At 36.4% G+C, this 144179-nt stretch overlaps 1 protein-coding gene across 1 annotated transcript; it reads right to left on the bottom strand.

Moving 5' to 3' along the window:
- Positions 1-39064: 39064 nt before the first annotated feature.
- On the bottom strand, positions 39065-107398 carry CLVS2 (clavesin 2). The gene is made up of 6 exons (XM_010375405.1): positions 106599-107398; positions 105167-106124; positions 91735-91909; positions 54879-54989; positions 47750-47970; positions 39065-39470 (listed from the first exon to the last, which is right to left on the bottom strand). Exons 2-6 carry the CDS (start codon positions 105553-105555, stop codon positions 39383-39385), a joined length of 984 nt encoding a protein of 327 aa, XP_010373707.1. The 5' UTR covers positions 105556-106124; positions 106599-107398; the 3' UTR covers positions 39065-39382.
- Between the last annotated feature and the right edge of the window lie 36781 nt (positions 107399-144179).

Below are 144179 nucleotides of genomic sequence, written 5' to 3'. Positions count from 1 at the left end.
TCTAAAAAAAAAAGTTGAAATTATTTTAAAAAAAGATTTATTAGATATTTATCAGCTTGTTAGTCATAGGTTACTAAATTGGAAAATAGGTCAATATAAATTATTCAAATTGAAGCACGAATAGAAAACAACAAAAATTCATTTAAAAGAGCCTAAGTCATTTACCAGATTTCATGAAAATGTCTAAGATACATGTCAAAAATTTCAGAAAGAGAAAGGATAGGACAGATAAATAACTTAAAGTGATAATGACATAACACTTTCCAAAACTGGCAGTATTTTTTAAAAGAACCTGTATTCGAGAGCATTAGGGTAAAATTGTTTAAAAGCAAAGACAAAAAAAAAAAAAAAAAAAGAGCTTCAATGTAGCCTGAGAATTATTGAATTATTTTCTAGAGAAACAGCAAGAATGGCAGATGACCTATCAATGAACAATAGAATCCAGAAAACAGTGAAATACCATTAGACTGTGGGAAAAAAATAACTACAAATCTAAAACTCTTCTAATACACACAAACACAAACACATAAATAAAAGTGAATGAAGTTGATATTTGTTTGGAGGTGGAAACTGATGAAAAGTTGTGAAGACCTAACATGTTTTCCACTTCAATTTTGGAGTGGATGGTGAGAACAGTTCTAGAATTCAGAAGGATAGGAAGAGGAAAAAACTGAAAAGCAAATTACTTGACTCCAGTGTATATAAATATGCTTGTGGAAAGAAAACTAAGACGGATGTTGGAACTATCCATATGCATTTGGCAATGGAATCCATAAGATTTAATGAAAAACAGATAAATAAAAAGAATCCAATACTAGAAATATTTAAAGAGTAAGAGAAGTTTAAAATTGACTGAAAAGAGTGGGTAGAGAGGAAGTCACTGGTGGTTTTATATATATGACATATGTATGAGAGAGAGAGAGAGAGAGAGAGAGAGAGAGAGAGAGAGAGAGAGAGATTTGTTTTATGGAATTGGCTTATACAATTGTGAAGGATGGCAAGTCCACAATCTGTATGGTCAGCCAACAGACTGGAAATCTAGGGAAGAGCCAACATTGCGGTTTGAGTCCAAAGGCAGTCTGCTGGCAGAAATCCCTTTCTTCCTTGAGAGATCAGTCTTGTTTTTATTATAGCCTTCACCTGATTGGATTAGGTATGCTCATATTATGGAGGATAATCTGCTTTACTTAGTCTACTGATTTAATGTTTATCTCATCTAAAAACCATACCTTCACAGAAACATCTATGATGATATTTGACCAAATACCTGGGTGTACATGGCCTAGATAAGTTGACACATAGAGGGGGGCAAGCAGGAACTAGGGGATTCTGAGGAAATTGTGTATACGGGTGGTGTGTTGTTTAGAATAGGAAAGACTTGGCATATTTATATTCTGGGGGGAATATTTAGTAAAGAGAAAAATGGATGATGCAGAAGGATATGTATATCTAGACCAGATCTCTTAGGCAGGAGAGAGACCCTAGCCTAATGGGAGAATTTGCCCAGAAAGTCAGCACAATTCTTCATAGCCAAGATATATAGTTTCAATGTTTTAACACAAAGACAATATATTTCATCAGTGGTGTGCTAATTTTTCCATATGTTAACTTTGTTAGCTATATAAGACATTCAATTATGTTTGGATATAGAGAAAAATAATAAAACAGCATTTTATTCACATTTTAAAGCAGCTAGATAGAGTCTTCTATCAGAATTATATTGAGAAGTTCAGGTAAGGCTTCTTGATAAAAACATTTTAAGCTATTCTTAGAAATTCATAGAAGTTATCCCAGAAGGGAAAAGAGAATGAACGATATGGGAAAGATTCAATACGTCTAGTTCATAGGATAATGATAAGTTTTGAGTCCAAAAAAGAGTTTTGTTTAGCTGTGTTAAAAGGAAAGCTAATACCATCAAAATATTAATGTAAATTAAAATGTTCATAAATAAAAACAGCAAGGTCTTGCATTTTGTATGTCTTTCTTCACAAATAAAATTTAGAATTCAGTTTATCGTAGATATAGAAGCATATATTTCTAACACACTTATTTTCATTACAAATGTTAAAAGTTTTCAGGCATTTTGTTTGATTATTCCTTTTTAAGCTTTTAATATGGATCTAGGAATTATGGTATTCAAAAGATAGTGTATACAATACAAAAAGATCTGGCGCAATTGTAGACCTTAAGGAACTTACAATACTATTGAAAATGTGAAGCTCACACACATTATATGCTATTATATTAAATCCAAATATATTTTGGTAAGTTTTAAGAAAGTTATAAAAATTAAAAAAAGGAAAAAAACTTTCCTTAAGAATGTGCCATCTAAGAGAAAAGACAAATATGTATGTTTCAATGCCTGGTTGAAGGAAGACTAGAACATAAAGAAACTACTAATTGAGCTCTGTGGCATTTAAGGGAAGGAAAGTCACTTCTCAGGGAATATAGGGGAGGTCTTATAAGGAAAAATGTCATTTTAAGTGAACCTCAAGAATTCTGTAGAAGATCAAAGGGTGGGGTGTTGCAGTTAGTAATAAGAGAATTCCATCATTTTATCTAGAGAGACCAGGTTAAGTAAAGACATGAAGTTCAAAAAACATGACTTAAAAGGTAACCTAGAATTGCTCAGTGGCAAATCTATCTGAAGGAATAGTGAAAACTAAAACTGGAAATTTATTTGGACTTGTATCATCAAGAACATCAATGTCAAAAAGAGACTCTTTATCTTAATTTGACAAACAATGGGTTAGTTTTCAGATGCTTTTTAATGCAGAAATTGGTGAATTAAAGTTAGTTAATGACTTGTCAGGAGGATATTGTAGTAGCTTATACAGGGAAGAATTTGGTCCTAATTTAGAGTTGTGGAAAGAGAAAGGGGGATGGAAAGACTTTATAAAAATCTATGCCAGGATTCCCAGAATTTTGTAAGACACGAATACTTTTCTTTAAATGGGGGGCTACCATAGGGCTACCAACATTCTATTTTACTAAGAAGGGATATTTTTAAAGCACATTCTAACTTCATGGCTTTTTCTGCAGTTAGTATTGTCCACTCCAGAGTGTCTGGAAGACCCTTACTAACTGGGTCATCAAGCAAGACTCAATGATAGGGTTTGGTTCCGTGTCCCCACCTAAATCTCATCTGAAATTGTAATATCCACATGTTAGGGAGGGAGTTGATGGGAGGTCATTGGATCATGGGGGCAGTTTCCCCAGCTGTTCTTGTGATAGTGAGTGAGTCTCATGAGATCCAATGGATTTATAAGCACCTGGCATTTCCCTGCTTGTACTCACTCCGTCCTGCTGCCCTGTGAAGAAGGTGCTTGCTTCTCCTTTGCTTTCCACCATGATTGTAAGTTTTCTGAGGCCTCCCCAGCAATGTGGAACTGTGAGTCAATTAAACCTATTTTCTTTATAAATTACCCAGTCTCAGGCAGTTCTTTATACCAGTGTGAAAACAGACTAAAACACTTGCCTTGTGGATATTTATTCAATCCATAAATATGTATTATGTACCTACTATGTATACTATATTCTTTTAGGCTCTGGAATACTGCAATAAACAAAACAGAGTCACTGTTTTTTTAAGTTTATACTGTTGGTAGGATGAGACAAATAATTTTTAAAAATATAAATAGGCTATGAAGTAAAGTAAAAGCTCTGAATTTCATTCTGAGGTAGACAAGAAGCCTCTGGAGGTTCCTACGTGTTCTAAAAGCTCTGGCTAATGTGTAGAATTTTCATCTGCACTAGTAGAAAAAGGGAGACTAGTTGGGACAGGAGATGAATTAATGTAGGTGAGAGTTGATGGTGGCATAGAATGGAGAAGTAGCACTGGAACTGATGAGGAATTCCAGATATATTTTCAAAGTAGATTTGACAAGGTTTGCCAATGGGTTGAACATGAGGGTGAGAGGAAGAGGAGAATGAAGTTTTCCATTTTGGCTGGATATTGAATATAGATGTCAGTAGCATACACCCCTTGTGACACTTGGAAGTATCTTCAGACATTGCCAAATGTACTGTGGGAGACAAAATTATTCGCCAGAACCATTATTTTAGGCTAAAGAATGAAGGTATTTGAAAGACAATTGTCAAGAATTTATTTTAACTTAAGCTAATTTGGGATAATTATTGCATACCTTAAAGGAAACTCAAGTATAAATTTGGAGATAAAAATATATAGCTTAGGAGGCAAGTTAGGGTTGAAGAAATGAATGTGAGAGTCATCCATATATAAATGATATTAAAATCCTGAGAATGAAGGAGCGTAAATTCAGTTAGAGAACAGAAGATAGCTGAGAACTAAGCCTGGAGCATGACATGTTTAGTTGTGAAGAAGATGGATTCTATCCACGTAGAACAATTCAAAGTAAACAAGAATGCTCTTCCAGAAGGCAAGACAAGACAATGTTTAATACAAGAAGGAAAGGGTATTTCAAATGTTGCTGAAAAATCAAGAAAAATGAAGGCTAGAATTTGAATTTGTTGATCTATTATTATGGAGGTTATTGATGACCTTGACACTAGCAACTTTTATTGAGAGGTAGAGATAAAAATCTGAAACAAATTCACGAAACAACTGTGGCACAGAATTGGAGACTGCAAAAACCAAGAGCACTTTAAAAGAGATCTGCGCTAGAAGAGAGCAGGGAATTCAGGAATAGCTAGAAAAGAATGTGAGGTCAAAGGAGGTTTTCTGTTCTGTTTTGAAGGTGGGAGAAACAATAGTATATATTTTTGTTGAGGTGAATGATCCAATGAGAAGAAAAGAAGGTGATACAAGAAGAAGGGAAAACTGGAGTGAAGTCCTTGACTAAGGCAATACATGCCAAGATGAAAGCACACAAAGAAAGATGTTGAGAGCATGAATGGTCTGATCTGGGTACACAGGATTGAGGAGTGCCATATTTTCAAGCTCCTGGAGCAAAGCTGAGGGTCATATAGGCCATCCCGGCTTAACACCTGAGTTTCCTTCCAAAATTGTCAGCTCTTAGCTCAGAGCAGCAGCAGATATTTTCTACAATGCCCTGTGCATCAAACAGGCCACTGTGAGCATGCCTTCTTACACTGACTAAGGAATAAATGTGGGCATCTCAGTTGGCACCAGGATGGATACTAATATTCCCTGGGCAATATTATTTACTTAAATAAGTTCAGCTACCACTTACATGCATAAATAACTCCTTGTTTGCTTCACATTAATATATAATTTTGGAAATATGTTTACTATGCAAAACAAAGTACACATCTGTTAAACTCCCTATTTCTTAATCCCAAATCTGTCTTGTTTTATGTAGTCAAAAGTATTTTTCCTGGTTAGTTCCAGTGTAGTACCTGCAAAAGGTAAAAATTGAATTATTATGACCTTGAAAAAGATAAAAAGCAGAAATGTATTTGGGTCTATTTTGCAGCTAGATTATTTTTTGCTTGCTTCTACATTTAAAAATACAGCAAATAGCAGTGCAAAATTTTTAATGTTTATAAAAGATAATGTCTTAAAAAGTAAATAATAAAATAATTTCACAAGTTTGGTAATAACAAATTGAACAATTGTAGGAGTTATTTACTCTTGTAGGTTCTCACTGCTTCTGCAGATGGTAGGAGAGATTGTCTCTGATGATATTAATACATTTAGTAGGAAGGAGTTTACCAAGTTCATACTGTTAATTTTGTTACGTGGTTCAGCTTCATTTGATTGTATTTCTCCCCCAAGAATCGTTTGTAGAAATGATTCCCTACAGCTATGAACAATTCAGATTCTAAAATCTTGTAATGCATTTGCTTGTAATTACAAAGTTAAATTTTTGGTACTCTTGAAACTTTAGAATATTTGCTATGTGTAACCAACATATTTCAATGCTACTCTTGAATTCATTTGGTGTGTTCCTTACTAAAGGTCAGCAATGTAATACTAAGTGGATCAAATTCCCTTAAGCACATTCTCATCTTCTGATGTACAACAAAATAAAATAGCTACCACTGTAGACACAGTGGAAGCCTAAAAAATGAAATAAGGACAATATCACTGAATATTCCTAACATGAATGGACTGATCTTTCTACAGAAGTGCTTCCTGACTTTTTTTTGTCTTTGCTCATGTGGATTTATCTGATCATTTTAACTAAAGCATGCATTATTTTAAAAGAAGATTTTTTTTTCTTTTTTTGTTCCTTTATTTTATAACCATACAATAATAAATTATAAGCTGTCTATAATTGTCTGCTTATGAAAATGCTTGTAATTATACCTGGAAAAAGCACAGTACTAATGTCCATAATTTAATGCATCCACTAAATACAATAGGAATTTCCCTTCCTGATAGTGTTTGTGAAATAAAGCAGTTAGGAACAAATTGTGGTTTCATTTCCTTTGAAAATATTTCAAAGGAATATTGTTACTAGAGAGTAGCTCCTTTTTCATGCTTTCTGTGTGGGAGGCAGAGAAGAGGCTCTGCATACATCACACTGCCTCATTCACCTCAGCACCACCTCTTTCCCTGCTCCCTGCTCTCCTTGCCAAAGATCCAACTCTATGACCTTAACCAAAACTATCAGCCTTTGAGATATGTAAATTGCATATATACAAAGTAATTTTTATATATCTTCTATGTATAGAGAGTAACATACATACATAATTTTCCTATATAATACTTGAATTTGATAAGACCATCCACCACTGTAACTTTAAAACATAGAAATTGTACAAAAGTAGATGGTTGAAGTATTTAGTGCTAAAACATACTGTACACTCATTCACTCATATGTGTGAGCCATCTCTAAAAAAGAAAAATCATCCTACAATGAGAAACTGCTATCCTATGTCATTTATATTCATTATTTCAGTTAGTCCTCACAATAAAACTAGTAGTTATAGATAATCCATTTTGTACATAATGAAAGTAAGTTTCAGAATGTTAACAATTCATCAAAGACCCAACTGCCAAGTTGGTGAGTTAAAATTTTAACTCAGGTCTACCTTGCTGAGAATTCACAAGGTTTCCATTTATTAATCCATTCAACAAATATGTATTGATTATTCATTATGTGTCCTCAACGTGTTAAGTGCTGGAATATATAAATGAATAAGAGGAATATAATCCAGGTTCTCATGGAGTTATAGTCTACAAGGATAAAAATGTATTGAAAAAGATATGTATAACTTATAATCTTGATGGAATCACTTAAAATTTTCAAAGTAATAGCACAAGGAAAAGTCCTGACTGAAAATATATTTATTTATTCTGCATACTATTGGTCTGGGGAGAGTTTTTATTATTTGAATTAATTAGAACATTTGTAAATCAGAATATTTTATGCTCAGACACTGTGTCAGTCAGTTAGAACTACTAAAACAGAATATTTAAGCAACAGAAATTTATTTTTTGCAATCTGGAGGCTGGAAGATCCAAGATCAAGGTGCTGGCAGATATGGTATATAATAAGGGCATTCTTCCTGGTTTGCAAATGGTTGTTTTCTCCTTGTATCCTCATATAGCAGAAAGAGAGCAAGCTCTCTGAGATCCCTTTTATAAGGGCACAAATATTAATAAGGGCTGCACCCTCATTACCTAATTACCTCCCAAAGTCCACACCTTCAAATACTATCACATCAGGGAATCAGGCTTCAAGATATGAAGTTTTGGGAAACACATTCACTGCATAACAAACACACATACGCGCACATGCGCGCACACACACATTCACACACACAAACACACACACACGTCTGGATTCCTGGCTGATCTGAAAAAGTTAGATAAGGCTGCTGGGCCATAATTCTGCAAAGAAGTAATTGACTAGAGTTGAGGAGATTTGAGTTACTTTGATGACCAAAAGCCTTTGAAATCACCACATTTTCTACCACTCTTTACTGTCACTTTACTTGTTAACAAAACCTGCCAATCACTGTAGGCATCTCAGCTCATGATGCCTGATTTGATTACAGTTTTAGTAAGGGTTAGAATGAGGAAAGATGAACTCAAATGAAGTTACAGATCTGAGTGAGTTAAGCAAAATTCTAAGATCTCCTTCAAAGAGTTATACCCCTATAAGCCCCCTCTCTTGAGTTTGAGTAGGACCTGTGAATGTGATTGAATGTTATTTCCTTGATCAGGTTAGGTTACAAGGCAAAGGTAAAGGGATTTTGCAGATGTGATGAAAATCCTAATCAGTTGACTTTAAAGGACTCAAAAGGGAGTTTTTCCTGAGTGAGCCTGTACTAGTCAGGTCAGCATTTTCAAGCAGGATCTAGAATTCAGACCTGAAGATGCAGAAATAGTCTCCTGCTGGCCTTGAAGAAGCAAACTGCTATACTGTGGAGAGACCCATGTGGCAGGGAATGGTGGTGATTTCCAGGAGTTGAAGTTCTCAATCCTATGGTCACAAGGAACTGAATTATTCATACAACCATTGAGGTTGGAAGTACACCCAAAGCTTAGATGAGATCATATCCCAGACTTTTACCTTAATTACAACCTCACGAGCCCCTAAGCAGAACACTCAACTAAATTATGCGCAGACTCCTCCTGACTCTTGAAAACTATGGTTTTAAGCTGCTAAATTTGTGGTGATTTATTAGATGGCAATAGAAAACCCATAGATACTTTCTAAGCACACAGATGAAGAAAATGTTAAGAATGACAATTAGTTTGTGACAGTCACCATGGCAGAGATTGAGTGGGCAGCAGTAAAAGTGTTCAAGAAAGAGAGCACAGACAGGAGCTGCTGGGGCCCAGAATGGAGGATCTACACTCCACATTTTGTATCTAATCCCAAAACATCAGGAAGACTTCTTTGGAAGGGTTTTAATTTTAGGATTGGTACACTCAGTCTTGTACTTTAAAAGAATGTGTCAAATATGAAAAACCAAATAAAAGGTTATTGAGATAGTCCATAAAGCTAGGATTAAGAAAGAGGACATAGAAAAGTAAATGGATTTGAGAACTATTTAGCAGGCAGAATCAACATGACTTGGTAACTGGATACAGTGTAGATAGAGAGGTGTAAGAGCTAAAATCCAGGCACTGTGCTTCTATCTCTAACTTAAATCCAAGTCAATGAGTTTCTGTTTCTGGAAGAGTAACTATAATCTTTTTCTTCTTCCAATAGGTGTCACCTGAAAAGCCTGTTAAACATTATAATTTCACTATTTTCTGTATGGAGTAACTATTGCTTATTAAGGTTTTAGGGGACAAACGAGGATATAGAGATAATGATGTTTATCTTAGGTTCCCACAGGCGCCATTTACACCTAAACTTTAAAGATTTTTCGTCCTTGGAAATGAAAATGGGGCATCGAGAGGCTAATGACCTTCTCCCTAAAACTGACTTTGGTTTTCAAGCACATATACATTTTGTCACGTATTGCCAATTTATTGTCCTTTATTATATGCTGGTCACGCTCTTCAACTATTCAACTTTTCTGCCATATTGAAGAAAGAAAAGGCTTTCTTTATGATCTACCTATATTTACTTGCCAGGCCTTTGCTATAGAAGAGTCCCTTATCTGACTTTAAATAATTAAATTTATTTCTTTTTCTCATTCTGTTGCATTAGATTTAACAAACATTTGGAGGATCTTCTAAGTATAGGACATTAAGAATACTGTGGTAGGATAAAGTGCCTGCCTACCAAAAGCTTCCAATTTTATGTAGAAAAAGTTAAGCAACTTTAATACAATGGGAAAATTGGTATAATGAAAATATTTGTGAGATATCATTGAGACACATAAGGGAAGAACTAACCCAGGTTCAGAATGTTCAAGGAAGGCTTCCTAGAGCAGATTATATGTGAGCTGGAAGAATTAATAGGAATTATTCAGTATAAAAGCGTATTAAATGAAAGAATATTTTAAGTATGTATGAGAATATGAAAAAGCACAGAAAGACGAAATTATGGTGAGTTCAGTCTCCTGAAGTTCGTGCTGTAAAACGGAAGCTGAGGGTTCCCACATGGCAGTGCCGAAGAATGAGACTTGTCTGGTAAGCAGGACCCTTCTAATGAGTGCCATTGTGTGCTTTGAAAGCATCTTGATATTACAATCATTAAGGCCAAAAAGAGTACCAACTCTGACTCCTTGTGTCTAGATTTGCCAGCCTCAAGAGGCAAAGGACAGAACATTGACCTTTCAATGCTCATTTTCTTTCCTGGAGATAAAATTACTCTCCTGATTTTCCATTCTTCCATGTTCTGCCTTCTACTTTGATGGCGCTGCCTGATAAATGCACTTCTGATTAAAAGATAGCCTTATGAAAAGCAGGTTTTACATACAAGAAAAATGCAGAATAATTTAATAAAATATAAATAAATTGATAGAGGTGGTTTATCTATATCTGAACTCAGATCCTGTCAGATTCTTGTTTAAAGGCCTCTGCACTGGTATTCCACCTTCTACAGCAAAAAAGGCAACAATGTTACTCCCCACTTCCCCACTCCCACCCACAACCTGCCCCACTTACCCCACAACCTACTTGCAATGTGCCTTTCTAGTTTTGCCTCCACACTGTCCCCACAAAACCTCACTCTACAGCCATGCCTGATGTGTCACTATTCCTAAAATATACCACACACAGGCCCTCTGCTATGATTTTGCCCATATTCTTCCCCAGGCTTGGAATGCCTTTCTTCACTAGTCTACCTGAAAAATGATTTTCTTAGACTTTAAAATCTATCACAATATCATCTCTGTTTTAGTCCATTTTGTGTTGCTATAAAGGAATACCTGAGACTGGGTAATTTATAAAGAGGTTTATTCGGCTCAGAGTTCTGCAGGCTGCACAGGCTGTACACTCGCATCTGTTCAGTTTCTGGTGAAGCTTCAGGAAGGTTTTGGTCAAATCAGAAGGGAAGGAAAGAAGGTGTGTCAGATGATCAGAGAGGAAGCAAGAGCGAGTGGGGAGGTACTGGGTCTTTAAACAGCCAGGTTTCAAGTGAACTCATTGCCATGGGGAGGGGACCAAGACATTTAAGAGCCATCTGCCCCAGTGATCCAAATACCTCCCAGCAGGCCCCTCTGCCAACATTTAGGATCACCCAACAACTTGACATTTGGAGGGGACACATATTTACACCCTATCGAGCTCCTAACTCCAGCTTTCTGTAATTCGGTTTTCATTCCTAACTCTACTTTCAGTCAGGAAAAATTTGCTCCTTCATTATTCTTCTCATCATACTTTCTAATTCTTTTTTTTTTTTTATACTTTAAGTTCTAGGGTACATGTGCATAATGTGCAGGTTTGTTACATATGTATACTTTCTAATTCTACAATTTTTCATGCCACATTATACTGACTTGTGTCTTTGCTTCTGTCTCCCTTACTGGGTTGTAAGACCCTCAAAGTTAAAAGCTGCTTCTTATTCATATTCCTATCCCAGCAACCAGATTCCTATCCCACCAAATATTACGTGACCAATACATGTTTGTTCAGTGCTGGATTGACTTGAAATGAATCTTGTCACAAGGGAAGCAGTGAATTGGGTTCCCCATGCCCATTGGTTTTACTTATTTACATATCCTACAGAGCAATCAATCATCATTGATTTATAATTCTCCCCTGGGAATTATAAAGTGATTTTTGAAAGTCTGGAGTGGTGTGGGGTGATGAACTTGGGTTGTACTTGTAAACAAGAACCTGTAAAGTAAACTTGATGTCTTAATAACTGAGGTGTGGTATTTTTCCTTGCATCTATCTGGTGGCTACATGCCTAATTTCTTTCTAAGCATAGATCCTGAGTCTAACAGTGTCATCTATATTTCAAATCCTGAGGCTGTGGCCTTTTTTTCCCCCTCAGTTTTGGGTATACATTGGTGACTATGTCACTGAAGTCAGTGAGCACTGCTGATATTCTTAATGTGAGCCCTGAATATGACACTGGACCTGTGTCACTATGAGAAATAAAAGGAAAGTAAGACTAAAGACCCACTACAATAAAATGCCAGAATTTCCCCTTATCTGAATTTCACTGAAAGGAAAAATTGTGCCCCCAGCACAAATCTATTTCCAGCATGGCAAAGGCATAGGCTGAGCAGCTTCTCTCTATAATCCTTTAGTAATGAAGCCCTTCTAGCTGGGAATCACATCCTGTCTGTCTGACTTTCACTTAGGAAAACATGTTTATCAACTCAAAGATGAATCATTGCGGCATTTATGTGAAATGGACAAGCCAGGGCTACATAGTTATTTTCCACTGCTATGGCAGTCTTTCTCTTCTATTTACAGCTGAATCTCAGCCCACTCCTGCTGAATAGAAAGTCTGGGCTCCTTCCAGACCTCCCAAATCTGATTATGGAGTCCTCCAAGGATAGAACTGATTGGTATACACCACCTTGAGGGCCAACTCCAGCTCAGGGAGAGCCTTGCTTCTCTGGTCTAATTTGTGTGTCATGGAGATGTCAGCCACACTGAGTCGTCAGCAACATGAGTTGAAGTACAAGGTGTCCTGAAACTATGCAGGGCAAAGCAGAGGCAGTCTTCAGCTTTGCTGTCTTCTGACTGCTGATAATGTACAAGAGATTTTAGTTATACTGCTTCACGTTGACTTCTGTAATTTCTTAAAAGAAATATCTGTCTTTTGTGGAGCAGTATGTTGCAGTGGTTAAAGATGCTGCTGTGATCTGAATGCTTATGTGTCCTCAAAGTTTGTATGTTCAAATCCTCACCCTTAAGATGATAGTATTAGAAAATGGGGTCTTTGGGAGGTTATTAAGTCATATGGACAGAGACCTCATGAATGGGATTAGGGCCTTCGTGGAAGAGACCTTAGAGAGACTCCTCTATGGACTGCCGTGTAAAGTTACAGTGAGAAGAGTTGTCTATGAGAAAGTTTGCCATCATCAGTCACTGAATATGCTGGTGTCTTGATTTTGGAATTCTCAGCCTCCAGAACCCTGAGAAATAAATTGCTGTTGTTTATAGGGCACCCCATCTGTTGTATTTGGTTATGGCATTCCAAATGGACTAAGACAAAGTCCTAGGTTAATGAATCAGAAAGAATTGGATTCAGATCCTGACACTGTCCTTGAGCAGATTAATTGATGCCACTAAATGGCGGTTTTCTTATCTGAGAATTTTGGCTAATCTTAGTATCCACTCTATAGTTTTAAAGTGGTTTTAAAGTGGTTTAAATCTTTACAGCGGTTTTAAAGATTTAATTGAATAAAATATATAAAAGGCAGTGCATAGACCCAGGTGTTAAGACAAGGGCTCAAAAACTGGTAGATATCATTATAAGTGTTATATTAATTGTCTTATTTCCATAGTAATCCAATGTTCTTTTAGCTGAGACTACCATCATTCATTCTTCTTATTTAGTGCTTCCCTTGGCTTAACTCTCTTCAGCATGCCCCTTTATCGCAAATCTTCTCTTTCTGTTCAAAACAATCCATTTATCCAAAAGGAATAAAGACAAAATTTTCTCATGTCTGAGAAGAAGCAGTAACGGGTAACACTAACATTATTTTTTAAGCCCAAAGCCTAGGCCGGGAGCGGTGGCTCACGCCTGTAATCCCAGCACTTCGGGAGGCCGAGGCGGGCGGATCACGAAGTCAGCAGATCGAGACCATCCTGGCTAACACGGTGAAACCCCGTCTCTACTAAAAATACAACAAAAATAAGCCGGGCGTGGTGACGGGCGCCTGTAGTCCCAGCTACTCCGGAGGCTGAGGCAGGAGAACGGCGAGAACCCAGGAGGCGGAGCTTGCAGTGAGCAGTGAGCAGAGATCGCGCCACTGCACTCCAGCCTGGGAGAAAGGGTGAGAGTCTATCTCAGAGAAAAAAAAAAAGAAAAGAAAACACTCAAAGACTAACATATCATTAAAATCATGGAACCCGAAGCCCATTTAAGACCTGGTTGTGCTGTTTGTTTGTTTCTGTTGTTTGTTTGTTTTTTTTTGTTTTGTTTTGTTTTTTTCCTATAGTTTCTACCTTTTAACAACAGAAAATGGACTTAAATTAGGCACTTGTGCACTAAACCTTGGAGTAATTACTAATATGCCAGAGTTTATAGGGTATTGTGTGATAAATAATATAAACAAAGTATAAAACTCAAAACAAAGAAAGCTATTTGTAACAATAGCTAAAACAGAATCTATTTCTACTTGTAGACATGACTTATACTTGGGTGTTCAGCCATGCTGACGATCATCTGATGTTAGAATGAGGCCATGGCCCACCTGGTGCTGCTAGGAAATGTTTATATTAGGCAATCTGATACAGCCAGCAACTTTGCTGAAAAGGCCATTTGGCGTTCCTTTAATATCTTCAGTTTCATAGACTAATTAACTTGTCAGCTTCTGGTCCTTCATCTATTTCTAGGCTTTCAATCTCATATCTTTTCATGCTATAATAGCTGTATTTATTTGCTAGGGCTTCCAAATCACAAAATTTCATGCCAAAAAATTCCATCCCACAAAATACCACAACCTCATTGACTTAAACAACAAAAATGCAGTTTTTCACAGCTCTAAGGCCTGGAAGTCTAAGATCAAGGTGTTGGGAGGTTTGGTTTCTCCTGAGCTCTCTCTTCTCTGACAGTCTCTTTCCTGCTGTGACTTTTTCCTCTGCATATGGGCATCTCTCATGTCCCTTATAAGAAGATCTTATAAAGACAGCAGTCATATTAGATCAGGGTCCCACCATTATGACCTCATTTAACCTTAATTACCTTTTTAGAGGCCCTATTTCCAACCACAGTTATATCAGGAATTGTGCCTTCATCATATGAATTTTAGAGGAACACAATTCAGTCCATAAAAACAGTCTTGCAGACTAGTCATTTGATGAGGATCAATCTCTCTGACTCTCTTTAGTAGAACTGAGATAGCTAAACACTACCCTAATAAGCAGCTTGCACAGAGAACAATGTTCACCTTAAATGGCAACTGGGCCTAATTTAACCACATTTTACAGGGCCTTGAAAACATGGACACATGTGGGCCTTTCGGGCAGGTTAACAGAATGGCACTTCATCAAAATTATTTGTCAGGACAATATTTATATAGTGGTGGAGTAAGCCAAAATCATGACATTCCTTTTTATAGTGAAATATTTCAAACATACAGGAAATTGTAAGAATAATAAAATAAAGATTCATATACCCCACCATGCATCTTGATCAAAACTTAAAAGAAATTAAGATAATTATTTTTTTAAATGCATTATTTTTAAAATATGTATTTCTTTTTAAAAAATACATATATTTAAAGTCACTTTAAATTCCTGCTTGATCATACTTCCCTTTTTCTTTCCCCACAGGTAATCAATTTTCGACTTTGTTATGTTGTTATAGTTTTGCTTTATATGAATAAAATATTCTTTTTCTTAATATTAAATTTTACATAAGTTGCATAATAATATGGGTATCATTTCAAAATTTTTATACATGTAGCACCAGTTATTTTAATTGCTGTATAGCATTCCAGGGTGAAATATATCACAATGTAACTATTTGTTCTTCTCTTGATGAATTTGAGATGGTTTTTAATTTGTTGGCTACTACAAATCATATAAGGAAAATTGTTGTACCTAATCTCATTGTGTGCATGTTGAAATTCTCTAGAATATACCCCTGAGAGTGAAAGGATTCCATAATTCCAATTTTATTAGATATTGCCAAATTACTCTCCAAAAAGGTGACACTAATTATACTGTCTCCAGAAACCTCAGCAAAACTTGGTATTATAAAATGTTTAGAAGTTTCCTAATTTTTGTATAGTATCATGATGTTACTTTAACTCATATTTCTCTAATATCTAGTGAGCATCTTCTATGTATTTTTTTGGCAATTCAGGTTTCTTATTTTTCTCTCAAATACTTTGCTCACTTTTCTACTGCGTTATCTACCTCTTCATTTTCATTTCCAGAAGTTACTTATATGTTCCAGATTCAAATCTTTGTTGGATATGTTCTTCGCAGAAAGCCTTCGCTAGTCTCTAGCTTATCATTTATTTGTGATATCTTTTTCTGTATAGGGGATTTTATTTTTAATATAGTCAAACTTATCTCTCACTTCCTTTACAATTATTTGGAAGGAGGATTTAATAAATTCTTTCCTATTCTAGCATTAGGTATTCTTCTGTACTTTCTTCTAAAATTTTTGTTTTATTTTCATATTCAAGTCCTCAATTTATTGAATGCAAAAACAAGATGTGAATCTATTAAGAAGGTTGAATAAATGTCAGTAGGCACACTTACGTATTTTATAATCTTTGATAGTTTCGTATCTGAAACTTTCAGGGAGATGATATGCTTTTTACAGTTTCTTGTAGCTGATGATTCTTGTTCATGGTAAATTTATTCCACCTGGATTTTAAAACTGGATGGTGAACTTCTCTTCAGGAAGCTTTTCTCTGTGCAAATCCCGAGAACATGGGTTGGCCATGTCTCCAGAATTGTGTATTTGTTTTTCACGGGCCTTCCAGGGGTGCTGTCTATTGGGTCTGCTTTTTAAACAGGATTTCTGATTATGGTTTTCTGGACCACTCATGTAGTATAAATTGGAACCTTTAGTCCGCATGAGCAACAAGGAGGTCGATGGTGATGAATTCTCAAAGGAGACTTATGTTTGACACCAGAACCCAGACTGAGGCTTATCAGGCTCCTTATGAGGGTGGGTTTACCTATGGGGGTGAGTGGGCTCTTTCTATTCTAACCTTTTACTTTGAGTACACCCCTTTGTGGGAGCTACATTAGTATAGGATCTCAGTTCTGATTTGTGACCCTTTTCTTGGGCCCGAAAATAGCAAACTTCTCCACCAACTTCCCACCTCTCCATTTCACAAACCCACCACTTTTACTTTATTTATTATTGAATATATAGCATTCTACTTTTTAAACATTTTTAATAAACATAAAATAAGGGAGATCATATTCTGTGTCATGTACTTTTTAAATGAAAGGTAGTTATTTTTATACTTTATTTTGATGAAAGTAAAGATTTTCTGAATATGAGTTCAGAGTAATAAATGATAGAAGCAGGAATGTTGAATATTTCCTTTATTTTCTTGTTTGCTCAGGTATTCATTTTAAAAAATTTGAGTATCGTACCCATTCTAGTTGTGCTGCTTGTATGTGTTGCTATAAACGAATATCCTGGTTTTCTATTTAAACATATTATATATGAAGTGGATTCACTGATTTACTATAATTGGGAAAAGCAGGATTTATGTTATAAAAACAATTAGCAAAAAAACTATCTAGCCTATGGTTTCTGTTTTCTTTTCAGTATTTTTATGCATTTTCTTTCTAATTGGGAATCACATGGGAGGTAAATTAAAGAGTTTAAAATTAGGAATAATGTCCCACAAACAGCACTGCACCGTGAATTATTAGCTTTCAGAATTTCCATCGACTGTGACTGGCTGCCAAATTACTTTTGTCATGTAAATTGCAAAAATACCCAACTGAGATATTGTGCTATCAAGCAATGTTCTCCACCCCCACCACTCGGGAGTGAGAGCTGGGCCAATTTAATTTTTTTTTTCAAAATATGTCAATGTTTCCCTGTTCCATAAAGAACATTCTGTGTCCTATAAAGATCCTTTATATCACCTATCTAGCTATAGAAAGAATCAAATGATTCACTTTATGCAATTTCTTGTTTCTCATTCCAGAGGGCTTCATCCAGAATTTTTTTTTAAGCAACTAAAATTTTATTTTATATATTTCTCATTTCTCTCTTTATACTTCTTTAATTTTTTCAAAACTCCTGTTACTATTTATTATGGGACACTGGTAGAAGGCATATTTTAATCTAATCAACCAAGTAATGGTTGGCTTTAGTTGTTAGAGTTCCCAGAAATCTATTCAACGAATCAGGTATTCATATTCAACGTCTCTGTCACTATGTCATCTTGAAGAACACGTAATATGATAAGATCAGACAAACAGAGCCAGTGTAAGAGATTTTTTTAAATTAAGAGAGATAAGGATGAAGATGAGCATTTTAATGCTCCTCATGCCATGTGTTTTGGCCGTTTCACTTGCCAAGCCTATCTGGAGAAAGGAGAGCCATGCTCCATGCAATGGAGATCGTGTATACCCTAATAAAACTCACTTGTTTGCAAATAACAAAGCATTAGAGATAGTTTTCTAACACTTTTCTTCTTTTTCACAGTGATTTTTAAAATGTTTTTAAGACAGAGTCTCGCTCTGTCACCCAGGCTGGAGTGCAGTGGCACGATCTTGGCTCACTGCAGCCTCCACCTCCAGGATTCACGGGATTCTCCTGCCTCAGCCTCCTGAGTAGCTGGAATTACAGATGTGCACCACCACGCCCAGCTAATTCTTGTATTTTTAATAGAGATAGGGTTTCACCGTATTGACCAGGCTGGTCTTGCACTCCTGACATCAAGTGATCCGCCCACCTCGGTCTCCCAAAGTTCTGGGATTACAGGTATGAGCCACCATGCCCAGTCTATAAAGTGATTTTGCTTAAAAAGTAAATCTTTTAAAAATTCTAACACATGTAATGCACATGCCACATTTGTACTATTTTCACAGAACATTAGAAGCCATTTCCTGGTGATTATTTCCAAGAGGCTTAGATTTAATATACACTTCCAATATGAATCTCCTTTTTGAGAGTGTCCGTTCTTATTTTAAATTCATATATTTCATTCAGCTTTGCCTTTGATATAAAAATAATGGCATTCACACACCATAATTTTCACATCACTAGTCATTACATTGCACTAAAAATCTGTCAAAATATGTAGATAGAACTGTTTTTATGGGATAGGTCTTCCGTGTATTTTAGATCTTGCTTTTGTTGACACATTTGGCAAATATATCAATAGTGAAAGCCACATTGCAATAAATAAACATAACAGAGAGACTTTTTTATTACTATAAAATGACTTAAGTTCATTTCCATTAGCAGTTATAAAACTAATCTGTGTGGATTACGCAAAACATATTAGCTATAACATGCTTGATATGCTGCACAGCATAACACATATTGCAAAATGTCTATGAATTAGAATTCTTTAAAAAGCAGAATATCCTGATTAAATTAACTTTCTGGTAATATCAAGGCACATGTAGGTAGCAGAAAGCTATAGTAGAAATATCTTAGGTATTAGATAACTAAGTACATTTTTAAAAATCCTGCTTCTATCGTTTATTACTCTGAACTCATATTCAGAAAATCTTTAATCAAAATAAAGTATAAAAATAATTACCTTTCATTTAAAAAGTACATGGAACATAAGATGGTCTCCCTTATTTCATGTTTATTAAAAATGTTTAAAAAGTAGAATGTTACATATTCAATAATAAATAAAGTAAAATAATTCAGTGTTTAGTGACTTAATAATTCAATAATCATTAGTTAGATTGTCTGTACTGTTAATAACACTTAGTAAACATAATGACCAATATTATTTCAACATTCATTATTATTTGAGACTTTTCTTTGACATAGTTTTTAATGTTACTTAAAAACACTCACCTCAAACTGAAAAGTCTTGTCTCCCCATCTTCTAGTTCAACTTCATGACTCTGCTGACATTTTTCCATTTCCCATTTGCCCTTTGTAAGCTGCAACCTCCCATTGATAGGGGGGTAGGGGCAAGAATTACTCAATCGTAAGAAAAGATAGAAATGGATGGTCTACAAGGCAAGAGACACAGGCCGGAAACACTTTTTATTTCTTCTGTCTTCAAACGGAGTTCGAGGACCTGGGAAAAACCTACTACAATTATAAATATAACAGACTAATTTGGAGCAAAAGAGGTACTAGGTTTATGACCTCCAGTTTTAGATGCCCTCCTTTACATTAACACCACACTTCACACTATTATCTTACTTCTTTGTATTTTATAATTTTTCACCTAAATGTAAAAATGTAGTTTCTATTACATCATAATTAAAACCAATCACCAACATTTGCTTTTACCCGGCGTTAACCTAAGTGCTCAACATGTGCCTTTTCCTTTAATAGTCACAACAATCCTAAGACATACAAAAGAGGGGAAAAAAATAGCCTGATGTCTTCAGCTGCTAAATGACAAGGGTGGATATTATGGTCTGAACTGCGTTTCCTTAAAATTCATATGTTGAAGCCCTAACCCTCAGGACCTCAGACTGTGAATATATTTGGAGTGATATGGTCTGGCTCTGTCCCCACCCAAATTTCAACTTCATTTGTATCTCCTAGAATTCCCACATGTTGTTGGAGGGACCCAGGGGAAGTAATTGAATAATGGGGACCAGTCTTTCCAATGCTATTCTCATAATTGTGAATAAGTCTCACAAGATCTGATGGGTTTATCAGAGGTTTTTGCTTTTGCTTCTTCCTCATTTTTCTCTTGCTGCTGCCATGTAAGAAGTGCCTTTAGCCTATTGCCATGATTTTGAGGTCCCCCAGCCATGTGGAACTATAAGTCCAATTAAACCTCTTTTTATTCCCAGTTTTGAGTATGTCTTTATCAGCAACATGAAAATGAACTAATACAGTAAATCCATACCAGTAGAGTGGGGCGCTGCTGGAAAGATATCCGAAAATGTGGAAGCAACTTTGGCACTGGGTAATAGGCAGAAGTTGGAACAGTTTGGAGGGCTCATAAGAAGACAGGAAAATGTGGGAAAGTTTGGAACCTCCTAGAGACTTGTTGAACGGCTTTGACAAAAATGCTGTTAGTGATACAAACAATTAGGTACAAACTGAGGTGGTCCCAGACAGAGATGAGGAACTTTTTTGGAACTGGAACAAAGGTGATTCTTGTTATGTTTTAGCAAAGAGAATGGCAGCATTTTGCCCCTGCCCTAGAGATTTGTGGAATTTTGAACTTGAGAGAGATGATTTAGGGGATCTGGAGGAAGAAATTTCTAAGCAGTGAGGCATTCAAAAGTTCACCTGGGTGCTGTTAAAAGCATTTGGTTTTAAAAGGGAAACAGAGCATCAAAGTCCAGAAAATTTTCTGCCTTACGATGAAGTAGAAAAGAAAAACCCGTTTTTTGAGGAGAAATTCAAGCTGGCTGCAGAAATTTGCATAAGTAGCAAGGAGACTAATGTTAATCTCCAAGACCATGGGAAAATGTCTCCAGGCCATGTTAGAGACCTTCACAGCAGACCCTCCCATCACAGGCCCAGAAGCCAGGAGAAACAAGTGGTTTCCTGGGATAAGCCTAGGGTCCCAGTGCTGTCTGCAACCTAGGGACTTGGTGCCCTGTGTCCCAGATGCTCCAGCCATGGCTGAAAGGGGTCAATGTTTCGAGGGGTCAATAGCTCGAACTGTAGCTTCAGATGGTGGAAGCCCTAGGCTTTGGCAGTTTCCACGTGGTGTTGAAACTGTGGGTGCACAGAAGTCAGTAACTGAGATTTGGGAACCTCCATCTAGATTTCAGAAGATGCATGGAAATGCCTGGATGCCCAGGCAAAAGTTTGCTGCAGGGGTGGGGCCTTCATGAAGAACCTCTGCTAGGGCAGTGCAGAAGGGAAATATGGGGTCAGAGCCCCTATATTTCTCTGGGGGAATTCTCCCCCAGAGAATTCCTACTGGGGCACTGCCTACTGGAGCTGTGAAAAGAGGGCCACAGTCTTCCAGATCCCATAATGGTAGATCCACTGGCAGCTTGCACTGTGTGCCTGGAAAAGCCAGCCCATGAAAGCAGCCAGGATTGAGGCTGTACCCTGCAAATCCACAGGGACAGAGCTTCCCAAGACCATGGGAACCCACCTTTTGCATCAGCGTGACCTGGATGTGAGACCTGGAGTCAAAGGAGATCATTTTGGAGTTTTAAAATTTGACTTCCCTGCTGGATTTTGGACTTGCATGGACCTTGTAAACCCTTTGCTTTGGCCATTTTCTCCCATTTGGAACTTCCTTATTTGCCCAATACCTGTACCCCATTGTATCTAGGAAGCAACTAGTTTTCTTTTGATTTTACAGGCTCATAGGCAGAAGGAACTTGCCTTGTCGCAAATGCGACTTTGGACTGTAGACTTTTGGGTTAATGCTGAAATGAGTTCAGACTTTGGCGGACTGTTGTGAAGGCATGATTGGTTTTGAAATGTGAAGACATGAGATTTGGAGGAGCCAAGGGCAGAGTAATATGGTTTGGCTGTGTCCCCACCCAAATCTTACTTTGAATGGTATCTCCCAGAAATCCCACATGTTGTGGGAGGGGCCCGGGGGAGGTAGTTGAATCATGAGGTCTGGCCTTTCCCATGCTATTCTCGTGATAGTGAATAAGTCTCATGAGACCTGATGGGTTTATCAGGAGTTTCCACTTTCACTTCTGCCTCATTTTCCTCTTGCTGCCACCATGTAGGAAGTACCTTTCATTTCCCACCATGATTCTGAGGCCTTCCTAGCCATGTGGAACTGTAAGTCCAATTAAACATTTTTTTCTTTACAGTTTCGGGTATGTCTTCATCAGCAGTGTGAAAATGACCTAAGACATGGAGATAGAGCCTTTAAGTGGTACTTAAGCTAAAATGAAGCAATTAGGATGGGCCCTAATCCAAACTGACCAGTATCCTTGTAAGAGGAGATTTGAACATACAGAAAACACTAGGGAGAACCATATGAAGGAATCAAGAAGGCGTCATCTGCAACCAAGGAGACAACCCTCAGAATAAACCACCTTGATCTTGGGCTCCAGACTCCAGAACTGCAAGGACATACATTTCTGTTTTCTAAGTCACCTGGTCCCTGGCATTTTGTTATGGCTGCCCTTGTAAGCTAATGCAAAGGACTTAAACTCAAGAGTCTGATCTGAGTGACCACCTAACCACTATTCTAGGGTATCAGGGCTTCCTCTCATGGTTATCTTAGTTTGTCCCTGATTTTTTCATAAGTATCAGTTGTATTAGTCTATTCATATTATTAATACCCACTGTGAACCTTTTTATCCAGACAATTGTAGAAAACTACTTAGGAATCTAAAAGTAACCCTAGGTTCTGAGCAATGTTTGGCAGGTTTCATGTTGCTCCACAAATAACAAATCCTGTAAGAGACCATCATAAATCTTATAAGGCAAAAATTTTGTAGGAGAATTATATAATTCTGGACCACTCATTCCAGAAAGTATAAAATACTTTTGTAAATAAACTGCTTTAGAGACAACATGAAGGTTCTGAAGAATCAGAAGTAGAAAGAAGCCTACCCGATTATTTTGGTTATCTCAACATTGCCTCCTATAATCCCAAAATGAATTCGTTTCTCATATGTGATTGTTTAAAAAGAAGAAATCCAGAAGAAATGACAGACTCTTTGTTGAATATTTTTTGCGTATCCATGCTCTCAGAAAGTGCTGCCTAATATTATGGAAGAGTACACAGGCACCAGGTGTACAAAAGCTTTTTGCCTATGCCAATACATAAATTGTCTCTAAGAGAAAAATAAATGATGAAACAATTGTCATTCCAAGAAAACTTATTGTCAATTACAACCAATATGGAATACCTTACTTAATGTGCACCTACAATATCTAGAATATATATTTTTAAATCAGTGGCTATTTCGCGTCCTACTCCCATAATTTTCTTTTCTTGAATGAACAATATTGGAACACATTGTATTGAGGCATACGTCAAAAGTGTTGATGATTAAAAAAACACATAAAGGGATTAGCAACATTAATGTAAATTTCTTTAAAACTAAGTTAGGTTCATCGTCCCAAAGGCTTTATTCTGTGGGAGTTCCAAGTTCTTATAATGACAATAAATTTAATAGATTTCTTGTACTACTGATATGTAATACACCATCGACTTCTCCTTCAACAACACAGGTAGAAATGCTGTCATACAAACAACAATAACAAAAACCCCATACTATTTAACTAAATCTAAACTGGCAAGAAAATAAAGGAAATCTTCACTTTATAAATACAAGAGAGGTTTAAGGATCCAAGGAAGGATATCAGAGACTAATGACAGCCACAGAGCTGGATCTGCTGCTGACTTTGTTTCATCTAAAGTTTTGGTTTGAATAGTTACTGAAGGTACAGAATAAAGCAAAGGGATCATTTTTAACACAGAACTATAAATAATTACTTCAGGCTACACTATCTCCTGGTCAATAGAGGGAAAAGCAGTATTTGTACCATTCACTACATACAAATCTCAATTCCACATAGAATTAAACATGAGAGGCAAAAATGTAAGATATTTTGAAAAAAAAAATCATTTCCCAAGGGAAAATTCATCGTTTTCAAAAAAATTTTATTAGAAAATAGGAAAGACTTAAATTTAATAGATTAGAACCAAATTAGGAAATTATTTAAAAAAAAAAACAACAAGATTCACAAAATTTTACACAAGGAAGAAGCAAACAGTAAAGATTATAGTGGAATTAGTGAATAGGAAGAAAAGGTACAAGAATTCCAGCTAAGTTATATAGAGAAGGCTTCAATTAATTAAAACATGAATTAAAAAATAATAATATGAAGAATAGAAAGGAGCAATAAAGACAAACACAGTGTATATATTTTTCAAGGGTAGAAAATATTATAAAATGCAAGCAATAATATTTTAAAACTCATTGAATATAGTCAAATTCCTAGAAAATTAAATACAATAACAAAATGGACTCAACAAGAAACTGAAAATAATACTAATCCTAAAATCATTGAGGGTATGAGATTAATAATTTAAATATTTCCATAGAGAAAGTACCAATCCCAGCTAATTTAACTGAGTTCTGTCAAACATTCAAAGAAGGGATCGTTCCAACCTTGCATGTACTCTTTTGGATAATCAAATTTACAGGAGTGAAAATGTATAATCTTCAGTGCAACATCATAAATGAAACTCAAAAACATACTATTGAATGAATATAGGAAGCTGTGGAAAAATGCATATAGTAAGAAATTTAAGTAAAGTTCAAGCATGCAAAGGTATATTTTTAGATATATATACGTAAGTGGTAAGCTATACAAAAAATAAAAATAATAATCAATGTAATTTGGGATAGCTAGCTTTAAGTGGAAATCAGAGGGCCTCAAGGAGAAATCAGAGACATGCAAGAGGATTTAAAACTATGGATGGTGGTCTGTATCTTAGGCTGAGCAGTTTATATATATATATATATATATATATATATATATATATATATATAGACAGGATACCATATATATGTAAATATATATATAACAGAATATATACACACATCTATATTACAATCTTTAACTATTTGCAATGTCAAAATAATGTAAGATAATAAAAGATTAAGTCATTTAAAAAATGTCAATAGATAATACATTCACAAAGTTCAACAATGAAAACAAATTGTAGAAAAGTGAAAATCTTCTTCTCACCTTGTCCCTATCCACCCAGTTTCTAACTCTTCCCGACAAACAACCGATATCATTAGCTTGTTATAGCCTTCCACGTTTCCTTAAGAATATACATGCAAATATGACCACTTATTTTTATCCTCATTGCCACGTATTTACCTGAAACATCACACATACCATACCTAGTGCAATAGCCGTACCTTACTTTTTTTCTGAGTAGTATATCTTAGGGATCTATATCATTGCACAAAGTATTTCCTCACTGTTTTTAGATTTGCATACTCTTCTTTTGATTGGCTATATCAATTTAAGTCGATTATGTTAGATTCGCATAGTATCCTCTCTTTGGCTACACTATATATTTTTTAACTTTTTTTAGTTTCCTCAACTTTTTTTTTGTTCTTGTAATTTACTTATGAGTATCCTTATACATATATTTCTCAAATGTGCAAGTATGTTTGAAGGATTCATTTCCGGAAGAGAAACGGTGAGTCAAAGGCTACTTCCATTTGTAGTTTTAATAGATATTGCCAAATTGTCATCCACAGAAATTGTATCAATGTAGTCTGCTGACAGTAAGGTAGGGGAAAGATGTTTCCCACAGTCTCTCTGAGGGTATGTTTTGAAACTACTGCATAGTTTGTGTATGGTGTAGCATCTTTTCTTATTTTTAGAGTCACTATATTTTCTTTTTTCTGAACCATGTGTTCATATTAGCTATTTTTCTTTTCTTTCTTGTTTGTTTGTTTGTTTGTTTTGTTTTGTGTTTGTTTTGTTTTGTTTTGTTTTGTTTCTTTTCAAGAGATGGAGTCTCGCTCTGTCGCCCAGGCTGGAGCGCAGTGGCGTGATCTTGGCGCACTGTAACCTCTTCCTCCCGGGTTCAAGCGATTCTCCTGCTTCAGTTTCGCAAGTAGTTGGGACTACAGTCTTGTGCCACCACACCCTGCTATTTTTGTACTTTTTAGTAAAGACGGGGTTTCACTATATATATTGGCCAGGCTGGTCTCAAACTCCTGACCTCAGGTGATCCACCTGCCTCTGTCTCCCAAAGTGCTGGGATTACAGGCGTGATCCACCACACCCAGCAGTTTTAGCTATTTTTCTATTAAGTTTTTTTCTTTTCTTATCAATTTCTAGAAGCTTTTTAATTTAGAGATGTTAGCTGTATGTCAGTTATATGAGTTGAAAAATTTTCCCAGGCTGTCAGTTGTCTTGGTTTTGCTTACACTTTTTGTCACACAGAAATTTCAAATTTCACTTGATAAAATTTGTTCTTTTTTTAACTTTTGGAATTTGAATAATTGGCATAAAGGTCCCTACCCCAAAGTTATAAAGACATTCTTCCATGCTTTCTACTGATACTTTTATGGTTTTCTTTTTTAATATTTGAAATTTTTATACATTTGGAGTTTATAATCTATGGTATAATGCATGGAGTTGTGCTGTTTTTAAACATAATTTCTTTTCTCAGAAAGAAATTCTATTTAAAATAGATTACTGTCAGCTTAGAAGAGAATAGTATGATAAATACTGTTTTTTAAAATGCATTATTTTAAGAGAGTATGACTCTGTAATGTTTATATCCTCAGTGTGAGTCTAATGCAATGTTTTCACACATTATTTTTAAAGCCATATAAAAGCATTTCAAAGTTAGATAAAATGAGAGACCAAGTAACTCCAAGGCTGCCTTTTTCCAAACTCAACAATAGCAATGCTAAAATAATCTCAAGCAACATCAGATGCAGAACCTTTTAGTTACCTTGTAGTGAATCAAATTAAATATTTTTGCATGTTTAGATTAAACCAATCTATTAAGATCTACATCTTCTCTCCATTTTTTTTTAAGACTTAAGATAATCCAATGTGTTAACATTCTAATCTATAAAATTACTATGGTAAGTCTTATTAGAAAAGCATTTCATAAATTAATCAAATAAGGGAAAATTCCTGAATCAACTTTTGGGAAGGACTCTCTCCCATGCAGTATCAGAGCTTTCTGATACACGACATAGTTGCTTGGCAGCTGTAATGATAGAAAAAGTCAGCATCCTGAGCTTCTACTTGCCCTAAATCATTGACAAATGTAGAGAAGAAAGTAAAGAGCTAAGTTGACTACCTGTGTTGAGCTGCTCCTCTTTTGGTCAGCCAAATAAAGACTATTTGCAAGGGAAAGTGAAAAGGGCACAGAGAACACAGTTTTTTTCTTGAAGTTAGGGAGCACATGCTTCTAAAATCAGGAAAGTTTGGCTTCCTTGAGTGACTATCATTTGATTTAGACATAGGCCTGTTGAAATCTCATCTTCCTACTGGACTGAGCTCATCCTAAATCCATTGATTGCTAAAATCTTGAAAGGTTGGAAATAGTGGATATGTACAATCTGTTTCCAATGTAAAGATTCCTGAGTGTTGTCCCCCTTTGCATTGGTAGATGTTTACCTAATATAATACTGATGAATAATTCTGAGCATAATTAATGATATAGGGAAAAGGAAATGAGGTCATGTCCAAGTAGAATAGAATTTAATAGAAAAAGTTTTAGGAGAGCCACGGGAAACTTATTAAAAGGAACAGCAGCATGACCAGTTGAAATCTTGGTTTTAGTACTAGTATTTCTCTTAACTAGTGATGTCACTTTTATCAAGACAGACCTTGTATGTCTCTATTTATATACTAATAAAATTAGAGATTTTGATTTTGATTATTTTTTAGATATAGGGTCTTGCTCTGTCACCCAGGCTGGAGTGCAGTGGCACGATCACAGCTTGTTGCAGTCTCAAACTCCTGATTTCAAGTGATCATCCAGCCTCAGTCTCCCAAAGTGCCAGGATTATAGCTGTCAGTTACTGCACCCAGCCAGGTTTTCATTATCCCCAAAGCTCTACAGGATCTTCTAGCAGTGGCATCTATTATCTGAAAGAAAAAGAAAAGAAAACAAAAGAAAACTAAAGAAAAGAAAAGAAAGAAAGAAAGAGAGAGAAAGAGAGAAAGACAGAAAGAAAGAAAAAGAAAGAAAGAAAGAAAGAAAGAAAGAAAGAGAAAGAAAGCAAAAGAAGGAAGGAAGGAAGGGAGGGAAAAGGAAGAAGGAAGAAAGGAAGGAAGGAAGGAAGAAAGGAAGAAGAAGAAAGAAAGAAAGAGAGAGAGAACAAAGGAGAGAGAGGAAGGAAGGAAGGAAGGAAGAATGAAGAAGTAAAAGGAAAAGAAAGAAAACAAAGAAGAGATAGAAAGAGTCTTACAGAGAATGGAAAGGACTAGACAGAAGAAAGAAGAGAGGAAGAAGAAAGAAGGAGAAAGAAAGAAGAAAACCAGAAGAAAGAAAGAAAGAAAGAAAGAAAGAAAGAAAGAAAGAAAGAAAGAAAGAAAGAAAGAAAGAAAGGAGGGAGGAGGGAGGGAGGGAGGGAGGGAGGGAGGGAAGGAAGGAAGGAAGGAAGGAAGGAAGGAAGGAAGAGAGAGAGAGAGAGAAAGAAAGAGGTAACTTTTATTGGGATGAGAAGAAATAGGAAAGTTTATACTTTGTGCATTTTCTTAGATGTTGATAATTATCTACTTGGCAGTATCTGTTATTTGGATATTTTATATGATTGTTAAATATCTTCATCATTATTCTAAATTTAAAAATATTTTTGCTTAGATATTTCTAGTTATTTTTAAAGTATTGAATTGTTTCTACAGTTTATTTTACTTTTTTTTTTTTTTGAGACAGAGTCTTACTCTATTGCTCAGGCTGGAATGCAGTGGTGTGATGTTGGCTCACTGCAACCTCAACCTTGTGGGTTCAAGCTATTCTCCTGCTTCAGTCTGCCAAGTAGCTGGAATTACAGGCATGTGCCACCACACCTAGCTAACTTTTTGTATTTTTAGTAGAGATGTAGTTTCATTATGTTGACCAGGCTGGTCTGAACTCTTGACCTCAGGTGATTCACCCATCTCAGCTTCTCAGAGTGCAGGGATTACAGGCATGAGGCATCATGCCTGCCCTATTTTACTATTTTTGAGAAACTTGTTAAAACATATTTATAATATTCACTAAATGATAAAAGAGCAACTGTGGCTACACATGACCTAACGCCATCCTCAAAAGAGCATGGATAAGGGGGGATTATATTGGGGTTTTCCATGAAAAGGAAGAAGCCAAGTTTTCAAGAGGATACACAGGAAACTTAGCTCATATTGTTGGTACAATTATTTCCCTATTTTATTGATGAGAAAACAGTGCGCTGGCAGTCAATTCAACTAGTAGGTCTTTATTGCACTTGCAACTCTTACTGGCTTTTTATATGTTGTCTCCACTAGAGTGACTTTCAGAAGGGCAAAGACTTTGTTTTGTTCATTCCCATACCTCCAGTATACAGAACATAGGTTATGTTAGTGTAAAAAATGAAATAAACCGAAATCATTATTCAACCCAGTCCACTGCTTTAAGGGGAAGACTTTATATATAACTGACACTTTCTTGTATCTCCATTCTATCATTCTAGAAGTCAGGAAGTTTTTTCTAATGACTTGGAGATAATACTAATGTATCAAATATATTTGATCAAATCAACAATAATTTCAAAATATTACAATATGGCCATATATGTTTTAGGTCAGTTTTTAAAGCATTTTATACGTCCAATTGCTAGCACCAAATACATATGTCTCTATATGACAAATTTCTTCGTAGCTATTTGATATGATGTTTTCTAAATTTACAGAAATTTAGTTAATGATGAAAAAGCTGAAAGAAGCATATACACACACCTGCATTTCTGAATCCGAAATTTCATTTAGTGATATTTTATTTAACAGTATTTCATTCATCCTCAGAAATAAAAAAGACAATAGTTTCTCTTTAAAAAAGGAAATAAAATATTAATATCATGATTTTCAGAATATAATAAGCAATTATCTGTTTTTTAAAATTGTTGAATGCATTATAAAGTGGACATAATTAACACGATTTACCAAGGAACATACCTTCAGGATTGAATCATAAGAAATTATGAAAAGAAAATGCCACCTAAGAGAACATGAACTATAGTATCTTTCATGTGCTGTGTATACTTGAGTTTGAACTCTATATCTGAAGTGATGCTAAACACATTCATAAAGGTTGGCAAAAAAGGATGTCACAGAGGGAAATGGTTTCCACTGTACAGACTATCAAGGAATAAATATTAAGAAACATAAGGAAATTCTGCCTTATTTGTGAGCAAGAATCATTAGTCTCTTCCCTAGAGAATGTTTTCCAAACTGTTAACCCTGATTACCATATCCTTGTGTAACTGACAAGAAACATAATCTATATTGATGAACAATGTCCTACATAGTGCACAAAGAGGAATAAAACTCCTACCCATCACAAAGCCACTAAAAGACTACTTCTGAAACATTTTCAAATATCTATCCTTATTCTTCAGGTTATATTTCTTCTTCAACATAACCCGCTGTTCCTTTAAATTCAATGTCTTCTTAATATAGGTTCTGATAGGAGATTATAAAATAGGAGGCTTAAATTTTTACAGAGTTGGGCAAGGCACAACAATGTAGCTGAGAAAAAGGAATAACAGGTTTGGTAAGGATTAAAAGTTAAATTGCAAAGGGTACAAATCATAAACCTATCACACCAAGAACCAATATCTAGGTCATTTAGTTACTAAAATTATGGAGAAGTCAGTTCAAGTAGGAAATAAAAATTTGGGATAGTTAAGAACAATTGTGACTGTAAGGCTCTAAAAACGATAGCTGAAATTAAAATAAAGAGAAGGGAACAAATTGAAAAGCCAGTTCAAATATATGTGAGCATTAGCAATTTCTATCATCTTGTGTCAGAGCTATAAATTTTCAACATAAAACTTTAAAGATATGTAACATGAAACCCAACCGTTAAAATAGTTCACAGACTAAATGACTGTAATATATAGATTTCAAGATAATGGAAAGACCTTAGAAACACCAAAATACTTCCTCATTCATTTTATAATTGTTACAGAGAAGGTACGAACACCATGTCTTTCTTTTTTTTCCCTCTTCTTCTCCTTTCCATTAAAAGTATACCTAATGTAAATGACGAGTTAATGGGTGCAGCACACCAAATGGCACATGTATACATATGTAACAAACCTGCACGTTGTGCACATGTACCCTAGAATTTAAAGTATAATAATAAAAAAAGAGTAACTACATAGTCATATTCTCTTAAACTGGCTTCCAATACTCGAATTATGGTCTTTTAACTCCTTGGAGATTTTTAAAAATTGAAATTAACTATGATAATCCATAAAGGACAATTCCGTATAGTTTTAATCTCAAAATGACTTTTCCCGTGTGCTATCTTGTAGTCTCTCCAAGAGTAAGCCATGTGGATAGATACAGGGTCCAGTGACCATGGAGTAACTTCTAAAGACAAAACTGAAACACTGATGTAAAGCTTAGGCTCAGGGATAGAGACTACAATTGGAGAGAAGAGGATATCATTTTTGATTCATGATTCCATCATCATGAGAGGATAAAACTTCCCCTTTGAAGATAAATAACAAAACTTTTAAATTAAGAAAACAAGAAACTGTCTTTCAATTCATACTATTGGCTGTTATATAACTTGCTGAAACAAATTAGGATCTTCATGAAATCCTTTTGGATTCGCTAAGTTCCGGGAACTGTTCAAGGCACCAGTAATGCAGTAGTAAACAGACAGAAAAAAATTCCTGCCCTTGTGGAGTTCACATTGCTGTTGGGGGAAAATGTAAAGTAAATAAATAATCTGTATGGGGTATCAAGTGATAAATGCTATGGAGAGGAAATACAGCAGGAAAGGAAAACAGGGCTGTTTCATCTAAAATTGGGAAAGAGTCCTCGCAAAGAAGATGACATTTAAGCAAAGACCTGAAGAAGATGAGGGAATAAACCATGTGGATATCTGAAATTAGAGGCAAAGGGAACAGAAATGCAAAAGTCCTGAGCCAGAGGCATGCTTAGCAAGTTCCCGGAACAGCAAAGATGACAGTTTGGCAGCAGTAGATAAAGGAGAGATTCTTAAGAGATGATCTAAGAAAAGACAAGAATGGGGTAGAGAACCTCAAAAGCAAGTAATTAAAGTATTTAACAACTATTTTTGCATATTACTGGCAAAAATGTCAGCCCAATCAGAAACCATGGTATGTTGCTATACTGGTGCTTACTGCCTTCATATCAACACTTCTCATACACATCGCGGTATAAAGACATTGATTTTTACTCTTTCAGAGGGTTTTGAGAACAAAATGATCTGAGTTACATTTTAAGAGATTCACTCTTGCTAATGTGTTGAAAATTGACTCTGGCAGCAAGGAGACTAGTTTTTAGGTTATTAAAATATTCCAGATGAAAAATGTTGAAGACTTAGGCCAACGCAGTGATGATGAAGATTGGAGAACTGGTTAGAGTGTGGATATATTTTGAAGACCCAACAGCATGAGCTAGCTGATTGGATGTAGTTTTGAGAGAAAAAGAGGAAGGAAAGGGAGGATGACTCCAAAATGTTTATTCCTAGAAACTGGAAATTGGGGTCCACACATGTGAGGTGAGAAGGCTAAAGGGGAAGCAGGGTCAGAGTGTAAGTAGTTTGGTTTTGTAAATGTTAAATTTCGCATGTCCATTAGCCATCCAATTAAAATTGTTAGCTATATGAATGAGGAGTAAGGGATATTACCACTCTTCCCTATGAATACAAGACACAAAAAACACAACAATTTTCTAGCACTAAAACTTTATGATTATATTTCATAAAACTTTTAGGTAATAATTTATAAACCAGCATGCAAATATTTCAATCATATGCAACTAAGTGAATTATGTTCATATATGTATAATATAAGGTTTTTTTCTTAAATGGCAACAAAGCATTTGTGGCTTCTGTCTCATACTTTTATGATACCAATTAGAAAAAAAGGGGGGAAAACAGCATATTTATTTTTATTTTTAGAGAAAGAAGTGATGCTCAGAGGTACATGTTCTTGATGATGTTTCTATGTGGAAACTTGCTTCACAACAGAGATTTGACCATCACTTCCCCGTGGTCTCTTTTCACTTGTCAAGTATTTAACAGTTGATATTAGAAACGTCTGACTTTTTGAAATAGCTTTCTGCTTATAATTAAAAATATTTTCTACTCGATCCTCCTGAAGACGGTACACACTTTTTGGTAACGAGAGTTGAGACAATATCCCTGGCTTTCTCTGTGTTTTCTGGTTGCCCCGGTTCATTCCCACCGAGGATATTACTGCTGGAAATGTGGCTTCTCCTGGCCTGCCTTTAGGAGGGAGCAGCAATAATGATTCTTGATAACCTCAAGAATTCTGTGTAAAGGAAATCCTCTGAGTTTGAGCCAAAGAAATTCACGAAGTCTACTTGTACATGGTCCTAGGTAAATGTAATTGAATCTCTTATACCTTATTAGATGACATTTCATCCACAAATAGGGTAAATGAGGGAAATTCACAGAAGACACAAATGTATATTTATTGAGTAAGCATTCTTTCTCAAATCAGGCTGATTTTTTTAAATTTCACGTCATATTTTGACCTGGGATTACTTTTTTGAGGATTTATTTAAACTGATGCTTTTCTGTAATTCAAATTTCTAAATTTAATCTCTTGCCTAATCCAGGTATTTTATGTGCAAATGTGAAAACCCTAGTAGTTTTATTTACTGATCATTCCTTTGCTATATGTGATTAAAACATTAGTTTACTCCTTTCAAACTTTCATTTGAAAGTTTGACTAGAAGTTATAGCATATTGAATATGTCATTTTGATGAAACAAATTACTATATATTTTCCTTTTTGATCTCCACACATGCAAATATCACAAATTTGAGGAATCCTAACTTAAATAGCTAAGCACAATTTCTCTCAAAATAAAAATATTGTTAATTTTTAGATGATTTTTTAAAGAAATCTCCATTTTATAGATGCAGCAGATCCGGGACTCACAAATTTAACATTAACCATGTGCAAAATAAATGTATACATGTAAAATATAAAATATACAAAATAAAAGTAGACATTTCTTTTAAACAGAAATTTATACTTATCCAAAAATTATATTATACTGTACTGGAATTTATAACTCCTTCAAAAGGCCAAGTAGTAAATAGTGTGTAGTACTAAATAAATAGTATGTAGTAGTAAAAATTAATAACATTGGAGTAAAATAGCAAATAATATACTCAGTATTCTTCAAGGATTTATATGATTTCCTGTTAGACATCTTTTATTTTTCCTAGATAGCTTTGCAAACAAAACTATTTGGTTTTCTGAGTTTTATTTATCGTTTAAGCAAATATAGAATCTGAAAAATTGAAAAATTGGATTAGAAACAAGATAATGCTTTGTATCTCTGTTAAATGTAAATGAATTAAAATTCACTGCAATTTTTTTAAGTAGTTGAGGATTGGTTGACTCTGAAAACTGTGGTTAAAATTTATTTTGATTTTTACCTAAGGCCCTCTCGTTCACCAGGTGAAATAAGTCTTACAGAATAAATGCACCGATATCAAGGACAGAAATATTTGCAGTGAGACTTAAAACAAAGTCAAATACAGACAAAACATCTTCTAAATTTTAACAATTTCCACTATTTACCATGAGTGCTTTGATTATATTTAAGTCCTATAATTAAGTGATTTCTATTTTTTTATTTCAATAGCATCATTTGTACACCTCCTTCCTTGAAAAAAGGCTAATTTGAGTGTTTCAATCCACAAAGTTGTTATTTTGTATTTTTTTTCCTATCGTACCTGGGTATTCATTCCCATATTTAGTACATAATAGAATCCACAGCACTATTTTCATGTCTGATGTTAACCTCCAAATATTTATAAAATAAAAACTTTAATTCTTAAAAAAGAATATATTCTCTAAGCCATTGAGATCATAATATAATAATGTTACAAAGCCAAGCTTCTTTTGTATTTTTACTTATTGGCCCCTTTTCATGTAGTAAATAATGTCGAATAGTTCCAGTAGCATATGGGAAGCTATTTTTTCAATTAAAACCAAAGACCAAAAGCAAGAAAACAAATCCTTTTCATTACTGAAGATAATTACACACCTTGCATATTTAACCAATCTTCTTTTGTTCCAATACATTGGTTTACAATCTGCCTCTTCTTGTATGATCAGTGATCTCACAAATTTCAAATGCATTACTATGCTTCAAGCTATGTATTTATACAGCAGATCTAAAATGGAATATATGCCTATGAGCTTATTGTTGTAAAAATGTACATATACCATATCTGAAAGTTCAAATATCATGCTAGAGCTCTGCTCATTTTATTTTGTGTGTTAAAAATTGTTTGAAGTGTCCTCATGGCTGATGGCAACTTTTCATGTAATCATTAATAAATATACACAAAAAAAGAAGCTAAGATATTATTCACCAGCCACACAAGGCAGATCTTTAAATAAAACAACAGAAGAGTGCAAAGCCTCTTAGCGAACTTTCTTAATGTAACTTCTTTAAGGACCACAGACATGTCCATAAACTTTTACATTGTAGAAGCAAATGAACCCTGTCCCTGAAGACATACTCCATGGCTCTGCAGGTGTCTTTCTATGAAGTCATAAACATATTCCCCAATGTCCAAAACAACTCTCCAATTTCTTGATGCAATACAGGGACTTCTGTTCCCTCAGGAATATTACAGAAGCTTCACATGTTTAACAATATAGCCCAGTTAACAGTGTTAAAAGAAGCTAAGTATGAATGTATGAATTTTTGGCTTTCCTGCTTATGAATATATGAATTTTTGGTACTATAAAGTAAATAAGTATTCTGTATGAAAAGACTTAGGAAATATCCCTGTCTACACTTATGCAAACCATTACTGAAATAAAAGAATTCATGCATGCCCACTTTGAAAACTTGCTTGCAAAACTCTGTTTAATACTTGTATATCATTTCAGCCTAGTGTCACGTTTATCATTAACATGTATTAAAGTTACTGTATTTAACTTACACAACAGAGACTTAATACTGTATGAGTATGCTCAAATAAAGACCTTAAATATCCTTCTTTGAATGACATCTATATTTCACCTATATAATATAGATTTATGTATTTACTTTTTGGAAGAGAGTACAAATAAAATCCATATGCCTGTATCACTGTTTTATTCCATTTTCAAAGAGGCACTTTTTCATATTTGTTAGAGCATATTTTCATGATAATCTCTTCCTTCTTAAATAATAGTCAAAAATGCGGGCAAATATCACTGACAACATGATAAGAGAAGTTATTTATTTTTAAATCAGCTTTGGAATCACCTGCCCCTGAAATAACTGGAAGAAAGAAAAGATATCAAAAATAGAAGATGGAACAGGTAGGGTGAAAGAAGGAAATGGACCACTGCACCATTTCAAGTCAAATGTGGTAATTCTTTGAAGCCCACAAATTTCAAGTGACAAGACAACTAAAATAGCTCTCAAAGTACAGAGAAAAATTCATTAGGACAAACAGTCTAGTGTGTTAGTGTGTGTGTAAGAGTGTGTGTGTGTGTGAGAGAGAGAGAGAGGAGGTATGAGGAGGTATACTATTGCAATTAAAATACAATATAGGAGTGTTTATAGGCATACAAGTATAGTGTATAGGTTATACATAGACATAGGTATGTGACACAGAATATCATGAAGGGAAAAATTCCTGAACAGTGCTAACTAGCTGGTGCTGAGGGGTAAATTTATAAAGCTGAATGAATATCCCTTGACTAAGGTTCACAAACATTACTAGAAAATTAGTTTATTCACAGAATGAACTAGATATGGTGATTTCAAAAGGCATCATCATTGTAATTTGTTCATTCGTTTTAAAATATTTTACACAATCTAGCCAACTCTCAATTACTCATCTGAAGATGAGCAGTAATGCAATGCAAACTTTCCAAATGTGGGTCTGGGAGACAGTGTGAATGATACTTATAATTAGATAGGCATACACATAAAATATGCCTTTCTAGTTATTTTTATATATGACACTAACTTTATGATAGGAGAAAGAAGCTGCCAATGCTGGTTGACATCTGAAACTGGGAGAATTTTGAAAACTGGAAATAAATGGTACACATCAAGAGAAACTCATAAGAATGAAAAGTTGACTGCCCTCTGCACTTACAATGTTTCTATTTTATTCCAATGGATTATACTCCCTAAGCTTTATATAGTCTATAAAGCCCATGGCTACAAACTGTATGTCAAGTAGGCAAGAATGTAAGAATATCAATGCTTAGAATTCTTAAAAAGGTAGAAACTGCTGAGACACGTTGTCCCCAGTGCATTCCAATCTCTGTAAAAGTCACAAGGAGAGCAGAGTGCCTGACTGTCATTATTCTTCTGCACTTGACTGGAGGTTGGCATTATTAAGGTATCTTTCATTTGTATTACTTAATGTATTTTTACACACATGAGGCAGTCCATTGATACACTGTACATTGGTGTACTCAGCTTGCTTTTACAATTTTTGGCTGCAGAATTGTAGTAAATTTTTGAAGCTTTTGGCTAAAAAATGTGAAGACTGCCACATGCCTTTATTTTTTATGATTTCCAAGAGTTTCTGAGATATTTTTCTTCCAAAAGAATATTTTAATGGTAAATTCTAAATCTCAAAATTTATTATGGGTGATAAAAATCTTTTTTCCACATTGAAATTTAACATAAAAAATTTAAAATTTGCTGAAATTGTATACATTTTATGAAATAAAATGTTAAATATGCAAATTTCTCAATCAATGTATAAATGATTACATGCTGTCTTAGATGCCTTCCGATGATTTCATTATATCTCCTGAATATAATGTGTTTTTTCAGCCTTTTCTGAAAGAAATTGTGGATAAATAGGATCACGAAGATAATTAACTTAAATTTGAAAATAAAATTGGCTCTCTGTCACGTGATGCTACCTACACTATGTTGAGACCTGTTGCTTCTTTGAAGGAAAAATATAGTTCAAATAAGATGGCACATATTTAAAATTGCATTATAAATTAAATTGGAATTCCCTTAAATAGGTACACTGAAAGTCAGTTTCACTATTTCTCATATTCATTAACTTCAGTAGAAGTAGTTTTCCAGAGTAATCTCATGTAATTATCTATAAGATCATTGAATATCTATGATTTATTTTATAAGCCTGTCACATCAAGTATTTGTTAGATCTCAGTAAAAATATATATGTGTGAATATATGTATGTATATATATATATATATATACTTTTTAACCAGTGCACAACAATTAGAAATTAGCCCCTCATCTGTAAGTGGAAAATTTTATGTTCAAAATTAGCTGTCAAAACACTATTCACATATGAATTCTCTTTCTCTTGGTCAAAGAGTTTTGGGGAGGAAATGTACTTAGAGTACATTGGAGAGAAATATAATGGGGTCTTGAATAAAGGACACATTGTGAAGACAGCAATTTAAAAAGAATCCACTCTCTTTTACAATTCTACATCTTAATTGAGGAAACACATCTTTTCATAAGATTCCAAGAATTAAACAACATGGAAGAGTTCAAGTGTTTAGTTTACCAGCTCATCTGCCATTCCTCGTCTCCAAAATGCAAGGCCAATGATAGTTACTAAGACACATTTCTCTGAAATGAAAATCACTAGGCAGAAAATACATTAATCATAAAATTTCCTGGAATCATTTAGTTGTGTGTGCCCTTTAAGAGTATGTTTGAATACTGACAGAGTTTCAGAGAAAAACAATGAAAGGATCACTATGATAGCTGAAATATGGCTTCATAGGAAAGAGGGCTACATTTAATTAGCTTTGATTGTGTCTTTTCTACTTTTTGTTAGAGTTCATATCACTGGCATGGACTTCTGAGCCAACCTTTTTCCAAACTGAGTTACTACTGAAATTTACAAACTTGACATGAAGATTACATTATATTTACAAATAACTTGGCACTTACAGAATAAATTATTGACATTTTAAAAATCCAGCCTAGGGCCCCCATGGTTCAGGCCAAGGAAAGCCTGATGCCTTATTATATATTATGCTACATTAACATGAATAAGTCGGTTTCCAGCTGGTAATTCCTCCACAGTGCTGTCCCTGTTGCTGAAAACCAATACTTCCCATTTCTAATCCATGAAGGGGATGTAGAGAAGTTATTAGTCCAGAGAAAGCAATGGTTGCATGTTTTCTTCCTCATTTTTATCCATGCGTTTTAGTACTGTAGGATCCACTACTGATTGAGATCTGGAAAGGATAAAGCCAGCGTCAGTGAGTTATTATCAGCTAATTGCACAGACGACATTCTCTCATCTGTCTTTTTGTCATTACTTCTCCCAAGAATGTGAATTCCCTTCCTCTATATCAAGAAATTTATGAATTGTGGATGTTGCACATGTAGAGAAAAACCTCTGCTGGTGATGTTTTTCCCTGGAGTGAGGAAACAATCCCCTCTGGCCTCTACATAGAATAGTGAGTCACCAATGATTCTAAATAGACTATACGTGACTTAAGAGCTCCTCACAGTTGAGCAAGATTCTTTTCTTTGAGATACCAAAAATTTCTAGTGTAGGATAGATGTTTTCCAATAAAGCATCTCCAAATGGAAAAAAAATTACAGTAAAATGATTATTATGATAAATTAAATAGAAATAACAGGAGGCTTAATTCCAGTCTTTAAAAAAAAACTATGGAAAAAATGCAATAACGCACCTTTTTTTTTGACTGTCATTTTTTAACTAATGATTGTATCAAGAAAAAGATCAAAATTTTTATGTTTTTGTTAAATTTCCTAGTAGAATATCCAAATAAAATCAACCTTATCTTGAAAATGTCATGGAATTTTTAAATTTCATGAATTTTTAAAAAGTAAAACCCCCTCTTGTTTAGGCAGCAACACTTTATGATTAGTAAAGCACATAATTTGAAAACTCACTTATACATGCCTTTGATAACAGTTGGGGCTTATATCTCAATTTATCATTAGGAAACAACATGAGAGTGGGAAAGAGGAAAATCAATGAAACATGCTCCCGTCATGGCAGGAAGCTGCCATCTTAATAGCTATAGCATTTAGTAAGCAGCTGCCCTTTTAGAATTCTCCTTGGTAATGAATTCTTCCCCTGCTGCTGCATTCCAGCCAATTGGCTTTTGCTGTGGCAATATGCCTCTTAGCAAACCTCATTAACTTCTGAAAAGACTATAACCTAAAACACAACTGCACATGCAAATGAAAAAGAACAGCAACGGAACTAATTATCAGAGAAAAAATAATTAACTGATAAACTGATTAAATTTAAATAAACTTAAATTATTTCCTAAAGAGAGAATGAAAATGAAGGTGAAAGCATTAAAAAATTGGGAGATTTTTTTTCCTAAGTGTCATTTACACTATTTTATCTCAATATTAAATAGGCATTACATACCTATCACGGAAAAAAAGACTGACTAAAGTTGTGTGTGTATAAGAGAGAATAGATGAGGATGTAAGAATAGGATAAGATATGAATATAAGAATAGGATGAGGAAAAGGACAATAAGGAGAAAGAATAGAGAAAATAGAGAGTTTGTGTCACTTTTAAATGCAATAATGCATAATCATCTTTATTTAAAGTACATGAATAAAACACTTTTTAACAAAGGAGACAATTGCACAAAAGACTAAGTAATTAGACTTTTAACTTTGTTTTTAGGTGAGACCCAACCAAGCAAATTGGCTCTCAGAAGAATTCATGTCAAAAGGGAAAGAGGCTCATTTAATGTCCTGTGCTAAAGTATTAACTTGACAACTGATACGCACTAGACTGCAAGCTCCATAAGCAGGGACTTTATCAGTTCCTTTCCTTATTGTGAATACAACGTGCATCATAGGGCTTGGAAAAGAGTAAGGTTTTCATGTCTTGACTTCTAGCCAGTAAATAATTTCCATATCAAAAGAACTTCAGTATTAAGCACTCAAAATGAAGAGTAATGAGGATAATAGATAAAGCAATTCTATTTTCTTTACAGAAAATAAATTTTAAAATTTTCATAAAATTAAATCTATTATATAAATATTGAGGTATATCCTAATAATATTCCATAAGTACATACCAAAGTTCTTCAGACAACACAAGGCACAATAGTTAATTTGCCATAATATTCTATTGCACATTATACAGATATGCACACATATACACATTCTAAGTCTGTTTCATGACTGTTTTTGAAAAAATATGAGAGAATATGACATTTTTAACAAAATATTTTAAATTACAGCATATTATTCAACCTGGGATTAAGTTTCTAGTTTGCTTTTATCATGCACTACAGATATGAAGATTGTTGGACGATGAATTCTGGTTCTATATGTGAAATAATGCCTCAATCACAGAACAAAAGTGAGTCAGAAACAATTTGAGATTAATTGTTTTTTCTTTTTGGTATTTAGTTGTCCCAAGTGTATGGCTATTTTAGTCCAAATTTTTTTACTCTCTTTTATGACAGAATAGGATTATTTGTGCAGGATCAAAAGTGTTAATGAATTGATTTATTCCAGTCACAGTAGAGGGAGCTGTCTCTCATTAACTCATACATCTCAGAGGTTTCTGTTTTTTGTTTTTTTTTTTCTTTATTTGTTTTGGTTTTGTTTGAGGCGAAGTCTCACTGTGTCACCCAGGCTGGAGTGCAGTGGCGCCATCTCAGGTCACTGCAACCTCTGCCTCCCGGGTTCAACTGATCCTCTCACTTCCCCTACGTAGCCGGGATTACAAGCGTGCATCACCACGCCTGGCTAATTTTTGTATTTTTAGTGGAGATGAGGTTTCACCATGTTGACCAGGCTGGTCTCATGTCTCCTGACCTCAAGTGATCCACCCACCTTGGCCTCCCAAAGGGCTGGGATTACAGGTATCGGCCACTGTGCCCAGCCCATCTCAGGGGTTTCTATGCAGCTTCTATTGTTTTCACAATGAATATATTTTCTTTCTTTCTTGAAAACCAGTAATTTAGATTTAGGTATCCAATACTCATTTCTCATGCATCTACAATACATAGTGTTTGAGAAACTAGATTTTGAACAGAAGCGGATCATAACTCCAGTTACTAATAACAGCAGTTTACTAGCTGTGTGATCATGGGAAGACTAAACTTCCTAAGATTTTGTTCTCTATTTTTGGAAAATGGGGAAAATAATACCCACATCATACAGTTATAATGAGGATCAGATGCAACAATGCATCCATAAACCCTGCACAAATTCTGGCATATGGTTAAGGAAATGGCTCATGGAATACTATTGCCTGTGTACAGATATTAGCATTGCTACTTTGTAGTTATGCAACATGTGGAAGTCACTTACCTTTCCTATTTCTCAGTCTCTCTATCAATAAAATGGGGATACTACTACTTGATTAGTTGCTTCAAGAAGCAAATGAGTCAACATACACAGAGCATTGGAACGGGGTTTTGCATAGAGCAACAATAAATGTTTAACCTTATTCAATAATAATATATTCAATATTCAATAATCAGAAGTGCATATCATGAAAATAAGTACTGTTACTCACTAATGTTATGTGCCAGGCACTATCATAGGCATTGGCAACATAAGGTAAAAGGCACTCTCCAGTTCTAAAACACTTAGTCTAGTGAACTTTGTATCTTTACACATGATGACCATGCTGTTCCTCCATAAATTTATACCAAAAGACAAAGTAATCTTTTTACATGTCTAGCTACATTTACCCAAAAGAAGAATTATCCACAACTCTTTAGTGATGGAATTATTTTCTCTCTCTTAAAGATATCATAAAACTACCAAAAGAAAAGGGACAAGGGGAATCAATGTGGAACATAGGAGCAATCTCTTATCTTTCATGGTGAACTGCCATTTCCTGACAGAGAACATGAGAATCAAGTGCAAAACCTTTCTTAATTTCATTCTTCAGGAATTGTCCAATAGAATCATAAATGTTTCATATGATACCAAACATATGCCAAACAATGCCTAAAACTCTAATCAGCCCATGACACCAGCAAGAAACTCAAGATTGGGGCCATTAAGGGGCTATAAGCAAAGTGTGCAGGGGAGAAAATAGCCTGATTAGAGAAAAGAATCATGATACAAAAGGTGGATAGACTGGGCTAAATCTAACAAGATGGGCCTTAATCAATTAAAATAATGTGACTGGATGGCAAAGCTAAACAATAGGAGGATATGGATTGGTAAGTAAAGAGACTTTCCAGTTTTCAGAACTCCCATATGAGTCAGCTCTGGCTGTTTGAACAATAGCAACAGTGACAACAACAGTAACTCAAAGAAGTCACTGAGGTCTATCCTGCAAAATCAGAACTCTGCAACTTAAATGCAAGTACCAATACCAGGTCAGATGTTCCCTATTCAGTTATGAATACTGCACTTAAAGGGGGCCACTGATGGGCAGCAGAGCACTCCTCCATGCATTCAACTTGTATTTCCTGAGCACCCTCTGTTGCTCCAGGACCTTCTCCAGGCACTGGGGATTCAGAGAATAGGGTAAACATAGGCAATATCATCTCCTTGAAGCTTACTTTGGGGTGTGGAGTGGATAAAAAATTGAACAAAATCAGCAATTTCACAGGCTAAAAGTGTTATGAAGAGAATAAAATAAAGAATGGTGATGGACAGGGAGTGGCCAGAATGAGGAGGAAGCAGAACTGACTAAGACCAGGTGGGTGATGAAGATCAAAAGACTCTTTTGAGGAACTGACCTTTGATTGGGACCAGCCATTTGAAGATGAAGGAAAAGAGCATTCCAGGTGATGGTGACAAGGGTAAAAAGAGAAGACTATTGTGTCTGAAAAGCAGGGGAAGAGGAAGAATATGGGATACACCTGGAGAAGAGAGGCGGCAGTGTCAGATCAGGTAGCATCTTGTAAGCCATGATAAGGAGGTGATTCTATTCATTGTATAAATAACAGTCATTAAAAACATAAAGCCAAGGCCTGCACAGTGGCTCACACCTGTAATCCCAGCACTTTGAGAGGCCGAGGCAAGTGGATCATTTGAGGCCAGGAGTTTGAGACCAGTCTGGGAAACATAGTGAGATCTGGTCTCTACAAAAAAAAAAAAAAAAAAAAAAAAAAAAAAAATTAAAAATTAAATGGCCGGGCGCGGTGGCTCAAGCCTGTAATCCTAGCACTTTGGGAGGCTGAGGCGGGTGGATCACGAGGTCAGGAGATCGAGACCCTCCTGGCTAACACGGTGAAACTCCGTCTCTACTAAAAATACAAAAAACTAGCCGGGCACGGTGGCGGGCGCCTGTAGTCCCAGCTACTCGGAGGCTGAGGCGGGAGAATGGCGGGAACCCGGGAGGCAGAGCTTGCAGTGAGCCGAGATCGCGCCACTGCACTCCAGCCTGGGCGACACAGCGAGACTCCGTCTCAAAAAAAAAAAAAAAAAAAAAAAAAAAATTAACTGGGCATGGTGACAGGCACTTGTAGTCCCAGCTATTTGGGGGAGTTGAGGTGGTAGCATTGCTTGAGCCCAGGGAGGTCGAGGCTGCATTGAGTCATGATCACGCCACTGCACTTCAGCCTGGGCAACACAAAGAGAACCTGCCTCAAAAAAATAAAAATAAAAATAAAGCCAAGATGTGACATGGTCTGATTTATATTTTAAAAAGATTTTTGGATTGCCATGTGGATAATAAATTGGGAGTAGGGGAGCAGGTAAGGCTGTAATCAACAAGAACAGTTAAAAAAAATTTTAGGGGGGCCAGGCACGGTGGCTCAAGCCTGTAATCCCAGCACTTTGATAGGCCAAGACGGGCGGATCACGAGTTCAGGAGATCAAGACCATCCTGGCTAACACGGTGAAATCCTGTCTCTACTAAAAAATACAAAAAAAACTAGCCAGGCGAGGTGGCGGGCGCCTGTAGTCCCAGCTACTGGGGAGGCTGAGGCAGGAGAATGGCGTGAACCCAGGAGGTGCAGCTTGCAGTGAGCCGAGATCTGGCCACCACTGCACTCCAGCCTGGGCGACAGAGTGAGACTCTGTCTCAAAAAAAAAAAAAAAAAAAAAAAAAAAAAGAATTTTTAGGGGAAGGGTGCAGCTGAGCAGAGTGAAGATATAGAGAAAAATGTGCTCACATGATGGGCCACACGAGGAATCATGCCTCAGGCAGAATGGCTGAAGAAAAAGGGCTTCATTAGCTGACAAAGAAGAACACTAGTGGTCACCAATGACAGCTGCCTCCAAATCCTTATGTAGTTCAGTTCCTGAGAAAGGGCCTCTGTGCCACGAAGGGTAGGCAGGCTTTATGTCAGTGAAGCGAAGGACGCCACATCTCATGCAATGGAGCCGTGCTCCGCTACATATAGACTACCTAACGCTGAGGATGCAGTATCTGTTTAACATGGTTGCTGTGAGGATTTAATAAATTAATGTAAAAAAAAAGACACCTAATTCATGATAAGTACCTAGTAAATGATAGATTATAACAACTGTTATCATTAGGATTATTTTATTAGAAGAACACTATTTTAGGGGAAGTTTCTTTTAACCACTTTTGTTTTAGAAAACTTTTAAATAATTTGATGAAATATATGACTTTTCCACAGAAAATAAATGCATGACATATACATAGAGTACATTCATACTTATGCACACAAAATTTTGCATATAACTTTTAGCACTTAACAGAATCCTTCGAGAGCCCATCCATGAACCCCTTAGGAATGCAGAGATCTCAAGAAGTTCTGTTCTAAAAGAAGGGAGTTAAGAAGCCTAAAGTTGGTTTAAATATAAGCTTGCTAGCTAGTGGAAAATTAGAGCAGGGAAAGTTTCTGGCCTTTCCATTCTCTCCAAGGAGTTGTACAGCAGCCTGGAGAGAGGAAATCAATGCACACATATACTAACAACAACCACAACAGAGGCAGCAGCATAAAAGAGACCATCCTGGCCAGGTGCAGTGGCTCATGCCTGTAATCACAGAATTTTGGGAGGCCGAGGCAGGTGGATCACAAGGTCAGGAGTTTGAGACCAGCCTGGACAAGATGGTGAAACCCCATCTCTACTAAAAGTACAAAAATTAGCTGGGTGCAGTGGTGGGAGCCTGTAATCCCAGCTACGCGGGAGGCTAAGGCAGGATAATTCTTTGAACCAGGGAGGTGGAGGTTGCAGTGAGTCATGATTGTGCCATTGCACTCTAGCCTGGGCAACAGAACTAGACTCATCTCAAAAAAAAAAAAAAAAAAAAAAAAAAAAAAAAAAGACTATCCTTAAAGAACAGGCATATTACTCCATGAGTCTGAGCTATGGGCAAAGGGCCTTAAGGCTTTCATCAGAGAAGGAGGTCCGACATTGGCATGACCCGTTCAATGTCCTTGTATCCTCCCTGAGCTAGGTGAGGGGACACTTGCAGGGGCTATGGTGCCCATATTTCTGTGAATGTGAAATGAACAAGAGAAGTCATATTTGTTACTGTTATCCAAATGGACTCAGAACTGTTGTTTCCTGGGAAGTCTGAGAATCACACATCTACTTGTTTGTGACAGAATGCAAACTCAGAGCCAGGTATGCATTTGTGCATGTCTGACAACTCCCCAGACTATTGACTGAAAGAAGAAAGGCATAAAAGTGCTGTGAGAGTCAAAGCAGGTATTTGGACTCTGACTCAACAATGAACTCTATAAAGATTAAAACTGAAGTGAAATACAGTGTTTTGTACTAGTAATGTTTAGACCTTTAGACAAAGACTTGGCAGAGATATTGAAAAAAGACCACAAACTTTGAACACAGTGTTTGAACTGATGTATGTAGTTGCTTTCTTCAAAAGAAATTTTACACAGAAATCAAATAAATTGCTTATAGGCGAGTTGCTCCCACTGCAGTGGAAATGGGCACTCTCTCTACTCTACCTACTTGGCCTGAGGCACCCCATCAAAACCCTTGGCTTCTCAGGATACAATTTGAAAACTACCAGATTTGGTGACTTCTAAGGACCCTGCTAGACTGTCTATGAATTTAGAACAACACTAAGTTGAGGTTACCTCAAATTACTTTATCTTTTTCTTAATTGACAAATAATTGCATATATTTATGGAATACAATATGATGGAAAAATACTGCATGATTTCACTTTTATGTGGAACCTAAAAATGTCGAACTCATAGAAATAGAGAGTAGAATGGTGGTTACCAAGCACTGGGATGAGGCAGGGCGGTTTGGGGGGTGGATGGGGAGATATTTGTCAAAAAGTACAAAGTTTCAATTAGACAGGAAGAATAAGTTTGGGAGATCTACCTTACAGAAAGATAGTTTTCAAATATATGATAATAACGTATTGTATATTTGAAAAATGCTAAGAGAATCAATTTTAAATGTTCTCACTATAAGAAAATGACTATCTTTGACTCGAAACTCTTAGACATCCAATCATAGGGCATAAAGAGTTTTAAAATCCCACCAGAAAAATATATACAGAAAAATAGAAAGCTTTGGGTTTGACCCAGGATGCCTCTCCCTGCCCTGGCCCAGCCCACTCCCCAGTCTACTTCCAGCATACCTCTTCATGGACTTGGGGGAGAGTTCCTTCTCTACTTCCTTCACAGGCATGCTGTAGGAGTCTACATTGTACTCGCTGTCATCGTCATATTCATGGTCTAGCAGTGTTCTTGCCCATGTCCCCATGTCATAAGGAGGCAGCATTCCTCCAAACTCGGAGGGCAGGATCTCGGGATGAATTAGTTGGTGTAGACTGTTCAGGTTGTTACCATGCAAAAATATCTATAAATGCAAGAAGACGGGAGGAAGGGAAAGACACGGAGGAAACTAAATACCATCTAAATCCTACAGGGAGGAAGTGAGGATAGCAATAGCAAATATGAGTTTTCCACATCTGTTAAAATACTTTAGCAAGTCATCCACTCTGTAAAACAGGTAGAGCTGGTACTTTTATAGCAAAATCTTGAGGCTCAGACACTTTAAGTAATTTCTGGAAGGTCAGAGAGTTATTGGGTAAAAGAGCTGCAACCACAAATTTGGTTTCCTGCTTCATAGGCAGGGACATGAGCAGAATGATATGTACATGATGATCTGTACATCATCCTGGTGTTAGTTGTGCAAACTTGATGATGTGTATAATGAATGCAGTGAAAACAGATCCTTCTCATAAGGGACTCATCAATTACAGAGCCTATGCAAGTTATTACACCCAAAAGCTGTCACTTGTATGGCTTTCTCTTTATCATCAATAAAAATAAGAATATTGTAACCACTAAATAACTGTTTTGTAATGCAAAGTGGATGATGTAAATAACCAAAGTAGATGAGCATCATCATAATGAAAGGCTGAGTGAAGTTCATGTCCCAAAGGACATTATGTTCTGTAATGTTGCCAGTATCTTCTCTACTAAAGATTTCCATACTGACTGTACAAATAGAAAAAGAAATAATGAGTTAAAAATGTAAAGCTATATGCACACCTTAATTATTTTGTCTAGATAATGCTTTAAAAAAACTGGAGCAATATTCAAGCCACATACTCTAAATAAACTGCTACCTTTCCTCTTCTTTCATTTCAGTTTCAAAACTGCAGATTGACCTTCTCTGCTACAACACTATTGTCTCATCTAAATTTATATAATATTTATTTTAAAAATATACTTTATAAGTAACAAAAATAATTTCATTCTTCAGTTGAAGAAGAATAAGCTAACACATTCATATTTGCTTTCCATACCTTTAGAATCCACTGAAGTAAATATATTGGAAAACAAAGAAAGATTACTCTACAATATCAAATAAAATTACAGGATGGTAGTTGCCACTTAATAAGCATTTTCAACAAATTATAGAAGAGTAAAAGCAGATAACAGCAGGTCACTGGCCAAAATAGGCAGAGCAAACAGCTGCCTGGAGTACATGACATGAGGCCCAGAGGAGGTAGAAGATGCCATCTGTCCCAAAGTACACCAGGTTAACTGCAAACTTTATACCTTCCCTCTCCCATCTGAGGGCACAACAGCCAGTATTTATGTCCAGGAAAACACATGTGTACCCCTGTGTTCTTCTTATAAGAAGAAATAAAAATAATTTTCCTGTGAAAGTTAAGTTACGGCACGTGCAACTCTTATTTTATTAGATATATAATTTTTACTTCATCAGATGGGATCATTCACATAGGAAATCTTCTTCAACTCATGTAAGAGTCATGGTAATAAATCCTTGGAGCAGTCAATGTAATCCTAGCACACTACTTCCTCTCTCTTCTCTAACACTCTGTTGCCTCCTTCCGCAGCATCGTTTTCCGCTTTGGCCTTGCTTCCACTTTCACTGAGAAAATAGGACAACCAGATGACATCAACCCACCCACCAGCATCTGTGTCTATGTATTTTGCCTTCACTGCTAGTACAATGAACAGATAAACCCTACAAAGGGCAACCTCTCCACCTGCGCACAAGAATTCATCCTCTCTCCCCTACTCAGTTGTATTTCTTAACAGTTCTCTCTTATCTCTCACACATCTTCAGATTTCCTCTCTCTGCTGGATCTTTCCCATCAGAGAGAGAACATCCTGACTCCATTCCCCCCAGACAGACACATAAAACCTCTCTCGGCCCTACTTCCATCTCCAGTTGCTTTCCTATTTCTCTCCTTCTCTTTATAGCAAAATTCACCCAAAGAGTTGTCTATATTCATAGTCCAAATACTCTCTCCTCATTTTTCCTAAATGGAATCCTGTCTGGCTTTGTCTCTTACCAATGAATGAAGACAACTTTTGTCAAGGTCCTTCTCATTGCTAAATTCAGTATCCAATTCCCAGTCCTTATATATCTTGAACCCTCAGCAGCAATGGATACAATAGATGACTCTGTCTGTTGAAACATTTTCTTCATGCAGCTCTGATTTTCTCCTACCTAACTCCTAGATACTTCTTTGCAGTCTCTTTTGCAGATTGTCCTAATATCTTTTTTTTTTTTTTTTTTTTTTTTGATGGAGTCGCACTCTGTCACCCAGGCTGGAGTGCGGTGGTGCAATATTAGCTCACCGCAACCTCTGCCTCCCAGGTTCAAGCGATTATCCTGCCTCAGCCTCTTGAGTAGCTGGGACTACAGGCGTGCCATCACGCCCAGCTAATTTTTTGCATTTTTAGTAGAGACAGGGTTTCACCATGTTAGCCAGGATGTTCTTGATCTCCTGACCTCATGATCCACTCACCTTGGCCTCCAAAGTGCTGGGATTACAGGTATGAGTCACTGTGCCTGGCCTGATCTTCCTAATATCTTAACTGGAGAATGACTGGTCTCAGTCTTTGGATTTATTATCTTCTTTATACTTTCTCATTGGTGATTTCATAAGTTCGTTGTATTCAGTCAGTGACTTTCAAATAATATCCCTGCACTAGAAATGTATGTCTTCAATCCAGGCCTCTTTTTCAACCTCTATAATTGTATTTCCACTCTCCACTTAAAATATCCACTTAAATATTCAATGACCACTGCAAATTTAACATGTTCAAAATTGGACTCACAATCTTCCCCCACTCCAAATATGTTCCTCCCTATCTCCAATATCAGTTAATGGTGTGACTATTCTTCCACTTTCTCAGACCAAAACTTTCAACTCAGCCTTTTACTCCTCTCGTCATCTCAGTTGACAGTAAATCTTTTTGGTACTATCCTCAAAATGTATCCTGAATCCAATCATTCTGATTAGCTCTACCCAGACACCCATAACACAGCTACTATCCTTTCAGCTGTGCTCTTGCACGAGCCTCCTAACTGTCCTCTCTATGTCCACTCTTCCATCTATACTCTATTCTCAACAGCAGCCAGAATGACCATGTCAAAATATAAGTCAGGTCATATCTTTCTGCTCACAATTCCCCATTGACTTCTTTCTCTTAGCATAAACCTATAAGGTCCTATAAGAACTACTTATTTGAACACATCTCCTACTGTGCACTTGCCTCAGAACATTTATAACAGATATTTCTTCTGTCTGGAGATTTCTACTCCCAAATGTCCTCATGACTTGCTGACCTACATCCTGTACTTCTCTTCTTAAAATTCCCCTTGTCAGGAAAGCCTCCCTTAGTAAACCTATTTAATACTATAACCCTGCCCAACCTAGAAAGCCTATCCACCTTCTATGTATCATGTTTCTTGACAGCACCTCTCATCTTCTAATATATCATATAATTTCCTTACTTAAATCATGCATATATTGTCTTGGCAATTCATTAAGTGCAATGCTGATATTTCTCCAAAGCCAAAATTTGTTGAAAAAATATATATTATATGATGATGCTCTTTTAGAACTCTTACATGTGAATTGCATCTCCAGACTAGGCAGTAAAGATGCATTGCAATTGCGCAACTGTTAAGTTTCTACTTTTGGATTTTTCTTTGTTTTCACTAGTTCTGTGTAACAACATCATTTATTAACATTTTACTATTTTTCTTTCCTTACAAGTTTTTTCTCTTCCTCTATTTCATGCAAGAAGTCTGGTCCTTTTTGGTTCCTGTATCTCTGAATACCTTAAAATTCTGAGAATTAGCCTGAATAATACTTTCATTTTTATTTTACTTTTCTACACTGTGCTATTAAAGAGATTATGCTAGGTGATCTGGAGTGGAAAAGAATAGATGAAAGACTTTTGAGAATCACCAAGGAGTAGAAAACAACATTGGCCATATTGACTAAGAGGAAGAAATTTATGCCAATTAGTAGGAAAACCTGTTTCCCATCAACTTTTAAGTAGCAGGAAGACAATCACTGACTTGCTGAAGAAAGCACTAGGGTAGTGGGTTTCGTTGGATTTTAGCTTCAGCAAAGATACCCTTTTTTCACAGATAACTTGGGAGAGAAGGAGACCTTAGTTCAAGGAACTAATATTGGTTTGAACGATGAGGACATCAGAAGGGGCCATGATGGGTGGGAAGTTTGGCTCTGTGTAAGACTCCAGATACTGGTGAGCTTTTGAGGAAAAAGGACACCTGTACTAAGGGTGATATTCCCAGCAGCCCAGTAAGTTGGAGACTCAAAGTCAAATTTAATTTAATTTAAGAAAACAGGCCGGGCGCGGTGGCTCAAGCCTGTAATCCCAGCACTTTGGGAGGCCGAGACGGGCGGATCACGAGGTCAGGAGATCGAGACCATCCTGGCTAACATGGTGAAACCCCGTCTCTACTAAAAAATACAAAAATCTAGCCGGGTGAGGTGGCGGCGCCTGTAGTCCCAGCTACTCGGGAGGCTGAGGCAGGAGAATGGCGTAAACCCGGGAGGCGGAGCTTGCAGTGAGCTGAGATCCGGCCACTGCACTCCAGCCTGGGCGACAGAGCAAGACTCCGTCTCAAAAAAAAAAAAAAAAAAAAAAAAAAAAAGAAAACAAAGAAGCAAGTGATTCTTGCACACCTGAATTTGTAGAAAAAGATTTACAGCTGCTTCTTCAGTTCTCTTTTACTAGTTTTTCAGAACATAGACTTATAGCATCTGAAGTATAAGGTGTGTGAGTAATATTGTGATGCTGACTCACTTGGAATATCAGTGAAGAAATTTAATAGCTTTGCACTGTGTATTGATTATATAAGTAGAAATTTTAAGTATTTAAACATTTAATTATTTTCTCATATGAAAATTTCCAAATCATATAATTTTAACTAAAATGGGAAAGTTTAGATATCTTCCTTCCATCTGGAATAACGCTAGCAATGCATACTTCTAGGTTGTCAAAGCTGTCCAATTCAATTACAAAACCCCAAATGCAGTGCACTCCCTGTTCTCTAGACTTGATCCTCTTCAGTCTTTTTCAACAGAGCAGAATCATGTCAAAAATCATTTCAGAACAAGTAACCCCTGTATTCAATGACCTTCAAGGGCTTCCAATTTCACTCTGACTGAAAGCCCAGATCCCAGCAATGGTATGTGAGTCCCTATGTGATCTGGTACAACACAGTCCCTCCTATCCCATTGCTCTACCAACTACTCCATCCCCTATCATCTTCCCCCATAGCTCATTCTGCTCCAGCTTTTCTACCTTCTTGCTGTTTGTCAAATACATTAGGCATATTTCTACCTAAGTACATTTGTCTTTGCTATTCCTTCTGCCTGAAACTCTCTTTCCCATAAATTCACGTATCCGGCTCTACTATCTGCTAGCTGTGATTCAGAGCAAATTGGTTAACCTTCCAAGCCTCATTTTTCCATCTACAAAATGAGAAAAATAACAATATATACTCCAAAGTGGGGTTGTAAGTACTAAATGAGGTAACATATGCAAAGCACTGAGAACAGCATGTGACACTGAGTGAATACTGTATAAGCACTCACCAGTATAATTTGTACTAAAAGCCGCTGCAGGTTTTTTGGATCACTTTATCATCCTTTCATTAAAGCAAATCTTGAAAAAGCACTTGTGAGGCACTTCAATACACTTTCTGAATTCCAAAATATGAATTCATTTGATACTTGGTGGTAGAAACAATTTTTATTATAAATTATAATTCCTTATAGAATTCTTCCTTCTAAACTACTAAAACATTTTCAACAAATTCATTTACAGTAAACCCTGTGTTCACTAATGCTTGATATGGACATGTAATTATTGCACTTTCATGAGTGCAAATTCATTTACAGTAAACCCTTTGTTCATTAATGCTTAATATGAACATGTAATTATTGCACTTTCACACTGACAATAAAGCTTCTACCTCAAGTGCCTTCTAGGTCATTGAGAAACATGGAAAATTATCTTCCATATAAATTTAGAGGAAAGTGTATTTTGCTGTGGAACTAATCATTTGAAAACTGAGAACAGCACCAGGAGGTAAAAACAGCTCTATACGTGGGTCTGAAATATTTGGGTTTGTATACTAGCTCTGCAACTTTTCTTCTGTGTATGTGAGTAAGCAGGTTATTTATCCATTCCAGGACTTAGTTTCTTCAGCTCTAAAACGGGAAATAATGCTTACTAAATTTACTTTTCAGAGCTGTTGCAAGAATTAGTGAACTGTACATCAAGATGTATTTTAATGAAAATAATATGTTCAGTATTTACCTAGTGCCCTGCATTGTATTAAATGTTTTACATAAATTATTGCAATCTCAGAAAAATTATTTTGTTTTATGCACTTTGACTATCCTCATTGTTAGATGAAAGTGAATTTAAAGAGACTTCAAGTAACATGTAATTTAAAGAAATATTAAAATTATCACAAATTAGCAATCTTTTCAAAATGTGTGATTGATCATAACCATTGTAAAAAATTACATTAGATACCACAGATTTCACTACATTCATTGCAGTATATACTGTGAAAGAACATCCACTTATCGGCATATAAAATTATAACTTTTGTTTAGACTTTACTTCAAATTAAGTGCATCAATAGCACTATAGTAACACAGCATAAGAGATTTGTTTTTGCCTTTAAATTAGGTCTTTAACATATAATGAATGTACTAAAACGTCCTTTTTGTGAGCAAGTAGGAGAGCTAGCTTTTAAATGCTTCTTTCACAGATATACTGTTCACAACCACAAGATCTGGAAGAATCTTAAAATGTTTTCTATGTTGATTTATATACAATGTAGAAATACATTTTACTATAGCTAACATTATATACACATTATGCATTATAATTCACTGGATTGGGGAAGAGAAATGATTAAAAAAACAAAGAAACGAATACCCTTTTGCGAGTTTTCTCCTTCAGGAAAGGCCGGATCACGGTGTACAGGGCATGTATATACCATGGTTGATTAACAAAATGAATTCCTCCAAATCGCGCTGGGAAACTATCCTAGAGTAACATGGAGAAAGAAAAATCAAAATATGCTTTAATATACTGAGAAGGTTTAGGAATGGTTATATGGTATACAAATTTATTCTTTCACATACTTAGATGAGATTATCTGCAAAGTAGAGAAAAGAAGAAAGAACCTTACCACATTAAACATTGTACTTTTCATACAGTAACCGAAGCAATGTATAATAAATCAAATCCTTCCCAAGAATAGGTTATTGATAAGAATGTCAGCATTTTTAAGAGGATCGTATTTTAAGCCTGTAAATGCTAATAGTACAGGCCAAGAAACAAAAAGAAAAGTCATTAGAGATTTGTCAAATAATGAATCTACATTGTATGAAAGTTTCATTTAAATTATTTATATTTATCTTTAAATCTATTTTTTAAATAAAATATTTTATTAAATCCCTATCTAGTCATCCATAGTGTGAGCAATGTCAGACATAAAACTCACTTTATTCTCTGTATCCTATTATTTTATCAACTTTGTTATAAACATTATCTTTTCCTTATTTTAACTACAAAAAAGTAACATGCTTTAGCAAAATAAAAATGCAGAGTTACACTGTAAGAAACTTAAGGATGCATTTTGCTAGGTTAAATGAAAATCAAAGCTCTCTGATCTCACTTCCACAGGAGGAAACTGTAAAGCCAGCCTCATCCTCTTCCTACTCATGATTAAACAGGTACAGCTCTAGCCCATTCCAAAATATGAAGGGAACCCTTAAGCCAAATGAATGACAACATTTGACACTGCACTTGAGTATGTTAACGATTGTACATAAATGGATCTGATTCTTGCTACTATTTCAAAATTACACATTGAACCGACTACAAAGGTCTTCTTTAAAAAAAAAAAAAAGCTAGCCTACTACAAGTGCCTCTGAAGTGGCATCATAATACTTGGCATTCTCAATTCTATTTAGAGCATGAGCAGGAAGAAAAGAAAAGTAAAGGAACTGAAATAATTGTATTTTTTCAATTTAAATGTTCTCTTGAATAAGAGTCTCTGGTCAAAAACTTGCATGGCATAACCCCACTAATTCTTTTTTTAAATGTTGGACACTTATGAGCAATAGTGAATTAATTTAGTATTTGCATATTGATTTGCAGGGCTATCAAATTGTATTTTGCAAAGCAACTTCTATCTCCGAGAATAATACCCTATAAGGCAATAGTAGTTCAATAAATAATGAAAATAGCTTAAGATAAAACTTTTACTTTTTATGTCAGTGTCTTACTTCTTTTGTAAATATGTGGTTTTCATTCATCGAGAGGTTATTGTAATAATAAAATGAATCTGAAATACAGGCATAATATATTTTAAAGTTATGAAATACGTATAAGTAAAAAGAAGATACTATATACCTAAATAATAAAGAGAATACTAAGACAAATACTCATGTACCTTGTTATTGTTATTAATAATTATTATTTCACCTGGATATGGGAGTGATAGGTTTCCTGGCCACCAGGGATTTTCCTAGTTTAATGTTTCCCTAAGAATGTAGCACCTATAGGAATGAGGTCTCACATCCAGTCCCCCACTTGCCCTCAATGTGTGCAAGCCTAGTCTTTCCTCCTGAGCACCCTATAATTCAGGCAACTACTATTCTCCAAAGTTCTAGGTTCCTGCAGTTAACAATTTCCTCCCAGCCTTCACCTACTCTCCTGTTTTTCTCCTGTAGATTTCCGTGTGTGCTTGGCTTAGAAGGATTTGTCTCACATTCCTGAGAGTTGAGCAATGCACCTGGAAATAATTTTATTGTGAGGAAACCAACATCTTGGTACTTTATGGCAAAAGGATCTTTAAAAATTGTTAACCTACTGCACTACCTGAAGCAATCTCTAGAATAATACTAAATGAACACTAGCAATATTAAGCCAAAAGTCTTGGCTCAAGTGATTTTTTTTTTTTTTTTTTTTTTTCAGAGTGAGTTTCACTCCTATCACCCAGGCTAGTGTGCAATGGTGCGATCTCAGCTCACTGCAGTTTCCTCCTCCTGGGTTCAAGCGATTCTGTTGCCTCAGTCTCCTGAGTAGCTGGGATTACAGGCATGCACCACCACACCTGGCTAATTTTGTATTTTTAGGAGAGACAGAGTTTCACCATGTTGGTCAGACTGGTCTCAAACTCCTGACCTCAGGTGACCCACCCACCTCAGCCTCCCAAAGTGCTGGGATTACAGGCATGAGCTACTGCATCTGGCTGGCTCAAATGATTATTAAACTTTGAGAATCACAAGAAGGTCATGCTGCTTCTCTCCTTAAAAATATGAATATGCAAACATATACACATAACTTGCACACATGTCATGGGCTTTCTTGGACACCTCTTTAGATATACTTGATCAATATCCAATCACAGTTGAGGCAGAGTGAAAGAGCAGGGAAATTTCTGACTTTGCAATCAAGTAGATTTAGCTTAAAATTCTGGCTTAATGTCACCTATCAGGCATCAAAGTCCAAAACAAGAACATGGTCCTTTTCCCTCACTGTGAGCTTCCTCACTTCCAATCACGCCCAACTGCATGTCATTTTCCTGCCTCCCCTTCACTTCTGTGGTCAACACGCTGTTTTACGGCTTGTTAACTGTTCTCTCCCACACGCCTACTGTGGTCTTTCCTCCCTTTGAGTATAATCTGGTTTTACTAATTCCTTAAGACTTAGCTCCAAAAACATCATTTCCAGGAAGCTCTTTTTTATCCCTTCTCTCACTTCTCAGTCATAAAAGCCCACTCTCTGCCATCACTAGCAAAAGCCTAGGTCTATCACTGCACTTGCCATATGATCCTGAAATTGTCTCTTTGTCTGCCTCCACTATTAAACCGTGAGCGCCTTAAATGCAGAGGTTGCGTGTTCTGTACAGTCTATTGGTGCCTGGCCCGTAATCCATTTCCACTCACATCATCCCCCACCCTATAAGGTAGGAAATGGAAGGTAAAACATACGATTCTAAATGGGAGAGTTCTGCCCATGAGATGTACCTGAGCAAGATTTAAGGGACCAAAGGGAGGCAGCAGTCACCTTTTTGTGCAGTGGCAGCTACTAAGCACCTTATTAGCTGAGAGATTGTTTGCAGCAATGTCTGAACCCCACCTTCCTTTTTCTAGGTATCACTTAGGAGGTGAGAGGCCTCTGGAACAGCAGCAGCCAAGATGGACACTAGTTTCTTGACTCTGACTCACTTCCACAGGGATGTGGTCTCAAAACCAAGAATTCATCAGCAGTCCTCCTTTAACTTCCATGGCCCTAGGTCTTCCAATGAGGCCTTAAACACTAACTTCCTGTATTAAATCCATTTGTTCTTGAACTATCCAAAGAGATTTTTGTTTTTTTGTTGTACTGAACTCTAAGCCAGACTGTGCCTCATTCATCTTTATATTCCCAGAATTTCAAAAATGTGCTTTCTCTGTGTGTGTGTGTGTGTGTGTGTGTCCCAGAAGAGGTAGATAAATGTTCACTAAATAGACCTAGATACATGCTATTTAAGTAAACAATTTATCTTCTCTGACCCATAATTTCCTTATCTGTAAAATGGGAACAATATTTAATAGGATTGCTGATCACTCACAATATCTGTTAATTATTCAGCACACCCTCTAGATACGGGGTTACCATATTAACCACCAGCCCCACCTGACAAATGTGGAAATGACCATGAAGGAGTGAAAGGAATATAAAATGTTAGGACATCAAACTCACTAAGACAAAGAGAAAAGTTAAGCTTGGAAACTGAGTCACACAAAAAATTACCTTTGTTCCTAAATAAACAGCTGCAAGATGGAAGGCCACATATCTTCCCAAGTGGTCTCCCTCATCCTGACAATATAAATTAACAACTTATCTTCACAGGTCCAGGACAAAGACGAGACTAGAAATCATCCCTCTACCAGTCGAGACAAATGCAGACTTACCAAGTAGCAGGAGATGAATGCATAATTGACTGTTCTTCTAGACCCTCCCTTCACACCTACTATGTAGATTCAATGAGCAGCTAATCAAAGCTTCACAAGAATGTGACCCTTTATCTCACTACTTATTCTTCCTTTTTTTTTTCTTTCTTTCCCCTTTCCCTTCTGCCCACTCATCCCTCCTTAAGTACTGAAGTCCTCAAAATGCTCTCTGGAAAAAACACAGGCCATAGATCCTACTGTGGCTTGTGTCTCCTTTTCTCAGGCATGTCCTCAACTTTGGCAAAATAAGCCTCTAAATTGATTGAGATCTATCTAAAGCACTTTTGGTTTTATGGAGGTAGTTTTACAGTGTGGCTTAAGCGGCAGTTGTTTGACCCTAAATAGCACTACAAAGTACAAAGTAATAATAAAAATCACAATATTCAATATGCCAATCATTGACTCTGCTGGCTATACGGTTCTTCACTGGAGACAATGAAAAAGGATGGCTTGGCAATCAGGAAGAGTACAGCCAAGATGGGTTGCAAAAACGTAATAAAATTTCTAACTTCCAAATGATTTTGCCAATTCACCTGCTTCTACTCCTTTTTTTTTTTCTTTGAGCAAAGCACTTTGTGCCCTATGCAAAGATTGACTTGCCTCAATGCTTCATTAATGGAAAGTTGGATGTCATTTATGGGGTAAATTTATTTACATGTATCATTACATGTGTGTGTATCAGTGAATTATTCATATAGTTCTAGAAAAACATGTTTGCCTCAAATATCTAACTATTCAAAAAGAAAAAGTAAAGAATCTGAACCATAGCATATTATTCTAACTTTTAAATAAGTTTTGATGGAACACAAAAATTATGTGTTAGGATAAGTACTATTACAAGTAATATTGTCTGATTTATGAAGAAAATAAATCAGTATAATTTCTGGTACAATCAATCAGGATACAGTTCATGGCTCCAAATGACAGCAAAATGAACTTTTCTATGAGAATTAAATCCACAACTTTCGTCTCATTTCACAAGTAACACTGTCTAGGATCCTAAACCAATCAGTTGTGTTAATATGTGTTTTCAGTGTGAATATAAGCAGAAATTGTATGTGTAATTTACTTATTTAAAATTAAATCTATCAGCCTTTAAAATACTTTTGTTTAATCACTTTCTTGTACTTTTTTGAAACATTTAGCTTCAACTACTATAGGGCCCATAGCAAAGGGCATGTAGTGATAAGGTATAGCACCCAGCACCTAGAAATTACATGTTTAATTCCATAACTCTACCCATAAAATTATACTAGGACCTAAAATATTGCATTATTCCTACCTGACACTAGGAATACACTATGTGGATAAATATAAAAGATACTTACTCCAGAAATTTTCAATACAAAAAAAGTATAATTTAGAAAATCACTCATAATTTTACCAACCAGAGGAAAACACAATACTCTAAGAATCTTGATGCATGCTCTCAAGTTTTTTTCCAAGATTTATATAGATGATATGAAAATTGAGGTACCTGTCTGGAATTATGAAAATAGTTATTGGTAATGGCTCAGAGGTGTACAATATATATAATATCACTCTTTCTGAAAGTGATTTGGTTTAAAGAGTGGAAGTGATTTTGTAGCAGCTGGTATTACTAATTCCCTCAGGAGCACCACTATTAGCTTCCTTCAGATGTGTTTGAATTTAAGTTTGGTCTGCCTTGACGTACTAACCACACCGTGATTCCCTAACTATGACTTTTGGGGGTATCTTTTCCAGATAGTATAACAGCATTTGTGTACCTTGTATCCATTTTTTGGAATGTTGTATTAGCTGTTTGTATACAGGTCTTATTCATCTTCTAGAAGATTCTGCTTCCTGAAGAAAGTCATGCTTTTCCCAGTTCCAAATCGCTGCTCATTATCACTAGTGGACAGACAGATCCAGGCAAGCCATTCACTTGCTTTCCTGATGAAAGCAAAGATTTTTACCAAAACATTCCAACCAGTGTCTTCTGCCAAATTGAGAAGAGACAGCCAGGAAACTATTTAATTACCAGCTAATTGGAATGTCTTTTTCTGTGCCTCACTTATAACTGGTAATGAGCCATATTTGAATGAATGGATTGAAAACAAAAGATTTCATCCTTCATACAGAGATGAGAGTTTAAGTTGGGATTGTACACATGACAGAGGCAGCCCCACCTCTGTCCACTTAACTTTCATTCCTCATTAAAATCTCATGCTGTCCTGGCACACATACAATAAAGGAACTTGATTAGATGCAAGGAATTGTGTAGAAGCCAAATTCCACCCAAAAAAAGTAATTAATCTGATATGTAGGAAAGCAATAATAAAGAATATTTTTTCTTACTAGATTATTTAACACTTAAGAGTTTGCCATCAGAGAAAAGGGGAAAAAAAGATAATTGAATGGCTTAAAAAATGAGGAGTCAGTTCCTGTTACAGGAGACATCAGTCTCTAGAGATACACAACACTGTATTTTAAAACAAATGGTTAGAAAGGGTTTTTACTTGAGCATTCTCTAAAACAAAATACACATGAATCACATATTTACATTTTCATAATTCCTTAAAAATAGTGTCTGAATTTTAATAAGTGTTTTAGGAAATAATATGGATTTACCATGATAAATCACTTAAAACAGTGATTAAAACGATACAGCCATTTCCCATTAATATGTGGCTTTGTAGGTGAAAATTTTTAGAATATTCAATTTTTGAAATACAAATACATTTTGAAATAATTGTGTCCTCTCAAATGCTAAAATCTTAATTCCAAGTATGCACTAGAATGCAGACAATTTTTTAGCATTAATTTTTAAATTGAAAATTGGTGTTCTAGCTTCACATCTAGATACTTTATAGTATCCCTTTAAGATCCTCAGCCAAACGCCAGCTATTGCTTAAATTTTCCATCACGAATATAATTGTGTCAACATGTATTTCTCTTAAGTGTAGTCAACAGAATGTGCTCTATCCAGAGGCATGCAGGTCCTTTCTGCCACTGCTATAAAGAAAATAATAATTTCCCCATTCTATATGTGTTAATATTGGCTAAAGAAGACTTCACAACACTGTGACTCCTAGAAAATCTCTTTTGCCCTGGCACTCTCCTTTTAGGGAATTCAGTGCCCATTATAGAGACCTGCAGCTTTACTCTGTTTCATTTCTGTCTGAGGGTGTTTGTTTGTTGTTGTTGCTGTTTTATAGTTAATTACAGGTAATGCCCAAGTGACATATCTTCTCAGTGCACACTACTAGAAAATCTGCCATGGATTCTTAAGGTTTTACAAAATCGTGTTCTTTAAACTGTGGGCGGGCATTTACTGTAGGGAGAACAGGTCTCACACTAACATTTTGAAGGCAGAAGGATTTGGCTGCATTGCTTTGGTGATTCTACAATCACTATTTATAGTTTGGACAGGGAGAGTTTTCAACTTCTACTCAAGATGACTGGAAGTAATTTTCCCTGCAACTCAGAACTATCCGTCTATTCAGTCCCCTAAGTTTTTCTTTATACAACCTGTAGAGGAGACTATCAGACAACATCATGGCATTTGGGCATTATTTCTAATTAACTTTAAAAAACACCGTGGTGCTCAGGACTGCTCCAGTTTATGAAAATGCAGGCCCATACAATGGCATGAGTTCCACTTACTTCATACAAGATAGCACATGACTGTCACCCGCCTATGGAAAAATGAGAGTTTTGTAATGGTCTTATCATTATTGTAATCTTAATGTGGACTATCATTTCCAAATTTTTAATTTTTTACAATCTGAAAAAAACTATGAATAGTCCAAATATACAATGAATAACTTCATTTCCTCTTTTACCACTTAATTATCACTTGTAATTAACAATTCTTTTCTTTTCTTTTTTTCTTTTCCTTTTTTTTTCTTTTTTTGAGATGGAGTCTCACTCTGCTACCCAGGCTGGAGTGCAATGGCGAGATCTTGGCTCACTGCAGCCTCAGTCTCCCGACTCCCGAATAGCTGGGATTACAGGTACCCGCCACCACGCCCAGCTAAGTTTTGTATTTTTAGTAGAAACAGGGTTTCACCATCTTGGCCAGGCTGGTCTTGAACTCCTGACCTCATGATCCACATGCCTCGGCCTCACAAAGCGCTGGGATTACAGGCATGAGCCACCATGCCAGGTGCATAATTAACAATTATATATTGATTCCATGGCAGGGAGAACACAATGTTACTCTTTTTTTTTCTTTTTCTCCTCTGTTTTGAACACATGTACTGAAATAATCTATAACATTCTTGACCCCCAGATTCCAGTAATAAATCCACTTACCTATTAGATAATGTGTCTGTATCAGCAAAAGTATCCCTGCCTCTCAGTCTCAGCCACATACCCAGAATTATCAAATAAAGCAGAGGAATTATTATGGGGAAAAAACCTACAGGAGTATATTATGACTATATGCACAGGGCCTCTGACATGTGGGGGCCAGACATGATTAAGCTGTCTCAAAATCTGAGGCATGTTCTAATTATTGACAAATCATTCTTTTGTTACAGTTTTTCTGTGCCTACAGTTGATCACTTGGTGCTGCCTAACAGCACTTCAAATACAACCTACCCCCTGCCCAAGCCTGGACCCTTGATACGATGTTAATGTATTTGTATGGATAGATCTCTATACCAGGAAAAAACTCTCAGCTTTGGTGACTGCTGTTTTATTAGTGATTCAATGACATCAGCTTTGCATATGGAGTGGAATGTCTGAGTCCTGAGTACATTAAAATATACACAACTTAAAGTAGAATACTATATAAAATATTCTCCCTTGAAAGAGGGAATTTTACATAGCTAAAGAGCTAATTTTACCTAGCTAACTATTTCTCAAAGTAAAATCAACACTAAAATCTCATCTGTAACATGTTTAGTCATCATAACTGAATGGGCAAGAAGATCTCTCTTTTGTGAGCAAAACATACACGGCCTTCTCACCAGTTAACCTTTTCTGCCAGAGAAGGCTGATAACAGATGTAAGCAAGTCACAGTCACACACCTCAACAGGAAGACGCAGGGCTTAAGTCAGCTGCTGCTGGTGTGTGCCTGATACAATCGGGAGTAAAATAGCCTACAGAATGTGACACAAAGTCATTCTCACACCACCTCACAGTCTAGGAAGCACCAGTCTCAATCAAGTACAACAGCAGGAGAGAACGCAGAGTAAAAACTACCACCTTATAAAAATGTGTTCCTAAGTCGGGCTCCTTTATTAAAACTAAATGCACAGTAAGGGTCACAAATAATTGTGCCATTTTTAATCAAAGAAGTGAGTGTATTAATTTTCTATGAACTGTATTGAGACTTGTAGCTCCAATTTGTTAGCTGACAGCAGGAAGGCCTTACTATTATTCCAGCTAGTATATCAATAATGGATTGGGTCTCCCACTTGACTTTCAAACTACTTTAGATAACACACATTTAGAAGTGCTGATGTTCTCACACCTAAAATTGCCAAAGGAGAGGTAAGTGGCAGAATGTAGGCTAGAGAAACTAAGAGGAACAAATTACAGTAAGAATCAGGCTAAAGTCTTTAGTGGATATTCCAGGACACTTCTGCCTACATCAGGCATGTGAAACTAGCCAAGATTGAATTTAATGATGAAACAATGCTGTGAGGGTTTGGCAAGACAGGAACTGTCTTATTCTGAGGAGAGACCATACATGGGTAAAATATTATTGAAATAAACCTCAAAACATACTCGTTATATCCCTAATGTTGCTTCCAGACATCAGTTATAAGAAAATTATCATTAATTTGGGCAAAACATTTTGTGCAAGAATGTTTGTTTCATTTTTACATTTTGTAATTAGGAAAAATGTTGGACTCAATTTAAATTTACTTCAACAAAAGAATATGTGGATAATGTATTTATAATATGTAATATCAGAAAGCCAGTAAGCGGCATTTTCAAAGAATTCCTAATGATAAAAAAAAATCAAAATACAATATTAGGTTAATAATTAGGAAAAATAATTTATTTAAAAAATAATATAAAAGACTTGGAAAAAATACATCAAAATATTAACCTGATTAAATTTGTGTAATAATAGATGACTTACTTTATTCTTTGTACATTTTGTATTTTGTAAATGTTCGAAAAGGCCAATGTACTGCGCACATGCATGCACGTATACACATTTACAAATATGTATAATAGAAAAATATCACATTCTTTAAAAAAAATCGGCACAAAGACAAACTATATAGCACTCTAAGCATCAATTAAACTTAACAAATATTTAGTAAGGCTTACTCAAGGATAGGAAATGTAAGAGGAATGTGAATGAAGTAGTATTTACCTTGAAGAAGTTTATATTCTGGTAGAGAATAAGTAACATAAAGCAAGGAAAGATAACTTCCATAAGGTGTTAAGAAGCTTAAAGAAGAGAAAGAATGGGAGATTAAAAAGTTGGAGGGATGAGGAAAGAACTCACAAAAGAGATAGCATTAGGAATGGATCTTGGGAGTGTCAATAAGAATCTGGTAGAAGTGTCCCAGGAAGGGGTAGTAGGAACAGAGACAAGAAAGAGCAGGCCACCTCTAGGATCCAGTTGCCAGAACTGTTTGTCTCGAGTTGAAGGTAAATGTGAGGAAGTCTTGGCAGCACAACTGAGAAGACACTGTGGAGCCTACCTGGATAGCACCAGCTGCCTCACAGAAAGGTTTGTGCGTATCTTAAAGGCACTGGGTATTCTTGAGAAGGGAGTGACACATTGAAGCTGTACTGTGGGAACATTAATTTAGTAGGGGCATGTGGCTTGATATAGAGACTTCACATTTTAATACTTATATTTTAATGCGACCAGTTTAATGTGGAGACATTGAGTCACAAGTAAAGAAAAAATAGCAGTAGCAACTAGAGTCTTAGTTTAATGAGTCTTAGTCTAATGACTAAGTAATGTGTGAGACAGACATCCATATACCAGGTTCCCCCAATTCACATCATGGCCATCTACCTCTGGGTTAAGGCAGTGAGGGTAAGGGCTGGGTAAGCACTGGAGTCAGACTTGGGAACTAATGGAGATATGAGTAGAATTAGGGTCGTGGGTGTCTTTGGTGCACATTTCTTAGAGCAGAAAACAGTGATTTTATGTTTTGGCCTGCCAAGGTTGTTTGATAAATACCTGCAAAATTCTCTACTTTACTTGATTTCAAGTAGAGAGAAGTGAACTTGGAGACATCAAGTCAAAGCTATTAGTACTGGTAAGTAACCAGAGCCCAAATCGGAGTTATACCAAGGGGTTAACTATAAAAGAAAAACTAGGTACCCATGTTGAACATATGAGTGACATGAGGCTCTACAACTTCATGAACGATTGAATACAGAGGGGACATGGGGAGAGAATAGCTGAAAGCAGTCTGACACAGTTTAATCTGGGTTAGTTGAGAGACCACTAATTGTACTACAAACTGAAAAGAGTCATATTTGAGAGAGTGATGTGAATTTCAAGTGTCTGTAGACCACACACACGGAGATGTTCCTGAGGTGGGATAGCTCAGGCCAGGGTAGAGATGTAGAAAAGCAGAAAGACAGAAAAAAAAAAAAAAATACACACACACACACACACACACACACACACACATATGTTTCGTGAATACATGTAAAGGCATTTTTAAATGCCACAGTAATCTATATATTTGAAAATAATAAGAATACACAATTTTCTCTCTAATTTAAGTTATTGACCAATATCATGGAGCTGGCTTGACTAAGGAGTTGGAGAGAAGAGGGAGGTTACTGAGCCAGAGTGATGATTTCCACTCATCTGCCAGAATGCTTTTAGCTCTACCACCTCCTTTCAGAACTGTGTGGTGTCCATATGGATTGTGAGGCAGTAGATTATAAAGATAGCTTGAGAGGATCTAAAGATGTTTCAGGCACATGTTCTTCAAAAAAGCACACATGAACAACAGCAAGACTGGGGCTCAGCGTGTAGGCAGCCCCTCAGTCTGAAACTGCTGATGAGGAACTCTAATTCTGTCTCCAAATGTTTCCTGAAAAGGTGAGGGGAAAGGGGGATGGTACCTCAGTTTAGCTAATCTGAGAAGATCTACTTCCTCTTACCTGTTAGTTTTATTTAACACAACAGGAAGGAAGCAAGCATTCAGCTTGGGATCATTACCCTCTTTTCAAAATCCAGAAACACTTAATGAATGCACCTCTAAACACAAAAAAGAACATCTAATTCAATGCTTCAAAGATTTTACTGAGCCTTTCTTGCATTTACTGCAAAAAATCTTACAGAAACTTATTAATTTTGGTTGATTAGAGAAGATTCTAATTAAAACACCAGGAAATTCAGATGGCCTGAGTAGAATTCTTCCTCCTTTTGCTTTACCCCCGTGACTTTATTGGAAAGTAATTATCACCCAAAGCTATTTTCTAGAAGTTTTATTTCACATTGCTACAAAGTCCTCCAACAAATAAAGCTTCTCAGGAAATAATAATTGACAAGTTGTTGAACCATGATGCAATTCATGGGAGTGGAGATGTCAATGATTAGCATTTACTGTCTGCCCCTAGCATTGTTGTGCATTCAATGCTTCCATTTCTCAAATTTTACAATGGAATTGGAGTGTTTATGCTAGTGTTTGGTCTACTAATATGCATGTGGAAGATATGCAAGCATCTCTGTTTGTCCAAGCATACACATCAGGACAACCACACACATTTGCAGTCTTTCCTTCCACAATCTCAGTCATACAAAGAAAAAATTTCCATCCCAGCCACATCACTACTGCATAAAATCCTCTAGAAAGAACAGATCTTCTGAATAAAGAAATGTTTCCAACAGGTGCTGTGTATATGGGTGTGTGTTTGTGTGGTTAAGAGACCTCCCTAGCTTTTTGACTTTTTCCTTGATTTTATGAGTAGAAGTGAAAAAGATTACATGCCTTGCCTTTCCACCCACCCTTGATACCTAACTGAACAAAGCAATTCTGAAACTAGAAAAAAAGCTGGTTCAATAACCTGTTTTACAGAACATGAGAATCTGTCTGACACTGGGGCAATGCATGTCATTTTAAACATGGAAGTATGTGACATATTTATGATATTTCAATCTTCGTTTTTTTTGAAACCTAATCTCTCTGCTTTAGAATAGATAGTGTAGCTCAACTAGGTAGATTCCAGAGATTTCTGAAGACAAAATATGAGACCTTTCACCCAACATCTTCATCTTCAACACTCTAACCAACCTCATCCATGTAGATTGTCATTGGATCAGATTTTGATAATATTTCTTTTTTTTCTACCATCTATTTCCCATTTCTTGAACATGAGACTTATATGTGTTCATGTTTGTATGGGTATATATGTGTGTACCCAATGGTAAGTTCCATTTTAAGATTTATGTATTAATCCTTAAAAATTCCTCACATTTAAAAAAAAATCAAAAAATCCTTCACTTGTAAAAGTTAGCAAATTGGTAGATTTTACATTGATTCTGCTTTTGTCCCTTTTATTCTCTCTGCCATACAACTTTGACCAAAAACAAAACAGTAACAAAATACCTTACTTCTTTTAATGATGCAAAATAAAAATACTTTCTGAAGGTAATGCCATGGTGTTCTTCAAAAATGTTCTTCATGGTGTTCTAACAAAAAATTTTTTTCTTCTCATTCAACAAGTATTTATTGTGCCTGCTGTACTCTGTACTGGTACAATGCTGGCAGTGGGATGCTGACTGTATATTTTTACTTTTCACCATTCAGAAAGTACCTGAATCTATCTACTGATTTATTGTTTTTTTTTCACTTTGAAATAATAATAGATTCACAGGAAGTTGCAAAAACTGACCTGGGTGTGGTCCCATGCACCCCTTGCCCAGCTTCTCCCAATGAAATTACTACAATAATGACTAAAACCAGGAAATTGACAGTGGTACGATCTGCAGGGCCTGTTCACATGCCACCAGTTTTGTAAGCACTCATTTGTGAATGTTTGCATTTATGTACTTCTAGGCAATTTATTATCTATATAGCTTTGTGTAACCACTACCACATTCAAGATACAGAAATGCTCTGTTACCACAGGGCTCCTTCATGCTACCCCTTCAGAGTAACACTTAACCTATCTGACCTCAATTCCTAACCCCTAGGAATCATTAATGTCTTCTCTAGCTCTGTAATTTTGATGGATTTTGTTGAGAATTTTAGGTACATGATACAGTATGCTGCCTTTTGAGACTGGCTTTTCTCACTTACCATAATGCCCTTGATATCCACAAAAATTGTTGTATGCATAGCTTTTTTGTTTTTTCTTTCTACTGCAAAGTAGTATTTTATGGTATAAATGTATTACAGCTTTAACCATTCACCTATTTTAGGACATTTGAATTACTTCCAGTTTTGGGCTATTATGGATAAAGCCACTATAAATGTCTGTGTACAAGTTTTTGTGTGAAAATAAGGTTTCATTTCTCTGCATTAGATGTTCCAGAATGCAATTTCTGAATCATATGGTCTCACGTTCAGCTTTACAGAAAACAGCCAATTGTTTTCCAGAGTGCCTGTACCATTTTATATTCCTACCAACAAGGAATGAGAGAGCCAGTTCCTCCTCATCTTTGCTAGCCTTTACTATTTTCACTTTTTAAAAAATTAAATGATTTTGAGAGGTATGTAGTGATATATCATTGTGGTTTTAATTGCATTCTCTAGTGGGAAAGATGTTGAACATCTTTTCACATGCTTATGTGCCATCTGTATCTCTTCCTTTGTGAAATGTTTGTTCATGTGTTTTAAACATATTCTTACTGTTTTTTCACTGTTGAGTTTTTAATGATTTTTTATATTACCCTAGATAAAAGTCTTTTGTCATATATGTGGTTTGCAAATATTTTCTCCCTATCAGTGGCTTGTCTTTTCATCCTTTTAACAGGATGTTTCACAGAGCAAATTTTTTCTTAAATTTTGGTGAGGTTCAATTTACCAATTTTTTATTTTATTGATTATGCTTTGGGCATCAAGTCTAAGAACTCTTGGCCCAGCCGTAGATCCTAAAGATTGTCTCCTATTTTTTTCAAAACGTTCTACAGTTTGCTGTTTTACATTGAAATACATAATCCATTTGAATTATTTTCACCTAAGGTTTGAGCTGTAAGTTGAGGTTCTTTTGTCTCATTTGCCTATGCTTTTCCAATTACTTCCAGCAACATTTGTTGAAAAGCTATACTTCACCTGTTCAATTGCTTTTGCACTTTTCTCAATTATCAGTTGGACATATTTGTATATGTCTATTTCTGCATCCTCTATTCTGTTCTACTGATCTATGTTTATCCCTCTGTTAGTTCCAAATTCTAATATTTATCTCTCTACTACTATTACTGCTATATCAATTTGACAAAAAAGAACAAAATCTACTTCTTTTCACTATGTACATTAAAAATATCCTTCAAATATAATCTTATGTTGTTCTCTAAAAGATAAATTAAAGATAATTTTTAATAAAATAATTCCATACCCCCAAAGCTGACGAATTACCTTATCATTTTAAATCTTTCATCTTCATAAACCAAATATTAGTGTGAAATGTTTCCTTTAAACCAAAAATGGCTAATATGCCACCATGAAAATGATAAACCATATACCTAAGCCAAAGATTCATTATCTAAAGACTGAGAAAAATTAGTAGGAAAAAAATACAACTAAGAAATGACTAATTCAAAAAACTCTTAACCATATAAAGAAACAATAGATAACAAAAAATCCTTGCTGGTCTGGATTTATAGAATACCCATAATGCCTTGGACAAACCTGTCATTGTATGATCTTAATTTTATACCTGAAGAAACTGAGGCACAGAAAGTTTAAAGGCCGATATAATCAAGCTGTTGTTGATCAAGGTAAGCGTGGACTCTACCACAGTTTCAAATCTACTGCTTACTCCACTTACTTATAATTTTTGTATTCACCGATAAGTGGGAAAGAGATCAAAATTTGAATATTAAACCAGAGCTCAGTATCATACTAAGAATATACTACTTCACATACTCCTATAGCCATGCAGTATTCACCAACTCTACAACCAACACTCACTTTTATAATTTTTTTATTTAGGTTAAAACACTATATTTTATTGATGATAAAGTAATTTAAGGAATATTTGTTAAATGCCTTTTTTGCCACTCCCCTAGTGAGTGTAAGACACCATGCCTGCCTCCATGGATTTTCCCTTCTAATTGAAATAAGATGTTCTACTCTATATTTTGCCAGAATGCCTTTGATAAAGTAAGTATCATTATAAGTAGGTATTTCTGATTTAAAGTGACAGACTGAAAACACGTATTTGTCTCCCCTACTCCTGAGATTTTATTTAAAATGACAGGAAAATATTTTTTAAAAGAAAAGCACAAATAGTGAAAGAACTGGAGGAAGAATCATCTTGCAATTATTTCAAAGTATTCTCAAATAGGAAAAGGAGATAAAAGCCTACCAGGAAAGATCAGGGGCACTATAAATGCAAAAACCAAGGGGAAAAGGTAGGTGAATTGAACAAGAAACTGTAGGTTTAAGTCAACAGTTAAGTGAACCCAATCTGGGATATTAACCCTGCAGCAAGACCAGGAATCAATTAGATAAATTAGAAAAGAAAGTGACTGTGCTGAAAGAATAATTTTTAAAAGAATAGAAATAATTTCCCAAATAAATATTATGAAAAGTTAACTATAAGATACTGGCAGTAAATAGTGAAAAGCGGGTTCTGGCATGTAACTGTAATCTCTTCTACTTAATCTTTACGAAGAGTTAAGTATCTTACTTGATATAATATTAAATCAAGTTAAGTGTCAAAGAAAGAAAAATAATACCAAGTTCCTCATAATGAGGCTAAGGCAATTAAAACAAAAGGAAAAAAAAAAAAAGCACTACTGGTAGACCTCCAATACATCCCTGGGTGTCTTAGCAGCAGAGTTTGGAGTTTCACTCCCTGACAATCTTCTGGAAACAACCACTTAAAAGATCATTGGATTCTTTTTCCCCCAGGTCTATTGAGGTGTAATTGAAAATACAAATCGTATCTATTTAAGGTGTACAACTTAGGGTTTTGGTAGACACAGATTTTGTGAAATAATCACCACAATCAAGATAATTAACATATCCATCACCTCATATGGTTACTATTTGTACGTGTGTGTGGTGAAAACACAGTCTGCCTTCTTAGCAAATTTCAAGCATGATACAGTTACTATTAAGTATAGTCACCATGCTATACATGAGACCTCCAGAACTATTCATCTTGCATAACTGAAAGTTTGTCTCTTTTGACCAACATCTCCCCATTTCCCGCTCCTTTAACAGATGTGTGAGCTGGAGTTAGAACTGCCATTTGCTTGTGCAAACAGAGGTAATGATAACATTTTAGATAGGATTGAGATTCTAGGCAATGCATGGTGTGGCTCACGCCTGCAATCCTAGAACGTTGGGAGGCTGAGGAGGGAGGATCACTTGAACCCAGGAGTTTGAGAACAGCCTGGGCAATATGGTGAAATGTTGTCTTTACAAAAATACAAAAAATTAGTCAGGCATGGTGGTGCACAAAAAATACAAAAAGTTAGCCAGGAGTGGTGGTGCATGCCCATATTCCCAGTTACTCAGGAGGCTGAGGTGGGAGAATCACTTGAGCCTAGGAGGTTGAGGCTGCAGTGAGCTATGATTGTGCCACTGCACTCCAGCCTGGGCAACAGAGTGAAACTCTGCCTCAAATATGAATATATATATATATATATATATATATATATATATATATTTGGAAATATATATGATATATATATTTGAGAATATGTGTGTGTGTGTATGTGTGTATATATATATATACACACACACATATATATTCTCCTGACTAAAGTACTTTGACCCTGCTCTAATGCTAGCAAATGAAGTAACCTTCAAAGCCCTAGAATTAACTCCATTTAGTTTGGCTGAACTACTCCTATATTAATATAAAGAAGAAAGTATGTGCTGGTCTCAGATATTAACATTAAGAAGAAAGTATATGCTATCATTTGGATATGCACAGTCTGCAGTCTAGTTCCACTTCAATATTAGCTGGACTGCAAAGTCCACTTTAGAGCTATGGAAAGAGACAAAGGGAAGCAGAACTGGAGAAAATATTACTGAAGATAGGGCTGACCTTCATGCTCAGCCAGCAGGGAATGAGCAATTCTCCAAACAAGCAATCATAAATGAATCTGAACAACAGATAGTTTTAGGTGGCATAAAGCTTGACTTCAAAATGACTCATTCCTTCTTCTCCCTGCTAGAGCACTGAAAACATTAAAACAGAACATTAGACAAGGTTCTTGGATAACTGGGACTCCACTGAAGATTAAACACTACACAATGAATTCAAGAATCCAGTCTCTTATCTGTCTCTTATAATAGCTCCACAGGAACAGAGATGAGATGAAAGATCCTACACGAATAGAAATGGACAAAAAAAAAAAAAAAAAAAAAGAACTAAATTTACACACTTTTATTAGCAGTCCATTTAAAATTCTATTTCAAAGAAATAAGAAAAAGTGATATGAAAGGAGACAATGGAATATTACAAGACAACACTGTGATGGTGATAAACTGTATTTCTTTTTCTGACAGCCGGCACTTGCACAGTTTTTACTCTGCTCTCCCTGTATGACTTGGTAAATGTCCAGTGTGCAGAGCTTATGAGCATTTCACTAAGTGAAGGCGATGCATCTTCAGGTCTAACAGCCGTTCTCCACGTAGGACAATGCATAAGAACTGGTCACACCATGCTCTTGACAAAAACTGCTTCATCGATCTGTTTTAATGCTCAGGCTCCTTGCTACCTATGAATTCCATCATCAGGCAGTATTTGTAAGAAATATGGCTGCTGACATACTTAAAGTGAACCAACTGCATGTTGCAACTGTTACAATATCTTCCCCTGTTTCATCCATTCTTTATCATAGGGATGCTAGATTTATCTATTAAAATACACTTGTCCTGTCAAGTCAAAAACTCTCCTACAAAAACAAACAAACAAACAAAACTTACTTTTTTTTTTTACAGTAGCATTCATGTCCTTCTACTGTTTAGTTTCAACTAAATTTTCCAACCTTATTTCCTATTTATTCATGAATACTAAGATACAACTAAACTAACCTACTTCCTAATACTCAAATGCCTCAAGTATATGATTATCTCTTCATCAACTGTTTCTTCATCTATAATGCTTCCAACAATACATTTCTTTCTTTCAAAAGGCTTTCTATGGATATCTTTCTTCTCAGTCCTTTCCCTGAGTAAGATCTTATGGCTCTTTACTTCCTTTTCCTTTCATATGTTGTTTGCACTTTTACAGAGCATTTGAAATTTTAAATTAACACAGTCTTTAGCTTTTTAATAAGATACTTTTCTAATAGTGGGAAATGTGCACCACACTGATCAAAACACATGTGGAGTGATTACTTTCCTACTTTGGTATCTTAGTATGAAAAACTATAACAAAAATATCATAGTCTGGGTGGTTTAAACAACATTTGTTTATCACAGATATGGGGGCTGGAAGGTCAAAGATCAGGGTGCGGGCATGGCCAGGTTCTGGCGAGGGTTTCCTTGATTTTCTCATGTGGAAGAGAGAAAGAAAGATAAAGCAAACTCTCTTGTGTGTCTCTCTTTATAAAAGCACTAATCTTACCAGGAGAGCTCCACCTTTATGACCCAATTACTTTCCAACGACTCCACTGGGGATTAGAGTTTCTGCCTATGAATTTAGGGGTGGGGTAAACACAAACATTCAGTCCCTAGCATTGACAATAAACTGACAAAACGTTGTGAGTTTAGAAGGTGAATAACACTCTATTTTAAAACTATGTCATGAAGAGAAAGGGATAGAGAACAGGTCGTAAACATTTGGAGAAAAAAATTATAAAAATGAAAAATATCAGATAGCTTCCAGTGTTCAAAGAAGTGCCTGTGTCTTTGAAAAATTGTTTCGTACAAGACAGTGCATTCAGTAGAGTGGCATTAATCCCGTGTTCAAGATTTTAGCTAAATTTAGGAAAGACTTTTGTTGCCAAACTCAGAGATGAAAAGAGCTGCTATGTGAAGTAGTACACTAGCATGCTCTGAATGTGCACAAACAAAAGCTGCATTACCTTGTTTTTTTTGTTTGTTTTTGTTTGTTTGTTTGTTTTTTAGAGACGAGGTCTCACTTTGTTGCCCAGGCTGGTCTCAAACTTTTGGGCTCCAGCAATCCACCTGCCTCAGCCTCCCAAAGTGCTGGGATTACAGGCATAAGCCACAGTGCCTGGAAGTTATGTGGACACAAGATGTTCTGTGATTTCTAAGTTTCCTTCAAGTGCTAAAATTCTAATATTCTAGACATGTCTGCACTAAACTTTTCATCGCAGGATCTAACACAGCATGTGCTTCCTTATCTGCTAAAACTGATTTAGATCTGTATAGCATAGCCAACAGTTCAACACAAAATGCCAAGAAATAGAATCCCTATTAAATGAGAACAATCACATTCAGGTGCTCTCTGATATTTTAACACTCAGTTTTTCACTCATGTGCACTAAATTATTGGTCTAGAAAGTCTAAATGAAAAATAAGTTGTCCAACTGTGAATTTGTAACCCTTAAACCTTTAAAGTACACAAATAATTGCTTATGATTTACCAATATCTGATCAGACTTTAGAAGAAAATAAATGTTGTTATTAAAAATTCATGTAAGATATTATGCTATTAATGAACTTCTCTGTAAATGTACAGTACATTGATATAATAAACACAATTTATCATCAGATACGGAGCAAATGCAAACATAAACCTTTTCAAGCAAATCCTTTCCACAAGAGATTTTAGCATGCATAACAACTTATTTAATTTTTTTTCAAAGAATCTCTTTAAGCAGCATTCTAAATTAGGTCGCAAACTGTTGTTTTGCCAAGACTCCTGGTTTATTTCACTTAAGTTAAGCTCCAGGTACACACAGTATGGCAGAGCCCTTACTTCTAGTCTATGCAGAAGAAACAAGATGAGAAAACCAGTGGACTGGAGAGAGTGATTGTGAGAGAGAGCATGCTTTCAGAAGACAATTGTGATCACCATGCACAGGAGAGACTGAACAGGGGCAGGCTAAAGGCAAGGCAATGTCCTTATGTTCTGAGGTAATCAAGGTGAGATGAAAGAAAGATTTAAATGAGGACAGAAGAAAAATGTGAATAGGAGAGGACATAGACAAAACTACCTTCCCCTTCCTTTTCATTATCACTTGGCCTGCACTAACGTGGATTTTTAGCATCTCGGGGCTGGATTGCTATGAAAGTCTCTAAACTTCTTACTTCTTGAATTTTCTCCTTTAAAATTATCCCATGTTATGAGTATTTATAGGGTGAAAGCATAAACAAATGAACGGTGTCCCATTAATTTTCCTATTGTCCATTTTTCACAATTTGTTCCTCCACTCAAGATGTCACTGATTCTCCATTCTTCATAAAATAGAATTTAAATTCAAAGTGCATCACATTTTGACCTCTATCTAACAGATGACTTCTTCACTTTATCTTGCTTGCCTTCCTTTGATCAATTCTTCACATCAGACAGCCTAGACTCATTATGATACCCATAATGCAATATATGCATTTTCACCTCTGTACCTTAGCTCATGCTGTTTCCCTCCCTACATCTCTCGGCATACCCAAAGAAAATCCTGTAAAATTTATTTTGCCATTTGTTGAATTGATTTTAATGACATAAGAATACAACTAACAGACAAAAACAATGCATATTGTTTAAAAGCATGAGTGTCTTCATAAGATGTAATTTTTCCTTTTTTTTTTTTTGTTTTAACTTCATTCATGGCTCTTATTCTAGATTTTCATAAAACTATTTTTAAATGGTGCTTATTGAGGGCTACTGGACTGAATTCAACTTCTTTCCTTTCCCCTACCAAAAACTGATCAGTACATGCCAGGTACAATATTAGCATAACATTTGGGATTTTATATATATCTGATAACTACATAAAATATGCTTTTCAAAAGATATCTGATATTTTTCCCTAAGGCATGTTTACATTTTCACTAACTCTGCTTCCTCAGGTCTTGCTATAAATTTCCTTTGTGGTCCCAAATGTGACCCACCACAACTATATGTATTTGCAATGCATAATTTTCTTAAGATGAGCAGCTGCAACTGCCTGATTCTATTAATTTGCTCATCAAGCTATGCTAATATTCTTTTTGAAATAGAGATTAAACTTTTCAACACAATGCATTGTATATTTATTTGCAAAATAATTTGCTTTACTTTTTACCATATATCATGTATCTTTGAAACAAAGTTTTTAGAGTGAAAATATTATGTTCCAAATAGCAAAATATCTAAAATACAGAAAATAAAAAAGAAAATTTCACCATAGTCCTATTAGTCTCATATAAGCATTGTGTCCATTCCAATGCCTTTTCTTCTGTCTTTGAATGTATTATTTACATCAATGTGACAATATTTTTATTTGATTATATTGTACATATTCCACTTAATATTATGCATAATGATTGTCCATATTATTACACTTTGCAAATATTACTCTTAAATGGAAAGATCATCCTTCATAGAAATCTGTTTCACTCTATTTCCTTACTATATGCCTATTATGTGGGTCACAATTTTTCAGCCTTAAAATTATCAATATATTCATAAATTTATAATATATCATAAATAGTGCTATGTGTTTTAAGTGGCATTTCCTAGGTAACAGATACCAAGACCAGTATTTGCTTACAGAAATTTTATCAGGGAGTGGTTTCAGGAAAAACTCATAAGGAAGAAAAAGAAACTAGACAGAGGGAGACATTCAACTATGATGCAGTTACAACAGAGGAAACTCCACAGAAACCTCTGGAGTTGAGGTGGCCTCTCAGAATTGTCCATAATGGAGGAAATGGGTACAATATTTGTCCTTGTGCCTTGAAGCTGTCACATTATGTTTACTTATGTTCCCTGGGGACATAAACTCTGGCAAAGTAGCTCCCTTTAAGCAAGGGCAATTCTTGGAAAGGGACTCAGTTTGAGCTATCAGCAGCAAGTTTTCCTGACACCTGGGAGTATAACTGCCTTGGTCCTAAGGAAGGGATCTAAAGAGCACACCACATTATCCATTACAGTTCACCCTTTATACCACTCAGATTCATTTGCTTCATATATGTTCATATTATTTTGTGGAGAGGAACTTAAAACAGGATAGTGAGACAAATCACAGCTCTCACAGATGCTACTGGTCTCAATGTACTTCCTTCTTACAATGAATTTTTTCCCAGCCAATGACAATGAGCCCAAGAACTGGGCTATGGATTCAGTCCACCAACTGTGAATCAGATCACAGCTAACACTCCATTTGTTCATTTTTTTGCACCTATTCATTCCCACTGTAATGTGGGGGGAAGGAGGGCTTAATAACGGTTTTCCAGGTCTCTGGATATTGATATCAGCTTAACTCCTGTGTCCAACAGACCTTTAAATGGCTGGGCAACCCCCTTATTCCCATGTATGCCCAAGTGAATGACTGTAAATCTCTTTGAAAACAACTGATGAAGTAATTATATACCCTTGGTATTGCAGGGTCTTTCCTCATGGGGATCTATATCCTTCTTCAGTTCATGATTTGGAGTCTGAGAACTGGCTCAAGTGAAGAAAGTAGACATGGTTTCCTAAGCTTATATTGGGATAACTGCCCTCATCCTTTTGATTTCTTTTGGTTGACTATTTTAATACCTTTATTGTCTTCCCATTTATATTTCTCATAAGAACATATGGCTTAATAATTATATCCAAAGCTTCCTGAGTACTAGGTGTCCCCTATGCTGCCATTCTAAGTGTGACACTCGTTACAATAATTGCACCCAACATCCTTCTAACGTTAAAATGCCACAACGTGGCCAGTATTATTTCCAAATCTTATTATCACCATTTTTCAAGAAAGTATTTCTGTAATACATTAGATATCTTTCTCATAGTCTTTTTGATGACTACTTATCCAGAATCCTTCAAATGCCTGAGGTATTGAACACTCCAGGGTATGGTCTCTGAAAAGAATCCTACCCTATTTCATGTCAGGTGGAAGTTTTAATAATCAAAGTTCTACCATATGCCTTTAGTCCACCCAGAGCCAATGGTATGACCCTCCTTGTTGCCATCTGGTGAGTTCACCGAATTGAGTGTTTTTCTTACCATTGAGAGTCTCTTCATCTAATAGAGAACAGTGAGGAGACATGCGTTTATTAATCATGTCTATCAAATCTCTTAATGTGGTTTCAGTAGAAAATATTTGTGATATTCCCAAAAGTGAAAATCTCAAGTTTTATATCCTAGGAATAAACCAGTGATTTATATTTGTTGTAAAGAGCTAATACCTATTATAATCATTTCTAATTATTATCTTACAACCTGGAAGGCCAGAGGCAGTGGCTATAAACTTCTAAGAGAAAAACTGCCTATGACTGCCTAACAGTTTTTTAAAAGGAACATTATTTTCAGAAAATGAGGGTGGTGTATGTTCTTCATATCAAACTTCAGTTGGTGAGTTTTGTATGACATGCCAGTTTTGGTTGATTAATCACATTATATAAAAAACATATTTCAGCCTGAAGGGTTAATATTCTTGTTACATAAGTTTACTTACATTCTCTTTTTGAGCATAGGACAAAAAGGAATGAATGACCAAGGCTGATTTTAACCTCATAGGACTGGGTACCATGCCAATTTCTTTCATGTATATCAATTCATATAATTATAACAATACCAGGTAGAGGCATTAGCCCTATTTTTAGATGTGATAACAAAGACTTCAATCAGTCAAGTATTCTATCCAAAATTAAAATCTGGACATGATAGGGGCAAGATTTAAGGCCAGGAATGCTTGATTCTAAAGTCTAACCTATCCTAGCAGTTGTCAAGAGAAGAGAAAACTCTGATTGGACTATATCTTACGTAATTGTTCTCCAAAATCTCTTTATGAAGAAGGCAGATAATCGAAATATGATTTTCCCAGAAGCTTGCTTGGATGAGAAAAAGTAGATCTCTTCCTTATACGGCCTCATGATAAAACTCAAATCACAGTACATCAATTATCTCTTATTGTATATAACTTAAGAATCTTTTGTGCTTGTAAATTAGGTTATAAATAACCTTATGGGAAGTCTCCAAGGGAAAAGAAAAGGGAGGGGATAATTCTATTCTTAATACCAACACATGAGCTTCCAGTAAATAATTCCACCAACTCTAAAAACAAGAGCTGAATAATGAAAAACAAGGACTCTTGTAGGGAGAAGCTTGGCAACTCAAACACATAAACTGTGAGATTCAGGGACAATGCAGGAAAGCCCTACTTCTGCAGCACCCTCAAGTTATTCTAAGAGAGGGGCCTTCTTTAAAGGACTTGATGGCTAGAGAAACAGAACTGCAAAGGAGAAAAGGACACACCACAGCAATTGAGTTCCACAGAGCTCTCCATGGTGCTGCTCAAGTCAATCTAGGCTTCCTCTGATGGTTCCTAAGCAACATTTAAGTTACTTTTACTCTTTTTGAGTTAAGGCTCTTCCTAGCTCTAAATATCTGTAAAACTGGAACACAGTTTCCTGTTATTTACATAAGAGTGCTTTTACCTTCCTTTCACTAACTAAATTATGTCTCCACATTTAGCGTTTAATAGGACCTGCTTTGATGTTTATCATCCACCTTAAGTTAAGACACCATGCCTCACTTATCATCAAATACAGTTGGTTGTCCAGGTCTGCAGGAACCCATAATTGTTCTATGTGAGGCAGAATATGCTTTCCCTTAGTCATCTTAAGAGAAATAATAGGCTGACCAGATGTATCTCCCTGAGGTCCTTTGAAACCAAGTGATAAAGTTGCTCATCTGCTTGCATCACTACCCAGCTATAAGTAAGCATGGTTTTCTAAGCTTAAGAGTCTTAGTTCAAGTCTGGTTGTATTTATTTGCCAAGAATTATAAGTACATCCATTAGAATTTTGATTTTGGAAATAAATTTGTTCCATATTTTACCCCGGGGAGCGGGGGGGAAGACCTCTCTGGGGACCCAGATCAAAGAGTATCATCTTTATCATCATCATTATCATCATCACCATACAACAATTACCATATAGAAAAAGAATAATTTATCTCCTATCACCGTTATGCTAAGGTAAAAATGGTGGCTAATGACCTTCATTTTTATCATCTTGTAATCATAAACTAATCACTAGCTTTAAGGCATTAAGGAGCTTCCAAGTCAACATGGCAGCCTGAATAAGCACACTTTCCTTACCTCCCTCCACAAGTTTAAATGACAGTAGACAGTACAAACTATGATGAATTTTCAACAGTACTAGAAACCAAATGAGGCAGATAACATTAGTAAATCAGACAGTTTGAAACATTTTTAGAAGATAAAATGTACATGTGGCTCTAACTTCTGCTTCCATAAAGATGAGATGGTCATAATTTTCCCCATTCCTCCCATTAAGTATAACTAAAATGCCTAAACATTATGTACAAAATAAACATAAGAATACTCTGAAAGGTAAGGAGAATAAGGCATACCAGCTAGGGACCTTGATACCCAAAGAATGACACGGTGGTAAGTTTCTTAGTTTGATTTTGCCTCATAGATTCCAAATTTAAAGCTAAAGAAACTGGAAAATCCTATGGGACACAAAGACTAAAAGCAGTAAGAAAAGCTTGTTCTCACTAACCAAAGAACCAGGAAAGATACATACTAGCAACAATTTTAGGTAATAACTGTACTATTCTAGCCAGATATCAGGAGAAAAAATATGGCCTCATCCTCACCCATACCAGCAAAGGTTGAGAGGGGAGCCTACAGTTAGGACACCCTCACGAAGCTATAATGAGGCATCTCATCCCCATCTGAGTGATGCCAGAGAAGGCTGCATAGGCAGCCAGGTCCTCATTCCTGCTGTATCAATGCCAATTTCCTGGTTGTGATATTATACAATCGTTGTAGATGTTACCATTGGGAAAGACATATATGGGATCTCTTTACATTATTATTTACAACTGCATACAAATCTATAATACAATGATCTCAAAATAAAAATAAAATTTATCAAATATATGTAATTACAAACAAAAAATGTTATTATATACAGAGGATTCAGAACACAAATACAAAAGTCATGCTATAGAAACACCAAAAGAAGAATCAGAGGAAAAAATAATAAATTTTTTTTAACTGAAGAATTTATTAAGTGTCTGGTGGACACATAAAAAGATCCCCTCCTGGTTGCATGCTTGAATGCCAAACATAACAAAAAAGATATTAAAATCTTTTACAGAGAGATTTCAGCTACCTACAAAGTAATAAGAACTTGTTTGAAGTTAAGGTTCTCATCAGAAATAACGGATGCCTAACAACTATAAGATAATAATTTCAAAGTACTAAGAAAAAAATTATTTTGAAGTCATAGTTGTATATCTAGAAAAACTATCAAACAAATGTGAAAACAAAATAAACACATTTTAGAGAATGCAAATATCCTGCAATTTTACCTCCCCTGTACTCTTTCAGATAAGTGAACAACAATGACAAAACCCTTAAGATTGAGTCTAACAAAACAAAAGAGAGAGAGGAAAGAATTCTAAGACTTGCAGCAATGAAATTCGAGAAAGAGCTAAGATGACACAAAGGTGAAAATTTTTAAATTTCTAGGATGATAGTTCTAATATAGGACTAATAAAAAGAGGAAAAAATTATATATTTATAACATAAAGAGCTTCTAGAATATTCCCAAGAGGAAAGTTGCTTCTTTGAAGTTATAACATAATGCATAAACTAAGTAATGATAATGTAATTTTAAATTGTATTTATTAATTTCTATACTGATTAAAATTGTATTGACTTCTGCATGTTTTCAGTATTTGGCCAAACAGGTAAGTAAACCTCCAACCAGTTTTTAAAGTACTTGATAAATATTGATAATATGGTGAATCCTATTGACATGCTGAAGCTTAACAGTGATTCTATTCTCTAAGTCTACACATACAACAAGACTTTATTGTGAAACTCTTTCAGTATTGTGGCAGCTAGTATTCATTTCTGAAAGTTTCTTGTTAGGCCACCTCATTTTTTAAAAATACCTTATTCTCATTTTATGACAACTAAATCCCAAGTTTGGATGATTTCTAACTTCAAGGCAAAGTAACAGCTATATCGCTAGAACTTGACCATCCCAAATCTGAAAATTCAAAATCTGAAGTACTCCAATATTCAAAACATTTTGAGCACTGATACGGCACTCAAAGGAAATGCTTGTTGGAACATTACAGAGCTTGGGTTTTAAGATTTGAGATATTCTACTGGTAAGTATAATGCAAGTATTTCAAACTCTGAGAAATAAAGAAATCCAAAATAATTCTGATCTCAAGCATTTTGGATAAAGGAATATTCAACCTGTGTATCTATTGTGATCATTTATTGTATCAATTTGACTAGACCAAGGGGTGCCCAGGTATTTGGTTAAACATTATTCTGGGTGTCTGTGAGGGTGTTTGGGATAGGGTTAACATTTGAATGGATAGACTGAGTAAAGCAGATTGCCCTCCCCAGAGGGGAGAGTCCTCATCCAATCTGTCAAAAGTCTGAATAGAAAAAAAAGGCAGAGTAAAAGTCTCACTCTAGTTATCTGTCTTTGAGCTGGAACACTGATCATCTCCTGCCTTTGAACTTGAACTTGGACTATAACTTATACCATAGGCTCTTTTGGTTCTCAGGCCTTTGGACTTGAACTGGACCTATACTGTCAGCTCTGCCAGGTCTCAAGTTTGGTGAATGCATATCCTGGGACTTCTTAGCCTCTGTAACTGCATAAGCCAACGTCTTATATAATAAATCGCCTGATATATTTGTTATATTTCTTTGGAGAACCCAGACTAATACAGCTGTCCTGGAGATAGTCTTAAGAATTTACAGGAATAATTTACCTTTTTTTTTCTTTTTAATTTAGGATGCTTGTAAATACTCATCATAGGAGCCAGGGAAATTTGTGGAGAGTAGAATTGATTGAATCACAGGTGTATTGCATTTGGTATAGAGACATCGCTATAGTGATACAAATAAATAGAAATTGCTTGCCCCTTAACCTATGCAAAGCTAGTCAGATACAGAGAACAGTCAGTACATAGAATGAATTGTAGGGATGATGTATTTATTCCTTCATACTTGAATGTAGGAATTAAAGTTCTTCAAAACACTGTCTGATTATCAACCCTTCCTTTCACAGAACATAAGCAAAACACTCCTAACAGTGCCAATTGAAGAATCATCAAAATTATTTTAGAGGATTAGCATTGTGAAAGAGAGTACAAGGTGCCCACCCATTCCTCCTCTTCCTAAGACCAAGTTATATTCAATTTCTCAGCCTCCCTTGTCATAATGACTGTCCCCTTGTGTGAGTTCTAGCCAATGGAATGCAAATGGCAACGATGTGCAACACATCCAGATCTGACCCATAGGGATCTATCACATGTGATTCTCCATGTTTTTTACCCTACAGGGAAAAGGAATAAAATTGAGCAAGGTGGCCCTGGAAACCATATGGAGAAGACAGCAGGGCAAGAAGGTGGAAGGAATACGGGCCACTGAATCAAAAGGAGCAACAACATCACTTAGACTTCATGTGAGAGATGGTTGAGTCAGTGAACACATTTTGGTTTGTTTGTTACAGAAGCTATCATTAAATTAAGTAATGACCTTACACTCATCCACATTTTAAAACTCAAATTAAAGACTTTCAAAATGCAGTTGACTTCAGGCCATAGAAACACACTGTTATTAATTGTGCATCAAATGGTATCCCAGGATAAATGCAAGCAGGTATTCCTCTTGTGAGTTTATTGTGGCTTCTCCAAATGCAGATGAGAAGAAAACCAGGCCCATTTTTTTTTTAAAGCTATTCACAATATAAAGAATAAAGAGTATTTTAGTTTTTAGAACAATCTTAAGAGAATAGAACAAGAGTGTTATTCATGGACAAGAGAGAAGAATCACTCACTTCTAAAATTCTGGCAATATAATACCAGAATTTTTAAATACAAGAAAACAAAAATAATCCCTTAAATTGATATTTTGAAAGATTTTAATTAAGTGTTTACGGGATAAAATTTATAAAAGTGAAATGACTAGACATTTAAAGGGTAAGTATGTCAATTTCATCAGTATCTACAGAAAAAAATGGATGCCATTGAGTCCTAAACTAGTGTTTTAAAAGGATAAATTGATGTTCACATTTTGGAGTTTTGATCTGAAGAGAGAAAAAAATGCTGGGAAAGAAGAACACATCAAGATGCATTTACATTGCTGCTGAAAGAATAAGAGAGGGCCTGCATGCACTCATCTTTTTTGCTCTCTAGTTCAGGACATGTCTAAACATAGCCAATAAAATGAAATCCAGAGTAGTTCATACGCTTTGTTCAGTTTTTCATTATAGATAATTACTTTTTATCCATTTGTCATTAGCTCAATGACTCGGACCAAAAAGTGTTTTTTCTTCTTTCCTGTATGTTATTTCAATTATTCTACCATTTGAAGCAAAATGATAACAAGTCACATTGTCAGTGGTTGAAGGTTTAGAAGTATTAAATTTTATTAATAATTATCTTTAATTCAGTAAATGTTAAATAACCCTACAGCACTCATTTCTCTATTTTACTTTTTGTCAAGGTTGACACCTGCTTCCTACAACTCGACACTTTTAGCAGATTTAGCTGCTAATCAAAAGAAATGAACAGCAATTTTAACACAAGAAAAACACCTCAATTATATGTACATACATACAGAGGTATACGTACAGAATTAATCTAGTCCATTATCAAAGGTTACATAATCCTTAGCCTGCTTGCTGAACGGAATATTATATATAGCTTTTACCTATTGTCAGCTTTTAAGAAAGACTTACAACGTCCTACTGTGAGAACTAAACCTCTCAGCCAAACTACATTCCCAAACCATGAAATAAAGCACCGTTAGGCTTTCCACTCATTTTGTTTTAGGTTAAGTAACAACTAAGAGGAAGCACACTTAGCTCAGTCAGTTATGCATGTGATGAACAAAATGGCACTTTTTTTACACACTACCCTTGTCACTGTTTCTCAATGTGGTTATGCCTGTGCATATAAAATGTGGAAATAAACGTTCCCATCTCCAGGCTGCCTGAATGAATACAGTTCATGAGTCTGTGTGTTTACTTTCAAAAAGATAGGCATTGCTTCAGCCCCCTCCCATCAATGCATCAAAATGCAGCCTTAAGCTTAAAATGTAGCTTGTAAACAAGAGGTTTCTGCTATTGTCCAAAGCATTCTAAGCCTGAAAATTATTGGCAGCTTAACAACCACTGCAAAGAACACTGTTGTAAAACACAGACTCCTTTTGTTTTATTATGAATTCCTAATTTAGTCAATATCTCACTAAGTTCTTTTCTGTCTCTCCCTTAACCATCTTACACTGTACACACACATACACACACATACACACATGCACACAGTGCAATTTCAAAACTGTTAGAAATTACAAATAGGTAGGACTTGAAGGACTGAATAAGCAAATGCTATAGTGAAGCTAAGGGAGCTCCTCACGTCAGCAGCCTTGGACAGTGATGTTCCAAGTCATTAGCATGTCCTCTGTTTTTGGCAAGATTCCCTAGGTAGGACTGGGCTTCCAAATACTTAGAGCCAGAATGTGTAGCAGCAGCACTTTTTGCCTTCCACATGAATGATCACAGCTCTCAGAACTAGCAGATTGGTGGCTGCTGGTAACGCCGGGCTTTTGAGTCAAGTGAAAGGGCCAGTGAATTGATTACATATTCTTTATTCTGCCACAAGTCCTACTTATTAAGGGCTCTTACAATATCTGGCACTATTTTAGGCATTTTGTGATGGCCCTACATCTGAGTCTTATGTAGCAATTCAAAGAGCTATTCAATCCCTTGTTACAGCCAAACCCCTTGCCAGCAAGCCATGCCTTGACTACATTATGTACTTATTGGCAGATGGAGTTTGGGGAGTTCTGTCAAATTGTGAAGGCAAAAGCACAGAGACCCAGTAGGGCAGAGCTAAGGGAGAAAAAAAGATAAATATCTCTCAAGGGCAGCAGGGTAGGGTTAGGAGAAGCTAAAAACATCTACAAATTGGGAGATTTGAGATTAATACAAGAGTCTGAGTTTCTCATTACTAAAGAGTTATAGGGATACTTTATTTAAAAAAAAAAAAAGTAACCCTCCCCCTCCCCCCCAAAAAAACACGTAATTTTACTCTAAATTCAGAGTCTAAGCTTTTGTAGATATTTCTAAACAATTTGTGTTTTAGTTTGCTTTCTAGGCAGATATCTTAGTCGACTAGTCACGTTCACTTAATCTTGTGTTGATTTTTGAAGAAATTTTCTGTTTCTATGAGTACCCTAATCAATTAACTTCTTGTAAATAGCAAGACAATTTTCTCTTTTTCTTTTCTATCAAATAAAGCTGAATACTTTCTTAATTTTTTTTATCTGTTTACCACCCTGAATATTTCCTTTCCACAAAAAAAAAAAAAAAAAAAAAAAAAAAAAGTCTGGCGTTGTGCCTTACCTATCAAGGAAATACATTTTGTTGGTAAAAATGGTTGCTGTCTTTCATATTTGAAAACATTTGAAGATTTTTGCACAGAGAAAGCATATAAACTTGCCTTGGACCAATATTATGAATGGCTTATCACTTTGTTGTTATATTAATAAAAGTTTTCTTTGGTGATCAGCAAAGTGGCTTGCCCTTGGCTTTCATGCTTTATCCTGGAGAACTGGGAGGCTGACAGTAACTTAAAGAGATGGCTCACTGGGAAAAGAACATGGTTCTGCCACACTGGTGTCAAAAAAGTCCAAAGCCACAGGCCAGCCATTTGTGATGTCTTTAGTTAGAATTGCACTGTCTATTCCAATAAATAAATTTCACCTATGTTAATATATGAGAATTTGAGTATTGGTGGGAGAAGTTACTCTAATCTGAGCCTACCTACTATTTCTTAGAGACAGACCTGGAAACAATAGAAGATTCACGAAAGACATTGGCCTTTGGAGTCAGACAACCAGGACTCAAGCCTTGAGGTCAGTTGAGAAAATTTGATTGAGCATCTTAAACTCCTTAAAGTTTCATTTCCTATCCAAAAAATGATACTATTATAATTATTTCAAAGGTGGGATAGGATTCTCCAGATCTAACTTCCCTTTCCTTTGATCTAAGTCAATTCATTCATTTATCCAAAGGATGTTTCCAAATCAGAGAAGTGATTAGGACGCTTTCCTGTCCCAAAGCTCCCTATATTTGGAGAGCACAAGCCACACCATATAGTATGCAGTCTTTTATGGCATACAGTCAGGGTTCAGCCTGCCTTTCCAGCCTCATCTCTGGTTATTCTCCTCAATTCATTTCCCATTCTAGCCATGTCAATACAGATTCATCCTGTGTTTTCAGCCCCCTATAGCTGCATGTTTGTTCAGCATACTTCCCCAGTGTTGCTCTGATCAGTATGTCCTTCCTGTTTTTGTCCACTTAGCAAACTTTCGCTCAACTTTCAAAGCCAAGGATATCTCCACAATCCCCACCTTTCCAGCTATGCCTAGAGCTTCTTCCAAGAGAAACAAAGATTAAATTTCACCAGGTGAAACAATCCCATTCTTTGCTTCTAAAATGAAAAATGTATTTTATTTGCCACCCAACATAAATATATCTAGATGCTATTTAACCACAGAAAAATTGTAGAAAAGAATGCAGTCTGTGTATCTAAAATCTGAGCACCAAAAAATACTATGGTATTATTCAGATTTCCAAAGTCAGTCAACTTTAATTCATCACAGTTTATGTAGTCACTGACTTGTGAGAAAGGCAGCGCACATCCAGAAAAATATGCCACCCGAAAAATGAGCTGATCCACATCAATTACTTTAATCATTGATATTACTTGCTAGGTACAAGATGTATCATTTCTAATATAATAACACTTGAAAATTGGTATAAATGAGTAGACTGAGATTCAAACAAGTGCCCAGGTGTTTGATGCATGGCAGGGTTGCCATCCAAATCCTATTCTGTCTGACTCTAGAAGCTTTTTTATTTCTACCTTTCCACATTTTCCCTTAATTGATCTTATAATATATTCATGTATGAATATATATAACAATGGTTCATGTATCTTTATACAAGGTATAGGGTGTTATCTCTAGCCAGGTCACTTTAAATGCTCTTTTGCTTAAGAAAAAAAAGTAGCCTTATGATGTGGATTGATAGGTTACAGCCAATTCTAGAGGAAGAGAGAAAAGGAATCTTCAAAACAGAGTTACATCCCATTCATAATGCAAATACATTTCCTCTCTGGCTGCTAGACTGGTAGCCTTTCTTATTTTTGGTTCAATTCCCTATAATGTTTTTTATGTTTGTCTAAATAAAGGTGACATGATAGTAGAATTATTGCATAAGTTCTAATTGACTTATTTAAAATCTTCTCATTTCTTCATTTTCCTGACTAACTGGAAGGGATTTATTACTGTTGTGGTGGTGGTCTTGGCATGGTGGTGGCTGTGTTTAGCAACCTAAAACCGTGTATGTATCTTTACTTCAAACATTTTGTGATCTTATGATGATATTGAAAAAAATGTTTATTCATATTCTGAATGAAATATATAGTGGTACACAATATTTCTCACATAGCAAATGCAAAGTAAAACAGTGACTTGATTTAAAAAGTCAGAAAGTGTTACTTCAATACAAGAGTAAATATGAGATCATGCGTGTCACAACGAAACATTTCTAGCAATCCTATATTCTTATTTAGACTTCCATTGTTTTTAGATACACATATAGTAGACACAGACACAGATACAGACACAGACGTAGGTATAGATATAACTATATAGCATTTAAAAGTCAATTTGAACTGAAAATAAAAACGAGTTTAAAGGTTAGTAACACATCAAATCTATTCCCAGGAAGAGCTTCCTTCTCTTAAGTGGCTTCTTAACTGCGAATCAGGAGGAATCAACCCTGCTTACTCTGTCTTGTGTTCTGGGAAAAACGAGAAAGGGGCTGAGATATTTGTGGGGAACAGAGAGAAGGCAGCTCCAAATGTGCAGCCAGAACAGGTCCATACAGGTATGGGGATTATTTCCTTCACTAGACAATAAGCACAGAGGTTTCCTCTGAGTGGACCTCCTGTGGTGTTCACATGTAGCACTTAAAGAACTTCTGATAGTAGTTACAGCTAACAAGGAAGCTCCCAAACATCTCCAAGTTATTAGTTTGTTCTCCTGCAATGACTTATCACAGTATTATTTAAAAACTCCATAAAGTAGGTTGGAAAGTAGCAAGATACTGAGTCTATTCTTGAAGAGTTTTTTATTAAATTTCTTGGGAAAAAATATGAGTTCTCCAGTCCTTCATGAGCTGAAGGCCTAGCCTAGCTCCAGAGCAAAGAGAAGACACAGGTTAAATAGGGACAACAATTGTAAAAGGCTAGATTACCATTCTGTGTTAGGTAACACAGTGGGTGGTAACCATTCTTGTTCACAACTGAAGAACACCATAGACATGCTGGAAATAGGGCAGAGCTAGGACCGATTCTATATGATATACACATTTCCAAACATGCATTATCTTATGCTGTCTACCATCTTGTATTAACTGTCGCTGTGGAGGTTTCTAAAAAGCATTGTTTAAGATAAGACAGAGCAAGGCTATCTCACCAAGAGCAAGTCAGGAAGCCTACATCAGGAAAAACCTATGTGGAGAAGAAACATCAGTGTGTCTTAATAAGTCCAGAGGCAGAAATCAAAGATTTCCAGCACCTGGAAAAGTTGCCCACTTTTAAGAGGTCAGCAGTCATCAATTTAGGTGTGTATACATGCAGTCAGAAATTACTAATGAGTAAAAATCTAGATGACTTGGGCTTACTCAACACTGATGCCCTGGTCTAATGAATGACATCACTCAAGGACTAATATTTTTAGAAGTTTACAAACCAATTCCATAAGTTTAAATATTTTTTAGAAGTTTAAAACCAATTCCATAAGTATTGTACACAAAGTAGCATAAAGCAAAGAGAGACAATAGAAGGACACCCTGGAAGTTAAAAGCAACTTGACAATAGCAGGTTTATGACAGACCAATAAATAATAAATATATTTCCCATCTTCTAATTCCCAAGCAGTTAAACATTATTCACTGGAAGAAGCACTATTACTATATAAATTCCATGTGACAGCCCCTGCCACTCACAAAAAGACCCAATGAAGTCTAAAGAAAATTTCAGAGAGATATCTTTGTATCTTAGAGACCAAAAAACATATTGATTGACTTTCCAACAGTTGAACATATTGCTGATCATATCCTAAATTCACCAGGTTAAATGAAATAATGAAGCAAGTATTTAGCTAATTAATATGTACAGAAAAGAGAAACAAAAACAAGCCTAAATAACTAATCATTACAATCTAAAAAATATTGCTTGTTCTGATTTTCAAGATTAAAAATCTCAGCTCATTACCTGTATTTATGTTTAGACAGGGAGCACTGTACTAGTGTCACAAACTCTCTTCCTTCAGCGTTTCTTCTATAATCCTTTCTTCAGTTAGTATTTTAATGTTTGTGCTCAACAACTACAATTTTTTTTTGTTTTTGTTTTTCTGAAAGTAAGACATTTTGTCATTCTAACACATTAGACAAGAGAAGTCAAACAGAAGAGAACAAGGAAGTAGGTAATTTGCATATCCTACCTGCAGGCCTTCAATAGCTAATCGCAGCATACTTGGTGTGAGTTTAGAGGCTTGCTTGAAAGTGAAGTTACTCCAGTCTATGATCAAAACAAACCCATTCACTTGAAGCTCAGGATCTTCAATCATGGCTTCTAAAGAAAGTAAGATGGCACGCAAAATGTCCACCAGTGTGTACCTATCGGCAACAGAAAAGTACTAAATTAGGTCTGACAATCATTTTTGTAAAAAACTATAAAATATTTTCTAGCACACTAAAAATTCACTTTAAAATACCTTCAGAATCTTGAGGAAATAATTTTGTTTAAAAAACTATTTTAGGAAGAGGTTTAATTTATATGTACTCAAAGAACATAATCAAATGTAACATGTATTCTGCCCAAACAAATGGCAATGCTTTCTCATATTTTATCATCATTTAGTTTACCTCCAGGCCTTCTTATGATTTTCTAAAATCTCATTCAACTAACCCAAAATTAGGCATTGCACTTTTTAAGTGGTTCAAAAATGCCCTCAGTAATATTGACATTTAATTTCTTCATATTTGAAAAAACTGAGAATGAGATTTGAGTGAGTCTCATCAAAAAATGAAAACACTGTATATGACATCTATGAATAAAAGTTACTCAATTCAAATGACTTGTATTGAGTTTGAATCATAATGAAAAGGAAAGGTGGGAGGGATAGAAAGAGAAGGAGATAAATATAAATAAAAGTGGGAAAAATCATGGAAATTTACCTACAATAATACAAGCCATCCTAACTCAAGGGTTGGATGTTTTTTGTTTTGTTTTCTGCTTTTCACCTTAGCACAGTTCCTGGAACGTTCCAGTAACCCAATAAATGCTCTTTATGTTACTGTAAAAGGGACTTGACTAGAGTAGAAAGACACTGGTTGGAGATTAAGACACCACTTCAATGAAGGCAATGGAACTAAGAACAAAAATAAGAAGCCAAATTTGAGTGACATTTTAGACAATCTTGCTATACTGTGACAATGTGAGGACTGAAATTAGGGAAGTGTAAAAAATGACACATATTTTAGCTTCACAGCCTGAATACATAGTAAAATTTTTAATCAATATCAATAATGAAAAAATAGGATACTGTTGGAAATGGTTGGAAATACAAAGTTTTGAACAGAACTTACTGTATTTGAGAAACATGTAGTATACCCAGAGAGGTATATCAAGCAAGCTTCTGAAAAAAAATGGATCCTGAACTCAGGGGAGAGCTCAAAACTGAAAATTGTGGAATTAAAAGCATATGGACCCTAAGTTCAAGGAAGCAAAAGAAGTAATGCAGTCAGAGTTGAGAGATAGATAATTATTCTAAAAAGGGAATCTCTAGAAATCCCAGCACTTTAAGAGGAGTCAGAAAATTTATGGAAGATGTTAACAATTTCAATTTTTAAACACCTTGCATTTTAAGTTTTTTTTCTCCTAAGACATTCAGGGGAGATTTCAGGAATGGCTAGAGAAAGAGATCTGGACCTCAGGGAAGAGGCAGGGTGGGGAGGGGAGTGGATTAGGAGTCAAAATCATTCCCATTTATTGGAAATGATGAGTTTGTTAGGAAGGCAGTATGATACAGTGAAGATATATGAGGGAGTAGGTCTATTTTTACTTCTAAAAACACTTGGATGTGCTAGGAGAAAGCATAGTAGTTCAGAAAGGAAAGAATAACATTGGAACTTCAGGCAATTTCTCACCATTTCAGGACCTCATTTCTTCACCTGTAAAATCAGAAGTCTGGAACAAAATCTTGTTTAGAATCCTAGCATTAATCAAGCACAGGGCATGGTGTCAGAAGACTGCAAGATGCAATCTCTGCCCAGTGCCTCATTAGCCATATGGTCCTGGATATGTCGCTGATTTATAATTCTGAGGATCACTTAACTGTCCCTATCTCACGCTATTCTCATTATCTCATTGGCCGTGGTTGGGGGAGGGTTGGGGGCAGCACCAGAGAGTCATCAAAGAGATGACTCAAGTGAAAACATTTGTACAATTTTGCACAATTCTAGGTATAAACAGGTATTCAGTAAATGTTGCTTGGAATACACACATAGCATACTTTTTGTTAGAATGATAAGCATAGATATAGTGTACTAGGCAGAGTGTAAATCAGAAATGATAATCTTTAGGATAGCCTATTACTATCATAAAAGGCAAAAGTCAAAAGGCTTAGGGATACAGCATCCAAAAAACTACCTGAATATATAAAATAATAAAGCTTTTTATAGAGCTCTACTATGTATTTGTTATTAAATTTCTGAAGCATGTGTGGCTGAACACCTTTGAAAGTCACTTTATGGCTGACCTACCTCCATTTTAAACATAATGACCTGACACACTGTCAGGACCTGAAGCCTATAAACATAGGCACTGGAAAGTTGGAGCAGGAAGACAATATTTCTGGTTGAAATTCAGACCCCCACCAAAAAAAAGTTTTAGTTTCTGAAATTCATAATAATATCATGGTAAAGAAAATTAAGGATTCGAAAAGTCCGACTTCAAAGGTTTCCCTCATTATGAGATTGACCATTCTTATGTTATCCATAAGAAATTAAATAGCATTAATACCAAAATGCCATTAAATAAAGAGTGATCTCATTGTTCAGTTCCCACCTATGAGTGAGAACATGCGGTGTTTGGTTTTCTCTTCTTGTGATAGTTTGCTAAGAATGATGGTTTCCAGCTGCATCCATGTCCCTACAAAGGATGCAAACTCATCCTTTTTTATGGCTGCATAGTATTCCATGGTGTATATGTGCCACATTTTCTTAATCCAGTCTGTCACAGATGGACATTTGGGTTGATTCCAAGTCTTTGCTATTGTGAATAGTGCCGCAGTAAACATGGGTGTGCATGTGTCTTTATAGCAGCATGATTTATAATCCTTTGGGTATATACCCAGTAGTGGGATGGCTGGGTCATATGGTACATCTAGTTCTAGATCCTTGAGGAATTGCCATACTGTTTTCCATAATGGTTGAACTAGTTTACAATCCCACCAACAGTGTAAAAGTGTTCCTATTTCTCCACATCCTCTCCAGCACCTGTTGTTTCCTGACTTTTTAATGATTGCCATTCTAACTGGTGTGAGATGGTATCTCATTGTGGTTTTGATTTGCATCTCTCTGATGGCGAGTGATGATGAGCATTTTTTCATGTGTCTGTTGGCTGTATGAATGATCTACTCATCTGACAAAGGGCTAATATCCAGAATCTGCAAAGAACTCAAACAAATTTACAAGAAAAAAACAAACAACCCCATCAAAAAGTGGGCAAAGGATATGAACAGACATTTCTCAAAAGAGAATCAAATGATTTTTATAAAAATCATATTAATTTAGAAGTTTAGAAAAAGAAACATAAAAATATATTAGCTAACTCCATTCAATGGGCAGATCAAAACCACTCTTGACTTAATTCCAGTCCCCTATTGTCAAACTTCTCACATTATTAACATTAGCAGCTCAGCAGGCTATTCCTCAGCAGAACAGGACTACACAGGATCTTGCCAGAATCTGTAAAATATCTTCCAAAGAAATGTAGCATCTATGAATTTTATCTCTTCAGGACTCCTGCCATATTCTCCTTTTTAAAATTATTTTAACTGTTATAATTTACAAATTAGAGGTCGCCACAATGAAATACTCTACTTGCTCATGTTTGGGGTTTACATTGAAATTGTGTGAGTTCCACCATAGCTATTCTTCTCTTGTATATGCTGAAAGAAAGCTATAAATCAAAACTACCACATTATTGCAGCTCCCGACTCCTGATTGTGCTTCTCAAAATAGCATTAAGTAAAATTTGAATTTGTGAAAAGAATGCTGCGTAGCATGTAGTAAGAAGAAATCATGACACCAATAAGAAATTTTACAACTGACACCAGACTATGTAGAACACTGCTCTTGGAAAGAATCAAAGCTGCTAGAACACATAGACAACATATGGAGAAGACTTTAATATCCGTAGCAACTATGTACTTACCTGTGCAATCAGAAGGAAAACATCTAATCCTTCTTGAAATTTTTCAGTTATGAAATCAGTCTTCCTTACAGAGTAGGATATATACTCATGAATTAATTATTTGGGGCATATTTATGTAACTTAAAAGCCTTTTATAACGTAAAACTCACAGCTATTAACAAATACAAAATAAAATGCGAATCCCTGATTATTTGTCTAATCTTAGCTTGTTCTCATACACCTTGAAGTTACTGAACTTTGCTAAGCCTCCATTTTCTCTTTTAAAAATGGTGATAATAATAGTTACATCATAGGACATAATGTAAAATACTTAGTCCAAAGGGTAGTACATAGCAAACAATAAATGTTAATTTCTATGACTTCTACATTTGTATTACTTTTGCTCTTTCAACAATCACATACTCTGTACTTGCTTTTTGTACTTTTTAGTCACTTAATCTTAACTTCATAGAACTGTTGTGAGGACAAAATGAAACAAAATAATATATGTAAAGTTTTTAACACTACTTGACATAGAATAGAAACTATAAATATTTGCTGCGATCATTGCTGTTGAAACTCTTCTATTTGGTTCTGTGATGCTGCATTGAACATTCTCTCCTTCCACTTTTCTGGTCACTGTATTATCTTTCATGTTTGGTTCCCTGCTGCAATTATCCAAATGTAGAAATAAGACTTTATTCCCCTGCTGTCATCATATAGTATTTCCTGGAGTTACCGAATCATGCAGTCATCCCCTTGGTCAATACATTGGTGACGGCTCGATATCCACAGAGCTAGTGTCAGTCCTGTGCAACATCCGCATCTTTCTAGTTGCCATCTGAACATTAGCACCTTAGTGACTCCTTGCTACCTGAAATATATTAGTGTAACTCAATTTAGTGTCTCCCATTTTCCTCTGGGATTGCCTACATTAATCAGTTTACGAAGAATCATTCTCAAATATTCCCTTTCCTTCTCCCTTTACATTTATTCACCAAGTCCTACATTTATTCACCAAGTTTTTTTTTTTTTTTTTGTCTTTTATATATGTATACGTCTTTGGCATCTAACTCTTTCTACAAGAGTCCTAGCTTTATTTCCTAATATAATAGCACCTGTGTTTCTTTTTCTCTCTCATCTTTCTCTTCCAGAAATCTTGCCTACCCTCTATTGTGCGATAAATTGTCCTAAAACATTAATTGGCCTGAAAAATTGTCCTGCACACAACACTGTTCTCCCATGGCTCTTTCAAAACTGCACCATTCCCTTAATAACCATACTTCTCGTTTTGTACACCCGTGCACAGGCTCACCCCAACCATCAAGGTCTTGTCATATCCAACCCCCAACAATCTGGTACACTCCGATGCTTTATCTTCACTTAAATCTAGGGGAACACTCCCCTTCCTTTTCACCTCACCGAAGTTCTACCCTTCTCTGGGCCCACAACCAGCTTGCCCTGCTCTTCAAAATTGTCTACCTGCTGGAGACCTCAGCGCCCTCTCTCTCGTATTCTGAAATTCTGGTGCTTCAGTGTTTGTTTTATGGCCCCAGACATATAAGCTTAGCTTAAAAACTCTTTCACTGTTTGATACTACTTTCTATCTTCAGCACCAAATGCTGTGCGCTGCACACTGCGGGTGCACAAAAATATATGTTAAAAATCAAGCTATTTCCCAAGGGCATAGACCATGCTGCTTTATTTTACCTTCAACAGTCATCAAAGTGCCATAATGGTATCATTTAAACATAACATTCACTTAAGGCTTCCCTGTCAGCCCAACACAAAACATGCTCCCGGACCAGAAAGAGGACAAGAGCCTTGTACCGCCACACTGTGGAGGGGTGGCACCCTGCCTGCAACCAAGAGCCCCCTCAGTTTTTTAGATCAGAGAAGCTTCCTCTCCTGCCTCTGGCCATGCAATTTTTTTGGTGACTACCTGACCCATGCTTCGTTGCTGGGGTTCACAGCATCTCCTCCTCTACCACAGCTTTCAATCAGTGCAAAGATCAACTTAATGACAAATAGGTCATGTCCTTCTACTTTTCATCCTTTTCAGCATGACAAGAAAAAAATAGTATCTTGGCATCGCATTGAGCAGCACAACACCAGCAATTTCTCTTTGTCACTAAATCAATCCGCCATTATTAAATTCTTCATTAAGGCTGCCCCTACCCCTCAGTTTTCATTAAGCCACATTTCCTGAGTCTGAAGCACTTCATAGTAGAAGGTGCTAGGGGGAGGAAAAAAAGGAGAAGAATTACCTTTATTAATGCCTCAGGGTACTGTTAATGGTAAAGCTGATGAAGCCTTCTAGGTGTTTTATATTACTGAGTGGTAATAATAATAATATGACTATCTGGGTAATAGTTTAAGATTTCCAAAGCAATTTCAAATGCATTATCTTAATCTCAAAACAATTGCAAAATCTCTGAGCTGAATTTGTTCCTATTATTTCACAGATGAGGACAGAGGGTCTCAGAGAAATTAAACAGTTTGCTTAAAATCACCTTAGGAAAAACGGGGAACCTAGATTCGAAGCCAAGTTTTCTAATAACACATAGACCAGTGCTCTTCCCTCCTCATGGTGCCTCCTACTCAGAACAGAGTTTGATGAATAAATAATTGGTCTGCTTTTTCTTTTTTCTTTTTTCTTTGGAGATGCAGTTTTGTTCTTGTCGCCCAAGCTGGTGTGCTATGGCATGATCTCAGCTCACTGAAACCTCTACCTCCTGGGTTCAAGCGATTCTCCTGCCTCAGCCTCCCTAGTAGCTGGGTTTACAGGCACCCGCCACAAGGCCCAGCTAATTTTTGTATTTTTAGTAGAGACAGGGTTTCACCATGTTGGCCAGGCTGGTCTCCAACTCCTGACCTCAGGTGATACACCTGCCTCGGCCTCCCAAAGTGTTGGGATTACAGGCATGAGCCACCGTGCCTGGCCTGGTCTGCTTTTTCATGGTAGCATAATATGTATATCAGAAAATAGGAGATCAGGAAGTCAATATCCTGGCACTCTCCAGCCTCACCACAATAGGGAACTTTGATGGAGGAAAAGCAATAAGACATCCTTAGGACTCAGAATAAGAAATGGCTAAATCCACAATCCCTGGAGGAAATATGAACTCTTGAAATTTCATCTGTCTGGCTTGTATTACTGAGCACAGATGATTAGATGTCTGAGCCTTGCTTTAATATTACTGCTGTGGGAATGTAGGTGATTGAGAACAAAAGAATCACTGGAAATGAAACATCTACAGGCAAAATGTCTTTCTTTGAAGAAGATGAGTAAAGAAAAACTTTTGCATCTATTGCCACCAGAAAATAAAATAAAATAAAACAGAACCATACTGGGAGCACACAAACACATTGGAAAGGCAACTCTTTTTATCAGGGCAAAGTACTTTAAGCAAACATCTAGTTAGTAAAGTCTTCGACTTCAGAAAGTTTATTCTTCCACCTTAACATTCTGTTACTAATTGCCTGTATTGTTACATTTAACCGAGATTTTCTAAACCATAGATGGAATTATCTTTAATTATCAGAGCTTGATCTTTTTATACATTTTCCTTTCCCTAGATTTAGGTTGGTAACTGTCTACACGCACACACACACACACACACACACAAAGTGACTAATTCACTTACTAATTGTATGATCATGAATGAAGTACTTAATTGCTACAATACACACAGTAGAATTATTTTTAAATGAATAATGAATAAAAATGGAACAATAAATGTTGAATTCAGTTAACCAAGCAGGCAATGTTTTTCCTACACAGCACTAAGCAGCCCACAGCTGCCCACCTGTGCCCAACTTCTAGCATTGGTAAACAATATCCTCATTAGTTGCATATGACCTCTGAGAGTTACTCAGCTTTACATGTTTTTTCTTCCCAGAGAGATACTATTACATATCGCTTAATAGTACAATGTATGTGTCTTTATTTGCCCTCAGTACCTACTAAAATGCTACGTACATAACAAATGCTCAACCAAAGTGTATTTTTTAATTCTTTTGAGTGAAATATTAATCATTCAGTTTGTCATTTGATATCATAAGGATTCCACATACAGGAGTATCCTTTCCTTCATGATACTATAATAGTGTAATAACCACTTACTGTAATAGTGAAATAGATGTACCTGCCCTCAGTGAAGTAAGAGAATTTAATATTTCCCTCAGAAAGGAGGAAATTTATTAAATTACTAAGGATAACTTGTTAATATACTATTGGCTCATGTTTTAAAATATCTTTAAACATTTCTTTTGAGGCATCCTTTCAGGACACTGTGGTAACCTCAAATCCTTTGCTTCTCGACCTTGTTTAAAGTTGGTTTTGAAACATGAAAATAGCTTTGCTCAGGCCAGACTTAGTCAACGTCCTACTGAAGGTTGGCACTTGTAGCTTTTGCTGTTATTTCGGGATTATTTTACTAATTATTGCATAATTGCCCCAGTTTTTGGAGATTGTCCTATTTTTGCCGAGATTCATCACAGTATTCCTCCAATATTTATCAGGACAACTTTTTCCCTCCCCTATTTGCCATGATATGTACCAAGAGTATACTTTGGAATAAGTTGCAGTCAGTAGAGGACTTGCTAAAAGAGTTTCCCTGAAAGGAAGCAAGATGGAAGCTCTACTGGGACAGAGGTCCCATGGAATACACACCTGCCATTTGTGGTTTGGCCTTAACCAGTATCCACCCAAAAGACAGCAAAGCTATGCCTCCAAAATTTTTAAGAGAAGAACTCCTGACTGTGCCACTAGGTATAACTAGGTATTGAAGCAAAAAGTTGGGAATTATTTAATATGTTAATAAACTGAGAAAAAAATTCTTGAAAAATTAAGCTGCAAAGTTAAACCTCTTTTTTTTTTTTTTTTTTTTTTTTGTTGCTGAGTACAAATATTTCTCCACAATTATCTGGATAATTGCCCTGGACTGTTCTAATCTATTCCTGTTTATTTTATTTGATTTTATTTTTATTTATTTTTAGTACAATTCCAGAGATAAGTAAAGCTTTGTGACTGGCATTAATGCAATCTGTGTAGTCTGTGGCTATGTTTTAAAATTGTAAGCTATCATCACCATAATCTTCTATTCTGAATATTGGCCATATTATCTTAGTAAATGGAAACATGATCATAATTCAAACTGAACCACAAATAGCAACCATTCATACAATGTTTGCTTTTGTATGAAAAAGCCACACAGTAGGAGAAAACTGACAAGCTTTTGGGGCAAATTCCAGGAAAGTTGAAGGATCATATCAATGTCTGAGCAATCAATTTTCTGCCCCTTCCAGAGCTTCACTACTGTAAGTGGTAATCAGTGTCCACTATGATAAGCCAAAGACCATGCATGGTGGTCAGTGCTTTCTGGATTGCCAACATGCTAAGAATCATTTCGGTTCTAACTGTGCTTGTTTTTGAATGGCCATTAACTAGATTCCAGATAATGGTGGTTTGCTATACTAAAGTTCAGAGAAGTACCGTTTCTAATGACTATTAACCATATTCCAGATAAACGGTTGTTTGCTCTACTAAAGCATAGTAAACTACATACTTCTAATGAGATCTAGAGAAATGAAATATGACTTGCAGGCTGACAGCTTACAGGTGAACTCTCATGCTTCCTATCATCATTATGTTTCAGGTGACACAATTTCACTCATGAATATTTCCAATAATTATGTGACAGCAGATTTCAATTTCTTAGATACTTGCTTGCATGCTCTAGGACCTAGAATGCCATGTACTTTCTTTCCAAGTTTCCTTTTCTCCAGCTGGGTTACCTCTGCTAGCTTTATGACACATTATCCTCACACTCTGTTGAAAAGATCATGCAAACCATTTGAAGGTATTTGCTGAGTCCTAAGAAGGTCACTATCATTTAGGAAGGAAAACAGTATGCAGTGCATGGAGGATAAAGGCATCTTTGTGATGCAGTGTAACAGTCAAATCGTTTTTAATTTCATGGCATTTACATTGTTGTCAGAAATTATGTAAGGCAATCTAAAAGGAGATAAAATTATATGAATCCTTTCCAAGGTACAGCTCAATAAATGTAACAGGTCATCTGGGCCTGCCCTATTCTTTTTTTGAAAGAACCACAGACCACACTGCAAGTCATTTTGACATTTGAGTATTTCCATTTTTTTTTTTTAGATTTGTTAGAAGGAGGGTACACTGTAAATATTATGATTTTACGTTAGTCTTCTTAATGATGCCATGTCTCTCAAAAAGACTTTGGAAATCATCCAATTCTTTACAACAACCTAAAACTAACCTACACTATATTGCAGCAGAAACAGACACTATTTTATTTATAGTCACTGTCTCACACGCTTTTACTGTTTTCAGTGTCCTGAGGAGCACAGAAAATTGTCCTACAAATTTGATAGAGGAGAAAGCATATATCAAATAAATCTCTACTCAGAATTCTTTTTATACAAATGCATAATTCAATTCAACTCTAATATTTATTGAGCATCTACTCTAGTTCAAGTGCTGTAATAAATATGATAACATGATGTAGTCTTTTTCTTAGATCAATTCTGTTGGGGGTCTTTACAAATTTTTTAAAAATTCATAAAATCTTGGTTTTCCTTTTGTAGTTGGAAAGTTATAAATAACCTGTTTTTCAAATAAATGAAGGCATTTTCTTCTGCCTCATTTCTAGAATTTACCTATGTAATTATCTACACTTCTCACATACTGTTTCTTTAAAACAGGCTACTTTTTAAGAAAGTTGTTGAAAGCCAGGTGATTCACTTAACAACTCAAAGAATGTTGTTAGGATTATTTTCAGACATGCAGTCTTCTGGAGAAATCCAAGTAGCTTTGGATTGGCAGGATCAAGGCTTGAAAGGTGAGAATATCTCATTCACAGAACAAGGGAGGGATGAAGGACAAGAGAAACTAGTACATGGCATCATCCACCTAACAGAGCAATAATAGTAACTTAAACATCTAGGGAAAGAGGCAGATTTCTGAAGGAGTCAAGGAGCCTTCAGGGTAGAGGAAAGGAATTCAGGCTGAGAAGGGTTGGTAACATCCTGGCATTGACAGAAAGGCAGCTGTCCTTTGAGTTTCAGTGCAGGAGCCAGGGAAGTTTTTATGCATATGCTCCAGTGATAAAGGTTTATAGAGGGTGCCAAGATGACAGATCTGTTTGTCCACTAGTCCCTGTCATTGGGTTATATAGATTTGGGATAAAGGGAAGGTGAGGAAGAAGAGGGAATTATTATTTTTTTAATATAGGAAGAAACTCGACTGAAATTTCGACTAAGCTCTAAATCACTTGTATATATTTTCACCTTGATATGCTATAACTTCTTGATTATACCTGTTTATTTCCAACCTTAGAAACAGAATTCATAATTACAATTCTAGACATCTTGACAGGGTATTTCTACAGAACACAGCTTTTCCTTTTGTTCTAATACACAACATTTTAGTATTTAAGATTATGTGTAAGTTTAATAAAATATAATTCTATATACCAATTATTAACTTCCTTTCCATTGTAGATTTCCAGAGAAAGAGAATTTGATTACTAGTTATCTTCCCTTTATATGGAAGCATGAGATGGACAACTAAAACAGAGTGTCTTTAATAAATTCAGAATTATCGCCTTCTCATATATATGAAAATTATAAGTGACTTTCATCTTATTTAGGTTTACAAATCATTATGAATATTAGTGTACTTATAGAAATTAATGAAAATAGGTCTGATATATATATGTATGTCTGATATATATATATATATATATATATATATATCTGATTGCAATCTGCCTCCATAATGGTATCTCTAACAGACTTCAAGATTTATATAAATGTAAAATTTCGAATTTCCATTTCACTATAGCTAAATTAACAAAGTTCCAATCTGACATACAGAATATTAGTTTTTTCCTTGAATAAAATGTTTCAGCTTTGTTATACACAGTCATTGATTTGCATGATCCTACAATGTACTTTTATGATGAAAAAAACATTTTTAAACAAAAATTGTGGTCAATGGACAAAATGTTGTAATTCTTTAAAATTTCAAGCTACCTGATAAAAAGTCGAATAACATCTCTCTAACTGGCCAAAGTAAGTAACAAAACTCCATTCCCTCCGAATGACTAACTCTGTATGAGTTTCTGAGCATTATGAATCTTCAGGTAGTAGTTTGTCTTTCTATTTGCCTAAAAAAATCAGAGTGATTCTCAACCTAGAATTACAAGGAAAAAAATCACAATAAAATGAGAGAAAAAAATAATTACAAATATTAATTTATATTCTAAAATACCAAGACTCAGAAGCCTATCTGGAAATCTCTATGATCTATAAGCCTTCTCAGTAACTGTAAATGTCTTGTACAATGGCTCCAGAGATTATTTAAACTAACCATATGCATCGAAAGTCACCATTCACAGAACTAAAAATACACCAATGTCTTAACAAGCAGCTTCTTATGATTCATAGCTCTGGTAGCATTTTTAAGTCCCATGAAATATATTTAACTTTGAACTTAATTGAAACTACCTTACACAAGAGCCTTGCATAATTTCTTATATCTTTCAGTCTGAGAAAACAGTTCTGATTGAGGATAGAGAAGTGTCATTGTCTACATTTTTCTATAATAATGTTGATAAAAAGAATATTATTTCTCCTCTATTAAATAGCACAGAAACTCAAAAAGTCCACCAACTGACACATCTGAATATTTTCTACTTCCTTCCAAAAGATGAAAAATCACATGAGACAGGACACAGATTCTTTAGATTAGTGGCAAGTGTAGAACACATACACCAGTCAGTGTACATTTTCAGTTTCAGCAGGCATGCTCAGCGACAGAGGATGAAACTCTTCCTTTCATTGAAGGGACACACACCATATTATTCCTTCTTCTACACATCACCAAGCAGAGAAGTTCCCAAGCAACAAAACTACTTGCTTTTGGTCGAACACCAGGCTATGCTTAAAAGATAAAACGTCAGTACCAAAGAGAGAATGATGATGATGATGATGATGATGATGATGATGACCATGATGATGGGTCTAGTTTAATAATTTTTTTAGGAAGAAGGAGGAAAAGTTGTCCTCATTTTCATACTGGTTTATCCAGCCTAATAAACTTATTCAGAAGATGAAACATATAAAGAAGCTTTATTTACAAGTTAAGTGATTTAGATCTAGTTGCAATAATATGGTTAAGGTAGCACCTTAAAGCTTCAGTAGAAACTGGGTGCTAATGAAGTAAGTTTTAAAAGCAAAAATATAAGCCTACCTCCTTTCCCAGGGTACTCACCAAAAACTCATCTCCTGGTTTGTTTCTCTTTACTCCAAGCCTAATAAACAAAAATATCAAATCTACAAAACCATGACACTACTCGGGGTAAGTTCTGGAAAATGGGAGAGTAAAAGGAGAACACAAGTTTGGATTTAGGATTTACCTGCTCTGATCCCAATTGGCAGCAAAAAGGACTAGAATCTTCCTGCCATAGTGGTCCAGATTGGCCAGGCCCCCCGGGAAGCCATCCTTCAGTGCCTGCTTGATGCCAGGGTCGGTGGCCTTAAAGCTTTTGAACATGTCCAGGTTCTGCTGCCGGTACTCAAAGTACTGCGCCAGGAGGCGGAAGGCCTCAAAGTGATGAAACTTCCTAGCCCGCAAGAAGCGTAAGATGAAGGCATCATCCGTGCGCAGAAAGCCAATGTCCGGCCTGGTGATGACCATATCCCTCACCTCCTGGATGTCCTGGTGCAGCGTGTCTGGGTTTTCATTGAGCTCCAGGCGAGCTTTCTCCAGGGTCTCAGGGGAGAGACCAGCTTGCAAATGAGTCATTGTTCTGCCTATCCCGGAGATTTCCCTCAGAAGCCCTTGTTGACTGTCCCAAAGCAAACCTGGCCCTTGCCACCACCAGACTCCAGCCCCCAGACCTCCTGCTGCCTCCTTCCTCTCCCCTACAGGAAATTAATAATCTTGGTGTCCAATCAAGTGCCCTGTTGCTCCTACTTTCCCCCAGCTTTACTGGGGTGGGGGTGGGGGACGGAGTGTTGTAAACTTCTTCCTCCGCCCACTAAAATACAACACCTCACTTTGGTTCCCTCTTCCCTTTCCTTTAAAGAGATGTAAACCCCTGAAGGGCTCTGCACGCCTCTTCTTGTCCTTTCTCTCTCCTAACAAATCACCCCTAATCCCACCTAGCACGGGTGGTTCTGATCTTGGTACTGTCCTCTTCTCTTCTCTTCCAAGATGTAACAAAAACAACCCCCACGCACATCTCAGCCCCTGCACTGTGAATGTTCCTGCGGTCCCTGCTGAAGGATACGCCTGCCAGGGGTGGCGATGGAAATTCTGATTAATAATAAGGTAGCTCTTCAGCGCTGAGCTCCAGGGCGGAGAGAGATCATCTTTGCCAGAAAGAAAAAGAGACAGAGAGAAAGACGGGGAGAAAGGAGATTATTTCTCCCTCTACTTATTCAAAGACGATATTTTTAAAAGACATATTTGTGTGATTTATTTAAGATTATTGTGATCCAATTAGGTGGAGACTCTGCAGTTAGCGTACCTTCCCACCTCCCCTTTGAGATACACCGTGATCTCATAAGGCACCAGCAGGGGTCTGGTGGCGTTGGTACCAGCGTGGGCTCCCTCAACCCCACCCCCAACTTCTGCCTTCCTCTAGCCCTTCATTTCCAGGGACTTGCCGCGGGGTGGGAGAAAAGGGGGGAGGGGGGAGGGAAGGAGGAGACCGGGGATCTTTCTGGGAATGCACATTTCAAAAACGAAGACAAGGGGAGAGCGTTGGGAGAATGAAATAAAAATGTCCTTATCTTTTCTATAAAACCCCAAAGCAAGAAAGAAGAAAGAGCAGCCGCTCCTACCAGCAAACCCGGAGGCGGGGTCGCTAAGCAATGCGGCACTCCCTGGCATCCATCAGCCGCGGCTTCAGCAGCGGCGGCGGCGGCGACAGCGGCATCAACTCCTCTGGGCAGGATGGAAGGAGCAGAGAAGAGGGGCGGCGGCGGGGACCCGGGCCGAAGATGCGCTCGGGGGCAGTCGCGGCCACATCGTCCGCGGGCAGCCCGCAGCCTCTCCCAGCAGGAGGGGTGGGGATCGCAGGGCTAGGGCCACCGCTGTCCCAGGTCCTCGCCTGGCCCTGCCATTTTCGCCTTCGGGAGAGAAGATGGGGAGGAGGATCCGAACGCCTGGGTGGAGAAGGCCACTCGGGCGGTCACCGCCTTTGTGCGCCCTCCGGGAGCAGCCGGGGCGGTGGGCGCAGCCGGGCGGCTGCTGCGCGGCGCTGGCCTCTCCCGGGGCTCTCCCGAGCTGTCCGAGTCGGGCGCGCCCCTTCGGGCTGCGGCGGCGGCTCCGGCTGCTGCTGCTAAAAGAGGACTCGGCTCAGCCCAACTCCTCTCTAATTATCCCAGCACAGATCTCGCTGCGACGTAAGCACTCACTCAGCTCGCGCGCGCACTCCGCTCCTCTCCCTGCCTGGTTGGGGTAGGACGGCAATTTGGGTGGCATCGAAACATCCCGAGCCCTAAGTTTAGGCTGCTCTTCGTCCCCACTCCTCAGCAGGCTGCTGAGCGGACGTCGCCGGGCCAGCAGGGGGGCAGCGATGCTTTCCAGCCTCCCCACGCCCCTCTCTCGCCCTTTGTGTGCAAGACCCCAGATCGGCCGGGAGAGTAGCTGTTGTAGACGGTAATACATATTGACACGCATTTTCTAGTTCCTGTAGGAGGCAATTTTGATGCAGAAGGAGTACGGAAACATTTTGTACTTTTCGCATTTGTTGTAGACAGAGATATTTAATTTAGAAAAGACCAGAGTGGTTCCAAGGCAATGTGTTGATGATTAAGCCTCCGGAGGAACTTACATGAGTAGTTTTTCAACCATACAGTCTCCCTGCTAAATTTCTGTTGAAAAGGATAAAAATGAGCACTAGGGTAAATGATAATAAAAACATAATTCTCAAAGGAAGAAACAAATAGGTGCTTCAGTCATATCTCATGATAAAGCAAATATTTCTGGAAACACATACCATCCTTCCTTCAGTTGTATACATCTGCATATGAGAATCATTATAAACAGGAGTCATTGCGCTTAAAATGACTACGGATTTGAGGAAAAGGGATATTTTCTATTTTCAAAACACAGCACGTATTACTGAGCGTGTTACTAGGAGCAACTTTTGACTTACAAACTGTAGAATGGGGTCTTGAATTGAAGTTAACTCAATGCAATTAATATTTACTGAGTTCCACGAGGTGTGGGTCATTTTTCTGGATTCCGTGTATAGGAGGTGGTCTTCAACACAAGCAAATTTTGTCATTTTCTTATCTTGACATTTCTTACCTTGTCATTTTCAATTTTAATGACTACGAGAACCCTCAAAATACAGGCACACTTTTTTTTTTGCTGTTCTCACGGCGATGGTGCTGACAAAAAGAAAGAAGGAAAAGGGTTGTATGGTAGAGCTAGAGCATTTATTAATGCAAATTAATGTAGGAACTCGAATAAGACAATAAATTACACACACTTACAAACACACACACACACAGTCATTATTGTCAAGGAATTTATGTTTTAAATGGGGAAGGCAGAAAACAAACCACTTAGGTGAGTGCATGTATGTTAATACATGTGTGGGTTGTACACATATTCTCTATATAAAGTCCTTATAGAATTTTAAGTGATTATGACTTTCTCGAGCATTCTGAATCCAATATGAACTATTCAATTTTTGGTTCTCATTTTTAGAAATTGGAAAAAAATCATTTTTGTCTAATATTTTAGAGGTTGAAGAAAATTTATGTTTCATATCAACTGTATGAAGGGGTTAGAGTCATCACCAACATGGAGAGACAATTCTCCCTGGATCCATTGTGTTTCTACCTGTCTTATGAGCAAGGCACTAACTGCCCTTTTTCCTAGACTGTTGTTTCAAGGGTATTTGTACAGTAAATGGTCTTGGAAGATCTTGGAAGATAGAGATAGTACCTCCATCTGAAACAAAGCCTTGAAAGCTGTGATATCCCTCTCCTGACCAAAAGGTAGGCAGGCTTATTTGAATTCCCTCAACTCAGAGCTACTCTGCTGTAATGCCACCCACTGTTTATGCCAGTATCACTTGATGCTCCTTCTTATCTCTGTGGGAATTAGAGCTCAAGGGAACAGTGCAAGATAAGCAGATACTCATACTGCCTGCTATGCCTAAGTGACAAAATCCTTTATGTCTAAGCCAGGAGTTTTGCATCTTCCATCTGCATCCATGAAACTATAGCCAGCTAACTTGTTAGCCTGTAAGTAGAGTTAAAACATAGATCTTTCACCTTGATGAAAATCCAATTGCTTAATTTTGTTCTCTGAGATGGACATATTAGACTATATTTTTAAGGAAATTTATAAAATAAAATTTATTTTTTTGGCCCAGCATATAATATGACCAATATTGAAAGATGACATTTTTGTTATTTATTATTTACCAATAATAGAGTTGCTCAAAATAGATTTATTTTAACATATCAACATATGACAGAAATAGTCTCTATCACCCATTAGGATTGTTGGATTGGGTCAGTTAGGTATATATAAGATTTTTAAATCACATTTACAAACCATTAGTGATTATACTGTTATTCTCTCTCTACTTATACATTTGACTCAGTTCTGAAACCAAAATGAACACACAAAGCCATCTAAAATTAAACAAGGTGCTTATTCAGATGACATCAGAGCATTTGATTTTCATTCAATATTAATTTACCTTGCCAAATTAATGCAAAGTAATGTAGGAACTGGAATATGAGAATAAATTATCTAAATAAAAGGATTAATTAAAGCATTATTGGAAAAATAATTAAATCAAGGACTGCAGGTATTTTCAAGTAACTAGAAAGAAGAGTTTGGTTTACCGCTAAATTTAAAATGAATACAGTAGTTTACGTTTTAAAACATTTTACTCTCTTTATTGTTAAATAAAATATATGCACAAAAAGGAGCACAAAATAAAGATGTACAGCTCAATTCTATCTTACAAGGGAAACACACATGTAGGTGTCCAACCAGGTTAAGAAACCAAGCATTGTCAGTAGCCAGAAAGCCCCCTCCCATTCCCCTCCTAACTACTGACCTCTTTCCAACAAAGGAAGCCACACTGTCTTTATTTTTAAAGTAATCCTTGTTTGTTTGTTTTTAATTTTACCAACTAAATAACTATAATTTTATTTTCTGATTCTGAACTTAAACGTAATCATTCATATGTAATGTTATGATTGACCTCTTTCATTCAATATTAAATTCGTGTGATTTGGCAATGTTATTGTATGTAGTAGCTCCCTCATATTCAGTAATGGTGCATACAATTGCTTTTTTTTTTTTTCTTTTTTTACTGAGACGGAGTCTCCCCTGTCACCTGGGCTGGAGTGCAATGGTGTGATCTTGGCTTACTGCAACCTCTGCCTCCCAGATTCAAGCGATTTTCCTGCCTCAGCCTCCTGAGTAGCTGAGATTACAGGATTACAGACATGCACCACCACTCCTGGCTAATTTTTTATTTTTAGTAGAGACAAGGTTTAACCATGTTGGTCAGGCTGGTTATGAACTCCTGACTTTGTGATCCGCCCACCTTGGCCTCCCAAAGTACTGGGATTACAGGCATGAACCACCGCACCCAGCCCTAGAATTGCATTTTTATACACCTACTACAATATGTGTGTCCATTCTACTGTGGAGGGAAATTTGGGTTGCTTTCAGTTTGGGTTGGTTTCAGATCTTATGAACCATGATGTATTCTGGTACATGTCTTTTGGTGCACGTGGAGAGACCTAGGAATGAAAATGTTTGGGTCATATGTGATGTGCATCTCCAAATTTAGTAAATAATGCCAAACTCTTTTCCAAATGGTTGTTTCACCAATCCCCCAGCAATATATGAGTGTTCTTACTGTGACATGTTCTCAGAAATCTTATTATTATCTATAATTTTCACTTTATCCATTCTGAACAAGGGTATTGCATTATGGTTTTGGTGGTTTTGGCATGCTTTCCCATCATTACTAATGAGGATAAACTTCCACATTGTTTTGGGCCATTTGTACATTATTTGTGTGAAGTATCATTTCAGAGATTTTGCTGATGTTTATAGTAGGGTGTTGATTGCTTTAATATTGAATTTTAGAGCTTCTCTATAGATTCTGAATATAAACCCTTTGTCACTTGCACATGTCGTGAATATCTTCTCCATGTCCATGGCTTTTTTTTTTTTTTTTTTTTCACTCTCTTAGACCTGTCTCTTAATCAACATAATTTTAAATTTTTTTTTTTTTTTTTTTTTTTTTTTTTTTTTTTTTTTTTTTGTGACGGAGTCTCGCTCTGTCGCCCGGGCTGGAGTGCAGTGGCCAGATCTCAGCTCACTGCAAGCTCCGCCTCCCGGGTTTATGCCATTCTCCTGCCTCAGCCTCCCGAGTAGCTGGGACTACAGGCACCCGCCACCTCACCCGGCTAGATTTTTGTATTTTTTAGTAGAGACGGGGTTTCACCGTGTTAGCCAGGATGGTCTCAATCTCCTGACGTTGTGATCCACCCGTCTCGGCCCATAATTTTAAATTTTTAAGTAATTCAGTTTTTCTCCTATGAAGAGTGCTTTTCAAGTCCCGCTTAGAATACCCCATAATTACTCAGATATTTATTCTCCAGTATACCATCTAGAAGTTTTGTTGTTGTTACCCTTCACATTTAGACTTGCAATCCACCAGATTGTGTTTTGCACATAAGGTGAAAAAGAGGTCAACTAATTTTTTTTCCATGTCAATAACCTGTTTACTCAGTACCATTTATGGAGACTCTTTGTTGAAAAGATCACCTTTTTTTCCCTACTGGACAGGGCAACTGTCGTCACACAAAAATAATTTTTCACATGTGAGTAGACTGTGATTTAATGTAAATTTTAAACTTCACCTTTTTTTTATACAACCAATATTCCTCAGTGGTTCCCAAAGTGTGGGTCCCAGACCAGCAGCATTAGAATTACCTGAGAATTTGTTAGAAATGTAAACTCGCATGCCTGACATACTGAATCAGAAATCCTCCCTAAAATTCAGGGACTCACAAAGTTTTCTGCTTAGTCCTTTGAGTGATTCTAATTTACACTGAAATTTGAGAATTAATGCTTTAGATTTAACCCCATATGTATCCTCTTTACTCTTCTTTATTCCTTCCTGTATCTGGGTTTCCATGTAGCAGTGATTTGTTTTTTTCATTTGAACACATTATAATGTTTCCTTTAGTGCAGATCTGAGGGTTACAAATTGTTTTATTTGTCTGAAAGTTATTTTATTTTACTTTTACTCTAAAAACATATTTGTAAGCTATAGGATTCTAAATTAGCAGCTATTTCCTTTGAATACTTTAAATATTTCACTTCTTTTTTTCTGGCTTGTATTATCTCTGTAGTAAAGTTAACTGTCAATATTTTCATTATTCTTTTGAAAGTAATATCTATTTGTCTCTACCTGATTTTATTTTCTCTACTCATCTTTAATTTTCAGCATATTTCTGATGAGCTTTTTTTCATGTTTGTTGAGCACATAAATGTCTTCTTTTGAGAAGTGTCTGTTCATACCCTGTGCCCACTTTTTGATGGGGTTGTTTTTTTCTTATAAATGTGTTTACGTTCCTTATAGATTCTGGATATTAGTCGTTTGTCAGATGGACAGATTGCAAAAACTTTCTCCCATTCTGTAGGTTGCCTATTCACTCTGATGATAGTTTCTTTTGCTATGCAGAAGCTCTTTAGTTTAATTAGATCTCACTTGTCAATTTTGGCTTTTGCTGCCATTGCCTTTGGTGTTTTAGTCATGAAATCTTTGCCCATGCCTATGTCCTCAATGGTATTGCCTAGAGTTTCTTCTAGGGTTTGTATGGTTTTAGGTCTTACATTTAAGTCTTTAATCTATCTTGAGTTAATTTTTGTATAAGGTATAAAAAAGGGTCCAGTTCCCGTTTACTGCATATGGCTACCCAGTTTTCCCAACACCATTTATTAAATAGGGAATTCTTTCCCCATTGGTTGTTTTGTCAGGTTTGTCAAAGATCACATGGTTGTAGATGTGTGGTGTTATTTCTGAGGCCTCTGTTCTGTTCCATTAATCTATATATCTGTTTTGGTACCAGTATCATGCTGTTTTGGTTACTGTAGCCTTGAAGTATAGTTTGAAGTCAGGTAGCTTTGTTCTTTTTGCTTAGGATTGTCTTGGCTATACGGGTTCTTTTTTGGTTCCACATGAAACTTAAAGTAGTTTTTTTAACTCTGTGAAGAAAGTCAATGATAGCTTAATGGGGATAGCATTGAATCTATAAATTACTTTCAGAAGTGTGGCCATTTTCACAATATTGATTATTCCTATCCATGAGCATAAAGTGTTGTTCATTTGTTTGTGTCCTCTCTTGTTTCCTTGAAATGTAGTTTGTAATTCTCCTTGAAGAGGTCTTTCACATCCCTTGTAAGTTGTATTTCTAGTTATTTTATTCTCTTTGTAGCAATTGTGAATGGGAGTTCACTCATGATTTGACTCTCTATTTTGGTGTATAGGAATGCTTGTGATTTTTGCACATTGATTTTGTATCCTGAGACTTTGCTGAAGTTGCTTATCAACTTAAGGAGATTTTAGACTGAGACACTGGGGTTTTATAATTATGTCATCTGCAAACAGAGACAATTTGACTTCCTCTTGTCCTATTTGAGTGTCCTTTACTTCTTTCTCTTGCCTGATTGCCCTGGCCAGAACTTCCAATAGTATGCTGAATAGGAGCGGTAAGAGACAGCATCCTTGTCTTGTGCCAGTTTTCAAAGGGAATGCTTCCAGCTTTTGCCCATTCAGTATGATATTGGCTGTGGGTTTGTCAAAAATAGCTCTTATTATTTTGAGATATGTTCCATCAATACCTAGTTTATTGAGAGTTTTTAGCATGAAGGGGTGTTGAACTTTATTGAAGGCCTTTTCAGCATCTATTGAGGTAATCATGTGGTTTTTGTCCTTGGTTCTGTTTATGCGATGGATTACATTTATTGATTTGTGTATGTTGAACCCGCCTTGCATCCCAGGGATGAAGCTGACTTGATCGTGGTGAATAGCTTTTTGATGTGCTGCTGGATTCGGTTTGTCAGTATTTTAATGAGGATTTTTTCATTGACGTTCATCAGGGATATTTTCCTGAAGTTTTCTTTAATTTTGTTGTGTCTCTGCCAGGCTTTGGTATCAGGATGATGCTGGCCTCATAAAATGAGATAGGGAGGAGCCTCTCTTTTTCTATTGTTTGGAATAGTTTCAGAAGGAATGGTACCAGCTCCTCTTTGTACCTCTGGTAGAATTCGGCCATGAACTCGTCTGGTCCTGTGCTTTTTTGTTTGGTAGGATATTAATTACTCCCTCCATTTCAGAACCTGTTATTGATCTATTCAGGGATTCAACTCTTCCTGGTTTAGTCTTGGGAGGGTGTATGCGTCCAGGAATTTATCCATTTCTTCTAGATTTTCTAGTTTCTTTGAATAGAGGTGTTAATAGTGTTCTCTGATGGTAGTTTGTATTTCTGTGGGATTAGTGGTGATCTAGCCTTTATCATTGTTTATTATGTCATTTGGTTCTTCTCTCTTTTCTTCTTTATTAGTGTGGCTAGCAATCTATATATTTTGTTAGTCTTTTCAAAAAACCAGCTCCTGGATTCATTGATTTTTTTGAAGGGTTTTTATGTCTCTATCTCCTTCAGTTCTGCCCTGATCTTAGTTATTTCTTGTCTTCTGCTAGTTTTTCAGTTTGTTTGTTCTTGCTTCTGTAGTTCTTTTTATTGTGATGTTAGGATGTTGATTTTAGATCTTTCCCATTTCTCCTGTGGGCATTTAGTGCTATAAATTTCCCTGTATACTCTGCTTTAGTTGTGTCTCAGAGATTCTGGTACATTGGTTCTTTGTTCTCATTGGTTTCAAAGAACTTATTTATTTCTGCCTTAATTTTGTAGTCATTTAGGAGCAGGTTGTTCAGTTTCCATGTAGTTACGTGGTTTTGAGTGAGTTTCTTAATCCTGAGTACTAATTTGATTGCACTGTGGTCTAAGAGACTGTTTGTTATGATTTCTGTTCTTTTGCATTTGCTGAGGAGTGTTTCACTTCCAATTATGTGGTCAATTTTAGAGTAAGTGTGATGTGGTGCTTAGAAGAATGTATGTTCTGTTGATTTGGGGTGGTGAATTCTGTAGATATCTATTAGGTTTGCTTGGTCCAGAGCTGAGTTCAAGTCCTGAATATCCTTGTTAATTTTCTGTCTTATTGATCTGTCTCATATTGACAGTGGGGTGTTAATGTCTCCCAATATAATTGTGTGGGAGTCTAAGCATCTTTGTAGGTCTCGAAGAACTTGCTTTATGAATCTGGGTATTCCTGTATTGAGTGTATATATATTTAGGATAGTTAGCTCTTCTTGTCGCATTGATCCCATTCCCATTATGTAATGCCCTTATTTGTCTTTTTTGATCTTTGTTGGTTTAAAGTCTTTTTTATCAGAGATTACAATTGCAACCCCCACTTTTTTTTCTTTCCATCTGCTTAGTAAATATTCCTCCATCCCTTTATTTTGAGCCTATGTGTGTCTTTGCATGTGAGATGGGTCTCATGAATACAGCATACCAATCGGACTTGACTGTTTATCCAATATTCCAGTCTGTGTCTTTTAACTGGGGCATGTAGCCCATTTATATTTAAGGTTAATTTTGTTATGTGTGAATTTGATCCTGTCATTATGAAGCTAGCTGGTTATTTTGCCCATTAGTTGATGTAGTTTCTTCATAGTGTCGATGATATTTACAATTTGGTGTGTTTTTGCAGTGACTGGTACTGGTTTTTCCTTTCTATATTTAGTGCTTCCTTCAGAAGCTCTTGTAAGGCAGGCCTGGTGGTGACAAAACTTCTCAGCATTTGCTTGTCTGTAAGAGATTTTATTTCTCCTTTGCTTATGAAGCTTAGTTTGGCTGGATATGAAATTCTGGGTTGAAAATTCTTTTCTTTAAGAATGTTGAATATTATCCTCCACTCTCTTCTGACTTGTATGGTTTCTGCAGAGAAATCTGCTGTTAGTCTGATGGGCTTCCCTTTGTGGGTAGCCTGACCTTTCTCTCTGGCTGCCCTTAACATTTTTTTCTGTATTTCAACCTTGGTGAATCTGATGATTATGTGTCTTGGGGTTGCTCTTCTCAAGGAGTATCTTTGTGGTATTCTCTGTATTTCCTCAATTTGAATGTTGGCCTGTCTTGCTAGGTTGGGAAAGTTCTCCTGGATAATATCCTGAAGAGTGTTTTCCAACTTGGTTCCATTCTCCCTGTCACTTTCAGGTACACCAATCAAATTTAGGTTTGGTCTCTTCACATAGTCCCATATTTCTTGGAGGCTTTGTTCATTCCTCTTCATTCTTTTTTCTCTAATCTTGTCTTCATGCTTTATTTAATTAAGTTGGTCTTCAATCTCTGATAACCTTTCTTCTGCTTGATTGATTTGGCTGTTAATACTTGTGTATGCTTCACAAAGTTCTCATGCTATGTTTTTCAGTTTCATCAGGTCATTTATGTTCTTCTCTAAACTGATTATTCTAGTTAGCAATTTCTCTTAACTTTTTTTTGAGGTTCTTGGCTTACTTGCATTGGGTTAGAACATGCTCCTTTAGCTTGGAGGAGTTTGTTATTACCCACTTTCTGAAGCCTACTTTTGTCCGTTCATCAAACTCATTCTCTGTCTAGTTTTCTTCTAACTGGCAAGGAGTAGTGATCCTTTGGAGGAGAAGAGGCATTCTGGTATTTGACATTTTCAGCCTTTTTTGCGCTGGTTTTTCCTCATCTCTGTCGATTTATCTACCTTTCATCTTTGATGCTGGTAACCTTCTGATGGGGTTTTGGTGTGGACATCCTTTTTGTTGATGTTGATGCTATTTCTTTCTGTCTGTTAGTTTTCCTTCTAGCAGTCAGGCCCCTCTGCTGCAGGTCAGCTGGAGTTTGCTGGAGGTCCACTCCAGAACCTGTTTGCCTCGATATCACCAGGGGAGGCTACAGAACAGCAAAGATTGGTGCCTGTTCATTCCTCTGGAAGCTTCGTCCCAGAGGGGCATCTGCCAGATGCCAGCTGGAGCTCTTCTGTATGAGGTGTCTGTCGACCTCTGCTGGGAGGTGTCTCTCAGTCAGAAGACACAGGGATTAGGGACCCACTTGAGGAGGCAGTCTGTCCCTTAGCAGAGCTTGAGTGCTGTACTGGGAGATCTGCTGCTGTCTTCAGAGCTAGGAGGCAGGAACCTTTAAGTCTGCTGAAGCTGCACCCAGAGCTGCCCCTTCCCCCAGGCGCTCTGTCCAAGGGAGATGTGAGTTTTATCTATATGCCCCTGACTGGGGCTGCTGTCTTTCTTTCGGAGATGCCCTGCCCGAAGAGGAGGAATCTAAAGAGGCAGTCTGGGTATAGCAGCTTTGCTGAGTTGCGGTGGGCTCCATCCAGTTCGAACTTCCCCGGGGGCTTTGTTTACACTCTGAGGGGAAAACTGCCTATTAAGCCCCAGTAACAGTGGATGCCCCTCCCAGTACCAAGCTCAGGTGTCCCAGGTCAACTTCAGACTGCTGTCCTGGAAGCAAGAATTTCAACCCAGTGGATCTTTGCTTGCTGGGCTTTGTGGGGATAGGATTCACTGAGCTAGACCACTTGGCTCCCTGGCTTCAGCCCCCTTTCCTGAGGCGTAAACAGTTCTATCTCATTGGCATTCCAGGCGCCACTGGGATATTAACAAACAAAACAAAACAAACAAACAAAAATCTCCTGCAGCTAGCTCAGTTACTGCCCAAAGGGCCGCTCAGTTTTATGCTTGCAACTCAAGGCCCTGGTGGTATACGAATCCGAGGGAATCTTCTGGTCTGCAGGTTGTGAAGACCATGGAAAAAGTGTAGTATCTGAGCCAGAGTGCACTGTTCCTCATGGCACAGTCCCTCACGGCTTCCCTTGGCTAGGGGAGACAGTTCCCCAACCCCTGTGTTTCCCGGGTGAGGCAACACCCCACTCTGCTTTGGCTCGCCCTCTGTGGGTTGCACCCACTGTCTAACCAGTCCCAGTGAGATAAACCAGGTACTTCAGTTGAAAATGCAGAAATCACCCACCTTGTAGGTTGATCTTGCTAGGAGCTGCAGACCACAGCTCTTCCTATTCGGCCATCTTTCCAACCACCTATTGCTTTACTCTTTTATCACTCTTTTTTACTTGTATTACTTTTTATACATTTTAAAAATTCTTCATGGCATTTGTAAGGCTTCTTGATTCTATCTTGATGACTCTTATCTATTTTGGAGTGATCTAAGTCTTGACATCTTCAAATATCACTTCTGCTTTATTTTATTTTTCCTCTGCTTCTGAATTCCAGTTATACACATATTGTATCTCCTCACTATTTTCTCTATATCTCTTACTGTATTATGTGCATTATTCATCATTTTTTCTCTCCATCTTTTATTTTGGATGTTTTCTATCTAATATGTTTTACAGTTTATTAAGTCACTCTTCAGTTCTTTCTAATTTGCTGCTCTGTGTCTTCACTGTCTCTTCATTGAATTCTTTTTTTTTTTTCTTTTTTTTGAGATGGATCTTGCTCTGTCACCCAGACTGGAGTGCAGTGATGCAATCTAGGCTCACTGCAACTCCACCTCCTGGATTCAAGTGGTTTTCCTGCCTCAGCCTCCTGAGTAGTTGGGATTACAGCCACCTGCCACCATGTCCTGCTAATTTTTTGCATTTTTTAGTAGAGACATGTTTCACTATCTTGGTCAGAGTTTCACTATCTTGAACTCCTGGCCTCGTGGTCCACCCACCTTGGCCTCCCAAAGTTCTGGGATTACAGGCATGAGCCACCGCACCCGGCCTCATTGATTCTTATTTTTAATTATTGTATTTTCTGATTTTAGGATTTCTACTTGATACATGCACAGACATATACACACACAAAATATTTTTCTATATCCTTGTACATAATAATCAGTGATTTTAAAGTCTTTAATAACTCTCATATTTGGGTCCCTGGTAGATATGTTCTATTATTTATTATTTTATCTATTGATTATGTTTATTTTTAGTTGTATTGCATTATCTTTTTCAGTGTATGACTCTATCTTTTTATTTTATACTTGTCCTTACACTTGCAAAATAAATTGAGGCCTAGGATGGTGTTATCTGTCCCCAAAGAGTTTTTACATTGGCTTCTATCAGTCACCTAAAAACACTGGCACTCATGGACAATTGGGCACTAGAACTGCAGATCAACTCAGTCCCACTTCAGGAAATAAAATTGTTAGGAAATGAGCTGCACATTCTATGAGCATAAGTGTACTTCTTGCAGTGAACTGAATGTTTATGTTCTCTCCAAAATTCATAAGGAGAATCCTAATTCATAATGTAACGGTGTTTGGAGGTGGGGCCTTTGTGAGGTGATTAGATCATGAGGGCAGAATTCTCATGAATGGGGGGATTAATGCTATTATTTCAAACCCCAAAGAGTTTGTTCACTGGTTCAACTATGTGAGATTATATCAAGAAGATGGCTGTCAGTGAAATAGGAAGCAGCCCTCACCAGACATATCTACTGCTGGCTTGATCTTGGACTTCTCAGTCTCCAGAGCTGTGAGAAATACATTTCTGCTGTTTATAAGCCATTCAGTTTATGGTATTTTTTGTTATAGAGGCAAAACAGACTAAGATGCTTCTAATACCCTTCCCCTTTATGAGCTATGGACTCTAACCAATCCCCTAGAACTTAAAAGATGTCAAAAGTAGTGGTCAGCCTCTCAAACTCTAAACTGTTCTTTCTTCAATCATAAAGTGTCTCCAGTGAAAAAAGTAGCACCAACTACTGGATTTATCTCATCTAAACTTCCTGTGATTCTACCATAGTAACTGTCTGATATCTCTAAGCAGAACTTGCTTATATTATTGTCACTTCTAGACATCCTCAGCCAGAGAACTGATCTCCCCAAATACCTAAACTGATTCTTTTTCCTTACGAGACTGAAGAATAAGTTAAGCCAGTTTCCAAATTTTCTTATTACTAGTAGATGATTTTTTAATGTCAGAGATTATAATTTTATATCTCTATCCACATTTATGTGTATAATTAGAAGATATTTAGAAACTATTCCACCAGAAGAAACTATGTCTGCATTATTAAATCACTACTGGGAGCTCACATGTTCATAACAACAACCAAGAATTTTACTTAAGCACTAAAACGTATTTCTAAATTTTCCCTTTAGTATTTATTTTTCAGTGCTTATTTATTTCATCATCTGCAAGTATCACCCACAGACAAGTGATAGCTGATATCAAAAGTATGGGAAGAGATTTATAGATTTAAAATTTAATTAAATTAAACTTTAAAATTAGGAATTATTATTTAACTTTTTATTTTGAGAAAATTATACATTCATTGCAGTTTTAGGAAATACTACAGAGTGATCCCATGGACCCTTAGCCCAGTTTCTCCCAATGGTAACATCTTACAAAATGATATGGTTCAGATCTGTGTCCCCACCACATCTCATGTCGAATTATAATTCCCACTGTTGGAGGTGGGGCCTGATGGGAGGTGACTGGATCATGGGACCACGTTTCTCATGAACAGTTTAGCACCATCCCTCTTGGTAATATCCTCATGATAGTAAGTTCTCATGAGGTCTGGTCGTGTAAACGTGTGTAGCACCTTCCCTCAACTCTCGCTCCTGTTCCTGTCATGTAAGACACCTACTCCCTCTTTGTCTTTGATTGTAAGTTTCCTAAGGACTCTCCAGAAGGAGAACCCACTATGTTTTCTAGGCAGCCTGCAGAACCATGAGCCAATTAAACCTCTTTTCTTTATAAATTACCCCGTTCCAAGTGTTTCTTAACAGCAATGTAAGAATGGACTAATACATAAAACTATGCTACAGTGTTACAATCAGGATATTGATACAAAAAAGAGTCTGACTAAAATGGTCACCACAAGGATCCATCACATTGTCCCTGTAAAGCCAACTTACTTCCTATAAGCTCTATTTAGCCCTCAGACCCCTAAAGACCAGTTCCTCTGATATATCTAAAGGGATCAAACACTTTAGAATCTTCTTTCTGCTCTATCTCTATCTATATTTAATGTATAATTTAGAAACTAATTCACCAAAAGAAACTACGTCTGCATTTTTAAATCACTACTCGAAGCTCACATGTTCATAACGACAACAAAGCATTTTACTTAAGCATTAAAACATATTTCTAAATTTTCCCTTTAGTATTTATTTTTTCAGTGCTTATTTATTTCATCATCTGCAAGTATCACCCACAGACAAGGGACAGCTGATACCAAAATTATCTGTAGGTAGTACTATAGATAAGATAAATTAAAAATGAGGGTATTACCTTTAAAAGCATCACATAGAATAGATGTTGCAGATGTAGTTGGCAAATTCTCAGAACGGATTCTTTTCTGTATCATTATCAATATCCTGATTGAGTACTATATTAAGAAATACCTGAAACTGGGTAATTTATAAAGCAAAGAGGTTTACTTGGCTATGGTTCTGCAGGCTGTACATGGAGCATAGTGTCTTCTGCTTCTGGGGAGGCCTGCTGTATTAGAAGGTTCATAACTAGTAGTCTCCTAAACACAGGGGAACATTAAGAACAATGAAATAATAATTTGGCAATCATCATTGTCATGAGAATAATTCACAATCACTGTTGTCATTGTTGTATTTAATAGGCAAAGTGCTTACCTCCAGATGTTTATGTCAGTTTCTTCTTTCTTTTTTTTTTTCAGATCTAGGTAGAACTACAGATAAGTTAATTAAAATGAGGGTATTGCCTTTAAAAGCACTGCATAGAATTGATGTTGCAAATATAGTTGGCAAATTCTCATTTCATCTCAGTGTTGTGTTATCAATAATATTACACCTTCACAGAAGCCAGTAACAGCGAATTGATTCGGCTAGTCCCTTTGTGATAGAAATGCTTTCCAGATATCCCGTTAGATGCAGTGGAGATTGTAGTGCTCTCCTTTCTTTCTGAGCGGTAATAAGGAGGGGATTATATTAAATCTTATTAGTTTGAAGAGTTTTATCTAAAATTATAACACATAATATATACAAATATTTTTAACAGTCTTCATTTCATGGATCATATTAAATCAAGTTTTTGGTTATTTTATTTTATTTTGCAATGTTACACTCTACTTTTAATAAGGACTTCATAAAAGGATATAATTTGCTCAAGTCACTTAATTCCATGGGTCAATAGTTCCAACATAATTATACAGGTATGACTAGATTGAAATAATAATCAAGGGCCGCCTCAAAGAAAAACACTCCCTAACAGATTTGAGAGGGGTATGTGTGCATGACTGTGTGTGTGCACGTGTGCAGGCAAAGACTAATGAAGGTCTGGATGGATATATAAGAGCCTCAACTGTTTTTAACATAATCAGCAACCATGTGCTCAATCCTTGGGCAGCAGCTTGATATGAGCGATGCAAACCCACATAAAGCATCTATTTAGGGTGAAGATACCTCAATAGATAAACATATAGAAAACTGCTATTTTGCTGACTCTCCCAGAGTGGTCATTTCTTAAATGATTGCAGTTATACCTAGGACTGTCAATGGCAGCAAACATGGCTGTGACTAAATGTCACCCTGTTGGTGATGTGTCATCAGTAGAGAAGAAGAAAGTCAGTTCTGCCTCATTGCTCTTGTTTTGAGACATGTAATTTCGGTTGTAACGTATTTTTCTACCAACTGTTCAAATTTGAACCCCTTTCATTTTCTCAGAAGTAATTTTGTTCTCAAAAATATTGACAATCTTGTAATTGCATCCTATCTGTTAAAAATCTTCCAATAGGACCTGGGTTTGTTTTAGTGGAACATGATTAGCTAAACTTTATAAGCATTGGAAGTAAGTTTTTTAACACAAGTACAAGCAAGTGTGTTTCCAGGGTTCCAGAAAACTGGAAATCATATGTCTGTCTGTCCTGCCTCATAGCCCTCGCCTCTAGCATGCATTAAACACTCAAAAAGGCCACCAGTAGGGAAAAAAGTAGAAGAAAGGTGAAACTCATGAAGGTTAAAAAAAAAAAAAAAGCCCTGATATGTTCCAGATATGGGCCATGTTTTCCTTGTGGAAATACTTCATATAATATGCAAATAAAATATTTCTAATTATTTAAAGTAATTCTTTTTGACATTTGACTCAATGTGTGATCAATTGCTGTGATTTCTTTTGCACTTCAATTGAATAGTCCTTTGAAACTGTTTCTCTTAGACTTCCATTCATTCATCTTTTCTCTGGCAATAGTTGTGGATACTCATGTGCCTTTCCAAACTGTTTGTCTTCTGTCTTACTAGGCAACGAGTGTTGCTTATACAGTACAAGAAGACCTTGAGCCTGTCCAGTTGGATATTCACTGATGGATTGTTAAGAAAACATCCTAGTCATATTTTTTAAAAACCATGTTTCGTAGGAGAAGGGGAGATTTATTTTTATCTTATTTTGTAATTTCAACTTTTATTTTAGATTCAAGGAGTACATGTGGAGGTTTGTTACATGAGTGTATTGTGTGATGCTTAGGTCTGGGATATGAATGATCCAGTCACCCAGGTTGTGAACATAGTACCCAATAGTTTGCTTTTCAACCCTTTCCTCACTTCTTTCCTTCCCATCTAGTAGTTTCCAGTGTCTATTGTTTCCATCTTTATGTACTCCATCCATGAGTACTCAATATTTAGCTCCTACTTATAAGTGAGAACCCGGCAGTATTTGATTTCCTGTTCCTGCATTAATTTGCTTAGCATAATGGTTTTCAGCTGTATCCAGGCTGCTGCAAAGGACACAATTTTGTCCTTTTTCATGACTGTGTAGTCTTCCATGGTGTTTATGTACCACATTTTTGTTATCCAGTTCACTGTTGATGGACACCTAGGTTGATTCCATGCCTTTGCTATTGTGAATAGTGCTGTGATGAACATGCATGTGTCTTTTTGATAGAACAATTTGTTTTCTTTTAGGCTTACACCCAGTAAAGGGATTGCTGGATCAAATCATAGTTCTAATTTCTTTGAAAAATCTCCGAGCTGCTTTTTATGGTGGCTCTACTAATTTACATTCCCGTCAACAGTGTATAAATGTTCCCTTTTCTCCACAGGCTGGCCAGTCCCTGTAGTTTTTTGGTTTTTTAATATAAGTCATTCTGACTTGTGAAGGATGGTATCTCATTGTGGTTTTGATTTGCATTTCTCTGATGGTTAGTGATGCTGAACATTTCTTCATATGTTTTTTGGCTGCCATATGTTAAAGGCCACTTTAAAAAAACACTCAAATAGGTCATGGATTTAATCCTCACATGAAATTTGAAAAAGATGCTGTTTTAACATACAAATGAGTTTCAGTCCCTTACTAATGCATTTATTCTTTCACAAAATATTTGTTGAGAACCAGTTATGATGCAGGCTTTGTACTAGGCAACTCTCCCCTCTGCTTCATTTTCAGCTCACTACTGTAGGATATACTGCAGGTAAATTATCTAAACTAATAGAGGCTTATTTCCCAAAAGCTTATTTTTAGGATTTTATTGCTATAGTCATGTTTTCTAGTTTAAGATGGGGACATATCTAGAAATTCCAACAAACCGGTTAGGATAGCAACCAGTCACTACCAGTGATACTGTGGCTTTTCAAATCAGTGTTATACCAAAATGGTATCCTTTAGCATCCCTTCAGGAGAAGGTCCGTTTTTCTTAACCACTCAAGCCATGTTTTCTCAACATGTTTAGGATACCAACACATGTGAGGACGTCATCCATGAACCCACAGAGAATATAGTCCTTTAGGTTTTGTTTAATACCTGGAAAGCTTTCCTTATCCAGTACTTTTCCACTCAGAAAAGTATATCAGAAAAAAAGAACATGAGTTATAAGAATATAGCCAGGAATTTTACTGTCAGTTTTCTGTGTAAAGGTCAGTAATTTTCAAACTTCAGTCCTTCAAGTCCTAGTGGCAGCATATTATATGCAATACACCACAATTGATCATTCACAAAGTATGTATGTCAGCTCCTTGTAATTAAGAGCTACTGGCCTGGGCTTCATCAACTGAAGTGAAGCTTAGCTAGTTTCTGTGTCTGAATAATTAGATGCCTTTGATAACACTACTTTTGATGACAGTTTTCCCTTTAACCGTGTCAGCAGCAACTTTACTTTCTTTGCCTCCAACTGACTGAGGTTTGCATAGCTGAAATCAACATTGGCTGCATTAGAAGATTCTGGTCCTTCTTTGCTTTCCAGATTACCCAAAACAAAAGTGTAAACCAAGGTCCCCAATGTCATTAAGGGCCCAGCAGGGCATCTGAAGATATGAAGCTGCCTGTGTGAGGCACACGAACTGATGGTAATTGTGGCAAACATGCTCACCCTCCGTATGTCCTGATTTCTCTTCATACTGCACAGGCAACGAAAACATCTGATGGGCTACCAGTTTGCAACTCTTGACATTATAGAAAACCTTCTGCCCAAGCTACTCCTCTCTCATTCTTCAAACCTGAGATTTTGGGGACCATTCCAGTTTCTGGATGCTCAAGTTGTGCACCCACACTGACCTCCCCCAACAGCACCTGAAAACTTCCTTATATCTGACCCACAGGTGGACTCAATCCACAGGACTGAGCTGTGAAGCATGCCCCAGACCCTTACACACTGACTAGTCACCTGTTACTCTGTTTGGCTCCTTCTGGTTGCTCTCCCTGTGGCTGTGTCAGTGGTGGAAGAGATCTAAGCTACTCCAAGTTACCGGCAGCAAATCCATACGCTCTGCAGCAACTTCGGCCTTTGCCACCTCAGAAGAAAAAATTCAACTGAAAGGCATAAAGCAGGAAAAAAGACCAGACCAAGGCAAGTTTCAGAACAGAAGTGGAAGTTAATTTAAAAGGCATTAGAACAGGAAAGAAAGGAAAGTTCTCTTGGAAGAGATCCAAGAGGGCATGTGAAGGTTAAAGAGAGAGGTCAAGTCCCCATTTAACCATGATCCTAGGAACTTTATAGGCTTACCTGTTTCCCATGATTCTTCCCTTAGGTTGGGCTGCCCACTTGAACAGAGTCCTCCTCACCTTTGGGAAGTGGGCAAGTGCAGCCTGTTTAGGGAGTTGTACACATGACCATCCGAGGCTTTCTTCCTTTATCTGGTGGAACCTACCTGGAAGATCATACTTCACCATTTTTGTCTCTTAATGTGCATGCCCAGGAAGTTGCTTTTCCCTGAAGTCTGCCTTTAATTAACTCTTTAATGTTAACAGGTGTGGGCAATCAGGAAATCGCCTCTGACTGGTGCCGGCTTACAATTTATCACTTTGAGAGAAGCAATGCAATAATTGCTGAATCCTCACCCGACATTTCTAGTGGGTGTGGGGAGAGACCTCTGCTGTTCTACTCATGCCTATCTACCTGTAACAGCTGGTGTGTTGCCTTGTATCTGAAATTAGGTCCCCATTATTAATAGGCAATTTTTCCAGAAGCTGACCACAGACCCACCGATGTCAGAATGTTCTTCCACCCTGATGGGGACTGGAGGCTGCAGCCTGTCTACCTGAACATGCAGCCAGGTCCCAGAATCTACTGCTACTAGAATCATGGTTTAGAGTATGTCTTTCTTCTACTTCTGTGACCTAAGAATGCAATCCCCACCATATAAGCATCGGAAGCCTAGGAGCATCTCAGAGAAATTTTAGGGCTCCATCCTTCTTTCTTTATCCAACAAATATTGTTCCTCAGTTCACCAAAATTGTAATTCAAGAATATACAATGAATAGGACAGAATAGGACTTTAGTTTTCCACCCACTGAATTATGCATGTTTCTCTCCACATTTCAAGAAACTATGGATAATTTGTTGTTGACCACTAGAGGGAAAACCACTCATAATACACTGACCAGGATACTCTGCCTTGTGCAGCCAGCAGCTTGGCCAAACTGTTCATTTTCATGCTGCTTGGTTGCAAAAGTTAAGAGGCATCTTCACTATAAATACTTTCCTACAACTCCACAACTTTGTAGCATACGCCTATCAAGTCACTCTGAAAAAGATGTGAGCAACTCTCACAATGAGACAAAACATAATAAGAATATTAGATCATTAAACTGTTAGTAGCAATTTTCTCCATCTAGTGCTTTCAAATTGTCTGTTGCTAAAACAATAATCCCTGAAAATCGTATCTTACTTCTTCCTTCTGATCTTGTAATCCTCTAAAAGCTACAAAACAGGACACTAAAGATAACTCCAAGTTTTCTGAAAGGCAGTACAAAGGAATAGCAAAAGAGTTTGTTATATATTTATTGTCAAATAGAAGAAATAAAATACTGGCATCATGATTTCAAAATTAGTCAAAGAATAATTGACTTAATACGGCTGTAATAATTTCTTAACTATAAAACAACTTATGGAAGAAAATTTCAACCCAAATCTTCAAAATACTCCCTACTTCATGCAAAGTGATCCACTCACTATCCCTTGTAATCAACATATCCATTGTCCCAGTGCCATCCATTCCTCCATGCTCACAGAGTTATAGTTGAAGATTTGGTGTGGCTTCCCAGCAGAGGGAGTTGTAAATTTGATAGAGCTTGACTAACATCCAGTGATCAAAAGCTTAGTGGTCACTTGGGCTCTGGGCTATTGAATGCCATGTTGTATGACTTATGGAGGAAAAAAAAAAGATGTTCAGATAAATTTGAATTTTAGATAAACAACAAATACAAATTTTCAGAATAAGTATGTACTAGGCAATATTAGAGACATAATTTAAAATTTTTGAGTTAAATTTAAATCTAATTAGACATCCTATCTTTTCTCCAGCAACCCTGGTTGGAAAGTCAGTTGGCTACAGAGGGGAAGAAAGAAGAGTAATATTTAACAGTGAAAGACAGGGCCTCTTTTATCAATACGAGAAACAGAAGCAGGAAGGAGCTGGTTAGCAACATCAACCTCATGGTGATGGCACTGCACCTGCCAGGTCAGATGATCAAATGTCTGCAGGAGAGTAGCCTGCTAGACTATGGGATAATGGCAGTGGGTGGAATATAAGGAGTGGACTCCAGAGGGACTTTGCATAGGAGCTCAATAAGGATGCCTGCAGACTGGGAAGCAGTCACTTGACTTATCTGACCTATCTTATGTGATTGCCCTAACTACTTTTGGAAGTAGGGCAGAGACTCTACTTCCAAAAGTCTCATGAAAAGGAACCAAGGAGGTGAAGAGTTGGATGTTCAGAAATATTTTGTAGACATTTGAATTAAATGTGTCTTTGAGCATAATTCCAACCTTTGAAATACCCTGTGGCTTAAATGAAGTAAAAACAGCAGGCACAACTATGTCTGTCTGGCATCCACAGGATCCTTCATCTTCTTCAAGAAAAGGATAGAACCTTGTTCATCATTGACTCCCCAGTAACGGATACAAACTTGCTTCAAAAGACATGACTCTAAGTGTCTATCGATTTGATTTGTTATAGTTATGAGACTAAAAATAGTGTTTCTCCAAAGAAAATAAATTACAGCATCAAGAGCTGTATTTTATTTTTAAAATGATCAATAAATCAAGATATAATTGAGAATTTTTTAAAAAGTAAAGGGAAATAAAAGTAATCTGGTAAAAAAAAAAAAAGTTCCTCTTTCTTTGTATGAAACTGTACTATTTATCTTTGAACACTATAAACTACTGATATTTCTATGCACAACCAAACACTCCACCCTTACAGGAAATGGTTAGCTATACTCTGGTGGCAGAGTGATCTCAGTGTGATCGGGATTTAAATCACTGGGTGGATGAGGAGTACCTTGTGGAAGAGCAATGAGCCTAATAGACACTGATGTGTCTGGAATACTGTCCTGTCTTAGCCTCCCTCCATCTCACATCCCTGGTCCACTGCCTGAACCTAGACTGCTATGAGACTCATCATGTCCTTTCCAATAGATGAATAACGCAGTTCAGAAGGAAGTGCTTCAGCCTAAGAGACTTACCCTGAAAAATGTCACTTTGAGCATAAAATGTTATATTAGATACCATAAGAATAAGGAAATGATATGAAATCAGGAGCATCAGACAAAGCAAATGTTTTAGCTTATATCATAAGCTTTATCTTTCACATTAATGTCCAGACTGTCTGGTTGATGTGAAAATTCATTGGCTGGTATGGCTTAAGTCACCCTCTAAAGTCCATTTTACTACTTGTATAAAAAATATTTTTGAACTGTCTCAAAATTGAGATTTTTATACTGTCAAATAGTAGAACAACATTATACTAATTCTTATTAACTGTCATCTTACCTCCATGAAAATGACAAAATGAGAATATATTCTTAGAAAAAAACCGACCTCTTGCAGAGGATTTGCTAAATTCATAATATTTGTAACTATTCAGGTAAAGGCAGAGGGATAAGATAAAAGAGGTATCCCATGAGGGTTTAAATGATCAGCACTATTTTATATTTTAGGGTGTATGGTGAGCATAAACATTTTCTTGTAATACTCTTTATATCTGTTTCTATCTTAAATGTTTCATAGTAAGCTTTTAAGAAAGATGAAAAATCATAACTATTTCATTCATGCATGTATTACGATGACCTTATATATAGGTCAAATTACGTGCTACACATTTATTTAGTATAAATTTTTTATCTTTAGGAATGTGATCACCCCTCTTCTCTGATGCTTTTATAGTTATTTAATTACAAATCAAAGGAAGATATTTTGATGAGCTATTGAGATGGCTTTCGATTTTCAATATCTATCATCTGTAAAACATCATATGGATTGTAGGCTTCTTCAACCCCATAAATCTCTCTAACTACCACCCTCTTTTTTCATCTCCTCTTCGACGTTTTGTAAAAGCTGTTTAAAGTAACCATCTCCTCTTAGCCGCCCTCCATTCATCCTCAGTTGTGTCCTGTGACTCACTCCATTAACAATGAAGTCATGCATTAGTAGTTGTCACCAACAAATTCTTGCTACATCTTACTTAATCTCTGTAGCCTTTGCACTGTTAATCTTCTCATCTTTCTTGTCACATTATCTTGTCATCTTTAGGTTTCCATAATGTATTTACCTGGCTTTTCTCTTCTGAGTCCAGTTTTCACCACTTAGCCATTTTCTCTTTACAATTTTACTCTAAACCTAATTTTACCCATAAGCCTAACTTTCTTCACTGTGAATACTGCTCATTGCAATGTGACCTAGATTGCTTATTGTGTCCATACAGGGGAATTCCAGGGAACAATTTTAAAGTATAAGGTAAATCAGTTATGACCACTTGGAATAAGTAAGTGGCACAAAACAACACATTAAAAAAAAAAAAAAGAATTGTTGATAGCAATATAAATGTTCAGAGAAGGAAAAATTAAAGAAATATGCACTATGCTTTACCAAAAGTTGTTTTCTAGAGTGGATGACATAGGATATTTACCTTCTAAATTCTATATTTATATCATTTTGAATTTTGTATGAGCATATATTACTTTGAAAGCTATAAAATATGAAAGAGAAAGTGAGAAATAGGAATATAATAGACTTCATTGTATTGTCAGGTTGATTAGATGATACAGGACTTGCCTGAATTTATTGTGGGTTTAACTGTCTGTCGGACATCATAAACCCACAATTAATGTTAACTGTTAGTATTACCTCATTTCACCTTTGCAGTTTCATTATTCTTCTTCTCCCAATCCTAATGCTTTGTTCAGTAGAGTTGCCACCTCAGCTCTTTTCTGTCACTCTATATACTTCCCCTGACATTCCTGTGCCAATAACTCACACATTTCTAGCCAAATTATCCTGTGAAGCTCCAGACCCACCTGCCATAGTCTTGAACACAGTTCTACTTGTATATCCTACAGGCCCCAAAATGCAACGCGCATAGAGCCAAAGTCTTCATCTTGACCCTCCATAAGTACTTGGCCTCTGAGGTCCCCATTTCAGTGCCTAATACCATCATCAATCCATTGTGCAAGCCAGAAACCTGAAGGTCAACCAATATTCTGCCATCATCCCTTACAACTGATACCTGTGTGCAGTCGATTCTTCCCCTTTATCTCCTTCATAGCTCGAGAGCCCATCCACTTCTATTCAACTCCACTGCCATTCCCTTGGTCAGTTCCTACAACATATCTGTAACTGCTTCCTATTGAAATCACTGCCTCAGTTTTACATCATCCCAATTCATTTATTCAACAAACATTTACTGAGCATAGTTTATAACCACTGGGGAGAGAAACAAATAAATTTGCAATCGTAACTTCTGCTTTCATCAGTGCTGATGTGGTTTTTATTTCCTATATTATACACACATACACGTATCTTATTCATGTTCAATTTTTTTAAGAACACAAACATTTTAATGCAATCATACTATAGGATGACACTGGTATAATAGTGATGATACAGAGAATCTCAAAGACACAGGGTAGATGAAAACCAGCTTAGGGTAGGTTATTTCAAGGAAGGCTTCCTGGAGAAAGCAACATCTGTGCTGAAATCTAAAGTATGTGGAGGTGTTGGTCAAACAAAGAGGAAAAGAAGCATCCCAGGTCAGAAACTGCATTTTTGATGTTCTAGAGGCCAGTCTTCTTAGTATGAAACAGTCTGTTCCAGTGTAGCTATTATCTGTCATCAGAATGGAAGAAACCAAGGCAGATTCCTGTAAAATTTATAAGGATATTACATTCTGTCCTAGGGAGAATGAGAGCCATTGTATGACTTGAAGCAAGAACATCACATAGTAAAATGATCATCCTGGCCACAGGGGTGTCTGTCCCTGCCCTCCAAATCAGAGTGAATTCTGTACATTCTACTTAATACCGTTAGACAGATCTCTATTTCCCTCAGTTTTAAGTCCAAATATTATCTGATCCGTGCTCACTTCTCTATTCATATATCTTATTATTCACCCAGCTTTAACAAACTCAGCTTCAGCAAAATCAGTCTTCTAGCACCCCGTGGAAACAAAAGTACTGCACAGTTTGCTTCTGAGCCTTTGCATACTCTGTTCCACATTTCCTTCGCTAATTCTGGAACATATTTCCATCTTTCTTCACTACGGTAACAACTAATCATTTAGAACTCAACTTAAAATTAACCCCATTATATGGCATCTACCAACCACATCCAAAGTTTGATCTGTGCCCTTTCTTTGCAATCAAAATACTATATGATGATCTTTATATTTTATTATCTATCATGCTCCACTGTAAGTGCCTGCTTTTCTCTTTTCTTTTCTTTTTCATAAGATACTTTGATACGGGCATATAATGCATTGTTTTCTTTTCTTTTCTTTTTGGTCTTGCTCCCTAGTATGCATAAATTCTGTAAAGCTAGGGGTTTGTCTTGTAGTAATGTGATAAACATATGTTGAATTAATGTATAACAGTATTTGGCTTTCTTGTTTAGAGAATATAGCAGGTTTCTAAAGAAATGCAAATTATGTATCAATTAATGTATCAAGTAAAATGTTATAATAGCATTAATCTAAAACATATAATAAATAGTTTTATAAATTACATGCTAGAAATTGGAAGATTCAAGAGATTCAATATTAGTTACATCTTTCTTACTTGCTGTGCTATTAAGTTAATTTTAATATTTCTTTCAAATTTAAAATTCTCTCATTGGATAATAAAATTGATTGTAGATAGAATCTATGTAAGTTACAAATGTTTCCCAGACAACAAAATTAACAATGTAGTTTACTTATTTCTATTCAGTTATTTAAAAAAAAAAGTGGGGGAAAAAAATCTTTGTAAGCCATCAATGTTTGACTAATATTTTTTACACTATCCTGATAAATTGGTTTGTTTTTGTGATTATGTTACTGAAAGAAAAATTTAATTCTTAAGTAAAATTGTAGTGGAAAGCAATTTGTCTCAACTATAAATGGTGCCTGGAAACCCACTCTTAAATCTTCTCTTAGTAATTCAATTCTAACCACTATAATTCAACCTTAGATAGAAACTCACTTATCAATTGAATGGTCATTTCCTCTGACTCTGTGTTTTATTAGTATTTTTCTACGTATTACCTTCTTTAATTAGAGAAATACAGAAACTGGCATAAAGAATTTCAAACATTAGTATTATATTTCTTCAAATGAGTTTAATTTAATGTCAGAACATTGCCATGTGGCTATAAATCTAGAATTTCCAGTTTTAGATGAACAAGGTAATATCACCTTTGAGAATCTATCCACAAACTGCCAGAGGAAAATTAAAAGCAATTCGTCAAAAGAGCATACAGACTGTCTTAGTAGAATGGACATTGATTATGTACCAATTAAAGCGAACATGACTCACACTGAATGGAAATCAATCGACTCTATCTGTACAATAAGCATGTTCCCCCTCTTCGCTCTTGGAGAAGGAGCCATGCAGACAGCTGGGGAAAGAGATGGGCACGATATGTCACGTGAGTGCTGTATTGGAGTTCAGGAAAGATGAGGGTGAGTCCCAAAGGATGTGTGGCCAAGGAAACACCAGACACAGGCCTGTACACACATACCCCTCCATTTACTTAGTGGCCAGCCAGCCTGTAGAGGGAACTGTAGAGGGAATCCTGTGAACTGCTGGCCTCAGCCAGACCCAGGGCTTCTCCAAAGACAAAGGAGATTGAACTAAGGTGAATGTCTGGATGAGAGACAGAAGAGGCCCCTTCTCCCACTGGAGCCAGCCAGTGTGCATTCCTCAGGGCAAAAGTGAAAAGCATCTGCCTTTACTTTTCTTTCTTTCCTTCTCATCTCCCATTTATTCTTTTTTTTTTTGTATCAGATTTATTGAGATATAATTCACATACCAAGTAGTTCACCATTTTATACTGTACACTTCAGTGGGTTTTAGTATATTCACAAGGTTGTGCAACTATCACCACTATCTACTTCCAGGCCTTTTTCATCACTCATGCCATTAGCAGTCATTCTTTATTTCTCCTCCTCCCACACCTCACCCCAGTCAACCACTAATCTCCTTTCTGTCTCTATTTTATTGGCCTAATCTGGACATTTTATATCAATGAAGTTATACGTGGTCTTTGGTGACTGTCTTCTTTCGCTTAGCATGTTTTCAAAGTCTATCCACGTTGTAGCATGTATCAATACATTCCTAGATATGACTGAATAGTATCCCGCTGTGAGGATATTCTGTGCATCTATCCATCCGTTGATGGCCATTTTGGTTGTTTCTACATTTTGGCTATTATGAATAGCTGCTTTAAACATTCATGTACTTGTCTTGTGTTGACACTTGTTTTCATTTTTCTTGGGGAGATATTCATTTTCTTGGGGAGAAATGCTGTCATATGGTAACTCTATGTTTAACCATTATCCTAAGTGAATTAACATAGGAACAGAAAGCCAAATATCACATATCTTCACTTATAAGTGGGAGCTAAACATTGAGTACACATGAACACAAAGAAGGGAATAGTAGACAGCAGGGTCTACTTGAGGCGGGAGGTTGGGAGAAGGATGAGGACTGAAAAACTACCTATTGGGTACACTGCTCGTTACCTGGGTGAAGAAATAATTTGTACACAAAACCCCAGGACACATAATTTACCCATGCAACAAACCTGCACATGTACCCCCGAACCTAAAATAAAAATTGGAAGGATAAGGTACCTGACTTTAAATTGGTGGGTGTCAATGTATCCCTTACCTTCTACTTCCTAGCAACTGAGTTTCATACTGCATCCTCCCGGTGCTGCTGTCATACACTCAAAGGTTCCCCAACAACATTTATTAAAAGAGAAAAAACAAATTCTTACATTTTACACACTTTGCTACATAGCACTAGGATGGTGAGAGTGAAGGCCTTAAAAATCTCATCAGCTCCATTTATTAGATGTTGTGGACCTTTTATGGCTTGTACAGACAATTGAGCATTGCAGTGCAATGAAACAAGAACAAACACAGGGTGCCTGAAAAAGCTCTTTGAGTTGTGTGAATTCAGTAAACCATATACAAATCATGAGAGCAGCTGCTTTGACTAAAATGCATACTATAATTTGATGCTATTTTTTTCACGGAAACTGTTTAAACCTATAGTGTTATATGGTACATTTAGACAAACTCCTCATTATACCCTCTTTTATCTTATTAATTTTTTTTTGTTATTGACTACAAATACCACACATATTATCAACCTTCCTTTGAGATTGTGGACTAAAAAAAGAAAGAAAGAAAAACCTATGCTGTTTTCTTTAGAATTCAAACTTGTTTCACACAGTTGTTTTGTTTTGTTTTAAGTGGTCTCTCAGGGCAAGAAAATAGATTACCTTATATTTGATTTATTTCAGGCTCTGGAGATAAATTGCAACCCTCTAGTTAAGCATTTTGTTTCTTTCTCACTGTTCTTTTCCTCTGGATTTAATTGCTCCTTTCTCTGTCTTCATTTATTTGGACCTCTATAAAAGTATTTGTTTTATTCTGTCCAGCAGTGGATCTCTGCTGTGTGTTTTTCTCTATGGAAGGGTGTGCAAGCTCTTAAGAGAGTGGTGCACATGGCTTTTTCATGTTCGCATACCTGACAGCCACACAAAAAAATGTAGCTTACAGAGACCTTGCGTCTGATTGAACTAACTTTAACTAACCAGGTCAAAAAATCTTGCTTGTAAGAGATTTAGAGAGAAAAAATACATATTGACAACAGTCAACCTCTGTGATCACTATGGACAATCTATGATCAACAAGAGTCCATGCAAGAAGATCCATTTTGTGATCACATTAGGCAGCAATGTTCCCTAAAGACACAGGATAGAAACTAGATGCAAAGATCTGACATTTAACATAAGCAGTAGTGTGCAAAACATCACATTTTTCTTGTTCTTACTGAATAATATAATAAAGCACCAAAGTAAAAAAATCTGTCAATTATGTGGTTATTTTAATGACAAAAGATTAAAATAACAAATGGTTTAAAGGCATACATTTTATAGGCTATATACACAATTGCTATTTCCAAATATCTGCCTATTCTATGTCAATTAAGCAAAATATTTGGTTAAGTGATCCAACTTTGTGCTTTCCACACAACTTTGTACAGATAATAAGTTTAATTCATTTTTTACATGCACGTTCTTCCATTTAACACATTTCTTTGGTGTTTACAATGCTCAAGTGTCTATAAAATGTGTCTTAATACTTTGTATTTGAAGTTTCTAAAGTGAACCTGTATTCTTTATAGATTTCATCCTTATAACAAGCCAGTATTTGCCTCTGAGCTAAAGGACAGTTTTTAATTCCTACTTTAGAGATGAGAACTGAGGACATAGAACACAAGGTACATGACCAAAATCCCACTGGTGGCATATATCTGAGTCAGGACTTCTAACTCAAGGAAACTAGAAACTTCCCAGGGCTCCTCAATACTGTACCACATGAGCATATCCAGGGGAGATACTTGGTTTTGTCACATTCATTTGATTCTTTTTTTTATGCAATCCTTAACCTTTAACAAGGGCTCCATGCAAATAAAATTACATACAGGTGAAATGATGTTATGTCTGGGATTCTCTTTAAAACACTCTAGGGGGAAAAAGTGAGGGTAGTGGAAAGTTTCAAAATAATTGAGAAAATGTTGCTAAGTGTTGAAGCACAGTTATGGATATAGAGGACTTGCCATGCTATTCGATCTAATTTTGTGTGTGTATGAAAATGCCCATAATAAAAGGTTAAAGAAAATAGAGACAATTTTAAACACTCACTTGGGAGCATAGATGGTAAATTATTCAAGTAAATGATTCCTTCTGATCTTGACAACAGAATGATTCTGGAGGAAGTCCAAGATTATAACTCTTAGAGCTTTAGACCTGTAGATTCTACTTCAACTCATCTCCTTTCAATAAACAAAATGTTTACTCTGAAAAAAAAAAAAAAAAAAAAAAAAAAAAAAAAAAACTGAGTATTCAAATTCTTCCATGAGATAGCCAAAGAAAACAACGTTCATGGAAAAATTATGCATAAAGCAAAAATTAAAATTCCTTTCAGAATAATGGATGAGAATAGCTATTGGGAAAAGGAAATGATAAGAAAACACCAGTTGAATACATTATTCTCAAATTCTTTATAATATGCATATGGCTTGACACATTTTAAATTTCAGATTTTTTATGGAACTTAGAGAATACTCTCTAAAATAATGCAAGAATAAAACCAAGGATGGGAACAAATTTAGCATAGCATGAAAAAGAAAAATGAAAAGTGTGACTGCTTTAACCTGGACTCCCTTATGGCCTTACAGGGGAAAAGTGATGCAGGAACATGATCTCAGATTTATTATAAATGCACCACATAGTAGGTGTGATGGCTCTTAGTATGTCACCTGTGAAGGGAAATACATATTTTTCCTAACCCAGTAAAAATGAAGACATGAAATCTCAGGCTTTCCCCTACCCATAGTGACAAAAAACAGCACTTAGAATAAGAAAGCAAGTGTCCAGTAAGACAATCTGCTTACTGGTCCATGAGAGCAATTTGTCCAACTTTTCTAAAGAAACACAGAACTGAACTTTCTGCAGAGAGTAGCTAACTACCTCAAAGTATTATGGCAACCTCTCTGAGCATGTGATTATATTTGGGGCTTCTATAATTAGGCAGAAGTTAAAAGAGAAGAGTGGAGACATTAAGAGTCTCTGTTTCTGCATTAACTTAGGACAACAGAATTCATATTTTTGTGTTAGAAAGTCAAGGTCATCCCATACTAGACCAGTGAAGGGGAAAATACAGGTTGGAGCCATATTAGGAGAGACAATATATGATCATTATATTATTCTTGCTCTTTCTTTCACCTTCAAGTGATTACACAAAATGTTGTGAATCAATGTTAATATTTTTCTGCTTTTATGATTCTATAGTGGTTTTGTCAATCACTTAAGGCAGATTAACTCAAAGGCAAGTTTTCTTATAATTGAGCCCTCTGACTTTTTTCTGGAATGTTCTAATGGGGTGGGCTTTGCCATTTTACTGCTTGGGTTTGAATCTCTTTTCCATAAGTTACTTATCTGGAGCAAGCTGCTGAAACTCTGAGGCTTAATTTTTATATCTATGAAATGGATATCATTGTACCTGCTGTAATAGACTTATTGCAAGGGTTAAATTAGGTACCACATGTAAAGGGCTTAGCTTCGTATTTTGACACGTAGTAGGAACTCCACAACTGGTAGATAATAATATTATGCACATTACAACGTATAAGTCTTTCTAATTTTTCTTTCTATGTTTCTTTCTATTTTTAGTTAAAATGGATAGACCATAGGCCAACAAATCTCAGTCTTGGATACTGAAGTACAGTCCTGATTCCTGATGAATCAAAGATTCTGTTTTAATAGAGTATTGTTAACATTGTTTTTACTTACCAAGAATCTATGCAAACTCCCTTCTTCCTTCCTAAGAAACACTCATTAACAATTTTTTTTGTAGAAGAAAATATAACATACAATCTACCCACTTAAAATTTTAAGTGTAGGGCCAGAGAGATGGTTCCTGCATATAATCCCCGCACTTAGGGAGGCCAAGGCAGGTGGATCACTTGAGGCCAGGAGTTCCAGACCAGTCTGGCCAACATGTTGAAACCTTGTCTCTACTAAAAATACAAAAATGTCCCAGCTACTTGGGAAGCTGAGGCAGGGGAATCACTTGAGCCTGGGAGGTAGAGGTTGCAGTGAGCTGAGATCACGCCATTGCACTCCAGCCTTGGCAACAGAGAGAGACTCGGTCTTGAAAAACAAAAAGTGTATAGTATAGTATTATTAACTGTATGCATATTATTGTAGAGCAAACTTCCAAAACCTTTTCATTTTGCATGACTGAAACTCTATACCCATTGAACAGCAACTCTCCATTCAACTCTTCCTTCCACTCCAGAATTATACAATTTTCTTTATTATTCAACTTTCTTTTCATTTTTTTTTAGATTACTGTTTTTTCAGCTTTATTGAGGTATAATTGACAAATAAAAATTGTATACATTCAACATATACAACATGATGTTTGATATACATATAGTGAAATAATTTCCACAATCAAGCTAATTAACATATCTATAACTTCACCTACCCTTGTGTGTGTGAGAGAGAGAGGTGAGAATACTTAAGATCTACTCTCTTAGCAAATTTCAAAGATACATTATTATTAACCATAGTCACCATGCTGTACATGGGGTCTCTAGAACTTATTCATAACATAACTGAAAGATTGTTCCCTTTAACAAACATTATCCCATTGTCTCCACTCCCTAATTCCTGGCCACCGTTCTTCTAGCCTATGGTTCTTTTATATTTTCTTTTTTTTTTTTTTTTTTAACTTTTATTTTACATTCAGGGGTATATGTCATGTTTTTCATACAGGTGAATTGCGTGTCACAGGGGTTTGGTGTACAGATTATTTCATCACTCAAGTAATAAGCATAGTACCTGATGGGTAGTTTTTCTACTGCCTGCCTCCTCCCATCCTTCGTCCTCAAGTAGGCCCCAATGTCCATTGTTCCCTTCTTTGCGTACATGTGTTCTCAATGTTTAGCTTCCACTTATAAGTGAGAACATCTAGTATTATATTTGATTTTCTGTTCCTTAGAATAATAGCCTCTAGCTCCACCCATCTTTCCGCAAAGGACATAATCTTGTCCTTTTTTATGGCTACATAGTATTCCATGGTGTATATGTACCATATTTTCTTTATCCAATCTACCATTGATGGGCATTTAGGCTGATTCCATGTCTCTGCTATTGTGGATAGTGCTGCAGTGAACATATGCACACATGTGTCTTTATGGTAGAATAATTTGTATTCCTTTGGCTACATACTCTATAATGGGATTTCTGGGTTGAATGGTAATTCCATTTTAAGTGCTTTCAGAAATCACCAAACTGCTTTCCACAATAGTGGAACTAATTTACACACCCACCAGTAATGTATAAGCATTCCCTTTTCTCTACAGCCTGTTCAGCATCTGTTATTTTTTGAATTTTCGTAATAGCCAATCACACTGCTATGAGATGGTATCTCATTGTGGTATTGATTTGCATTTCTCTAATGATTAGTGATGTTGAACATTTTTTCTTATGCTTACTGACCATGTGTATGCCTTTTTTTGTTAGCAGTGTTCATGTCCTTTTTCCACTTTTTAATGGGGTTGTTTCTGTTTTGCTTAGTAATTTTTTTCAGTTCCTTATAGATGTGGGGTACTAGACCTCTGTTCGATGCATAGTCGGCAAATATTTTCTCCCATTCTGTAGGTTGTCTGTTTACTCTGTTGATGTTTTCTTTTGCTATGCAGAAGCTCTTTAGTTTTATCAGGTCCCATTTGTTAATTCTTTTTTGGTTGCAATTGCTTTGGTGTCTTTGTCATGAAATCTTTTGTCAGGAAATGGCATTTCCTAGGTCATCTTCCAGAATTTCTATAGTTTTAGGTTTTACATTTAAGTGCTTCATATAGTTTTAGGTTTTACAGTTAAGTGTTTCATCCATCTTGAATTGATTTTTGTATATTGTGTAAGAAAGGAGTCCAGTTTTAATCTTCCACTTATGGCTAGCCAGTTATCTCAGCACTATTTATTGAATAGGAATTTCTTTCCCCATTGCTTGGTTTGTCAACTTTGTCAAAGATCAGATTATTTTAGGTGAGCAACATTACTTGGGGCTCTCAATTCTATTCCATTGGTCTATGGTCATTTTGTGCCAGTGCCATGCTGTTTTGGTTACAGAAGCCTTGTAATATAGTTTAAAGTCAGGTCATGTGATTCCTCTAGCTCTGTTCATTTTGCTTAGGATTGACTTGGGCTGTTTAGGCTCCATTTTATTCTAAAATATGAATTTTAGAATAGTTTTTTTTCTAATTCTGTGAAGAATGTTATTGGTATTGTTATAAGAATAGCAATAAATCTACAAATTGCTTTGGGTAGTATGGCCATTTCAACAATATTGATCCTTCCTATCCATGAGCATGGAATGTTTTTCCATTTGGTTGGATCATCTCTGATTTCTTTGAGCAGTGTTTTGTAATTCTCATTGTAAAGATCTTTTATTTCCCTGACTAGCTGTATTCTTAGATATTTTATTCTTTGTGTGTCTATCATGAATGAAACTGCACTCTTGATTTGGCTCTTGGCTTAGACATGGTCAATGTGTAGGAATGCTAATGATTTTTGTGCATTGATTTTGTATTCCAAAACTTTGCTGAAGTTGCTTATCAGATCTAGAAGCTTTTGGAGAGAGACTATGGAATTTTCTAGATATGGAATCATATCGTCTGAGAAAGAGAGCATTTGGCTTCCTCTCTTTCTATTTGAATGCATTTTATTTCTTTCTCTTGCCTGATTGCTCCAGACAGGATTTCCAGTATTACAATGAATAGGAGTGGTGAGAGTGTACATCTTTATCTTGTTCCAGTTATCAAGAGAAAGGTTCCAACATTTGTCCATTCAGCGTAATGTTGGATGTAGGCTTATCATTCATGGCTCTTATTATTTGGAGGTACGATCCTTCAGTGCCTAGTTTGTTCAGGATTTTTAACATAAAGGGAAATCAAATTGTATCCAAAGCCTTTTCTGCATCTATTCAGATGATCATGTGGTTTTTGTTTTTAGTTCTGCTTATGTGGTGAATCACACTTACAGATTTGCATATGTTGAACCAATCTTGCATCCCAGGGAAAAATCCTACTTGCTTGTGGTGAATTTGCTTTTGGATGTACTGCTGGATTTGCTAGTATTTTATTGAGAATTTTTGTGTAGATGTTCATTAAAGACATTACCCTCAAGTTTTCTTTTTGTGTGTGTGTCTCTACTTGGTTTTTGGTATCAGGATGATGGTGGCTTCATACGATGAGTTAGAGAGGAGTTCCTTCTCAATTTATTTGGAACAGTTTCAGTAGGGATGGTAGCAGCTCTTCTTTACACAGCTAGTAGAATTTGGCTATGAATTGGTCTGGTGGCTTTTTCTGGTTGGTAGGCTCTTTATTACTGATTCAATTATGGCCCACATTATTGATCTGTTCAGGGGTTCAATTACTTTCTAGCTCAACCTTGGAAGGTGGTATGTTTCCAGGAAATTATCCAGTTCTAAGTTTTCTAGTCTGAGTGCATAGAGGTGTTTACAGTAGTCTCTGAGGGTTTTGAGTATTTCTGTGGGGTCAGTGGTAATGTCCCTTTTGGCATTTCTGATTGTGATTACTTGGATCTTCTCTCTTTTTCTTTATTAGTCTAATTACTGGTCTATCATTTTCTTTATTCTTTGAAATAACCAGTTCCTGGATTTGTTGATCTACTGTAATTTTTTTAGTCTCAATATTTTTGGTTCAGCTCTGATTTGGGTTCTTATCTTCCTCCAGCTTTGGGATTGGTTTGCTTTTGTTTTTCTAGTTCCTCTAGGTGTGCTATTAGGTTGTTAAATTGAGATATTTCTAACTTTTTGATGCGGGTGTTTAGTGCTATAAACTTCCCTCAACACTGCTTTAGTTGTGCCCAGATATTCTGGTATGTTGTATCTTTGTTTTCATTATTTTCAAAGAATTTATTGATTTCTACCTTAATTTCATGTTTTCCAAACAGTTATTCAGGAGCAGGCTGTTTAATTTCCATGCAACTGTATAGTTTTGAGTAATTTTTTATTTCCTTTTTTTAAATTTAATAGGTTTGGGGGGAACAGGTGATGTTTGGTAACATGAATAAGTACTTTAGTGGGGATTTCTGAGATTTTGGTGCACCCCTCACCTGAGCAGTGTACACTGTACTCAATATGTACTATTTTGTCCCTCATCCCCCTTCCACCCTTTCCACCAAGTCAAGTGCATTGTATCATTCTTATGCCTTTGCATTCTTATAGCTTAGCTTCTGCTTATGAATGAGAACATACAATGTTTGATTTTTTCATTCCTGAGTTACTTCACTTAGAATAATGATCTCAAATTCCAACCAGGTTGCTGCAAATGCCATTATTTCATTCCTTTTTATGGCTAAGTAGTATTTCACGGTATGTGTATACATATCTTCTTTATCCACTCATTGATTGATGTGCATTTGAGCTGGTTCCACACTTTTGCAATTGCAAATTGTGCTGCTATAAACATGCATGTGCAAGTATCATTTTCTTATAATGACTTCCTTTTCTCTGGGTAGATACCCAGTAGTGGGACTGCTGGATCAAATGGTAGATCTAATTTCAGTTCTTTAAAAAATTCTCCACGCTGTTTTCAATAGCAGTTTATATGGTCTGGCTCTGTGTGCCCACCCAAACCTCATCTTGAATTATAATCTAAATTGTAATTCCCACGTGTTGGAGGAGAGACCTCATGGGTGGTGATTAGATCACGGGTGCCATTCCCCACCCCATGCCATTATTATAATAGTGAGTGAGTTCTCATGAGATCTGATGGTTTTATGAGGTGATTTCCTCCCCTTCTTTGCTCAGCACTTCTTCCTGCTGCCTTGTGAAGAACGTACCTTGCTTACTCTTCACCTTCTACCATAATTTTAAGTTTCCTAAGGCCTCCCTAGTGATGCTGAACTGTAAGTCAATTAAACCTCTTTCCTTTATAAATTACCCCAGTCTCAGGTATGTCTTCATAGCAATGTGAAAACAAACTAATACAGTAGTTTAGCACTGCAGATGATGGAGTACTGCTATAAAGATACCCAAAAAAGTGAAAGCAACTTTGGAACTGGGTAACAGGCAGAGGTTGAAACAGTTTGGAAGGCTCAGAAGAAGACAGGAAAATGTGGGAAAGTTTAGAACCTCCTAGTGACTTGTGGAATGGCTTTGAAAAAAATGCTGATGGTGATATGGACAATAAAGTCCAGGCTGAGGTATTCTCAGATGGAGATGAGGAACTTCCTGGGGACTGGAGTAAAGGTCACTTTTGCTATGCTTTAACAAAGTGACTGGTGGCATTTTGCCCTTGTTTAGAGATCTGTGGAAGCTTGAACTTGAGAAAGAAAATTTAGGGTGTCTGGCAGAAGAAATTTCTAAATGACAAAGCATTCAAAAGGAAGCAGAGGATAACACTTGGGACTATTTGCAGCCTGATGATGTGAGAGAAAAGAAAAACCCATTTTTGATGGAGAAATTCAAGCCAGCTGCAGAAATTTTGCACAAGTAATGGGGAGCTGAATGTTAATCACCAAGACAATGGGGGAAATTGGCATGGGCATGTCAGATGTCTTCACAGCAGCCCCTCCCATCACTGGCCAGGAGGCCTAGAAGGAAAAAATGATTTCATGAACTGGGCCCAGGCCCCCTGTGCTCTGTGTAGCCTCAGGATGTGGTGCTCTGTATTCCAGCTGCTTCAACTCCAGCTGTGGCTAAAAGGGGCTAATGTACAGCTCAGGTGGTTGCTTCAGAGGGTGCAAACCCCAAAAATTGACA

Source organism: Rhinopithecus roxellana, chromosome 4, assembly GCF_007565055.1.
Source record: "Rhinopithecus roxellana isolate Shanxi Qingling chromosome 4, ASM756505v1, whole genome shotgun sequence".
NCBI classification, from domain to species: domain Eukaryota; kingdom Metazoa; phylum Chordata; class Mammalia; order Primates; family Cercopithecidae; genus Rhinopithecus; species Rhinopithecus roxellana.
The sequence above is the reverse complement of the archived record's forward strand: the minus strand, read 5'-3'. Positions and strand labels throughout refer to the sequence as shown.

Excerpts from the sequence above, each read along its gene's own strand:
- CLVS2 (XM_010375405.1), bottom strand. The coding sequence starts at position 105,555 with ATGACTCATTTGCAAGCTGGTCTCTCCCCTGAGACCCTGGAGAAAGCT. Across the intron at positions 47,971-54,878 it reads AGGAGAAAACTCGCAAAAGG|ATATTTTTGCATGGTAACAA; the intron begins GTATTCGTTTCT and ends TTGCATTTATAG. Across the intron at positions 39,471-47,749 it reads TCCCCCAAGTCCATGAAGAG|ATCTCAATCAGTAGTGGATC; the intron begins GTATGCTGGAAG and ends TATCCTTTCCAG.